The sequence below is a fragment of the Prionailurus viverrinus genome, chromosome B3 (assembly GCF_022837055.1).
Source record: "Prionailurus viverrinus isolate Anna chromosome B3, UM_Priviv_1.0, whole genome shotgun sequence".
Lineage (NCBI taxonomy): Eukaryota > Metazoa > Chordata > Mammalia > Carnivora > Felidae > Prionailurus > Prionailurus viverrinus.
Genome location: NC_062566.1, coordinates 132,535,727 through 132,647,357, shown reverse-complemented (window position 1 = coordinate 132,647,357; position 111,631 = coordinate 132,535,727). Strand labels below are relative to the sequence as shown.

General features: G+C 55.8%; 3 protein-coding genes and 4 long non-coding RNA genes across 16 annotated transcripts; 2 read left to right on the top strand and 5 right to left on the bottom strand.

Moving 5' to 3' along the window:
* Positions 1 to 14,387: 14,387 nt before the first annotated feature.
* On the bottom strand, positions 14,388 to 23,505 carry CCDC197 (coiled-coil domain containing 197). The gene is given in 8 exon segments (XM_053447930.1): positions 14,388 to 14,621; positions 18,073 to 18,189; positions 18,448 to 18,567; positions 19,377 to 19,487; positions 21,357 to 21,528; positions 23,023 to 23,069; positions 23,071 to 23,206; positions 23,486 to 23,505. Coding segments are annotated over 8 exon segments (957 nt in total).
* A 19,462-nt stretch (positions 23,506 to 42,967) lies between these two features.
* On the bottom strand, positions 42,968 to 44,812 carry LOC125167798 (uncharacterized). The gene is made up of 2 exons (XR_007152952.1): positions 44,685 to 44,812; positions 42,968 to 43,823 (listed from the first exon to the last, which is right to left on the bottom strand). It is a non-coding gene; the product is annotated as an uncharacterized LOC125167798 (long non-coding RNA).
* On the top strand, positions 44,784 to 87,239 carry ASB2 (ankyrin repeat and SOCS box containing 2). Of its 8 annotated transcripts, none has more exons than XM_047862492.1 (10): positions 44,784 to 45,074; positions 58,318 to 58,596; positions 65,288 to 65,377; positions 68,513 to 68,679; positions 69,470 to 69,625; positions 71,950 to 72,195; positions 75,128 to 75,299; positions 82,834 to 83,398; positions 84,217 to 84,370; positions 86,586 to 87,239. In XM_047862492.1, the coding sequence occupies exons 2-10, from the start codon at positions 58,391 to 58,393 to the stop codon at positions 86,720 to 86,722; spliced, it is 1,893 nt and encodes a 630-aa protein (XP_047718448.1). In that variant the 5' UTR covers positions 44,784 to 45,074; positions 58,318 to 58,390; the 3' UTR covers positions 86,723 to 87,239. The 8 variants fall into 8 exon arrangements, with proteins under 8 accessions (XP_047718448.1, XP_047718449.1, XP_047718451.1 ...); XM_047862493.1 differs by lacking the exon at positions 44,784 to 45,074 and adding an exon at positions 54,725 to 54,847; XM_047862495.1 differs by lacking the exons at positions 44,784 to 45,074; positions 58,318 to 58,596 and adding an exon at positions 59,209 to 59,452.
* LOC125167797 (uncharacterized) lies at positions 49,211 to 52,797 on the bottom strand. The gene is made up of 3 exons (XR_007152951.1): positions 52,635 to 52,797; positions 49,637 to 49,783; positions 49,211 to 49,401 (listed from the first exon to the last, which is right to left on the bottom strand). It is a non-coding gene; the product is annotated as an uncharacterized LOC125167797 (long non-coding RNA).
* Positions 57,449 to 59,727, bottom strand: LOC125167796 (uncharacterized). Its single transcript, XR_007152950.1, has 2 exons — positions 59,327 to 59,727; positions 57,449 to 59,213 (listed from the first exon to the last, which is right to left on the bottom strand). It is a non-coding gene; the product is annotated as an uncharacterized LOC125167796 (long non-coding RNA).
* A 3,103-nt stretch (positions 87,240 to 90,342) lies between the features above and the next one.
* Positions 90,343 to 98,830, bottom strand: FAM181A (family with sequence similarity 181 member A). Of its 3 annotated transcripts, XM_047861046.1 has the most exons (3): positions 98,744 to 98,828; positions 95,740 to 95,920; positions 90,343 to 91,728 (listed from the first exon to the last, which is right to left on the bottom strand). In XM_047861046.1, the coding sequence occupies exon 3, from the start codon at positions 91,639 to 91,641 to the stop codon at positions 90,763 to 90,765; it is 879 nt and encodes a 292-aa protein (XP_047717002.1). In that variant the 5' UTR covers positions 91,642 to 91,728; positions 95,740 to 95,920; positions 98,744 to 98,828; the 3' UTR covers positions 90,343 to 90,762. The 3 variants fall into 3 exon arrangements, with proteins under 3 accessions (XP_047717002.1, XP_047717003.1, XP_047717004.1); XM_047861047.1 differs by lacking the exon at positions 95,740 to 95,920 and having other exon boundaries at positions 98,744 to 98,830; XM_047861048.1 differs by lacking the exons at positions 95,740 to 95,920; positions 98,744 to 98,828 and adding an exon at positions 92,463 to 94,709.
* A 125-nt stretch (positions 98,831 to 98,955) lies between these two features.
* Positions 98,956 to 101,376, top strand: LOC125167203 (uncharacterized). The gene is made up of 3 exons (XR_007152693.1): positions 98,956 to 99,041; positions 100,726 to 100,868; positions 101,080 to 101,376. It is a non-coding gene; the product is annotated as an uncharacterized LOC125167203 (long non-coding RNA).
* Positions 101,377 to 111,631: the final 10,255 nt, after the last annotated feature.

The window sequence follows — 111,631 nt, the reverse complement described above, 5'->3', positions numbered from 1 at the left end:
GAATGAATTTCCAGGATCGTTGATTCTGTGCCTCTGGAATTGCATGGCTCTACATGTATGGCATAGACGTGAATCAGGTTTGGTGACTCAGCCTATATACAAGCTCGTTATTACTGAACATCAAACACAGGAGTATGTATCATTCAAAGATTCATTCACCGGCCCTCCACCCCTGGAGGAGATGCTGTGGGTGGGGGAGGGAGGGTTTCCGGGGAAGGGGGGGTCCAGTGTATTGCATGTGCCCATTTTACAGGTGTTAATATTTTCAGGAGTGTATTAAGCCATCCCCATTCCCACGCTCACTCTCCTGCCCCAGGCACCAGCCTCAGCTATTGGATAAACATCTGTGTCTTACAAGTACGTATCATTTAGTAGGTGGGGAATTTGGGGGTTAATCATGGCTCAAGGAGCAATAACAGCAGAGGCTAATTTTTATTGAGCACTTACTGTATACTGGGCACTGTCCTCAACTCAACCCATATTATCCTACTTAATTTCCTCACAACTGGTGTATGGGGAAAGATCCTATTACTGTCATCTCTATGATCCCTGTTTTCCACATGAGGAAACTGAGGCACGGGGACAGTAAGGTACTTGCCCAAATCCACTCAGCACACAGTGGGATTCAGTCCCAGGCAGCCTGACTCTGGAGCTGGTTTTGAATTCATTCTGTTGAGGAACCATGCATGTGGTCGTGGGGATGTGCACTCCCACACCCCTATTTGCTTTTGGTCTTTGTTTTTTATGGCCCAGGGAGTCAGAGAGGTAACAGAAGCGCCCAGTACCGTTGAGCTACAAAGTGGCCCAGTGAGACTGGACTCCCCAGACTTTTGACTCCTCATCCAGTGCTCGCTCCAAGCTCCGTCAGGCTTCACTCAGGGCAGGAATCACCGCGCCAGGCGTGCTTCCACGGGGAGCAGGTGAGGAGTCTTTGCTGAGGAAGGGAGGGAAGGGCCCTCGGGGCATTGTCTGGGTCCCTGTGTCAGGCTTAGCCCTGGTCAAACTCGACAGCTGAGGCATTTAGGGCCTCAAGGAGGAGGATCCCGAGTGAGCTGAGGCTTCTAGGAGCTCTTGGCCCACCTCCTGCCTCTCTCCAGGCCATGGAAGGTCCAAACCAAGCTGGCACCCACGTATGAAAGGAGCATCTGGAGCTCACAAGGAACGCTGGGCCCCAGACTGGCTCTAGACTCCGCCATTCACTGCTGTGTGGCCTTAGATGACTTCCAGGCCCTCTCTGGGCCTCTGATTCCTCACTTACTGAGAGCGTCGGACAATCTGAGTAGTTCGGAAAAACAAACAAACAAACAGATCCTTAAAAAATATTTTTAGTAGTGAGCCTTTTAAACAACAACAAAAAAATCTCACCCAGCATCTCAGTACATGTGTAATGGATTCTTTGCTTAACAGAGGCTGGAATGAGAGGGGAAAACAATGTAATCTCCTTAGATCTAACTAATCAGCCTGCTTCCTGAGCTCTCTAAGGGCCACTTGGAAGACATCAAGAGTCCAGCTGGTTTTCGGGCCGGGTCTGAGTGGAAAATGTGAACCGTCCTTTTGGGGCCTGCCCCGTGGCCCACGTGACTCTCAGTTTGGCCTTCCTCAGGCCGCTCAGGCCCAGAGAGTGCTCCAGGCCGGGCCCCCCAGCTTCACTATGTACAGTGTGACCCCGGCACACCTTTCTCAGCCCCTTGCTTCCTGTTTTGCCCACTTCCTCAAGACGTGAGCTTAAGAGGATGGCTTCCGGTGCCCAGAACCTTCCCTGTGCTGCTGTCTCACCTCTCCGCCTTCGCTCCTCCTGGAGGCCCGTTTCCCAGGCTCCGTGCGAAGTCCTCCCAGACTGCTGGGCTGGGCACGAATTGCTCTGAGTTTCCACCACGCTGTGCCTGTCCTTCTGTGGTGCTCATGCCTCATGGCTGTGACTTGGCGGGGGTGGTAGGACATGGTCATTACAAGTGTGGGCAGTGCCATGAATATTCGTGTCATAAAAAAAAAAAAAGGAAAAATCCGGCGGTGGGGGCGTGCCTGGGTGGCTCGGTCGGTTAAGCGTCTGACTCTCGATTTTGGTTCAGGTCATGATCTCACGGTTGCGCGTCCGAGTTCCTCGTGGTGCTCTGCGCTACCAGCGTGGAGCTGGCTTGGGGGGATGTCCTCTCTCTCTCTCTCTCTCTGCCCCTCCCCCCCAAAAATAAATAAACTTAAAAAAAATATTCGTGTCCCGATTCCCATGTAATAGCTCTTGAGCAAGCCACACCTCCCTGGGCCTCAGTTTCCTTGTCGGTAAAGTGGGGATATTTGTACCTGATCTCAAAGGTCAGTCGGGAAGACTAAATGAGATGGCCATGAAAAGCACTTGACACTCTGCTTGGTGCCCAAACTTTGTGGGCTTTGCATGGTAGTTACTGGGGCCTGAGTCTCGTCCGTCCTTGAAGCCTACGTGGGGGGCAAGGTAAGAGTTTGCGTTTGGCGGGGAGGAGCCCCAAGGGGGTTTGTGTCCGCGCACCTGAGAGGCGGGTGTCTGCCGTCTCCCTGATCAGTGAGACAAACTTGGGGCTCGGGTGGCAGGAGATGTGGTAGTGTAGGCCCATCTTCCTGGCACCCTTTCCCTGCCCTGTAAACCACAGGCCTGGCACGGCAGGGCAGGGGGATCTGGGCTTAAAGTGCTTGCCCTCCCACGCAGGAGGTCCGTGCCCCCTCCTCACTGCCCCCCGCCCCGTCGTGCACAGCCTGCTACTCCGAGCTGGAAAACTTGCTGGGATACAAACCTGTGTGTTGTTTCCCCGCTGGGGATGATCAGGAGGAAGCAGAGCCAGTTAGCCCCCTTCCCCTCCCCCAAGCCGCCCCCCTGGAGGCCGCGGGCTGCCCTGGCAGCCTATCGACCCCCAGGAGCAGGGTTGAGAAAGAGGCTTTCATTCTTGCGAAAAGGTATTTCCAGGAAAAACGGTGGAAGTGGGAAGACTGGAGAATGGAGAGGCAGGTCTGGCTGAATAGGGAGAACATTCTGGAATCTGGGAAGGGTGGAGGCGGGTGGCCCAGAGCAGGGGCACTGCTCCCTCTCACGTCGCCCAAGGGAACACAGGACCCCTGACCTGGCTGGCGGAGGTCCCTCGGTCCCTCCCGCCAAGGTGCCGTGTACGTTAGGTGCAGCTACAGGAAGTCCCTTCTTTCAACACTGGGCACAGATCTACCGCACATCCCACGGGCAGATGCGTGCCGGGCACGGACCATGCACATCTGTGCACAAAACTGACAAGAATCGCTGCCCTCACTCAGCTTCCATTTTCATGGGGACGTCACCGCCGGTTCCTCTGCGGTGGGTGACCCAGGACCACACCAGCCCCCCCACAGGGCTGGACAGAGGATGGGGAGGGACCCCCACAAATGTCTGAGATTCCATTTTCCACCAGCCCCGGGAGCTGGGACACACAGAGTTAACTTTCGTGCAGGGCCAACAAAAAGGAATGTGGTCTTTCTGGAAGAACCCTCAGAGAGGGCTCCAGGGAGGCCAGTCCCACGACAGGCTTTCCAAAGGTGAGACAAAGAAATTGGGGAGAGAAATCATGTTATAAGGTTAGGTTACACCATGTCTCTGGCTCACTTTTCAGATGAAACATGACCTACAGCCCCAGGAGAGGACCAGATAGGCCAGTTTTCCAGCCTATTGCCCACCTGCCCCCCCCCCCCCCCCCCCAACGCCTGGGGTTTGAAAGCTAACATAGGAAGTGTTGTATCCCGGCAGCCTCCTGGGCTGGGCTGGAGGCACTCTCGGCTTCCAAGGGAGGAGAAGGCACTGGGTGTGGTTTACAGAAGGCTGCAGCCAGTGCTGGGTGGGGGGCCTGGGCTTGGTGAGAGCTGCCAGTCCCAAGCCCTGTCCTGGCCATCCTGAGATGGGGCAGAGAGCCCAGCTCCTGAGTGGCCCTGGTTATGAGACCCCGGGCAGGGTGCGTGACCTCTGTGACAGGCAGCCTCTAATGGCCCCCAACAACCTGCCTCCTGTGCTCTCACCCTGCGTGACCCCTCTCCCCTCCAGCGTGGGCTGGACTCAGTGACTGGCTTGTGAGGAAGACGACAACAAAAGTGACCGAATGTCACCTCTGGGATCAGGATACCCACAGACTGGCCTCTGTCTTGCTTGCTCCCCTGGTGAGCTGCCCTGTGGAAAGATCCACAGGAAGGCGCTAAGGGAGACCCTCAGCCGACAGCCAGTGAGGAGCTGAGGCCCCCAGTCCCACAGCCCCGTGGGGAGCTTCCTCTGCCAGCCGGCCGTGCGTGAGCCTGGATGCTGACTGTCCCCCGGTCGGGCCTTCAGGTGAAACCCCAGGCTGGACTGAAGCCTCGTGGACCCTGAGCCAGAGGACCCAGCCCTGCCCAGATGCCCGACCCCCAGGAATAATGAGCTAGATGTTCGTTATTTTCAGCTAAGTTTTGGGGTGACTTGTTACGCAGCATCAGATGACTGATACAGCCTCTCTTGCTCTCAGCCACAGTCTGCTCCTCTATGAAACGGGGTTAATGAAACTTGTAACTCTGGGTAACTGTGGGGGTGACCCCCCCGTCACCTCCTCACGCCCCCACCTAGCATCGTGGGTGTTCCACCCCACCGTCCTCTCTGCTGCTCTCGTCACACAAGCCAGCGTCTCATCACCAACTATGGCAAGTGCTTCTGGGAAGGGAGAGGACAGGGTGCGGTGCAAGGCGGTAACCCAGGCCTTCAGCCTTGTGTGGAAGGGAGGGGAGACCCCATAGCCTCAATGAGACTGAGCGGGGCTCGGTGCCTGGGTGAATCCCGTGAATACCATCTCCCAGGACGTGATAAACAGAAGAGTTCAGGGCTCTGTGATCCCTGGAAACTCTCTAGGGCCCCAGAGAGCAAAGCTCAGGAAAGCCTGGCCCTGGAGAGCCTGTGTTTACAGATAATGGAGGTTTATGGGGTAAGTGTGGGCTCGTCCACCCAGGTCCCGGGGGGCCACCGAGCTCTGCCAGGCAGAACCTGAAGTGCAGCGTAAACACTGCGGCATCCCAGATCATCTGCTGTCCTCGGAGATATTTGGCAGGGAGAAAACATCTTTTTTTTTTTTTTTTTTTTTTATAAGAACAATGTATTCTGAAACATAATGCAAATTGGCTTTTATAAAATTTTCAGATGAAACGCAAAAGCACAAAGATACTCAGTTCCCCTCGAGTGTGAGCACCAGGCCCCCGAAAATGGGTTCACTCTCCTCTGCCGCGAGAGGCATTTGGGGGAAAGTTCTGGAAACTTTAATTAGGAAAAGTGCCCTCGCTTTGCGGTTAGTCAGACTTGGGCTCTGCCACCTGTTTGCTGTGCCTCCCGGAGGGACTTGCTGTACCTCTCTGAGTTGAAGTATCAGTTTCGGCTGCCTTAGAGAAACCCTGCCCCTCCCGGAAGGGACTTTGAGCAGATGGTCCTCTCAGGCTGGCCGTGTGACTCACAATTCTCACCTTCTCACCCTTGCTGAAGGAGAATTAAAATTTGTTCATCTTCTAGGTGGCAGCCTTTTGCCCCAAATTATTTCTTTTTTCAACGTTTTTTTTTTATTTATTTTTGGGACAGAGAGAGACAGAGCATGAACGGGGGAGGGGCAGAGAGAGAGGGAGTCACAGAATCGGAAACAGGCTCCAGGCTCTGAGCCATCAGCCCAGAGCCCGACGTGGGGCTCGAACTCACGGACCGCGAGATCGTGACCTGGCTGAAGCCGGACGCTTAACCGACTGCGCCACCCAGGCGCCCCTGCCCCAAATTATTTCTTAGCTGAGATCACAGGAAAGAGAAAAATGAAAAGCAGCCATTATAGGAATAAGAGCCCCCACCATATCCTATGCAGGACTCAATAGTAAAATTCAAATCATATAAAGGTCTTAGATCACCTTTTTGAAATCTTTTTTCTTTTTAGAGAGGGAGACCGAGAGAGAGAGAGAGAGAGAGAGAGGAGCAGAGGGAGAGAGAATCTTTTTTTTTTAAGTCATCAAGACATCTCTCCAACTTTTTTTTTTTTTTTAATTTTTTTAAATGTTTATTTTTGAGAGAGAGGACATAGCTCGAGCACGGAGGGGCAGAGAGACAGGGAGACACAGAACTCAAAGTAGGCTCCAGGCTCTGAGCTGTCAGCCCAGAGCCCGATGCGGGCTCGAACTCAGAGATCACGACCTGAGCCGAAGTCAGGTGCTTAACGGACTGAGCCACCCGGGCGCCCCAGGAAGGGGGAATTTTAAGCAGGCTTCATGCCCAGCGTAGACCTGACACGGGGCTGATCCCATTTTTCTGTTGCCTTCTACCTCATCCATCCCAACTCCACGTGTGAAGGAGGCCTGAGCGGCTCAAGCAACAGCAAGGCTCTGCTGGCTCCCAAGAGGTGGGCGCCATCCCTGGCCTGGGATGGGGGTGGGGTGCTGGCTGTCCCAAGGTCCCCTTCCCCCCCGTTCCGTGGCACCATCCCGGGGTGCCTGGCGGCAGCATTCCCATGATTTATGATGCTGTGGAGAGCGGGGAGAGGGAGGTCTTCCCCCCAAGTAATTCCCCTGGAGAACCCCGAAACTCTGGCCTGGTTTATTAGGGCTCGCCCTGGGAGGTGGCATGGCCCTGGGAATACGACACGGATAACCTGAGGGCCAAGTGGAAGGCCAAGATCCCTCTGCCCCTCGCGCACCCCCTCTCTTTTGTCTCCTACACGTTCCTTAAAAGTTTCACTTAGAGATTTACTCCTTTGCTTAAGACATCCATTCATTCATTCGTCATTTACCCCAAGCATATGAGGAGGCATTCACCCAGCACATATTAGCTGAGGGCCTCTTCCGTGTCAGGCTTAAGTTGATTAAGATGAAGCCCTTCCCGGGACAACTGAAACTAACATAATGTTGTATGTCACATAGGCCTCAATGAAAAAGATGAGCCTTTTGTCTGGAGAACTTCTCCTTCCGGTGGGGTAGACGTAAGTGTAAACGACTAAGTGCCACCTCCGGGGGCGGGGGGGGGGGGGGGCGGGCAGGTGCTCTCGAGATCCTTGTAGGAGAGGCTGGAAGCCCAGAGTTGGGCTCTGCTCACTCTGCCTAGGGCAGGGACAGCTGGGGAGGCTTCGTGGAGGAGGTGAGGCTGGAGGTGGCAGGGGCAGAGAGGGGCGGGGTAAGGACAGTGGGGGCAGAAGGAAGCCCCTCAGAGCATTCACGGGATGGCAGGCAGTTTACCCCCCGGGGTCCCGCAGCTTGAACCTGCGGCTGTCCGGTGGGGGCTCAGGCCGGAGGCGCTGCTCCTCTCAGTTCACGGCCCCTGCACGGAAACCCCTGGGTGCTGAGAGCTGGTGCCGCCTCGGAGTCACATCCCCGCATGGGGGTGGTGCCAGGCTCCCCTCGGAGCAAAGTAGACCAGCACTTTACCGTGCATCGGGATCCCCTGGGTTCTTGTTAAAATGCAGATTCTGCCTTTCTCGCAAATCCCAGGTGATGCCACGATGAAGCGGGGCCCGGACCCCACTGAGTGGCAGGGGTCTACGGTAGCACCCTGTCTCTTGATTCCACCTGGGGGCTGTTCCAGATTTGAACTTGGCCGCCTCCCGTTCTGCTACGTGATCCGCACCCCCCCCCCCCCCCCCCCACGCTCCCTTCAGCTCGGAGCACCAGCTCTGAAAGGAGACGGACGTGGGCCTTGCCCCTGGGCTGTGCAACTTCAGACAAGCCTTTCGCCTCTCTGAGCCTGTTTCCTCACCTGGACAACGGGGACTGTCGCTCTCAGGGTTGGTAGGAAGACTGCGCGAGCTACGACGAGCTTAGCAAGGTGCCTGGCGCACAGCAAGCATCCGGTGCATGTTAACTCTTGTTCTTCGTGTTCTTTGTGTTTCCAAAATGACAGTCGTTCCATCTGGAGCCGAAGGGCCAGAGCTAACGTCCCAGCTCCAACCGCTAAGCGCTGTGTGGACCTTGGGCGAGCCACATAACCACAGAGCTACAGCTCCCGAACTTTCTGTAAGATGGACCCAGAAAACCAATGCTTTCCAGCTCATGGGCTGTAGGGGTGACTCGGGTGAGGTACAGTGGCCTGTAAGTTCTGGGGCCGCATCAGGAAGTTCTCACTGTGCAGAGACCATCAGGAGCCTCTCTGGATTCACACCCACCCCCTCCTGTGCAACACTGAACACCTGGTTTGCACCAGGCTCGCCTGGGCACGGAGGGGGAGGAGCCAAGGAGACGCAGCTCGGGCCCTCATATCCCCCCCCTGCACAGTGCTGGAGAGCAGCTGGGGACCCAGGGCTCACACTGTCTGGACTCTGAATGCAGCATCCCCCACAGCACTGAACCGTGCAGAGAACCCAAGCAGCCGGCAGCCAGGGACAAACGAGCCTCAGCACCAAGGGACATGGAAACAACGCAGCGTCTTCTGGAGACGCCTAGTAATGACACTGGGGCACATGCTGGGGCCAGGTGGCTTGGCCAGCACTTACAGCCTTGGAGCACAAGCCTCTAAGTAGACCGGCTGTTTCCAGGCCAAGAGCGGGGTTGGGTAGGGCATGGCTGGGAATGACGGCCGGAGTGCCCTGTGCCTTTGCAGCTGGGGCCCACGGCAAGGCAGCCTCTTCCAGGTGTCTCCTGTCATCCCCGTCTGGCCAACTTCCCTAGCTGGACAATGGGACTCAGCTTAAGACACCACGTTTTGAGGCTAGAGGCCAATGGGGACCAATTCAGAGTGGAGCCAGAGTCACCGAAAACAATATTCAGAAGCCAAGAACCCTGTCCTCCGTCTTGAAGATGGTCCTACAGGTGAATGAATGGACAGCGAGCCTTTTCCTCAGGGACACCGAAGGGAGGATTCGTGAGATGCCAAGAGGAGTTAGTTTCCAATTAATCTCTCCAATTCTTCAGCAAAGCTTTCTTTTTCTGGTTATAAAAGTGAACCACGCTCTTTGCAGCAACTCCGGAAAATCTACAAAAGTATAAAGAGGAAAATGGAAGATTAGAGTCCCATGATCCAAAGCTAACCATGGTTAATGTGGCAGAACAGAGCTCTAAGCCACCTCTGTACATCCCAGCGTCCCTCAGGCGCCCAATGCACGGCCAGCAGGTGGACCGGCCGCCCCCACACTGGGGATCCTTGGGTTGGAGCCAGTAGGGAATCTGAGGGAGTGTGTGGGTGTATCCAGCAGCCACCACTATAATACTGTGTAACCAACGACCTCAGCTTCACTGGCTTGCAATTATAAACATTTGTTTCTCAGTCAGCGTTGGCTGAGGATTGGACAATTTTCGTGGATCCAAACTGCATGTTGGGTCCATGTCTGCTCCACGTGGCTCTCGTCCCTCTGGAATCAAGGGGCTCCCAGAGGCACACCTCTCTCCATGGCAGAGCTTACCAGTGCTAAACCCCAAGCCCCACGGCACGATCATGTTTTAAGCCTCTGATTGTGTCCCAGTTCACTAATATCCTATTGGCCAAAGCAAGTCACGTGGCCAGCCCGGCCAAGAGGTGGAGAGGAGTGTTCTGCCCACCACGAGCCTCTGGCAAGCCCAAGGAAGTAGACACAACCCCGGGAGAGAGGACACTTTGGGACCCCTATCTATTTCACGACCCAATTCAATCTGCTGCACTAGGTGGAAATTAACACCCTGAGGGTCAGGGGCCTCCCACTTAGAAGCACTAATGTAGTGTATATCCTTCCATTCTTTTGCATATATACATTTTATCAAATGGGGCTTATATTCTATTTTTTGAATCCCTTTTTCCACTTAACTTTACGTCCTATATTTTTCCTAACACTGTTTTTGAAAACATGTAATTTAATGGCTGCAGAATTATCAGATCCTAAAGTTGGGGCATTATTTATTAAACTCTTCCTCCGAGATACTTAGGTTGTTTGAAGTTTGGCTACTCTAAATAACGATGCGGTGGCATCTTAAACACTCTGCTGGCATCTGTAACGGGCACTTCTGGGGTTTGCCGGAGCGGCATCAGGTCCCGCCTCCCTGCGATAACGGTAGCCTGGTTCCCCTTTGGGGGAACCACACGTCCCCTTCTTTCAGCCCACGTAGTTCATGTGGCATCCACCACTGGCTCCAGGGGAATGACTCTAGCCATAAAAGATATTCCACCTCTCCTAAACTCAAAAATTTGACCCAGGCTTGGCCAGTCAGGGATTAAAGAGAGGCATCTGACCCAAGGTGAGTCAATCAGAGTGAACCCTGAGACTTACCACAAAGGGACATTCTCTCTTTCTTGCTCTGACTTCAGCTTTGGAGGATGCAGGGCTGAGGTTGTTTACATGGAACTGGAGAATGAAGCCAAGATGCAGAAGAGCAAAGCCCAGAGAGAGAGACTGGGTTGACACTGAGCTCCTGATCAAGCTCTGCCTGAAGCTGTCCCTGACCTTCTAGTTTTTATAAGCCAATGCATTCTCTTTTTGGCTGAAGCCAAGTTGAGTTGGGCTGTCATTTTGGAAGCAAATAGCTCTGGTTTTCTTCGCTTAAATTTCTCGGCTTGGAATTATTGAGCCAAAGGACGTAAACATTTTCTTAAGCCTCTTGAGACCTCTAATCAAATTGCTCTCTAGAAAATACATGCAAACAGTATCACACTGTTAGACAGCCTGTCTTACAAGCATTAGTGTATCATTAGTTTGAATCTTCTTATGGACAGAAATTAGATTGTTTAATTCTACTTTTTGTAAGGTGAAATATTTTTCATGTTTATAGCCATTTTTATTTATTTTGTTTTTTTCTGAATATGAACAATTGTCTGTTCTACTTTGTGAGAGCTCTTTAAAACACTGATCCTTTTCCAAATTTGTCATCATTTCCCTCTAGTTTATTGTCTTTAGATATTTGGATGCGTTCTGAGGTAGATGCGTTTTAATTTTTTTTTTTAACGTTCATTTATTATTGAGAGACAGCGAGACACAGAGCATGAGCAGGGGAGGGGCAGAGAGAGAGGGAGACACAGAACTCAAAGCAGGCTCCAGGCTCTGAGCTGTCAGCACAGAGCCGGACGCGGGGCTCGAACTCACAGAGTGTGAGATCATGACCTGAGCCGAAGTCGGACGCTCAACCACTCAGGCGCCCCACGTTTTTAATTTTTATGTGATCAAATTATTTTCAGGTATCACTTCTGTGGCTTTCATGCTTCCCAACTGAAGAGTAGGTCAACACAGACCAGATTTCCTTCTTTTTGGCATTTAGATACCCAGTATTTCTCTCCCTACGATGGGAGAACCATCTCATCTGAACCACCCAGGAGCTTGTTAAAAATCCAGATTTCCGGGCCCCACGTCAGAACCAGCATCTTCAAGAACAATCTCTAGATGTCTCCGTGCTTAGCAAATGTCACGGTGGTTTTAATGAACACGAGAGTTGGAAAACAACCACTCAAAGGAACTGATATACCTTGGTGTGTGTGGTCTAAAAAGAGGACATAATTTGATTTTCCCACCATTTTTTTCCCAGCACCAGCCACTTGCTAACAATCCAGCTCTCCCAGGATGGTCTGCGGGAAGAATCTTCTCACACTTGGAGTTACTTAAAGCTGGAATTCATTGACAGGTAATGAGCTCTCAGTCTCACAAAATGTCCAAGCCCGGACCAACTGGTGTCTTGGGGTCTCGGGGTCTGAATGGGAGGTCAGATGAAGTGACATCTCCTAAGGTACCTGAACTACTGCTTTTTTTTTTTTTCTCCAAATGCACTTGAAGGCCTTTCTCCAGCTGACAGGGAACCCAAGAAAACGTACCTTAAAGGGACAGGGTCTGGGCGGAGAGAGCTTCTGTCGGACATAAAAGCCCAGAAAGGACTGAACCCCAGCGTTCGGGTACATGCCCGCAGCAGCACGGCTAAGCCCTGGGCCCCATCTGTCTCTTTCATGAGCCAAGCCCCTCGCCGTGGAGGCTGGGAGCTCCTAAAAGACTCAGCTGCCCGTTGCAAATGTAGATTGATGGCCGGGCCACTGTCACCCCAGGCATCTGCTCTGATCGTCCTCCTCCCCGAGGCGTGTGACAAAACATCTGAACCAGACCTACACAGTCACAACCGGTGCACAGCATGCGGATGGCAGGGGACAGGAAGAAGGAAGCACTCCTCAGAGCCCTCACAGGCAAAGCCAGGAAGCCACAGGACCGTGCCCCGGGCCTAGAAGCGAGTGTATGTCCGGTACCTTCTGGGAGGTTAGACAGGGTGGGGACGGCCCTCCTAGGCTGCCAGGTCCAGGCCCATCACGCAGGCGGGACGCTGAGACCCAGGCATGGGTGGGGGGGGTGGTGGTGGTGGTGGTGGTTGTGCTCAAGGAGGAGCAGAACCACCTTAGGCAGTTAGGATTTGCCGTAATTCTAAAGCAGCGGTTCTCAAGGTGTGGTCCTGGGACCTCCAGCATCAGCACCTCGTGAGAACATGCTAGAACTGCAAATTCTAGGGGTGCCTGGGTGGCTCAGTCGGTTAAGCATCTGACTCTTGATTTCGGCTCAGGTCATGACCTCACAGTCGTGGGTTCAAGCCCCACGTCGGGCTCTGCACTGACAGTGCAGAGACTGCTTGGGATTCTCTCTCTCCCTCTCTCTCTCTCAAAATAAATAAACGTAAAAAAAAAAAAATGCAAATTCTAAGGCCTCTAAGACCCCAGATTGTTGAATCAGAAGCTCCGGGAGCGGGGACACACTCTGTGTGGTCACATGTCTTCCGGACAAAACGTTCGCGTCCAAGAATCGTTGGCCCAGCATGTGCCCACGTTACAGGGAGATGGACGGGATACTCTAGGTGTCTTTGGAAAGCAGATGTTGCGGGGAGAGGGAGAACAGAGGACGGCAGGAATGTGGGAGGCTCCCTTCAAGGGACTGAATGCTTGCGTCCCCTCACCCCAAATTCACATGGTCACATTCCAGTCTCCAGTGTGTTAGGAGGTGTTAGATCATGAGGGTGGCGCCCCCAGGAATGGGATTTGTGCCCTTATGAGAGAGACCCCCATAGAGCTGCTTTGCCCCTTTCACCCTGTGAGGACACAATGAGAAGACGGCCGTCTATGAAGCAGGACGCAGACCCCTGCCAGACTGCTATTCCACCAGTGCTTTGATCTGGGACCTCCGGTCTCCATAAGTACGAGAGATAAATGTCCGTTGTTTAAGCCCCCAGTCTGTGGTCTTCTGGTGTAGCCGCCCAAGACCAAGCCACCCCCATGTGTGGCCTCTGGACCGACGTCCAAACCTCGTAGCTGGGCCTGTGGACCCCACGATGGTTCCGCAGTCCACCTTCTCAGACCGCCCATCAGGTTCTTCTGGCTCCAGCCAGACTGGAAACCCCTCCCCTCGTGATCCCTTCACTTTCTGAGCCCCGCCCCCCACCATGACCTCCGCCTTCTCGAATCTGACTCCAGCCTACCTGAGATGTTCTCTTTGCTCCAAAGGCCTGTGAGACCAGAACTTGAAACAACGGTCTCCCCTTGGTTCCCCTTCAAGCTGCTCAGAAGACCAGACCACACTCAGCCTCACTGTATGTAGCTCCTCTCGCTAATTCCGCAGCTAAGTCCTACTCCTGCTCCTCCCGTCCCTCCCTCTGAGCCGCCTGTCCCCTCTCCCAACAGCACCTGGAAAATGACGACCCTCGGCGTTTGTGGACCGAATAGCAGCATCTTTTCTGAAACTCTTCTTTGAAAGTTAACTCGCTGGTTCGCAGCTGGTCAGTTGCTCTCAACTTGCGACTTTTATCCACACCAAAAAGCCGAGGCAGGCCGGCCCCCAGACGTGAATTCTTTCCAGGCGGGCGGTCACCAGGAGGGTGTCAAACCAGTGCTTTCATCCAGACCAAGCTCTTCCACCCCCAGCCTAAGGACATCCGGCTGGGGAGGGGGAGGGGGACTCCCTTAGATGCCCTCTCACCCAACTTTCCAGGCAAGCTGGAGAGGGAGGGGTTCTGCCTTGCCAAGCTCTCCCCGAGAGCAGCATCCACTCCGGGCAGCTCTGGGACCCTCGGGAAACGCAGAGGGCACTGACCCTGCGTCTGCTTCTGAGGAGACGCCCCCGATGAACAAATTCAGGACCCCCAGCCTGCCGGGCTCCCCAGTCTGCAGTGGGCAAGGCGAGCTCTCACGCCTCCTAGGCCCTGAGGGGCTCTTTAAGGGAGTTTCTGTGACGCGCATATTCCTAAAAGCTAGCCACCTATCCAGAGCTCTTCTTAGACAAACCCACTGACGACCTTGACAGTGTGGCCCTGGCTCCCAGGTGCAAGTCCAGCCTGGCAGGTCCCCCCCTGACCTCCCGCTGCCTTCCGCCCGGCGAACTGCCTCTCTCTCTTCCCCGGTCCGCAGCCTTGTTGCCTGCCAATCCCCCAGTGCGGGGGAACAGGCTGACTCCCACCCACTTGGGGGCACTGTGGTGACAAACGGAGGCCGAGGGGCTAAGAAGATGGTCCTGAGGCTAGCAGGGCTGGCTTGGTGGCCGGCCTGGTCCGTACGGGCTGGAGCGTGCTGAAGTCTGGGTGCTGGGAAAGGGCGTTTGGGGGATCGAATCTCGATCCCTTGGGCATTTCCTGAAGGACCTGGGGTATCTTCTGAGGCCCTCACTCTTGTAACTGTCCGCTGACCAGCACACTCTGGGTTCCACGCGCAGTGATATAAATCTCACCGTCTCCATTTTGTCCAACATAAATTCCTGGGAGGAAAAAGAAATCTCCGTCGCCTGAAGGTGCTTTGACACCACTTCCCAGGGACCAAAACACCATCAAAGGTTACCTACACTTCCTTTAACTCTCGCAAGCGCCCTGCCAAGGATGTGCTATAGGTGACGGTTGGCAAATGACCAAACTGAGGCTCAGAGAGGTTAAGTGACCTGCCTGAAGCTGCACAGCCCAGTGGTAGCAAAGCTAGATGACTGAGTCCAAGTACTTGTGTGGCTTCCTGATGCGGCCGCTTGCCTCTTTTCACCGCTTCCTCCAAGAAGCCCACCCTGACTGCCCCCAGCCTCCCTCTCTTAGAGGCATTAGTTCCTGAAGGACCTTCTACCTCCAACTCTTAGCACAACGCTGAGCACATGTGGGCGACTCAATACGTCTCGGTTGAGTGATTGTTGCAGGAGACCCACGGGACCCCTTGACATCACCGTGTAATTTCTTCCTTTTTCTTCCGAAGAAGATGAAATTAATGTACTGTGAGTATGTAGACAAACGTGCCCTTATTGAAAACGACATCGCTCATATCACAATGTGAATATGAATAACATGAGTTTTGCCCCAGGGGAAGCCAACGTGGTGAATGGTGTCCCTGGAGCTGGGCCGCTGAGCAGCCCTGATACATGTGAAGTGCTTGTGAGGAGTCCTTCTCAACGGAGGCGCAGGCTTGCTGACTGTTGGCTGTTGCTATGGCAACCCTGGGGCGGGGCGGGGCGGGGCGGGGCGGGCGTTCCGGGTTCCAGAGGAACCAAGCATCCTGTGTTTTGAAAGTCTCCACTGAGCCTGCCTCAAGTACGGAGAGCGAGTTGTGACCTAGAATGAAGCCAGTATTGAAGAGGGCAGCCAGCAGTGTGTGGAAAGGAGGAATCTTTGACGAGCCAGGGAGCCTCGGATCACACCATTCCTGAAACCCACGCGGCCACTGAGCTTCCACTCGTGACGCCACCATGCCCTGCTGGAAGAATCAAACCACCTCAGAAAAGGACAAAGTTGGAGGACTCAGAGCTCCCGATTTCAAGACTGACGACAAAGCTATAGTCATCAAGATAGTGCGGTATTGGCATTGGGTAGACATCTAGACCAACGGAATAGAATTGAGAGTCCAGAAATTAACCTTCACGTTCACGGTCAGTAGAGTTTTGACAAGAGAGAGGAGAGGCCAATGCAACAGGGGAGGGTAGTTTTGGTTTTTTTTCTTCCAACAAATGTTATCAGGACAACTGAATATGTTTATGCAAAAGAGTGAAATCGGACTCTTATACCATATACAAACGTTTTAACTGAAAATGGATCATAAACCTACATATTAGAGCAAAAACTATAAATTTCTTATAAGGAAATTTAGGTACAAATCTTCATGACTTTGGATTACAGTTTTTGTGATAGTTTCTTTTTTTTTTTTTTTTACGTTTATTTATTTTTGAGACAGAGAGAGAGAGAGAGACAGGGCATGAACGGGGGAGGGGCAGAGAGAGAGGGAGACACAGAATCGGAAGCAGGCTCCAGGCTCCGAGCCATCCGCCCAGAGCCCGTCGCGGGGCTCGGACTCACGGACCGCGAGATCGCGACCTGAGCTGAAGTCGGTCGCTTAACCGACTAAGCCACCCAGGCGCCCCTTGTGATAGTTTCTTAGATGTGACGCCTAAAGGCAAGTAACCCAAGGGGGAAAAAGTAGCTCACTTGGATTTCATCAAAATTAAAAGCCTTTGTGCTTCACAGCACACCATCCAATGAAAAACACAACCCACAGAATGAGAGGAAATATTTGAAAATTGTATATTTGGTAAGGGACTTGTATCTAGAATATATCTTAGAATGCAATAAAAAAAAAACAACAACACCCAAATAATCTGATTTAAAAATCGGCCAACGATCTGAATAGACATTTCTTCAAAGAAGAGACACGAATCGGCAATGAGCACCAAAGAGACGCTCAATGCTACTGTCACCAGGGAAACGCAGAGCAAAACCACGACGAGCTAGGACTTCACACCCACCGGGATGGCTGCATTACGAAAGACAGACAATTCCAAGTGTGGACAGGATGTGGAGAAAACGGACCCTCACACACACATCGGTCACAGGATTGTAAAATCACTGACACTTTGGGCAAAGAGTTTGCAGCTGATGATAATATTTGCAAAGATTTAAATACAGAGTTGCCATATGGTTCAGCAGCTCTACACCTAGGTATGTCGCCAAGATAACCGAAAACGTATGTCCACCCAAACACGTGTACGTGAATGCCCACAGCGGCATTGTCCACAACGGCCAAAAAGCGGAAACAACCCAAACGGCCATCACTGATGGATAAAGAAAATGTGGTGTGTCCACACGCAATGGGATATTATCCAGTCCTAAAAAGGAACGAAGTCTTGATTCACACTATATGACGTAGATCAACCTTGAAAACGTTAAGTGCGAGAAACCAGATGCAAAATGTATCTTGTGGGGGTGATGCAATGTTCTGGAGAGTAGTGATGGTTGCATAATTCTGGCTGAATTAGAAACACTGGAGGGTACGCTTTAAAAGGGTAAATGTTGGGGCGCCTGGGTGGCTTGGTCGGTTAAGCGCCCGGCTTCGGGACTTCGGCTCAGGTCATGATCTCACGGTCCGTGAGTTTGAGCCCCGCGTCGGGCTCTGTGCTGACCGCTCAGAGCCTGCAGCCTGTTTCAGATTCTGTGTCTTCCTCTGTCTCGGCCCCTCCCCTGTTCATGCTCTGTCTCTCTCTGTCTCAAAAATAAATAAACGTTGAAAAAAAAAAAATAAAATAAAATAAAAGGGTAAATGTTATGGTATGTGAATCATATCCCAACGAAGCTATTATTAAAAAGAAGAAAAAGACACGCTCTGTGGTCAGTAGAAGCCGGTCTGACATGTTCCCGGCTACTGCAACTTCAGCGAATGACAGGTGGTGGTGGTGGGGGTGTCCTGGGGGCGGCGGTGACAAGGGGAGGCTCAGTGGACTTGACCAAGAGTCCAAAGTGGAAACTGAAGACCCTGCACAGAGGCTCCCTCAGTCACTGAAATGCGCCCTCCCCGAGTGCACACGTGAGTGTAAATGTGTGGCCACACCTGTGTGCATCTTGGGTGTGTTTGTTTGCAGGTGTGTCTGTATATTTCACGTGTATTGTTAGGTGTGTAGAGAGCACGTGTGAATGTGAGTGTGTACAGTGTGTGTGTGTGTGTGTGTGTGATATGCACAGAGAAAGACCGGGCAGGACAGGAGTTCCTTTGCACCTGCCTCTGATCCTATACCTAACGGGAACTCATCACAAGTTTCTTGAGTACCAACAGAGACACCAGGACCTACTGCCCCAGGAGCGCTTGTAGCCACGGAGGGACGGACTCACGGGGGCTAAACGTGAATGCACCATGAGCGGAGGCCCTGAACAGGCTGAGATTGCCCACCTGGGGTGGCAGGGAGGCCTCACCTGAATCAGGTCGAGCTTGGAGAAGAGGTCCCTGCTCTTGGGCACGCTGTGGGTGGAGGGCGAACACTGCTGGACCATGTTGTTGATGGCCACGTGCATGTAGTTGAGCAGCTCTTCCTGCAGGAGGAGAAGGAGAAGGAGGAGGAGGGGGAGGAGGAGGAAGAGGTCCCAATCCTCTCCCACCATTCCCCCTCCCCAGCTCACTCAGACCAGAGAAGCCACCTTCTCATCCTGGTCTGTGCTCCCTGGTCCACTCCCAAAGGGCCTTGGATGAGTCCCTCCCACTGCAGGACCTGAGTGTCCTCCCCTGCCATGAGAGACATTGAACTAACTTCCCAGAGGGTCCTCCTGGCCGGAGACCCCCACGGTCCACACCTGGAGCAGGGGCTGGGAAGGGGGCTGGAGGAACCCAGAGCTCCTCACTCTGGGCAGCCCCGGAGTCCTGGGCTTCAGGTCTCTGGGGCTGTGGTCAGCAGTGACAGCCTTGCTTCCCACCTTGAAGAGAAAGACCCAGAAGGGGCTCTGTAAACAGTGGCCAGTCCACTCCCCCTCTAAGCCCCTTGGCTGGAGGTCAGCCACCTGTAGATCCCAACCATCGCGTCTTCCGGGATCCCATGGGGCCCGAGAAGGCCCTGGATTCGCTGACCACACTCAGTCCAGGTGCAGTGTGCCCCAGGCCTTGGTCCTGGTGTCTTCCCAGCAGCCCCTGAGGCTGGAAGGGTACAGGCTCTGATTTTAGTGAGGACCCAGGGGCCGGAGGGTAACCAGTCCCCATTCCAAAGGCCAGTAAGCAGGAGCTCGAGAGCTTAAGTCCAGAAATCCTGGCCTCTGGTCACGGATTTCGGGCATGGCTTACTCTTTCCGAATAATCACTCTTCTCATCTGTGAAACAGATAGAGGTAAGAACCAAGCAGCATTTAGGAGGGCCTGTCCTGGGCAAGGCCTTGTGCCAAGTACTACCTGCCTACCATCAGACAGTCCTAGGAATTACTGACGATCTCACTTAAAAGCCATCGTTCTGTTATTACCTACAAGCATTATCGGAGGACCGGGTAAGCACCCAGCCCATGCCAAGCCCGGGTACTGGTTCTTGGTAGAGCTTGGCCCTTACCTATCTGTGATCTCAGTGTTCCCATCTGTAAAGTAACCTCTGCCCCATCTTAGAGAAGCCCTTTGAAAGCTGACAGTCACCAGGGTGAGGTAAGCAGGGGTGTGTGTGGTGGTGTTGGGGAGGGGGTGATGCTTATTGAGGAGACAGCAGCCCCCAGCCCTGCCCCCACCCCCATCCCACAGAGTGGGCTCACATCACAGCTGTCCACGTCTCTCTGGTAGGCAACATGGTGTTCCAACTGTCACCGCTGTTCCTGCTTGCGGCGACACCTCTTTTGCAGCTGACACAGCGGAATCTTGAGGCTCTGCGGGGGGAGGGGCTGGGTCATCTGGGTGCCGCAAACCCTCCTGGGGCATCTGCCCCGGGCCTGGTCCGGAGGAGCTCACTGCCCAGGGAGATCTGAGCCTGATGGGGGGGAGGGAGGAAGGGGAAGTCCTGGGTGGTCTGGCTGTTCAAGGTACCAGGAAATGCCCAAAAGAGCATGTCCAGGCTGACCGGGGCTTAATGCTCGCTTCCTCCCATAACCAGACCCAAGAGTCTGTGCCCTTCTGGGCTCCGAGGCTGCTAGGAGGGCACCATGGAGCAAGGCCGGCGAAAGCTTCCTGAAGCCCAGCCTGCTCTGGTCGATGCAGTGCTGGCCACCCCCCCCCCCCCCCCCCCCCGCAAGGCCCCATGGGATGCGGGCTCGGCCCTGGACCTACACAGGTGTCCTCACTTCTCTGAGTCTTCCTTTCCTCCTCTGGAAAGTGGGAAGAAAAACCCACCTCGGTCTAAGTTGCAAAATTCAAGGTGGCATCGAAAAACTCAGCTTATGCTTAATTAATTAAGATAAATTACAGTGAAGAACATTTTTTTTAAATTTTTTTTTCAACGTTTTTATTTATTTTTTGGGACAGAGAGAGACAGAGCATGAACGGGGGAGGGGCAGAGAGAGAGGGAGACACAGAATCGGAAACAGGCTCCAGGCTCTGAGCCATCAGCCCAGAGCCCGACGCGGGGCTCGAACTCACGGACCGCGAGATGGTGACCTGGCCGAAGTCGGACGCTTAACTGACTGCGCCAGCCAGGCGCCCCAGTGAAGAACATTTTAATTCACTTGTTGTTTAAAAATCAAAATTAAGGGGCGCCCGGGTGGCCCAGTCGGTTATGCATCGGACTTCGGCTCAGGTCATGACCTCACAGTCCGCCAGTTCGAGCCCCACATTGGGCTCTGCGCTGCCAGCTCGGAGCCTGGGGCCTGCTTCGGATTCTGCGTCTCCCTCTCTCTCTGCCCCTCCCCCCCAACAATAAATAAACATTAAAAAACATTTTTTTAATCCATGATGAACAAAATATTAACATTTTAAAGAAAGATGAGATCCAACCCGGCACTTGAACGCTCAGCCTTACTCACCTCCCCTTGTCTCAGCGCTAGGAATGAAAGCACTTACCTCCAGGCGCTGGGGTGAGATTTAAATGAGATACAGCAGGTAAAGCGCCCTCACCTTGCCAGGCTGCCCATAAAGGGTCCGGTTCTCCGGAGGCGAAAAGGTGCCAAATGGTGTAGGTTTTCAGTGCTGCCACTAGGGGGCAGAGGCTCGCTGCAAACCAACCCACCCTCAGCCCTCCTCTCCGAGTCCCCTTCCCCTCCGAGTCCCCAGGCCCCAGCTTCAGCATGCAAATTCATCATGCCACGCCTTTGCCTGGCGCAGTTGCCTCTGGAATGGCCGGCCCTCCTGGCAAAAGTTCTATTTATTATAAGATGAACCAGAAGGGAGAGACAGGTGACTTCTTGGGGCACGAACTTGGGCACCGTCTGTGTCCCGTGCCTCAGGACAACCTCCTAGCTAGTTTGCATTGCCATCTGACAGATAAAGAAACTGAGGCTCAGACAGGGTACACACTTACTCAGCTAGTCAAAGACTGAAATGGGATCCGCACCAGGTCTGTTTGAATCTAGAATTCGTGGCTTTTCTACCCCCAAGAACACGTTTAAGCATAAGCACTGTCAGGGGTCAGCCTGGAGAAAGGGGACGGAAAGGGAGACAGAACAAGGCTCTGGAGTGACAGCCTCACCCAGACCCTCTCAGCAGCCCACCAATGCTCCGAGACTTCCTCGCAGGTGCAGAGGAGACCCCTATGGCCCCGGTTTTATGGGCTAAAGGCAAAGGGCCAGGCTTCAGATAGCTGTTACCGGGGTAAGAGCCCTATGACTCTCCTCTAGAGACCCCAGGCTCTGGTGGACGACCTGGTTCCTCTTGGAGAAGGCCTCCAGATGCTTCTGGATGTCCTGGTTGATGGCGAAGAGCTTCCCGTAGTGCTCCACCACGGTCTCCATGAGGGCCTCCTCCGGCCCCTCCCCTTCACTGTGGCCTGTGGAGACAGTGCCCCGGAGGGATGGGTGGGCACAGAGAGCCCAGCCCCCACCTGCCCCCTGCAGTGGTGATGCTAATGAGGCAGGTGGGACTTCTGGCGAGGTCCCGAAATCCCAGCTGGAGTCCCAAAGTTGACAGGTGCCAGACAATCCACGCAGGGCTTACTCCCAGATGGCAGGACTGGTCCAGCAACTGTCCGGCCTCATCGCCCACCTCCTGCCCCTTCAAGAGAAGGACCGCCTAGCGGCCAAGAACCCGGATTCCGGATCCGGACTGCCCGGTGAGACAGGAGACTGTCCCCCAGGAAAAAGTGCTGACTGGGTGAGCCCACAAGAAGGGGATAGGAATTGTTGCTGTCCTGAGTGATACGGTCCCCGGCTTTGGTGGTAACCCATCCCGGATGGGGTGAGCAGGGTTGAATTGCTGAGTTAGGAAGACTCCAAACCAGGAGGCTGCTTTAGAAGCAGCTCTGGGTGCGGGGTCTGGTCAAGCCCCATGCTGACCTGGAGCCCTCACCCCTCCTTGGCTTGGTGCTCGAAGCTCTTTGGTGCTGCTCAACTTTCTGGCGCCATCTCCCAGCAACTCCCCGAACCAGGTCCTGGTGCTCCAGCATACTGGAACTCACCATCCCCAAACCCGTCATGCAGGGCTGTGGCTGTTCCCCCTGCCTGCCATGCTCTTCCCCCTCGCTGAGCTCATTTGAGCCCAATGAGAGGCCACCTCCTCCTCGAAGCCTGCCCTGACCTCCGGGGCAGAGTTTTGGGAGGGGCTCTCACAGCTCCACAGCGCTTAGTGCAATGGCTCTGAAGTCAGACCAGAATCTGAGACCCGGCCCCAGTATTTCCTGGCTGGGCATTTGGGGCAAGTTCCTTAACGTCTCTGAGCCTGGGTAACAGAAGCTCACGCAGAGGGGTAAAAAAAGACTCACTAAAGAGCTTGGCACAGAGTAAGTAGTTAATAAACGGCAATAGTTGTTTTTATTGGTGTAATGTTGAGATAATGACGATGAGAAAAATACCTGCTTGTGTCCCCTTCCCTTTCCTAACAAGCTTCTGGCCCGGATGGCAGTGGGCTCTGGGTTGAATGAGGATAAAACAAAACGCAAAGCCCATTTCCGGTGTCTGTGTCATTGTCGTCGGTCATAGCGACACATGAAACAAAACCAAAGACCCACGAAATAGTAGCGATAATAGCTAACATTGACCAGGCGTCAGCTGAATGCCGGGGCTTCTGAAGGGTGACTTCCTCCATTCGCGTGACCGGTGGGGCTCCCCTTGTACAGATAAAGAAACCAGGACCTCGAGAACTTGCCACAGGCCACAGTGGCCTCACCGGGGTTCACCAGGCAGGCTCGCTGGGCACCTGTGCCCTTTTGAACCCCTGTGGCCTCGACCTTTGCGGGTCCTCATGCTGCAGGTGGAGTTCAAGTCTCACGGTGTCCTGGCCCCAAGGTTGGGAGGTGGCCTCGGAGGGGAAGCTCCATACATATCCTTGGGGATCTTCTCAAGGACCTCAGTCAGAGAGTCTTCAAAAAAGTCTGTGCTTCTCCACCTCGCTCTTCAGCTTCCTCTGCCTGCAGGGACATCTCAGTGACAGGAAGAGCCAGGCACCAGTGCCTTGTTTGGAGGCTCCCAGGTCATGACCTCTTGCAAGGCTTTCCCTGGATCTCCTGCTCAGACTTGCCCTGGCCAGTCCCCGCCTCTACCCCTCATCTCCACCCATTTCCTGATGAGCTAACTGAGCCACAACGGTTCAAAGAGCTGCCGTGGTCAGGCACGGGGGAGAGTGGAGTCCAGTCTGTCTGGTGGGGGGTGGGGGGGTCTACAGAGCCTCTCCTAGAGGTAGTCTGAGCCCCCCCTACCAGCTGGTGACCGGGCCAGGAGCTTCACTTCTGTGCTTGGACAGCCCATCTGTAACGACAGTAGTGAGAGCCCCTCCCTGGGATTACGCATGGGGTGCCCAGCACATGGTGAGCGCTTAGTCCGAGGTCGGGGGCCCCAGCACCCCGAGAGGGGAGATGACCGCTTACTGCTGCCCAGCCACGCTTGTCTCTTAGGCGAGCCCCTGAGCAAGATGGGTCTCCAGTAGGGCTCCTGCTCTGTGCCCCGTCAAGGGCTGAGGAAGGACGGAGAGCGGGGCCTGGTGCTGGCCTTGGGTTCATGTGGTGCAGACGTTCAGAGGTCTGGGGTCTGGGGTCTAAGGTTGCCCAGAGAGCCAGAGCTGGCCTGAGGGTGGAGGTGGGGAGCAGGGCTGGAGGAGTCTCCCAGAGTCGACAATGTCTGAGGTGGTTCTTGAGGATAAGGACGAACCAGGAAAAGTAAGGTGGGAACATATTCCTGGCAGAAGGAACAGCCGGGACGAAGGTTCAGAGGCAGGAAATAGCATCCAGGTCTGTGAGAACTAGAGGCAGATCCTTAAAAGCAGGAGGCGAAGGTCAGAGTGGGAGCGGTGTGGCTGTGGCCGGAGGAGCAGTCAGCAGGAGCCAGAGTGTCCGTGCCAGGCTCTCTGTTGCCTGCGACATAAACCAGTAGTCTGCTCGGGCAAAGGGGGCATCAGTGGAGGGTGCGAGGGAGGCCGCAACATCAGCAGAAGAGCTAAAACCCAGGCTCGGAGAGTGTGGGGGCCCACGGCAACCCTGGAGATCCAGGCAGCAGGAACTCAGGGGGGACATCCCCCCAAATGGACCCTCCCCTACCCCTCGATCCCCAAGATCCCCAAGAATCAAGGTCCTTAGAGAGGGCACCCAATTGGCCAAGCCTGGTCATGTGCCCGCCCCTTGGCTTGACTGACAGTCACATCGTAGGAACTGCACTGGGGGCTGGAAGTTTCCCAGAGCAAATCCCAGGCCTTTGGCAGGAGACCCGGAAATGGATGCTTAGCAGGTGCTCAGCACACGGAGGCTCAGGGGAGTCCGGCGAGTCTGGGCTTTATCCCGAAGACAACAGGCAGCTGGAGGGACCCAGCGGAAGGAGTGACATGGTCAGACTGGCATTTTGGAGCATGCTCTCGGGCTCAGAGCGGAGGTGAGGCAGGGAGGCGGGCAGTTCTAGCGTCTGACATTTGTCAGGACACTTCTAAGTGCTTTCCAAGCAGGGCGTAACATCACGTGGCGCGCCACGAGGTCAGAGCTGTCCTTTCGCTGGGGGGAAACTGAGGCACAGAGAGACACACGCCCAAGGCCTCACTGTTGGGAAATCGAGGAGCTGAGCTGTTAATCTAGGAAGCTGGGACTTCAGAAAGTCTCGGAGGTTGAGTTGCTGGGACTTGGGAACCGATCCAGTGGGGACGCCACAAGCTGGGTCATAGGGTGAGGGAGGGCTGCTCCCGGGGGAGACCCTGTTAGCGCCTGTGGGCGTGGGGACTTCACACGTGCAGGGCAGACGACCGCCCCTCTCCTGGGCTTCAGCAGATCTGGGAGCAGGCCTCCCTAGACCTCATCTTTCTCCAGGCTCCCAAACCCTAGGATCCCATCTCCTGGTCATCTGGGGCCCTGAACCACTTGACCCAGTATGGCCGCAGGCAGGGGGGTGTGGGGACGGGGGAACAGTTTGCTTCCCAGAGAGGATTCTAGTTTGGGTCTCAAGTGTCCTGTACCCACACAAGGCTGGGGGACAGACGGGCTGCTCTGGAAATATGTCTCCCTGTGAGGCCCTAAAGAGCGATGCTGCTGAAATTACCAGGGATTGACAACTATTATGGATTGACCTCCGCCTGGCGCTTTGCCTGGAATCTCTCATCTACTTCTCGAAAAGACCCTCTGAGGTAGTGGAAGCAAGGTTCCGTTTTGCAGAGGAGAAAACTTAGGGTCTATGAGGCAAAGGAACTTGCCAAGGCGCACAGCTGACAGCCGGCAGCACGGCTGACTGCTTAACTCGTGGAGCTCAGTGTGACCTGAAAATGCCGGGCCCCTTATTTAACAAATTAAGAATTTGGGGGCGCCCTGGTGGCTCCGTTGGTCCGGCATCTATATTCGGCTCAGGTCAATGATCTCGAGGATCACGAGTTCGAGCCCCACATCGGGCTCTCGGCTGCCAGCGCGGAGCCCGCTTCGGATTCTCCGTCTCCCTCTCTCTGCCCCTCCCCGGCTCACGGGCACTCTGTCTCTCTCTCACTTGCTCAAAAATAAATATGAAAACAAAATTTCAAAATAAGTAAATAAATAAGAATTTTTTCAAGACGGCAATGGTAGAACACAAAACCAACCATGTGCTCTTCTGAGAGCAGGCCCCGGGCATAGGTCCTGCGCAGGGATTTGGACTCACATCTAGTGAGTGATTCCGGAATCTAGTATTATTATTATTATTTTTTTTTAATGTATATTTATTTTTGAGAGACAGAGAGACAGAGCTTGAGTCGGGGAGGGGCACAGAGAGAGGGAGACGCAGAATCCAAGGCAGGCTCCAGGCACTGAGCTGTCAGCACAGAGCCCGACGGGGGCTTGAACCCACGAACTGTGAGATCATGACCTGAGCCGAAGTCGGATGCTTACCGACTGAGCCGCCCAGGTGGCCCCAGGACCCATTATTTAACTCTACCCCACTCCCTTCCAAACTCCACCTGCCCTGCCCCCTCCCCTCCTCCCCCCTCCCAACCTCCTGCTCCCAAATGCCTGCCTCAGAATCTCTTCTGGGTTCTGGCTCTTTCTATCTTCTTCCCATCCCTACCCACACCCAGCAGGCTGCAGACCCCAGCCTTCCCTGAGTAGGGGAAGAATCCTGGGCTGTGAGGAACTTTAGAGGAGAAAAGGAGACCGAGGCCACGAAAGGCTGGAGCTATCAAGGGGACACAGCTAGTGAGGGGCCAGGTCCCAGACCCCCTAGACCTCCTCTACCTCCTGGGCTGTGGGGGAGGAAGATCTAAGACCGGGCTGTGTGTTACAGACAGCTGGGAACCTTGGGGCCTGGGGGGTGCGTTTCAAGGGCAGAGACACAATTAAATGGTCATAGAACCGCACCGTTGAAGTCTTAACAAGCACTCCTGGGGCTGGAATTTGACCCCAGGGCTTGAGTCTCCCAGAACAGCAAAAGGGACGGTCAGATCAGGCCTCCTGCCCAGATTTCCAGCCCTGCCTGCCCTGTGGCCCCAAATGTCCCCAAGCCCCACGGCCAGCCCTTCTCCAGCCACGGGGGCGGTGCTCAGGAGAGCTACCACCTGTGTGACCTCAGGGAAAGTACATAACCTCTCTGAGCCTCAGGTTTGAAACGTAAAGTGGAGGCGATAACGGTGATGAGGGAGCTTGGGGCGAGCTGGGGACAAAGTGCAAGCAAGCGGCCCCACCCCCACCCCCCCAGGCGGGATGCGTGTGACATTCCTCAGGCACTTCTGGCTCCTCAAGGACAAAGGAAAGGAAACAAATGGCCAGCGGATAGAGATCACAGTCCTACGGGACATGGGTCCCCCTCAGTTTGCAAATATCTTAGTGAATGACAAGAAAAGGACAGTCTTACCCATCGCCGAATCCCCAGAAACCTAGAGACTCGCAGCATCACCCCTCCATAGTGATGTGGGGAACGAAGGCAGAAGGAAATGGCCGGTAAAATTAAATTTCCTCCTGACCTGCAGCCCATTGACAGATACTTGAGGCGAATCCAGAGTGTAACATTCTCCAGGAACCCTCTACCCTCCTAATGTGAATGCCTTCCGAGAGGGAAAACTCCCTTAGCTTAACAATAGCAGATCCCCTGTCGAGTATCTTGAGTATTTTTGGAGTCCTCTTTAGCACATCAAAGTCCCTCCGGGGGGCCTCGCATTTGACTTTGCCTCCCCAACTCCATGGAGTATAAGGAGCCACTCTTTCAACCCCAGTGCAGCTCTTCCTGCCCACGGGGTCCTGTCCCCATGCTTTAATAAAATCACCTTTTTGCACCAAAGACATCTTCAAGGATTCCTTCTCGGTCGTCGGCTCCGGACCCCCCGCCATCACCCGAAAACCTAGAACTAGATGACATAATCCACACCGAGCATCATCTCATGTTTGTCAAAAAAAATCTGTGTGCGTGTATGTGTGTGTGTGTGCGCATAGGAGAGAGTCTAGGAGGATACGAATGATATTTTTAGGCCTTACTTTAGGGGCAGAGATGCGGAGAAACTTCTACAATCATAACTCTGAGAGCAGCACGCAACGCAGTGCTTGGCACGTAGTAGGTGTTCAATCAGACTTAGTTTTTGTCTTGAAAGTTATCTATTTATTTTGAGAGAGAGAGAGAGAGAGAGTGTGTGTGTGTGATTCGGGGAGGGGCAGAGAGAGAGGAAGAGAGAGAGAATTCCAAGCAGGCTCCGCACCGTCAGCGCAAAGCCCGATACGGGGCTCGAACCCACGAACCATGAGATCATGACCTGAGCCAAAGCCGGACGCTTAAGTGACTGAGCCACCCGGGCGCCCCAGTCAGCCTTAGTTTTGATTCCTGTCACTCCCTTTCTACTCCCTCCAGGTGACAATGGTCGTGATCCCTGGCACAGGACCCTTTCCTAACAGCTAACAGCCTTGTTGCTGGGGCTGACTGCCAAAGGTGGCTTCGGGGAAGGGGTGGAGTGTTGTGAGGCCTGGGTGTGGGTGTAGGGGGTGGGCGGGGGTAAGGAAGGCAAGCATGGCAGCTAGGGACGTCATTAACTAGTTCTTCTCGGTCCCCAGCAAGACTTCATGGCAACTCAGTGGAAAACACTGAAGGGTAGGGGACAGAATGGGTTTAGGGGCCCACAGACTTGGGCTCAGATCACACCTCCTCCATGTCCCTGGTGGGTGTGACATTGGCCACGTCATCTCCCTTGCTCTGAGCTTCAGTAATGATGGTCCCGTCAGCAAGGCTTCTTGGTCCCGCCTCCAAAATCACCCGATGCCATCCACGGGGCCACCCTGGTCCAAACCCAGCACAACGGCCTTCCCCACTGGCCATCTCCACCCAGCAGAGGGCTCTCCTTCAACAGCAAACCTAACCTCCCATCTCTCTGCCTAAAACTGGTGCTTAGGCAGGTAAATGTTTGACGGCCCGTCACCCAGGAGGCAAAGCCAGGGTTTGTGGCCTTTGCCAATTTCCATGGTGCGTATATTCTCACCGTGGCTGATTTCCAGCTACCAATGGTTTACTGTCCTGCTTGCAAACGTCCTGAAGATCCCTTCAGGAATCAGGCCATTCCTTCCACATTGGTCTTATTCTCCCCCCTGACCTACCCCAGGGCCTTTGCACCTATAGTTCCCTCTGCTCAGAGCCTTGTTCTCCTAGCTGTTCCTAATGCTTTCTCCTTTTTGCCTTTCAGGTCTAGCTCAGATGCCACCATCTCAGAGTGACCTTCCCTGACCATGTCAAACAGCCCAGACCCCGCTTACCTTTGGTCTCACCTCACTGTTGTTGAGCTCTATTTTACTGCTCTCATTACTCTGGACTATCTCCCTGGAGTGTGATCTCCAGGAAGGCCAGGACTGGTATGATATTGTGCCTGCTAGAGTCTCAGTGTCCAGAAGAATAGAGCAGCAGGTGCTCAGGAGATGTGTGGGTACAAGCAGAGCTTTGGAGATACACAGCTTTGGGTCTGAGTTACACCTCCCCACTAACCTTCTGCAGAACCGTCAAGGAGTCTCTTAGTGTCTTTGACCCTCAGTTTCCTCATCTGCAAATGGGGACAGCAGTACCTATGCGATGCAGCTATTAGGGTCTAAAGACGACTAAGTAAGTATAAGGCGCTCAGTACAGTGTCTGTTATTAGCAGAGCCTCAGAGAATGAGAATGGCCTCTTCGCTTGCATGTATTCAACGACAGGCAGCTCATTCCCTCCCAAGGTGGGCTTGTCCACCTCTGAACCACCGCTAACATCTGCCCAAATATGTCTCCCATGGTGTCCTTCCTTTGGTCCTGGCTCAACCACGTCCCCCCCCCCCCCCCCCCCCCGCCCCCGGAGTCTCTTGCTATTCCACCACATTGATTGATTGAGCCTATTTCAGCACAGCAGGAACACTAAAGGCAGATGTGATGTCTGGCCTCGAATGAGTCCCTTAACTTCACTGAGCCTCAGTTTCTTCCTCTGTAAAATGGGGCCAGCAATAGTACCTACCTCATTAAGTACTCATGGGCTCTAAGTCAGCTGGTAAACACATAGACTTAGCACCTGGCACAGGGAAAGTGCTCCTGAACCAGCCACTATGATTACTATTACCCTGCCTGGTGCCTGGCCACTCCCAGATCCAGCGTCTGCAACTTTCGGGTCCACAGCCATTTCTAGTGAAGCCCAGGCCCCTCTCTTGAACGCTCTCCAGCCGAGCTGGAAAAAGGGCCAGTCTGTTTGAGTCACCCACCCCATCTTTACACACAGCCGTCAGAGCTGACTCCCCGTGGACTCAGCACTTTCCCAAGCACCTCTCTCCCCGCCCCCCGTCCCCCCCCAGGGGACTACCTGACCCTGGGCAGTCACTCCATTTGCTGAGCTTGGAGGTCGAGGCCCTAAGCCTCTGGGACACAAAATGCCTTGTACTGGGGGGTGGGGGGTGGGGACTGAGTGTCCCCAGCTGGGGTGGCTTCTGCCAGCTCCCTGGGTGGCCTGGACCCAGCCCTCCTTTTAGTATTGCTTTTTAAAGGGAGTCTTGATGGTCATAAAAGTGGAGACAGTGGGGAGTAGCAGCAAGGGAGGAGGAGGAGGACCAGAACAGTGCAGCATCCTGAAAGCCAGGGGGAGAGGGGGCAGGGCTGGAGGGGAACCAGATCTGCCCTGGCCCCACAGCCCAGCACCTGAGACTGTGACTAGGATGGGCAGGCCCTCCTGAGAATTTGCAAATGTAACTAAGGTTCTGATCAGTGGCCCTGAGACCCCTGGAGGGTCCGGTCTAATCACAGGAACCCTGGAAAACTTCTCTGGCCGGTCCAGCAGGTGTATCCCAGTCCCGAGAGATTTGCCGTGGGAGAGAGATTCAAAGTGAGGGAGGTTCTCACTGGCTGAGATGCAGGGATCATGGAGCAAAGACCTGGGAGCCCAGAAGGGTCCCCGGCCAACAGGCAAAGAGAAAGTGAGGACCTCAGTCCTGCGGCTGCAAGGAACTGACTCCACCAGCAACGTGAGCAAGTCTGAAAGCAGATTCTTCCTCAGAGGCTCCAGAGAAGATCCGGGCCTTGATTTCAGCCTTCGGAGACTTGGAGAACCCAGACTTCTGAACTACGGAGCATCTAGACTGGAACAGGAAACACCTTAAGAGACAGGCTAAGAATTTGGGGCTAGACTGTGGGGGTCTTAAGGACCTCCCAGGGATGAGGAGCAAGGTCAATGTGTGTTTCAATGCCATCATTTGACCTTGCCATTCTAAGTATCCCAAAGCCAGGAGAGTGTTTCCAGGTGAAATCGTGAGGGCTTTCTAGGAGGGCCATCCGTGAACCCCGCTGAGCACGCTGGGGGCACCAATAGCTTCTGGATGCACAGGAGTGCCACACTCCGAGCAGCATTTTCCCTGAGCAGGGGTGGTGTGGAGCCGGGCAGCTGGTACCTAGGCCCAGACAGGCTTCCCCAGTCCCGGGTGTCCTTGTGTATCACCAAACGCAGCCTGCAATTCTCGGACAGTCTGTGCCTCCAGTCCTGTGTCCTGAGGCTGCCAACCCCTCTGACCTGGGAACAGGGTGGCTGGGACTTGGCCAAGGTCAGAGGACCAGTTGGCCCTTTGTGAGGACGGAGGCTCTGACTCAGTGTCTCTGGCCAGCGGATGGGGCTTGGACTCAGAGTGGGTGCCTTTTCCCCGTGTGCTCATTCAGACTCCTGCTGTCCTCAGTTAATCACCACCCTTCCTACGGGCTTCACACTTTAGAAAATCTTTTGTTTGCAGCAAGATTTCACGGAGGTGCAGGCACATGGGGTCCCAGACTCAGAAATACTTAGTTTCATGCTCTGCCATTGCTGCCTTGAGACTCTTGACGATCTCTGAACAAGGGTGTTGCATTTTCATTTTGCACCAGACCCTGCAATATACACACACATTCTGCTATCTCCCCTCTCCAGAATGTCAGCGGAGGGGCAGTGAGCACACCCATTTTACAGGTGGACCCTGTGGGCGCCTCCAGCATAGGGACCTGGCTGGAATGAACACCTTCCAGGAGCAGGCACAGGGTCTGGGGAGACGCTTCGTAAATACTGTTGCAAAAGAACAGAACTTGCCCTCCAAGAATGGATTGCGAGTACTCTGCTTTTCAGACCCTCACCCCGCCTGTTTTCCTGGAGGACGGCCACGGCACAGCGCTGTAAGCGCCTGTGAGTCCCGGAGGGCTGGGCTGCCCATGTTCTTGGCTGTATCCTCAGGGCCCAGGACGGTCATGGCCACATGTTCAGTGGGCACCCAGTGAGTGTCGTTAAGTGAACAGAGAATGGACCGGGCTTAGAAGAGATGACATACTTGCCCAAAGTCTCGAGCCAGGAAGCGACAGACCTGGGCTCCAAACTGGGTCAGTGGACTCCGAGTCAAGTGCTCACCCCTTGGCCACACAGCTGCCTCCAGGCTCTCTGACCCCGCTTCTGGGAGCCATCGGACCAGGGCGCAGGTGATGGACATTGACTGCAGGTTGGGAGCTGACCCCTGCCCTGTCGCTTCAAGGGGCCATTTGATAGGAAATCGAGTGTCCCTTGCAAACTTGCTGCATGTAGCAGACACTGTGGATGCCCCGCCCGGGAACCCCTGCCCGGACCACCTGGTCCACGCCTTCAGGCTTCCACCTGGTAGCACCTGCATATCTCACTCAAGCATCCTTTGCCACATTAGAGGCCACATAAGTGCCAGGGAATTATCACCCTCCCAGGAGCAGCCCTCAACCACTGACTGACGTCTCCCTCCTGTAACAGGACGACTCCGAGGCTCGTCCCACACTGGCGTTCCAGTCCCCAGCCGGCTTTGAGCTTCGGCTGCCCACAGGGCTCACTGGCCCGAGAGCGCGCCCTCTCTTAGCTGACTTCCCTCTTCTGTTTCACTTCCTTACCCGCCCCCGCCACGTTTTGTGGGATCCCTTCCTGCATTCACCGTGTAAACTCAAATTCTTGCCTGTTCCCCGGGGGAACCCACACCAAGACTCACAGCCTCATTTCTTTGGAGCTACCTTCTCCTGGGGCCTCCTCGCAACCCCTCCCGGGTGTTGTCACTCAAGTCGTTTCCGGGGGCAAGGAAGTGTGGCCGGGGCTGCTGGCTGCCACAGGACCCGTTTCCCCTTCTTCCTGGGAACGGGGCCAGAAAACATTTCCCAGCCTGTGTGAAGGGACAAGCGGCCAGGGGACCAAGCGCTGGCCAATATAACGTGAGGAGCGTCTACCACTGGCGGGCCCGACTGGTAGAATGTTCCATGTGTCATCTTTCATGGTCTTTCTGCTTGCACCTCAGCGCACATGACCCCGGTGACCCCGGTGGCCCCGATGGCGATGGCGGAGCCACCCACAGATGCAGCCTGGGCCCCCGAATCACCTCTGGGCGGAGAGCCATTTGCCCAGGAAGAATGACAGCTGTGTGTGGATTTTCAAGAGCGAGGAATACACTATTGTGTTTGAGCCATTGTATGTTTTGGGATTTGTTAAGGCAGCAAATATTTACTAATTCAGAGGACAAGAGGCTGGGCCTCAGGAGGTGGGCAGGCCTCAAATGAGTGCTGATTGCTTACTGTCTGAGTGCCCTGAGCAGTCCTTAATCTCCCTGCAGCCTGTCCTATAGGAATCACTGTCCCATGCTATGGATGAGGAAACTGAGGCCCAGAATCACAGGGTTGGGTCGTGATAGAAAGGGCATTCAATCTGACGCCAAACCCGGTTTATAGTTCACGGAAGAACTCCAGATCTTTCTAATGCCCTCTCTCTCCAAATGTCCTTGTCCTGGTTGCCAACACCCTCAAGGCTCTGTGACCTCAAAGTTGCTGAGAATTTGGCCACGTCACTGCTAATGGCCAGGACCTGCTCATGGGAGAAAGGGGCCGGAATGCCTCTGTCCATCGTTCCGGGGGCATTTTAGGGGCCGCTGCCAGCAAGTGGGGTGATGTCTGGGTCAGTCTCATCTTTAGGCCCCGTTCTGGTCCCCAGGGCAGCCTCCCACTGTCCCAACTTGAGAAGGAAGCAGCCCTTAGTCCCGTCTCTGCGTGGCATGAAATGCCCCATGACCCGTTAGGGACATGTTAGTGTATTAGTCAGGGACCCTACAAGTACAATTGTCAGATTTGGAAAGAAAAAGAATGTATATATAGTTCAGTATGAATTTCAGATAAACAAGCAAGGAATTGTTTAGGGTAAGTATGTCCCATGCAATATTTAGGACATACTTACACTATGAGTATCGTTGCTTATCTGAAATTCAGATGGAACTGGGCCCCCTCTGTTTTATCTGACGACCCCAACTGCAAAACCCAGCAGCAGACACACGCGTAAAGTAAATAAAGAGAAGTAATGAATTGGTAGAGGCGTGGGCAGGATCAAGGGCACCAAGACAGAGGGAGGCATCCGGAGTCTAGCCTGTCAACAGGCGCTGCAGCCTTGGAGGATAGAACCTTGTCAGAGCCCTGGTGGAAAGCAGAGGAGAAGCTGGAGAAATAAATAGCCTCCCTTTCCTCTTGTCCTGCCCACCTGAGCTCCCATTGGTGGACCCAGTCAAAAGCCACAAGGCAAGGACGCTTGGACAATGGTCCGTCAGCCTGCCGGGCACAGAGCTGGGCACAGAAGGACAGAGCGGGGACCTGACAGCAAATGAGGAAGCCAGCTCTGTCCAGAAAAGGAAACTAGGGTTTCTTAATCTCCCTTGGGCTCTGTCCCCTTGGTGGTACTTAAAAGAGGACACTCCTTGCCAAGACGGACAGGGACAGTCACAGATACCACACCCGGGCCCCCAATCCTCCTTTAGGAAGCTCTGTTAAGAGCCCAGAAAGAGGCTCAGAGTGGAGGCCACGCACAGGTGGCCAGATGTCCACGGGGGTGGGGGTGCCTCTCACCTTCACGGGATGGCTGTGACTGACTCCAAGCTCATCAGGTTCTCTGGACTCTTGCATCCAAACCCTCCCCTAAGATTTCTACCGATTCCTGGGGCCCATGAGCCCCCTGCTGTCTCCACCCAGACCTGCCCCTCCCCCGGCAGACTTGGGGCCTATAGCAGCCACCATCCAGGAGCCGGGCCTGTCCTCCACACCCCCTGCTCCCTCTGCCCTCCTCCCTGGCCCAAATTCATCACCCTGTCGCCCTGAGGAGGTGGGAGTCAAGTCCACCCCACACTTTCATCCAAGTATTTCGCAACAAAGACAGCTGTCTCCCCCTCGCCCACCCCCAGCTCTCTCTTTCTCTCTGTCTCCCTCCGCCTCTCTCCTTCCTCGTCATCCCCCCCGCCCCCGCCCCATCCATCCTGATCCCCTGTGTCTTGCACTAGGCTGTAGAAATGAAAGAAAAGATAGGAATTCTGAACTGCTTAAAAACCTCTCTACGCTGCTCTTGCCCCTGGAGGATAAAACTCGAAGCCAGCCATCTACAAGGCAGGGTGGGGGCCCCTTGCAGACACCGGGTCAGCCGACACTTTGATCTCGGTCTTCCCGGGCCTCCAGAACTCTGGAGCCCGTGGCAACAAACACAAGGTGCAACGGCCACAGGCTTTAAGCAACACGGGGGGCACTGACTGAAAAGCAAGGCTACAACCTGGAAAGTTGGTCTCGGCCTGATATATGGACCGGCACCTAAGGGCTGTTCTTTGTAGGCCAGCCCCCCCCAAACCACCACTCCCCGCCCCCCATCACCCTCCCATACAGTCCAAGCCCTTAGCAGGCCTTACAAAGCTCTCCAGATCCAGCCCTGCATGTTTGCCCCTCCCCACAGCCTACTCTGACCACGCCCATCTCCTGGCCTTGCCAAGCTGGCCACAGCCCTCCCAGCCTCAAACTTTGGCTCGTGCCGTGCCGTACCCTCCGCCTGGGGTGCCCTGCACCCACCTGTGCGCCAGACAAGCTTCGTCTGCCAAGACTCGGGGTGGCAGGCATCTCCTTCGTTGGCAGGCCTCCCCTACCCGCTCCTCCCTGCCCTTCTCCTTGCCCCCACTCCTCCTCCCTGCCCCCATCCCTCCCCTACTCCTCCTCCCTGACCCACCCCTCCTCCCTTTCTACCCCTCTCTGCCCCGCCTCTTTCCACCCTCCCTCTGCCCCACCCCTCCTCCCTGCCCAGACCCTCCTCTCACCCCTCCTCCCTGAACCCACCCCTCCTTCCTCCTCCCCTCTCTGCTCCAGCCCTTCTCCTGCCCCTCCTCCTTGTCCCCACCCCTCCCCCCTTCCCTGCCCCCCCCCCCCCTCTCTTTGAGGCTGTGCCTCCTGACAGGTAGCTCTGGTGTATCTCAGCAGCTGACACTGCTTCTGGCTCTTAGTAGGGCTCCTGGCATTTAATTTGCATCTTGAGGATAGAAATAGTAATAGTTGCATTTATTGAACACTTGTCTCAGGCAGCCACTGACTCAGACTGTCTGGGCGTGTTACTCGGGTCACCCCAAGCCGCCCCACGAGGAAGGTGCCAGTTATGACTCCTGACCGACAGGTGAGAAGGGCCTGCGCAGAGAAGGGGCACTCGGCGGGCCACCGGCGATCCAGCCACTCAGCCCCACACCACTGCTCCGCAGAACCCGCCTGACGGCAGGAGGGAATGGGCATTCCAAGTGCAAGAGGGTCCAAGGGCACGCCTGTGCAGACAGGTGGAGCGAGGGTGGGGGCACCGAGGGAGAAGGGGGGCGAGGAAGGTGTGTGGGGCTGGTCTCAGAGGCCTCAGAGGCCCCGTCAAGACCACCGGGCCGCACGGCCTCTTTACATTCTCCCAGGATCTGCCTTTCTCCCGTTTACCCCCCGCCCCGGGGGAGGCAGCAGCCCTCAGCCAGACAGGCACCGACTGCCCCGGGTCAGAAAGGCCGCTGGGCACTGTAGCCCACAGATGATCTTTAGGCCCCAAGCCTCTCTCTCCCGGGACGTGTAGCACAACAGACACCTGATCCTGTCGGCCAGGCGCTGCTGTTCAACATAGGCCCGGGGCCCCTGAGGGGAGGGCGAGGACTGAGGGACGAGCTGGCCGGCCAGAAGGGGCTACAAAACAGGCCCTGCGGCAACAGAAAAGTCGGCTCCCATCCCAGGAGCCCGGAGGCTGGCAGGACCTTGCAGCAGGCCCGGCGTCCACCCCCTGAGCAGAACTCTGGCTGTGGCAGGCGTGGGTGCGTGCCCGGGTCACATGCTCCTCGGGGACCAGGCCAGGAGCTATGACAGTGCAGTTTACAGCTGCTGCTGGCTGTCGGCTGTGGCCCCCGGAAAACTGGGAAGTAAGGGAGAAAGAGGAAGAACAGAGAAAGAGAAAGGAATCTTAAAAATCCGAACCCTGTACTAACTGAACTTGGACATGAATCTCAAAGTCTCTGATCTACTTCCTCAGCTGTGAAAAGGAGACGGTCACATCTCTCCCCCAGGACGGTGTGAGACATCACACGCCCTTCTTCCCCGTGTCAGGCTCGTGCCAGGGGTCCCCGGGGGCTTCCGGGGGGCCAGCCCCCGTGGGGCACGTACAAAACCGTGGGTGTGCACATGTGAGAGAGAGCGTCTTGTGCACATTAACTGAGTTCTGGCCAGCAGCCATTATTTTTGAAATTACATGTGATGAGGGGCCCAATCCCACGATTCACAGACTCTTCCAAAATCATCCGTATCCCATTTTTTAATTTCTGTTTTGAAAATACGTAGGTAGGCTTGATTTGAATTCCAGTTCTACTGATTTACGCGTAGAATTCTTGATCTCAGAGAACAAAGACACACGAACGCGCTGACTTATAACTGCTCGTTCCGGTTTCACACTCAGAGTTCGGAGGGCCCTGTATTCCGAACAGTGCCCTTTCTCCATTTAGGGCCCCAGAGAGGGGAACGATTTGTCTAGAGTCACATAGAACTTTCCAGAGGGGCCGAGACCCAGCACCCTGGTGGCTAGGTCCGAGCTCTTGTCAATGTGTCAGCTGCCTTCCACCCCACCTGTGCACGCACACACGCACCGAGAAAGACATGGAGAGCCGTATTTTTAAAGAACAAGAGACTTCAACACTGATTTAATATTTTTATAAGACTAGCTCATTCGCCAACTGTCGTGCCAGCTTGTGGATCAAATGCACCTCTTGTCTTCACTTGAAGAGTGTGAGCTCCGTGTGCATAGTGTGCTTGTGTGCACGTGTCCACATGCACCAGCCGCCGGTAGGAGCCCGGCCGCGGCAGGGCTGAGACCCACCTAGGGTCCCCCCTTTCCTGCTAAATGGAGAAACCCCAAACTGCATAATGATCGCCAAGGCCGTTCTTTTTTCCCTGCTCGAACCTGACGGCGTTTCCCTCTGCAGTGACCTTCAGGGCTGGTTTACGAGCACATTCAATGAGCCATGCCTATAATAGTCAAGGGCATTTGAAATCCAAACCCCCGGCCCTCCTGAGGGCAGCTATTCCTGGAATCCAAAGCCGCCCCCCAAGGAGCAAAGGAGAGACCCCTGCCCCTTCCCCTCATCCACTCAGTGCAGACCGCATTCTATTCACACTGGCCCACAGCACTGTGGACATTTGGACAGTGAATTCCACACTGGGGAGGCTGTTCTGTGCTTTGTAGGAAGTTTAGAAGCATCCCTGCCCTCTACCCGCTAGATGCCAGTAGCAACCCCCCCTTCAGTTGTGGCCACCAAAAATGTCTCCAGGAATTGTCAAACGTCCCCTGGGAGGAAATTGTCCTCAGTTAAGAACCACTGTTTCCAGCCACCCCCCATCCCCTCCGTCTCTATCAGGAAGTTTAAGCTAATAAAAACCACCAACATTTATAAGGCTTTATTCTAAGGAAGATAAATACATTTTCTTATGAGCTACGGGTACTATCATTTTTCTTTCAATTTTATATATCAGGAAGCCAAGGCTCAGAGAGGTAAAGTGAGCTGTCCAAGGTCACCCAGCTAGCAAGTGGCGGTGGAGCTGGCCGGTGACTCCAGAGTCTGGACTTTTAGCCACTGGGCTCTGTAGGAAGTGGCCCCAACCTGACCTTCGGGAGGGGGAACAATGAGGCACAATGACATTGACATTGACACCCAAACTGCCTATACTTGAAGCCTCCGGCTGCTCAGTGGGGCTTGTGGTCTATTGTAAACCACATCCTCCCCACCGGAGCATCTCTGGGAGTCTGCAGGGGTAACAGGCATCGTAAATGTGCTCACGAGGAAGTCCAGCCCGTCTTCCTGTGTGGTGGGATTCCTGCCGCTTTGCCCAACAACTTGGGTGGTAGGGTCTGCAGCACGATGTGACGATCAACCGCTAAGATCACACCGAAAGCTTGGGAGGGAGCTGCAGAGAAGCAGGGAAGGAGTTTCTGGAAGCTGTGGCCTCTGCAAAGCCTTGACAACTCCTCTCGCTGTCCAGCTCGGTTTCCCTTCCCTCAGAAAAAGGGTGCTGGGGCGGATGAACTCCTAGGGCCTTCCAGTTCCAACATTCTTTTCTCTCAGTTCTGTGTGGGACACGGGCTAGTGGGAGGACGTGTCACCGTCGCGGAGTTCACCATGCAACGGGATGCCAGGTCTGCCCCCGGCCCTGCCCCATCACACCCAGAACCCAGGCCCTCCTCATTAGGGCAAGCCCGGGGCCGACCCCAGAGCGGCGGGGCTGGCCGACACCTCTGTGATGTCACCTCACTGGCCACTTTGGATTCCCCAAGGAGCAAGGCCGAGGTGAAAGCCGAAGCCTGGGAGCGGTCCACTGCCCTTCGCCTGCCAAATTGGTAACAGCTGCATGCCTGGGGCAGCCACCGCGCTCCCTGTGAGCTCCGCGTCCACACTGGCGGGACCAGGGAGTGCATGCGAGAGGTATCTGCCTTCTCCTTGTCACCGCAGTGATGGGGGGATGGGCCGCAACGTGGCCCTCGCTCTGCATAGATGGTGAGGGGCCAGCCAGGAGCTGCTGCACCCCGCAGGCTGTCCAGCATCCGGCACAACCAGGGGCTCATCCCTGGGAAGGAAAGATGGGTGGGAGGGTCTACATGGTGGTCTTGTTGCGAGAGGCCTTTCTCTCCTGCCAAGAGGCAATAGAAAGCCCCCAGGCCTGCCATGGACACATTCATGTGCATGGAAAACATGTTCCCAGCAGCTAAGTTGGGTTTAGCTTTGTTTCTGAGTTTTAAAGGGTGACCCAGGCATGGTAAGTCAAGTGACCTGACCAGCTGATCGGGTCAGCAGCCTCCAGGATGGACCAGCCGAAGCCCCACTGGCCACCTGAGCTTGCCTGACCCCTGGGACATGCCTTCCCCTCCTGCCACCTCCCTGCAGGTGGCAGGTGATCCCCTCCTTCCCTTTCTATAGATGCACCTTCCTCCCTCCCGGGTGGGGAGGAAGAAGTCCCAAGGATGAGTGTCTCCTGAGTGCTGAGCCCTGGGTGGGCTCTTTCAGCCCTGGGATCCCATCTAACCCCCTAGCAGCCCTGGGAAGATGGCTCATGTCTCAGAAGATGAGACAGAGTCAGTGAGGTGCTGGGCGACGGCCAGGGTCCCGCTGCAAGTGAGGAACAGGCCGGGATTTTCAGACGCCGGAGCCCGTGCTGGAAATAAGACGACAAGGTGCCAACTGGGATTGCATGTGGGTGGCATCTCCCAACAAGGAAGACACCATCTGCACAGGGCTAGCCAAGCATGTCCCAGCCAGGTCCCCACCAGGCCCAGGACACCCTCCGGGGGCAAGACGTTCCCTGGAGAAAGTCGGAACCTCAGGCAGATAGTCCTGGACACCAGGATCTCTCCCGCACATGGGTCCTTCCCCAACAGCCGAGAGCCAGGAGGGACGCCAGATGGCCTCACTCTGTACCCCTGGGCAGGGATAGCTCACACTGCCAGCCGAGGACAGTCAGCAGTTTGTGGGGAGCGGGGAGGCTAGTGGCTCTGCCGTTTCTTTCTGTCTTATTGGTCTGCCCTGGCCACTCTTGTCTGAAGGGTCAGTTATGGCTCTGGAAGGCCCCAACCGGCTTCAAGAGCATCACGTCCCACGATTGAGCTTGTACCTCAGTTTTGCTTATTTAAAAAAAAAATTATTTTTAATGTTTTTTCTTTGAGAGAGAGACAGGGAGAGAGAGCATGAACAGGGGAGGAGTGGAGAGAGGGAGACACAGAATCGGAAGCAGGCTCCAGGCTCTGAGCTGTCAGCACAGAGCCCGACGCGGGGCTGGAACTCACGAACCTCGAGATCATGACCTGAGCCAAAGTCAGATGCTCAACCGACTGAGCCACCCGGGCGCCCCCAGATTTGCTCGTTTTGATGGAAACCCTTGTAAGAGCCCACGGTTCGTCCCCTTACATACATGTGGGGGGCATTGGAGAGAACAGGGCTGGACCAGACAGCCCCTCGCCCGTCCCTAGGGGCCCTCATCCTTGTGGGTGTCGCCCCCACATGTAGGGTATTGATAGAACATGAAGCCATCCTGCCCCTTTGTCCCGTCTGAAGGGTGAGGGCTATACCCCGACTCTGTGCTCTAGAAATGAGAAGATTTTCTGTCTTCTCTCCCTGGAGTTTGCCATGCCCCCACCCCCGAGCTGAGGGGTTCCGGATTGTTCCAGAGGAAAGTACTGTTGGCCGCACGCCAGAGGACACAGTGCCCATTTTAAAGAAAGGAAGAGATTCGGGGATTTGGCTCTGTCTTCTCTTCAGTCCCCTCCTTCCCTTCCATGGATGCGTCTGCCTCCCTCTCAGGACTTGGCCACCTCAACCCCCTACCATGTGCCCTCTGTCCGCCCCCTACCTCCCATCCAGGGTAAGGATCAGACTCTTCTCTGTTCTTCATCTCTTGAAACCAAAATAAACTGCTATCAAGAGGCAGCCAGGGCCGGGGGCCAGGACACCAAGCCCGCAGGGGTGCTTATTTTAGAGGGTGATATTCCAGTGCTCTGTCAGAGCCTCTCAGGACTCGGCACTGACCCGCATCCCAGCTCCCTCCTCTCCACTTAGCTGGCTCTTCCTACCTCCACTCTCCCCCTCTTTCTCTCCTTCCTGGAAGAGGCATCGCTGTCCTAGGAAAATGTGCTGCTCTTGGCATCCTCTCTGGGCCCTGCTAGGTGTGGGGCTCTATGAACTGCCCCTGCATCATATACGCGCGTGCACACACACACACACACACACACGTTTAATTATGGGAATTGAGACTAAAATAAACAAGAAGGGAAGTCTGGAAGGGAGAAGCCAGGTGTGGTGTGTGTGGGTGTGCGTGTGAGGGTGGGCGGGTGGCCAAGGGTCAGGCTGAGGCTGACAGACAAGGCTACAGACCTCCCCAGTTCCGACCTGGGAGCTGTGTGGCTTGCCTGGTAGCACATACATTCAACAGTTACTTAGTGAGCACTTACTACGTCCCAGGCACTGTTGTAGGCACTGACACGCAGCAGGGAACAGAAAGACTGTTCTAGGTGGGAGAGGCAGGCAATAAACAAATGACATAAAGGCGTAATTGGTAAGGGGGGTGATAAGTGTTATAGAGAAAAATGAAGCGGGATGAGGGACTAGAGAGGGAGGGAGGGAAGGTTCTATTTAGGATCAGAAAATAGAACCTCCCTGGTGTCAAGTGTGAGCCTTGGGGCTTTTCCTTGGTGGTCACGTCCTTCCTCCTGCCTCCCTGCAGGTCGACCAGTTGTTCGCTTTCTGCCTCAGCATCTATCGGTCCCTCTGTTACCCACGTCTCCATGAAAATGCTCCCTGGAGGACTGTTCCACAGGACCACCTCTGGGGTCTTATACAAAGGTGGAGGCCTCAGAGATCGCTGAGGCCAGGGATTCTCCGACACTCGATGTCGTTTGTCATCCGGGACATGCCAATTAAAACTGAAACAAGATACCGCTGAAACCTATCAGAATGGCTGATATGAGAAAAGCTAGCACACCTGGGATTCTTGTTTTTGAATTCCTTTTATTTTTGTGAGAGAGAGAGAGAGAGAGAGAGAGAGTGGGTGGGGGAGGGGCAGAGAGAGAGGGAGACACGGAATCTGAAGCAGGCTCCAGGCTCCGAGCTGTCAGCACACAGCCCGACGCGGGGCTCGAACTCACGAACCGCGAGATCAAGACCCGAGCCGAAGTCGGACGCTTAACCGACTGAGCCACCCAGGCGCCCTGCAACCGGGATTCTTCTACGTGGCTGACAGGAATGGGGATTTGTCACTGGTATGACAACTTGGCAAAACTGGTCGCTTTACTAGAGTTGAACACATGCCCACCCCGGGGCCCAGCGACTCCCATCTGAGGTGCACGTCCACCAGACATGCGGACACGCACGCACCAAAAGACGTGTGCTGGAATGTTCGAGCTATACTGTTCATCGTTGTCCCAAACTCCCCAGAGGTCCGCCACCAGTGGAACAGAGAAGCCGGCAGCTCAGGATACCGCACGGCCGTGGGAAGGGACACCCGTCATGTGGACGAATCTCACACCACACGGGAAGGAGACACAGGGATGAGGCCGTTCGGAGGACATTCAAAACAACCTTTACTGTTAGAGGTCAGGGGAGTGGTCACCCCTCCTTGGCAGGAGGAGGTGGGTGGTAGTGTAGAGACGGGGGCAAAGAGGGGTGCAAAAGTGGGGGAGGGCTGCTAAGATCCTCCCTTCGATGCAGATGCTGAGTGTCCTCTGTTTGCAAAGTTCGGTGGAGCTGTGCACCTGTGTGCGCTTTTTGTGTGTATGATACGTTAATAAAAAGTTTTAAAAAGTCAGTGCTGTTCGGCCCTCCGCTCACATGCATTCAAGAAGAATCTCTGGGGGAAGAGTCAGGCACAGGTACGTTTCATAGGGTTCTACTGTGCGGCTTCAGGCGGGAACTGCTGACTTAGCCCGACCCGTTCGTTCTGGACGTGACCAACCCGTGACGTCAACGGACAGGCCGGCCTGTCTTTGTCTTGGGGCTTTGCGGACCTTTACTGCAGTGTCAATGCTCCCAGCTAGGATGAGTAAGGTCCAAGTTTACAAAAAGCAAATGTCCACCAATTTCCTTTCGTAGCCTTGTGGGTGGGGTTCTTTGTTTGGCCCCAACATTCGGATTCCCTGTTACATGGCGGGTGGAGCTGTGGCTAAAAGCACTGCCTTTTGCGTCAGAAAGTTCTGGTTCAGATGTAAACCACCACTTGTACATTGTGGGATTATGGACAAGTCCCCCAACCTCTCTGGGCCTCAGTTTCCTCATCTGCGACATAGCACCTGCTAGGAAGGTTGTGTGGGTACAGCAGGATGACGTCATTTGTTAGTGGAGGGGTGCCCGGCTGGCCCTTCGCCCCGCATGAAGAAATCATGCTACGGGGTCGGAAACCCAAAATCCTCTGAGGCGAAAGGGCCTTCGAAATTGAAATTCAGAAGAATATTCAGAATGGACCAAGTGACGTTTCCAGCCCCCTCCCCCACGCCAGCCTGTGGGGATGGAAGCGTCTGGCAACGTGCCAGGAGCATCCCGGACGCTCAGGGCACGTGGCCGTGGGTGTTGTCCTTGCCACCTGATGATGCTGACCTCTTGTGCCATTGGGTCTATCCCAGAAACAGGGGCCCTCTTCCCTGGCCCTGGAGGAAGGCTTCCCTCCGCTGTGTGCCTGCTGGGGCTTGTCCACATGCTTGCTTGTTTGCTCCCCTACCCTCTGCAGCCCAGCCGCACCCCACGGCGTCCCGGCCCCCCGCAGCTGGATCCCTGAACCACCCCGCCCCTGTGGCATGCTCTGCCTCGTCTGCCCAGGCCCCTTACCCCAAACCCAAACCCCCTTCTGCCTCCCTCGTTTCCCTTGCTCTTGTTCCGTCCATCTTCTGCCTCCCTGCCTTCCCTCTAGCTGCCCTTCTCCTCCCCCTCTTCCCAGCCGCCTGTCTCCCCCCTCCCCTCCCCCTCTCCTCCCCCTTCTGTCAAGTCCCTCCTGGCTCCGTTCCATCCCCTGATTATCTCAGTGTCCCTCTCCCTTTGCTTCCCCGCTTCCCCCAATTATGTCTTCTTCTTTCTTTTCTTCTCTCGCTTATGCCTTATCCTCTCCCCCCTTCACCTCTTCCTTCTTCTCCATCATCTCTGCACTTGCCTCCCTTCTCACGCCCCCCAGTGTCCCCGGCTCTGTCTCTTTTATTCCCCCCCCCCCCCCCCCCCGCTCGCTCCCGTTCCCCACCCTCTTTCCCCTTCTCTCTCTCTCTCTCTCCCCCCGTCCTGGGGAGTTCCAGAAACATACCCATATATGGCCTCCATGTCAAGGATCACAAACGACGACGTCACGTGAGGGCCAGCGCTCGGAGATGCTCTCTGCCGCGAGGTCCGTAATTGACGCGCCGCCGTGGAGGAACCGAAGGCGGCATGGCAGCCTCCCCCGGTGCAATCTTCAAACAGGAAATCCGAGATGCACAACATCTTATAGTTTGGCTTGCCATCACTGGTCATGCGGTGGGCCCGAAATAAACTCCCTGCTTCAAAGGAAAGTGCTTCAGAACTGCCTGGGCAGAGCGGCCAAAAGCTCAGGGCCAGGGCAGGAGGAAAACTCAGGGAGGATGTTCTGAATTAAGGCACTCTCAAGAAAACCCTTTTTAGTTCCCCCGAATTGGGCCCCTGTTTCAGAGCCTAACAGGTAATGCATGCTTTCAACGTTCTTACACAGACCTCAGGGAAGGTTGCTTGGCTGGGACTTAACCACTGCGCTGCTTGGTCGTGATTCTTATCATCAGACCGCTTGCCTGCGTCCCTCTCTCTAGTCTCTTGTGTCACAAAGCATGCTGGTGACTTTCACTTTGGACCTGGGGGACGTGGAATCAGCTGTGTGCACACACGTACGCATTCTTCTGGGGGACGCTCACACAGTCTCACTCTGCGGTGCACTTCTGGACGTGGAAATGAAATGGGGTTATCGGTGTTGCTATTGTGGGTTCCGTAGGCCTTGGGCAGTATCCGGGGGGGGACAAGTGACTTTCAGAAAGGCTTTCAGGTCAGGTGAATAGATAGCTATTTTTATGCATGGGGGCATCAGTGTCATGTACGTCCATGGCGTGCCTCTGTGTGCACAGTTTTGTGGGGCGATAGCAGCCCGGTGCGGTGAGCTGTGTCTCCAAGCTGCTCGGGGCTTACGAGAGGAAATCCAGTCCGCAAACAGAGACTGACACCATGTAAAGAATGAGAAATGCTTTGTGAGATTTAACAGAGCGCTGAGGGAATGCAGAGACGCTAGAGTGCCTCGTGTGTGTGTGTGTGTGTGTGTGTGTGTGTGTGTGTGTCTGTGTGTGAGCACAAGGACATATGCAGGGAGGGGACAGCTTTTGAAAAGATGGCTGGATGTCACCAGGCAGAAGGACAGGGCGAGGGACCTCCAGGTGGAGAGGCAGCTGGGGCAAAGGCAGACAAGTCAGGGTGGGTCTGGGGTGTCGGGAAGTGCCAAGCGGCTACAACAAAGGCTCATGAAGTGGGGCAACACTGGCGTGGTGGGGAGGGCAGCCAGAGGGAGATGCAGATACCCCCGGCCTGGCGGGAAGATGGCACGTTTGCTAATTGCGTTGGAGCAAAGGGGGTTCAGGTGCGATCTGACTTTAGGTAGCTCCTCAGGAAGCCAGGGGAATGGAGGGGAATGAGGAAGAAGAGGGGCAGCGCTCCTTAGGGAGGACAGGTAAATGACGGAGACAGCAGGCAGGGCAGGGGCCACCCCCCTGCAGAGGGTAGCAGGACTCTCCGCCCATAAGGGAAAGCTGGGGTGTAAGGCAGGGGTGGAGAGAGCTCCCGGAGCCCCGGGGCAGAGCCGGCTGGGGCCAGAAGAGCAGCCATGGCCCCTGCCCTCGGCATCCGAGGCCTGGGGTAGAGCAGGGGCGAGGCAGCCCCAGGCAGATGCCCCAGTCACTTCCAAAACAGTTGGATGGGTCCCGACAGCTGGTGGCAGGCCTGTTTACAGCTCGGCCTCCTCCGGGAGCTGGCGGTGGCCCCCACCTGGCGCTGTTCTCGTTTGCATCATCCATTCTTGCACAAACAGGTCAGGCCCTGAGTGCCCCGGGTCCTCCACTGCCCCCACTCCCGTGACCTTACGACGAATAACATGGCAATCAATATCCGCGAGCAACTCATCGGACACCTCCTGGGAGCCAGGCACTGGCCCAGTGCTTGAGGTGATTTCTCTTACTGATGTTTCTCAAGGGCATCCTGAGTTAGAGGTGATCATGACTCCCATTTTCTAGATGTGGAAACTGAGGTTCTGAGAGGTTAAGGGTCTTGCCTGGGGCCAGACAGCTAGGAGGTGTTAAGTTCGGGATCAAACCCTGGCCTCTTGGCCTCCAGGGTTCACATTCAAAGCCACGGCCTCCCTGGGGCCCAGCGCCGCGGTAAACAGACCCGCCCCTGGCACAGTCAAGGCATCATAAGGTCCCTGTATATTGTGGACAGGCTAGATCCAAGAGAGTTCTCCCGAAGGAGTCACAAAAATATCTCTGGACCCGCCCAATGTCCTCCCATTTCTGAGCTACAGAGGGTCAGGCTGCCCAGAGGAGGTGGCCGGTCGCAGGACTGGTTTGTATTTTTACCTTTATCCTTAGCACCTTCTTTCGGACTAACTAATGCCCAGGAATATAACTGGCTCCTAACTTGCCTGATTTTTTTTAAAGAAAGGGACACAAAGGAGAGGGGTAGAAAAAGAGGAAAAGCAGGCAAACAGAGAGAAGAAGAGAAAGATTTAAATAAAGGCAGTGGGGGTGGGGAGCGAAAAACAGAAAGGAGAAAGACTTTGGTGGGACCCTGATTCAAAGATTTCCAGGCAGTATTGCGGTTGGATCCAGGTGAGGAGGGGGTCTGGGAGGGCCCTCCTGCCCCGCCGAGCCTTCCCAATGTGCAGACTGGAGCGAGGGTTTCCAGAGCCCCCGGCCCCCCGGGGCCAAGGTGAGGGCTTATGTTCTCCTGCTGCCCAGGACCAGGCTGGGCAAGGCAGCACTTGGGTTGCAGAAAGGCAGGGGCGATGGCTGTTGGAGTCTTGGACCTCTACCGGAAGGCCCCCTCCCCCACCCCCCAGGCTGCTGGCACAGATGGCAGGGCCTGGCATTTGCCGAATCCTGGGCAGAGACTGGGTTGGGGCCTGGAATCCAGCACCCAGACCTGTTTGCAGCTGAGCCCCACTGGTGGGTCTGGCTGCAGTAGGAGAGGGACAGGATGATGGGTCAGGAGGCGTGCGGAGGGGGCTAGGGCCAGCCCCCTGCAGGGCCAGCAGGCGAGGGAAGAGCCTTCCGTCTGGGAGACGGAGGCAAAGGTGACCGAAGGGCCCGGAGGTTCAAGCTTGGGGCCCAAAGAAATAAAAAGGAAACCTGGCCTTCGTTGATGCTCCTCTAAGCCGGTGCTCATGGCGCCGCCTCCGATTGTGGACCTTTGGGTCTGTGTGGAATCAATGCTTTTCCTTGGAAAACAGATGGTTTTCCACCCACAAACAACAAAAAAAAATTTTTTCCATTGTTTTTCCTACTTCCCTCTCCTCTCACCCTCTTTCCTCCTGCTTTGGGTGGCTTCCTCAATGTACACCAATAAATAAATAAACCCCCAAGACTGGTTGTCAGAGATCCACGCAGAGTGAGGTCAGCAAAGGGCGCTCACCTCCAGACCAGACGGGGCCCTGGTCTCCCTGGCCCATCGGATGGGCAGAGCCGGGTGGCATGGCTGAGCGGGAACAGAGCCAGCTTTGGACGGGTTCAAATCTCCCGTCATCACCTCCTACCTGGGTGACCTTGGGCCAGTGCCCACCCCTATCTCAGCCTCAGCTTCCCCTCCATACAATGGGGAGAGAGCCTGTATGGTGGGGGTGGGGGAGACCTGCCGCCACCCCCCCCCCCCCCCCAGCAGTTCCCCTTGGTAACTTCCAGCAATCCTGGCCCAACCTTGGAAGCCTAAAAGTCCTGGCCTGAGGGAAGCCAGGGGCTTGTAAACTGCATCAAAGGGTCGGGGATTAGCAGAGCTGGGAGGGACTTCTTAGAATCTTTAAGAGTCTGGACAAAAGGCTCAGAGTCCCCAGCAGCTGTGAGGCCCGAGAGCCAGCAGCCAGAGGCCTGTCAACACTGCCCCGCTGCAGAAACCTACCCTAGGGCTTTGACCTGAGCCCCTCCTGGGGCCCCAAGCAAAGTGGCCTGGATTCCACTCCCCATCTCCTCAGGGCTGGCTCACTCCCGGCAGAAACTTGCAGAGTAAGTGACCCCTGGCCGCTGCCCTGAATACTCATTGTCAGAGGGTCCTATGAAAAAGAAGGGCAGGGAGGCCAGTTCTCAACCCACTGGGCCAATTGCGACCCAGGCCTCAGTCTTCCCTTCTGCACTATGGGAAGAGCGCTACCCCACCCCACCAGGTACTGGGAAGGTCAAATGGTGCAGTGGACCACAAATACCAGCTCCCTTTAGGATTTAGGTTTTCAAGCAGTAGGACCCAGGAAGGGGAGAGAACATTTGAATGATTTACAGCCATGAGCCCTCAAGCTAGAAGTGTGTCTGGATTTTCTAGAACCCTCTACAGCCTGACGGAATGGCAGATCGGAGAGAGAAGTTTTGACAGAAACTTACTGGGCTTTGCATGGAGTGGGGTCAAAGACCCTGGGGGCCAAGTCCCCGCTTCCTCGCATGGCCCCGGGCCGTCAGGATTGCCTCGGGCCGAGGCTCATGTGATCTTTGCAAGAACCTGAAACTTTTGCAATTGGCAGATGGGTAGATTATGTATTACATATACCGTATACGCTTGTAAGATAGATGTGCACGTATCCCCATGTACACATATACACGTAGACCTTCTGATTACATACATGCGGCCTTCAGTGTGACTCCGGCCTTTCCTCAAACCCACAGAACAGAGGGATGCTGCTGTCGGCTACATGGGGGGAGGACAACGGTCAAGTCCGATGCTGCAGCCTTTCGTCTCTTCCTTGTCGGTTTCTCCCTGATGTGCCTCTGTTTCCTCATCTGTAGAATGGGAACAATACTCTTATCACCGATTTATCAGGCGGCTCAAACTCACAACGTGTGCGAGACCATAAATTAACTGCAGGGGAAGGCATTAGGGGGTGGTTTCGCCAACACACATTGCGATCTGCAGTGACAGATGTACGCGACAGTGTGCTGTGTACGAGCTAAACCGAATGGTGAGCACGCCCCTCTCACACCCGAGAGACGCTTGTGGACACCGAGGAATACTCACGTCACACCTGTCATTTGTAGGCTGTCGCCTCGTATATAAATTCAAAGCCGCGATTGAGAGGAGAGTGGAACAGGTTGTGACTCCTTCCCGAAGCTCCTAGGACAGCGGGTGACGTGAGCAGGAAGGGCGGAGGGGGCAGGAGGGACCCTGGGGAGCAGAGGATTTGCAGTGAGGGGACAGAATCCAGCCTGGGTGCTGACCCCATCACTGACCCAGCCACCCGGTCGGCGGCCACAGCCACAGCCACAGCTTTACCTCCTGACCACAGCTGTCAAGAGAAGGCTGGCTGGCTGTTGCTGTCGCTCTTTTTAAATGGAGGACGGTGTAGGAGGATCCAAGCCCCTCAGCAGGAGCCTCCTTGGAAACTGCCAACTGGGAACGAGGTCCAAGCGAACGTCGTCCCAGCAGGGATGAGTCAGAGCAGAGAATCACGGCATCTTGGGAGCCATTGAATGACATTAGACGATTTTCCTGGGCCACTGGCTGCGTGCCAAGTGCTATTCTCCGCATGTATACATGTTACCTCATTTCATCTGATGACGCTTCCAGGGGCTGTATGCTCTGATTATCTCCATTTTACAGATGGGCCAAGTGAGGTCCCCGGGGTGGGGGAAGTAACCTGCTCCCCATCGCACAGCCAATAGGTGGCAGGGCCAGGGCTGAACCCGGGCAGTGGGACACCCGTGGCGGCACCACCTGCCGGTGCAGTGATCTTGATAACAGCTCCGCTTCCAAGGTTTGACTCATTCATTCATTCATTCATTCATCCAGCATTTAATAAACATCTACTGTGCATCTGGCCTTGGGTTACGTCCTGGGGTCATGCCACGAATGTGATAGAGTCATGCAATTTGGAAGTTTCTGGATTCTATGGGGAGATAGGCCCAGAGCAGGCCATTAGAGCAATGGAGGCCGCTCTGGATGCCTCAGACAACAGATCAGGGAGGCTTCCTGGTAGAAAAGATGCTTGAACGGCATCTGGAAGGACGACTGGCCATGTGACAGGCAGGGAAGGGCCGGGAAGGTGGATGAGCCGGGTTCCGACTATGAACAGCCTCACGTCTGGAAGTGGCTTGTCCCGGCTCATACTCCTGACCCCGGTCCCTGGTTGAGAGGCAGCCTGGGATGCTGGATGATGACTGCCAGTTCCCCTCCTTGGCCCATGCCCTCCCAACCATGCCCCCATCACCAGTTTTCCGATAAGACACCGACGGAGCCACTCCTCCCACCGCAGCTCCCAACAGCCCCGGGCCCCTACCCTCCGCTCCAGAGCCACTGCCCAGGCAGCCCCTGGTTGGCAGCAAGCTGGGATCTGTGGGAGGGAAGGGACTGAGGGCAAGAAGGACCACTTTGCAAATGCTATTGTTTCATCCTCAGCACATCCTCAGCCCCTGCAAGCGCCCATGTCTGTGTGCGTGCCCATTTCACAGATGGAGAAACTGAGGCCCAGCTTAGAGGAACACTGACTATGGATGGGCCGGGTGCTGCTCAGAGTGCTTTGCATGTGCTAAGTCAAGGAACCTTCAGAGTCGCTGTTGTCCCATTTCACAGATGCCGCCTGGAGAGAGAGCTCCACTGGAGCCAATGTTTGGGGTGCTGCAAAGGAGGCAAGAGAGGGGCCCCCGGAGGCCCCAGGGGTGGCCCTGGTCTCTCCTTTCCAAGCTGGTCTTGGACTGGCTGCCCTTGAACTCCCCTCCCTCTGCAGGCCCCTTGCTTCCCCAGGTAAAACCACCTGCCTCCTGCTTTCTCTGGGAAAGGGCTATTTGTTATCCCAACCAGCCTCCCAAAAGGTCCCTAGGGACGGCTGGCCTCTCTCCAGGACTCAGGCCTAGAAGGTGGCCCAACCCTGGGCAGAAGCCTCAGAAATCAAGCTAGGCAGCATGCAGAGAAAGGAAACTGAGGCCAAAAGAGGGACAGGGCATCTCCCAGGATCAGTGTCCCTCTCTCTGACATGACATAGGCACTCTTATTATGCCCGTTTTATAGACAGAGAGCTTGGGATTCTAAGGGATCACACAGCTAATCACTGGCAAGGCTGTGACTTGAATCTGGTCAAGCTGACCCCACAGGCTGCTTTATAACTGCCCCTGCCTTTGAGACCGAGCAGCGCCAGCCGCCTCCACCCCCCACCCCCACCTCCTCCTCCAGGAGACAGACCCCAGTGTCCCTGGCAGGCATCCCGGACCTGTAACTGCTTAGGCCCAGGGCTGCAGAGTCCCCTCCTGAAGCAGCCTGCTGTCACCTACTAACGGCCAGGCCCAGAGCTAAGCCTGTGCACCCCTGGGCCCTGATTCTACCACCAACCCCTTAATACTACTTACTCTTGTCTCCGTTTTGCACGTAAGGAAACTAAAGATACATGACTTTCCCAAGGCCCCTCGAAGGCTGAGGATCTCAGTGGGGAAAGCAAGAGCTATCTAGGCTCAGTGGGGTGTGGGGGAGTTTGCCCTCTCCGGGGCTGAGACCCTCTCCCTCGGGATCCCTTCAGGGCCATTTTCTACCTCGCCTGTCTGTGTGCACCTTCCTCCGGGTAGGTCAAGGGCCTGAGGCGGGCTCCCTGCCCAGGTGTAGGTCAGGCATCCTGGCTGGATGAAAATGGCAGTGTCACCCCCGCCTGCTCCGAGCCGATGCGTGTGCTGGTTACTTGGATGGCGTTCCTGGAACACCGGCGCTCCAAATCCCGGCTTTCCAGCTATCTGTCCTTCCTTGTGTGAACCTTTTCCTTCCCCTTCCTGCACCTCAATTGCCTCATCTGTAAAGTGGGAGCAACCACACAGGGGCATCAAGTCCTTGCAGAAGGAGTGGAGGTATAGAAGAATTAACGTCAGGCCGAGGGAAGACGTTCCTACCTTCTAGAGCTGTTGTCGGGACAATGCCATGAAATAACTGGCAAGTCTCTGGATGCCACCAGACCTGTTGGGGAGGGTCTGGGCCCGACCTGTTGGGGAGGGAGTCTGGAATTGGCTGTAGGGGACTGACAGGTCCAGGTCATGGTTACCTGGCTCCTCCCACAGGCGTCTGGTCAGGAAAGGGGCCCAGTAGCTGCTGTCCTTACGCCTCTGATCAGCTCATGCCAGGCTGCAGGGCCAATGGCTGCGGGAGGGGGTCCTGTCGACTGCTTGCTGGGCCTCCTACCCAGACACTGCCCCCGCACAGGCATCGGCTTCTAGAACGTGGTGAAGTGGGTGGTCTCCTTCCCATTGTTACTGATAAAGGAACTAAGGCCCAGCAAGGGGAAGTGATTCAAATAAGGTCACACAGCTAGTAAGTTGCAAATTGAAACTAGACCTGGGGCTTCTGGCATCCGGATCTGAGACCCTTCCGCTACCACCGGGTTCCTTATTTCCTCATGACTAATGCTAAGCTCTTTGCCTATGGTAGACCTGTTAAGGTGGCCATAGGGGACCCTGGGGGACAGAGAGTTTGGGGGTTAATAGCACAAACACAAACCAAATGTCTCACTGAGTTGTAGAGGCTAAAGAACTAGAACAACACTTGGAAACCCAAAACTCTCTTTTTGCAAAGGGAAACTGAGGCCCAGAGAGGGGCAGGGACTTGGCCAAGGTCACACAGCACTCTAGCATCAACGTGGCTACTATAACCCAGGTCTCTGTCTCTCTCCAGCGTCTTCCCCCTTGTCAACCTGGCCTGGAGCAGATGTCCTCAGATGGGGGCACAACGATGCCAGGCCAGGCGCTGGGCACCAGCACTTCCGGTCAGTGTAGCACCACATGCGGGGATTCCCGCCTTGTGCCAGGTCGGGGTGGGTCGAAGCCTGACCCTGGCCCTGGGGCAGCCAAGGGGGTCACCTCTCACTGGGCAGAGCCCATTCCCCACCCTCCCGAAGGTGAGCTGGGCCCACCCAGACCTCAGGCACAGGGAAGCAGGGCGCCTGGGTCAGCTGGGCTGGGGACCCACCTGGTTGCACAGCGCCCCTGTGGGGACCAAGGGATCAGAGGACGTGCTCTAGGCCATCCTGATATTTAACAGGTGGAAAAAAGAAGGCCAGAGAGAGGAAGAGAGGTGCTCACAGTCAGTTGTTATGTGAACCTAAATCTCTTGGTTCCCCGTCTTTGGCTATTTTTACGATACACAAAACTAATGTTGATGCTGCTACAAAAAATCAACATCCCAAACATCAGGCACAAAATGATTCTGAGGTCACAATGCCCCTTCCCCTCCTCTAGTGTGGAAAACCAGCATGGCCACCTGACATGTTGATCTAGAAAAGGGTTCTCAGCCCTGGCCACGCACTACAATCGTTAGGGAAGCCTTGAACATTGCAGTGCTTGGGCCCTGGCCCTGGAGGCTTTGAGTCCATCCATCTCGGGTGAGACCAGGGCCTTGGCATGTTTTCAAGACTCTTGGCCAGACCTGAGAACCATACTTTAAGATGATTTTGACTGCATAAAAAAAAAAGCCCAACTAACATTTGCTTAAAGCAGAAGGATCTTCAGTCTCTACCTATCAAGCCAGAGAGGGCAGACCAGCATTGGTTCAGGAGGTCAACAATACCGTGAAGGACCCAGAAGACCTAACAACATTCACTCTGTCAAACTCATGGTACCGGCACTTTTCCCCTCATGGTTACAAGATGGTTGCCGCTGCTCCAAGCATCAAGTCCTCCAAACACAAAGCAGGGGTGTGGGTGAGGAGTTATTTTCTCCACTGCTGTCTCTTTTATTAGGAAGATGAAGTTCTTTCTAGGAGGCCCCAGCAGAATTTTCTTTATGTGTCTTTGGACAAAGCTAGGCTATAGATCCACCCTAAACGAGTCACTGGCCAAGGGGGTGAGATCATTCCAACTGGCTTGGAATAATCATGATTCATCCATGGGAAAGGGCACTCTGTTGTCTGAAGAGTTCTGCTCAGGCACTGCTCTGTTGTCTGTTGTTCTGCTGTCAGAGGAGATGGGGGAACTGGCTGTTGGGTAGGCGGTCATGAGGGTACAGTAAACTTTAACCAGGCATTCTCTTCCCATGGCCTCGGGAAGAGGACCCAAGGTCAGGTCCACACATGAACGACTGACCACAGCCCAGAGGGAGAAGTTGTAGCAGCAGAATACTTCTTGGAAGAAACTAGGCAGGCATCCTGGAAGAAGAGGCACACTCGATCTGGGCCTTGAGGAGTGAGAAGGGATCCTGAGGAGTGCAGAAAGGAGGAAGATGAGTCGGCACAGCCCAAGCCAGGGCGCTGGGGTGGGAGCTGCAGGTGGGTTGGGGGAAAGGTGCGTCTTCGCCTTACCTGGAAGGTCAGGTGTGCTGGGGGAATGGGTGCAGGGAGAGTAAGAAATGGATTCAAAGGGCTGGGAGTCCCGGGCAACAGGTGCAGGTAGAGGCGGGGCTTGGTGAGGTCTGGGGTGTGGGTCCTCAGAGGGGTCGGTGGGTGGGGCTGGGACACCGCCGTGAAGGCCACTGCCGAGGCAGGCAGGAGGAGATCCAGGCCTGAGCCAGCCAGGATGGGTGGAGAGAGGCAGACAGAGGGGAGTGATAACCAGCGAGACTGAGGCAGGGCACAGAGTCATTGTTCCCAAATGCCTGTGTGCCGCTCGCTCGCTGATCTGCTGTCTTCAGACCTGCAGCCTCCTCTAGCTGTGCTTGAAAAGCCCAGACCTGCTTAATAATAACTTTGCTAGTGCCGGATGGAGCAGTCGTTGTGACCCTCAGGGCTGTTACCAGAATTAGAAGGGTATCTATCAATATCAGGGTATTTTTTTTTTAATTTTTTTCATGTTTATTTATTTTTGAGACAGAGAGAGACAGAGCACGAACGGGGGAGGGTCAGAGAGAGGGAGACACAGAATCCGAAACAGGCTCCAGGCTCTGAGCCGTCAGCCCAGAGCCCGACGCGGGGCTCGAACTCACGGACCGCGAGATCATGACCTGAGCCGAAGTCGGCCGCTCGACCGACTGAGCCATCCAGGCGCCCCTCCTGCTTTATTCTTTATTCTTCAGTTTTTCTCCTAAGTGGTGGTTTCCAGTCACCAGTGGAGCTTTTCAATAGAGGTGTCATCCCTGGGCCACACTCCCAGAGATTCTGACTTCATTGGTCTGAGACAGGGGGTCCCAAGCAGCAATACTCTTTAAAACCTAGTTTGTATACTTTTTAATGATTTTATTTTTTTATTCTTTTTTAAAATTGTTATTATCCCTTTCCAATAGGCTCCATGCCCAACATGGGGCTTGAACTCACGACCCCGAGGTCAAGAGTCGCATGTTCTGGACCGACTAGAGCCAGCCAGGCACCCCTACTTTTTAAGTAGATGTGTTATTGCAGTATGATGCGCTCACAGAGGTGTGTAAATAAAGATCACGCTTGAACAGGTTCCTCGCAAAGAGAACTGACCAACCATGATACCACTTAGCTCAAGAGATACCAGGGGTGCCTGGGTGGCTCAGTCGGTTGAGCGTCCGACTTTGGCTCAGGTCATGATCTCACGGTCTGTGAGTTCGAGCCCCGCGTCAGGCTCTGTGCTGACAGCTCGGAGCCTGGAGCCTGCTTCAGATTCTGTGTCTCCCTCTCTCTCTGCCCCTCCTCTGCTCATGCTCTGTCTCTGTCTCTCTTTCTGTCTCTCTGTCTCTCTGTCAAAAATAAATAAACATTAAAATAAAATTTAAAAAAAAGAAATACAGTGTGGTTGGCTCCCCAGAAGTCTGGCCCATATGTCTTCCCAGTTAGTAACCACCAAAGGTCACCGTTGTGACTCCTGTCACCACAGTTTAGTCTTCCTGTGCTGGCACTTTGTATAAACGAGTCATGGATAGATGCTCTTTATGATCCGACTTCTCTCGCTCGCTATGGTTTGTAAGAATCGTCCCATTGTGTGGAGTGGTAGTTTGTCTATCTTGTTGGTGCATCACGCGATACACCCCAACGCGGTCACCCATTCAACACTCAACCCATTCAAATGTTCAGAGACACTTAGGTAGTTTCCACTCGGTTTTCTTATGAGCGGCACTGCTATGAATATTTTGGGGCTTGTTTTATGGTGAATACATGTACATGGTTCTTTTGGCCCTAGAGCTGGGACTGGAATTTGGGGGTCACAGGATGCGTTTGTTCAGCTTTAGCAAATGCCATCAATTTTCCAAAGGGCTTTTTACCATCTGATACTCCTACCAATGGTGGTGGGTGATCTGGTCGCTTCACATGCCCCGCCCCCACCCCCCACCCCCACCCCTTGCTATTGCACGTCTTTTCCATGGGGGCCATTCTGTTGGGTAGACAGTGGTGTTGTATTAGGATCTTAATTTGAACGGCCTCCCAAACACTTGGGAAGTCCGGCATCCTTCCGTCTGGTTCTTGGCCACTTGGATATCCTTGGGCATCGGTTAGCTAGAGCCGCAAGGATGCTGTGTAACAAAGCATCCCAACTAAGCACTTATTCTCATGCTGTGGGTCTGCGGGTCACGGCAGCTGGGCTGACGTAGGCTTCCGGTTGCAGTCTTGGCTGGGAGGGGCTCCCCTGTGCGGGTTGGGCTCAGGCTGCCCCAAGTAGGTCCACTCTGGGGCCCAGCTAACGGGCAGCGGCTCCGGGGCGACACAGACCCACATGTCAGTAGCTGCTTTACCTGGTCTACCAACGTTCATCGGCCAGAGGGAAGTCACAGGGCCAAGCCCGATCTCAGCGGGAACAGGGATACCCTTGCCTCCGGGGAGTGGGGAGTGAATATTTGCTAAACAAACCAAATTATAGCACTGGTATTTGGGGTAGTTTTCAAACGGCCTCATGGGTTCTAATGTTCCGCCAGGGCTGAGAACTACTGACCTACAGTCACGCTGCCTGTTCGCCGGTCAAAACAGAAAGCAGGCTTCGTTGATTTTACTTTATTTCCGAAAATGAGTTGATTCAACCAAAGTCCACTTCTCCCCGAGGCAATTTCTTTCAAGAAGAGAGTCCTTGGAATTCACACGGCAAATCGTTTTAATGATTGATTTTAACTAGATCCTGCGGACCCAAGGGGCAGGCCCATGTCTGATTGATCTCTAACATTCTCAGCCCCGGCCCAGCACAGAGACCAGGAGACGTGCTGGAATGGGAGGTTGTTGGAAGGAAGGAACATAGACATTGTTGTGTAATCTTGGTGACGGCAGGGATTTTTGTCCGTTGGCATCATTGTAATATCGCCAGCGCTTAGAGGCGCACCTGACACGGAGTAGGTGCTCAATAAATACTCTGTCAGTTAGTGATGCACGCATGCACGTGTAGACAAGCTGTCTGGGACGGAAAAATGAATGGTGGGCAAGCGGATGGTTGGTTGCATAGAGAGATGTAGGAGCGGGTGAATGGGAAGGTGGGTGGATACATGGACAGGTAGGTGGACAGACAGATCAGGGGACGGGTCACGATCGGTTGGATGGATGATTAGGCGGTTGGATAAATGGACAGATGTAGATGGGTAAATGAGTAGGTGGGTGGACAGATGGCTGCACGGGAGAATGAGTCAACGGGCAGATGGGCGAACGATCGGATGGATGACTAGACAGGTGGGTGTGTTGATGAGCAGACGAGTGGATGGAGAGATGGGGAGCTGAATGGATGTTTGAGTGGATCATGTGACAAAATGAATAGATAAACAATGATCGTGAGCTTGCCAGAGGAAAGCACAGCCTTCCCTGCTGGTCAACACGACTCTCTTGCCAAACTGTTAGTGACCAGGATGGTTTCGGTCTCGTCACAGGGCTTTCTGACTTACTGCTTTCTCCTCTCCTCGGAGTGCCTCTTCTGGAGGCCGGGGTGAGAGGCAGAAGACAATGACCATGGAGATCAGCGCTCGGGGCGGACAGCGTACCATTGGGAATGAGGAATACAGCCTGTATAGCAGCCTGAGCGAGGACGAGCTGGTCCAGATGGCCATTGAGCAGAGCCTGGCTGACAAGACTCGGGGCCCAACCACGGCTGAGGCCACTGTGTCCACGCGAGCCAACCGCCAACCTGCCCATTTCTACCCATGGACCAGGTGAGCGAGGAGAAGCCAACTAGGATACCCGTGAGGTGCAGATCCCAAACGCTGCTAACCCAAGACCAAAGCCTCGGTCTGTAGGGCACCTTTTTACAGCTTAAAGACTCACGTTTGTTATCGAAACTTACCGAGGTTTGACAGGCCAGGCACGCTAGTAGGCGCTATACTCGTTTTTGCCTCATTTAACCCTCTTAAAGACCTTCCAGGAGGCTCTCTGCTATTTTCCCATTTTATAAACGAGGACACGGAAGCTCAGGGCTGGTAACTAGTCCCAGGTTGCACAGCTAGTGGATGGTGTTGCGGAGACTGGAACGATCCGGTTCCAAAGATCATGGCTCGGCTTTGTACCACTGGCTTTATATTTGAATGCGGTGGGGTTGATGTTCTGAGTCCTGAGCAGAGCTCCCCACCTTACCGATGCAGTCTTCCTGGGAAAACACGTCTGAGAAGCAAGGGACATTTGCCCAGCAAAGTCACCCATTCCTCCTTGGCTCTGGCTCCCCTGTCTCAGCAGGACCTCAACGGCAGGACCTCCTGGGGCAGCACCGTAGAAATATGCTGGGAGCCACCCCCGAAGTTCCACACAGGCAATTCTGAATCTCCTCACAGCCACACTACACACAGAAAGACAAAGAGGTGAAATTAATTTAGGTGGAAAATATTATCATTGCCACGTGTCCTCAATAGGAAAATTACGAAGGAGACTTTTACGTTCTCTTTGTCCTACCAAGTCTTTGGAATCCAGTGTGCGCTTCGCCCTCGCAGACCATCTCAGTTCAGGCTAGCCGCATCGCCACGGCTCACCAGCCACATGTGGACAGCACAGATCCAGAGGGTACCTTCTTTGCAGGAGGTGGGAACCAGAGAGGGAATCAAGCATTGGATCTTAAGATGCTTTTAGGAAGGAAAGCTGTGTTTAAAAATGCTCTGCTCCTCCCTGAATCCAGGTCAAGTCCGCATTTGGGGGGGGTGGTGGTGGGTGGAACGGTTATGTTCTGTGGCCTCAGGACACGGGTCTCAAATCTCATTGTCTCCAGGGGCGCCTGGCTGGCTCAGTCAGTGGAGTGAGCAGCTCTCAGGGTCGTGAGTTTGAGCCCCTGGTTGGGCACGGAGCCTACTTAAAAAAAAAAAAAAAAATCTCATCCGTCTCCAGCAGCCAGCTGACTTTCTGTGTGGCCTTGGGCAAGTCCCGTAAGCTCTCTTAGCAACAGGGGACAGACCGTCTCTAATATCCAGTCTCAGTTGACAGGGTTGAAGGTGGGTGGTGGTACCTCCCAGCCCTGTCCTGATGATAGCCACCAGGCGCTCCCCAAAGTGACTTTGGCCCTTGCTGAGGCTGGACCTCCTCTGCCAGGCAGGTTGGGCAAGGACTCAGGCTGCCCGCACTGAGGAACCCCTTCTAAGGGGGAAGATGGGCAGCCTCCTTGGGCGGCAGGAAGGAGTAGGAAGCACCAGGTAACGGGGCTGCACCTGAGGGTGTCCCATTCTGGAACCCAGCCTTAGAAACAGAAGTGACTTCATGGCCGGTGCTCTGGGAGGCCCTGGTTCCTGTTCCGGCTGGTTCATCCTAAGTCAGACCACAAGTTCCTCTTTCTCAAGAGGAGATCAGATAGAGAGAACATCCCCTGGGGTATCTGCAGCCTTCTCCCCAGTGTGGGGGGGCCCCACCCCCCGGCCTCCTGGGGACACTTACAAACATTAGAACCGAGTGGGCTCGTGGGGTCCGGACCCTGACCTCCTCTTTCCTCTGGTGGGCAAGGAAGGACAGACCCACCATGGGACACAAACCCTTATCCAGCCTCCTGAGACAAAAGCTCTCACAGAGGAAGGGAAATGACTTACCCAGGGTCGCACAGCCATCGCCTAAGTTCCAGGCACAAGTAATACAGGGGAGGGGGTTGACCCTGCACCTTCTCACTCCTGACGGGAGCTGAAATCTCCCAGATTCAGCTCTGCCCTTTCATCTCTGGAAGACGGGCAGGCTTGGGTCCTGCTGGGGAAGCCCATGCCTCCCCCACCCCCCGCCCCGCCCCAGATGCACACTGAGTGCTTTCCATGTGCCCAGCACACAGCCTTTCAGCTAATCCTTCCCAAAGCCGCGCAAGGTGGACATTTCTGGGCTCGATGTTATAAACGTGCGCACAGCAGGACCAGGAACAGAACCGACGTCTGTCCCGCTCGGACGCTCGGACGCTTAACCAGCTCTGCCCATCCTGCAAAGGCCTCTTTCCGTGCCTCTCCTTCCTCCGCTTTGAAGTGGGGTTTGGGTCTCATTACAGCCACCTCCTACCCACAGAGTTTCAGGGTCCCCAATGGCAAGAGACACACCGGTTCGTGCCCACGTTCCCAGACATGGCATTTCAAGAAGCACAGGACCCAGTAGAATCCTTTTATCCCCAAATAGCAGAGTCGCCATCCAAAGCCCAGAGCAGGTGTCGAGACAGGACATCGTACATGTCCCAGGGCTCCACATGGCTGGCTCCTTCTCAATGGAAGGTCACCTCCTCAGCAAATCCTGCCTGATCACCCTTCCAGGTGAAACAGGTCTCCCCCTTACTCGCTCCCTTGGCTGTTTCCTTCATCGCCCCGACTATGACTTACAGTTTCTATGTACTTGTTTCGGCCACGAGGGCGGGGGCCTCACTCATCTTCCTTCCTGTGAAGCCTCTTGTCTAGCACACAGCTCTTGACCCATAGCAGCCACCAAATGGCTGTCTGTGAGCAACTATTGGGTGAATAAAGGAATGTATAGAAAGGTAGCAGAGTAGAGTGGAAAGAGAAGTGGGTTTGGAGGTTCAAATCCTTCTTCTGTTACATACTGGCTGTGTGACCTTAGGCACGTTACTTAACCTTTCTGAGTCCCAACAATCCTATCCTTAAAATGGTAATAACAAAAACTTGCCTAGCCGACATGCAGTGTTCTTATGAAAAGCAAATAAAAATGGCACCTTCTTCACATCTCCCGGCTTGAGTTGACCTTCCCCACCTCCTCTCTGAGCACCCAGAGCGCCCACGTCATGACCGCCTCTGTTTCATGGACAAGCTTTTGCGTCACTATAGGAAGGCATTATCTGGCCTCCTGAGAGTGTCCCCAACTATACTATACAACCTCTTTGGGGACAGGGAGCAGATATTGCCTACTTTGTATCCTCAGTGCCCGGCAAAGGGCCTAGATTGTTGTAGGTGCCCAAGAAATGTTTTGAGGCAAATAACTGCATTTCAAAACCAATAAAATGCTCTATAAATATAATTTATTGTTATCACCTTGTGACCAAAATGGCAACTGTGGACGCAAAGGTCAACTGAGACTTCGGGGTCCTAGAAATGAAAGCCAGATCCACATCCCAGAGAAAATGTAACGTCCCCTTCTAAAGCCATTTTTTTTCCAATTTGCTTCTCTCCCACCGCGATGTAAGGGATGAAGTCAAAAACATGCATAGGGATCATCTGCTGAACTTTGGCCCCCTGAGGGCTCCCTGAAAGGCAGACCCAACTTCCCATCCCATGGAGAAGTAGGGTTCATGCACCCATGAACCAGAGAGCCCAAGGTTACGATGATGGACCAGCCCACAGTGGGCCCAGGAATCTGGGTCTTCCCAGTCTTTAAACTTCTGCGCGTTTTTAAGGTTACATTTCTAAGACGACAGTGGAGGAAAGCATAAAGTAGAAATTTGTTTGGGTTGATGTGTGCACAACTGCAGAGAATTCAAATCAAACCACCCACACCGACCGTGCTCTTAGGAGGTGCCAGGTGCCTTCTTGGCACCTGGATGTGAATCAGGCCTCGTCCCTCTCCTCCCCAAGTTTGCAGTCTAACAAGGGTCCCAGATGTACACAATGGCCCAACAGGAAGGGCGCAGCAAAGAGGCTTGCCTCAGTTTCAGAAGGACACAGAGAGGGTCGATTCCCTTAGTCAAGCAGGTGAGTTTTGCAGGATGACTAGGAGTTCGCGAAGTAGGCTGGAGGAAGCAAACCTCTTTGACCCTCTGGTTTGAGCCACCGGTGTTCAGCCGGGTCCAGCCGAATTTAATGCCCTCCCTGGGGTTGTCAGCTCTCGGAGAAGTTGGGGAGCCTTGTCATTGCAGCCCAGGTCCCCACTCTCCCTGAGCCTGACCCGTGTCTAGAGTAGGGGCCAGGACTTTTGGTGACAGTGCTGTACTCCTGACCCCCCCGAGCTGCCGCCTACGTGAAGGACAGGGGCCCTACCTGGGCCTCTTCCAGGGCACGACCTTTGCCCACATCCTGCCAGGTTTCTCTTACCTCTGATGACTAACCCCGGTGGTTTTCTCTGCTGGGAATTCCCCCCCTGCCTCGGGGCTGAGGGGAAGTGGGGCCCGCAGCCTTGACCGGACCGGCTCCCCATGTAGCGTGAGGCTCAGCTCAGCACTCGGTCGCTCTGAGCGCTTGCCCTGCCCATCCCCCTAAAGCCGAGTTCACGACTGACCACAGGGTTCCAGGAGGAGTCCCTGCTCTCTTTCCCCCCTCCCCGGAGACTCTATGGTCTGCATCCCGGGCCCTGGCACAAGGCTTGGGACGGAGCAGGGAGTGGGAAACTCTTGTTGCACGGGGCTCGGTCTGCCTGCTTCCTCCTCTGCGAAACGGGAACAACATCCAGCTGGTGGGGAGGACAGAAGTGAGGCGAGGCCCTGCACGGTCGTGAGGGACATCCCCGTCACCACAGCTGTCACCCCCAGCCGCCTCGCCGTCCCTGTCTTGCTGTAGTTATTTTGCCATCAGAGATAGTCCTGGTCTTAGGGTGGTGTGATGGGTTTTTATTGGCGCTTATTGTCTTGCTAAAAACATCCTGACAGCAGTAACACACGGGCCAGTGATGAAGGTGGCTGGGACTCCAGGATCCTGCGCAGACAGAGACCCAGAGCTTTGTCAGGACCACACAGTGGGGGGGGGGGGGGGGGGGGTGCTGTGAGCTGGGCCCCAGGCCGCCTTCCACCCTGCCCAGCATGCTCCGCTTTCCGGGGGGTGGAGAGGGGCCTCGGCGGGGCCAGGCTTTGCACAACCGCCCCCTTCCCAGGATGTGGTCTCTTAGATCTGTTTGACACGCAAAGTTTCCACGTGAGTTCATTTCAGCAAAGGCTCCGCAGCTACAGAAGCAGTGGGGAAACCCCCCCCCCCCGTCCGGTCGCACCTCCACATCTAACAAATGAGGAAACTGAGGCACAAAGGGGGGCGGGGGCTTGCTCAAAGTCGCAGGGCCGGTCAGAGTAGAGCCCTTAGAGCCAGAGACAGGATGAAGAGGCAGGAGGCAGGGGCATCAGGACCTCTGCAGACAGACCTGAGTCGGCCTCTGCTCTGCTCAGCTGCGTGCGAGCCCGGGGCAGTGACCCACCTCCCGGAGCCTCAGTTTACCCGTCTGTCAAGGGTGAGGACGTTGGTACCTGCTCTAGAGGACTGATGGATGGGCGCACACAGGTGGTGGTCAGGAAAGGTGAGTAGTAACACTCAGAAGAGCATGGAGGAAGGCAGTGACAGTGAAGAGAATGAAGGTGGCGGCCTGGCGGTCCCCCCGCGCGGAGATGGCCAAAGCAAAGCGGGCCGGCTTCCTTGCCTTGCCTCCGCCCCCCTCCACCATGACCTGGCCTTGCTGAGGGCACCCACAAAATTTGCAGGTTCTGGCCTATCTTGGAGGAGCGTGGGCCTCCTCAGGGTCACAGTTCTAGCACCTGCAAACACCACAGGGTGCTGGTCACAAGTAGCAATGTCCTCAGTCCCACGGAGCACCCCCGAGGGGTGCGGGGGAACCAGGCCAGGCCTCCTGGAGTGTCCATGGCACCTGGCACCCCAATCAATTCGATCTGTGGCGTGGCCACCACACCCCCTTTCACCCCTCCCATCCTCACCAAAGCCCAAGGGGGTGGGGAAACTGAGGCTCGGAGAAGTGAAATCATGATCAAGTTAGTGGCGGACGTGTGCCAAGCACCCCCGTGCCTGGACCGCAGCTGAGCTCACTCGCTCCAGCCTCACAGCTTCCGACACTGGGTTATGCAGCAAACTAAAACCCAGAAAAGCTCAACCGGTCTGAGGTCACAGGGCCGGAGAGTGCCAGAGCCTAGATTTGAACCTGTGTCCGTCTGACTCCAAGCCCTGGCCCCCCCGATGGCCTTTTGCTGTAACTTCTGTCCTGCGTGTTCCTGGGACAGCAGGACCCTCTAACGAGGACCCGGTGAGGCGGATGCGGGAGTCCAGACGTGGTTTGGCTTCCCAGCCACGCTCCCTTGTCCCCCCGGCAACCTCCAAGAACCTCTTGCCCATCCCTGTTGGGACCCAGCCTGGCCAGCCCGAGACTGAGCCCCTTCCATCCAGGGACCTGCCGCTGACTCTTCTCACATCCTCTCTGGTGAAGAATGTCACCTTGCTTCGTATCTGCCTCCTGCGGGGTTGGCTGGGGAGGGGGCCGTGGGGGCGGGGATGAGGTTAACCTCATTGTTGTCTTATATGGTCATTTAAATCTCCCAGGGCTTCCTCCAAGGGCCAAAAATAATCCGGAGACACAGCAGCTGTGTCCAGCACACAGAGAGGACCCGGCCATCTGCTTTGGTTCAGAGCCCTGTGTCTGTCTGTCAGTCTTTCCCCTTGCGATCCCTCCATCCTGGATCCTGCCTCCGGCCATGACCCGCTTCTCTTATGCAGAGTATTTTTCCCTCTTTCACTCCTGCCCTGCACCCTCCAGGTCGACTGTGCCTCCTGAGAACTCGCCTGCCTCGGGCCCCATGGGCCTGTTCCAAGGGGTCATGCAGAAATACAGGAACTCCCAGCTGGCGTAAGTGACCCCCAGCCCCCGAGACCGTGCAAGTTCACTCTTCCACCTAGGGTTAGCGGGGGGTGGGGAGTGGGAAGCAGACCCCAGGAAGGGGGGCATCCTGGAGGGACCTCCCGGGCACACCACTCCCACGTGTGTCCCCCCTGAGACCCAGCTGAGCTGAGCTTAGCAGTCACAGACTCAGTTCAAGACTGTCAGCAGGGCTGTGCCTGTGACTGAGCCCGCAATGCCCCCCACGTGGGCCCCGGGGGACGGAGCAGCCCCGTGGAAGACGGCCCTAGGACCCCCCCCACAAAAGCCCAGAGGAACTCCGAGCCGAAGCTGATGAGTCAGCCGCACCTTCTGTTTATCTCAGTTTCCCCCCTGCGTCACCATGGGTGTATCTGAGCATATCTACCACGCTCACGCCCGTGGTCTTTGTTTTGCCTCGTTGCTTGTATTTGTTCAGTGCCAGGCGGTAAAATCCAGAAATAATCTGGGCTGCAGGAGGGGTTCTGTGTGCCCGGCACCAGGGTGCTGGGCTAGGTGCGTCCTTGGAAAACAGATCCGTGCTGCCCCTTCTCCGCCCCCCTGTATCGACCCCAGAAGCAGCTAAAAGCAAAAGAGGGGCCCCCCGTCGCGGGAACCCCTACCTCCTTGCTCCAGTTATGTTGCAGAGAGGGGAGGAGGCAATGGGCCAGTGTTTTGAGTCTCTTCCCAGCTCTTTTCAAACCCTGCCGCCCCGGCTTCCTTGGGGCTGTGGGTGGAATTCTGACGGTCTGGAAAAGGGCGCCCCAGACTCTGGTCTCGGCACTGCTGCCCCTTCCTGTGTGGCTGCCTGTGAGTCGCTGTCCCTCTCTGAATCTCCCTTCTCTGTGAGAGAAGGTTGGAGAGGACAGAGCGGCCTCCGGGGTCGTGTCTAGCTCCTCGGTCTCTGATGGTCTGACACCCCCAGCAGCCTCCCCCTACCTCAGGGCGGGGCTTTGGCTGAGCTCCTAGAGCAGCAGTCGGCATGCGCGCCCGAGAGCTTCAGGGTCCTTGCACCACAGCTGGACGAGAGCCAGGCTGGGCGGCAGGTCCTGGGAGTGTTCTCATGAGACTGCGCATCCCCCACCCCCACCCCCCGCCCCGTCCACGAGAACAGCCAGCCCTCCTCTCTTCCCCTTCAGCTGGGGTCCCACGGGAGACCTGCCAGGGGAGCCGGGATACGTACCCAGCGGGGCTCTTCCTGACGCCAGCAGGGGCTGCTCTGGCAGAAGAACTCACCAAGGTGGTAGTGATGGCGTTGATGGGGACTTCGGGGCTTATCTGGTCAGTTGCCCCGTTTGCTCGTGGGTCTGTAACTTAACCGGCATCTGTGCTCTGAAGCTATTAATAACCGGAGGGGCTGAAAGTCAGGAGGAAGTGCCGCTCACGACGGAGGAAGCAGCTGGGAGGGTCAAGGGGCCGGCCCCGTGGACCCTCGGGGCCCATCCTGCCCCCTGACGTGGGTGAGTGCCCTGGGAACAAGGCCTGCCTCCGGTCTCACCTTCTCCATCTAGGAAATGGGAGCACTTATGCAGAACATTCCCCAGGAGTGGATCTGGGACTCACAGCTGTCCTGGTCCTCACTGACGCAAGGGTGGAGGGAAGGGAGCTCAGTGAATGAATGAATGAATGCATGAGTGAAGTAGCAAAGAAGTTGTCATTCATAGTAGCCCTGAAATCTCTCGGACATTCAGAAGTTTAAGACTGTGCAGGCTTCATATGTATTAGTCCTTCAAGGATGGAAGTCTTTCAGCAGCTAAAGCTTCTAGGGGTGAGGGTAAAGGGTGAGGAACAAGGAAGGGAAGACCCCAGAGACATGCTCACTGGAAAGAGCCCCCCTCTGAGGGACTCTCGTCTCAAAGCTGCTTGATGTGCAAACTGGCCCCAAAGGTTCCCGGTAAGTGCTAGCACACTGCACTGAAACAGCTCAGTTATCCATCCGTCTGGGGGCCGGCACTGTCTGCCCGAATCCTCTTGGTAGACGTGGTCTCGGTGTAACATTAAATGCAGCCCTGCAAGGCGCAGGGACAGAGGGCTTCCTTCCCTAATTTTCTTTTGGCCACCAAGGAGCCCCGTCTAAAAGAGACCCTCAGTTTCCATCTGTGGAAGTGAACGAGCCTGCCATGTGTCGTAGACTTTCCCTACATGGTGCCCACTTGGAGATAAAGGCGTGGAAGGACCCCGGGTCCTGGGCTGCTCGCAGGGGGACCAAACACTGGCAAGGCTCGACCGGAGCCCCCACATTTACTTGTATAGGCCAGTTTGTCCTCCAAATGCACAAAGGAGGCCGTTGCAAAGAATGTTTTGAACAAGATACAAATAAAATTCCCAAAGAAGCAAGCAAAATGCTAGTAGGGGAGAGGTCATCTTTTTGGAAATGGAAGGGAATAGAAGAGATGAACGAGTGAAATAATCGTTAGCTTCTGGAAGTTTCCTTCCTTCCTTCCTTCCTTCCCTCCCTCCTTCCGTCTTTCCTTCCTTTTCCTTCTTCCTTTCTCTCCTTCCTTTCCTCTCTGCCTTTTTCTTTCTTTCTTTCTTTCTTTCTTTCTTTCTTTCTTTCTTTCTTTCCTTTCTTTGAATATTTATTGAGTACCTATTATGGACCAGACACTGAGCTAGGCCCTGAGAATGAAATCATGAGAGATGGAAGAAATAAAGGCGCTGTCCCTGTCTTCCTGGGACTCATAGTCCATCGGGGGACACAGCATCAAATAACTGTTCAGAGACACGCAAAGGCCAGTGGTTACATGAGGGCTTATGACCGGAGGCAGGGAGAGGCTGACCTGGGCCTGCGGGCCGCGCTTGACAGGCCTGAGGAAGCTGTGATGGATAGCTGGTGGATGGATAAGCCAGAGGGGCCAAGGTCAGGGCCAAGGTCGGGGCCGAGTTCCAGGGCACGCCCATGTGGTTTAGGAAGGATTATTCTCCTTATTGAGGAGGACACTGCCGGCAGGGGGCTGAGCACCTGTTCCAGACCAGCAGGGGCCAAGCAGGACCGAGTGGTCCCACAGCCAGCACTGCCCCCGGCCACCAGCAGCCCCGCGTTCCCTCTCCCTGTGGGGAGACAAGCGGCCCGCCCCTCCTCTGCCGCCTGGATCCTGAGGAGTGCCCCGCCCCTTGCTGTCACAGGCCTGTGGACCCGGTGCTGAAGGCCATCAAGGAAGGTGATGAAGAGGCCTTGAAGGCTATGATCAAGGCGGGCAAGAACCTCGCAGAGCCCAACAAGGAGGGCTGGCTGCCGTTGCATGAGGCGGCCTACTACGGCCAGCTGAGCTGCCTCAAGGCCCTGCAGCAAGGTGAGGCCGCGGCTCCGGGTGCAGCCAGGGCTGGGAACAGGACTGGGGGTGGGGCTCCTTCTTTTCCGGAGCGTCAACTGTCTTGGGCAGGGGGAGGGTGAGAGGCAAGATTCTTACCCCCGTGGCAGAGTTAAAGTCACCACGCTGGGAGAGAAAAGTGGCTTGTCCCCACCCGCCCTGCCGCCACCGCTCTGGGCCTTTCAGGACAGCAGAGCCTAATTCCTAGAAAAGGAGTGGGGGAGGGCTGACTTTTGGGAGAGCCACTGCCAGCTTGTTCCAGAATGTTCCAGGGGCTGATGTGGTGTGGAAAATACCGCAGCTGTGCCTATGCCCCGCCAAGGCTGTCCCCCACAGCTGTGGGAACCTGGGCAAATCATGCCTCCTCTCGGAGCCTCGCCTTGCCCCCAAGCCAGATGTGGATAAGGTAACACTTGCGGACAGGACTTACCTCTGCCCTGAAGGAGCATGAGCCCCAGACAGCCCGCCATACTCTAGGGCAGAACCAGTTGTAGGAGGCGGAGCTTCTGGCCGTGGCTGGTGGGAAAGGACAGGGTCATTCAGAGAGGGAGAGGGGTTCAACCAGGGAAAGCTTCCCAGAGGAGGTGGCATCTAAGCTGAGATAATACAAGTGGGAAGCTGAAGCAGCCCCGTGAGAGCAACGGAGTCCCGGGCCAAAGGATGGATGGTATATTTAGGTGGATGCCACACATGTCTGTCGTTGGAATTGGGCAGAAGTTGGGAAGGTGCAAGCGTCTTCCCCCTTCACGAACTCCCTGTCTGTTCTCCCCAGCATACCCTGCAGTCATCGACCAGCGCACCCTGCAGGAGGAAACGGCCCTTTACCTGGCGACGTGCAGGGGACACCTGGACTGCCTCCAATTCCTCCTCCAGGCTGGCGCCGAGCCTGACATCTCCAACAAGTCCCGAGAGACCCCGCTCTACAAAGGTGAGCCCCCCCACAGTGGGCTTCCCTGGGGAAGGGTCCAGAGGGTAGGTGGACAATTGGGAACATCGCTCCCAAAGTGCATAACTCCCTCCCTAGCCCCCCTTCTCCCCAGCCAGGGGTCTCCTGTGAAGGGCGGATGTCTACGGGCCATGCTACCCAAGTCTTCCTGTGGGCCCCGGCACGCCGAGGAGCGCTGAGGGCCCAGAAACAAAAAGCTATGATCGGTGCCCCAGCGCTCTCCCAGCCCAGTGGGCAGCGACACACAGACAACATAAACAGCCAGGCAACAAAGAGCTCGGCATGATGCACCTGGGAGCATCGGGGAGGGCTCTAGCGTTGGGGGTGAGCACCCACAAAAGGGGGCGTCGGAGCTGAGCTGGAACAGGAGGCTGTGTCCAGCTGGACAAGCAGAGGGAACAGCATAGGCAGAGGCAAAGAGGTATGAAAGAAAATCTGTACCTCCAGGACATTTAAAACAAACCAGAAACTTAACCTGGCTCATTCAATATATCACCTGAGGACACTGGCATCTCTAGCAAAATCTGAACCATCGTAATAGCTGGTATTTACTGAGTGTTTACTCTGTGCCACGCACTGTTCTTCAATTTAACCCTAATATCCATCTACATAGGAGACGGGCATTACATGGGAGGTATCTCCATGTTATAGATGAGGACCTAAGGCACAGAGACATGAAATGAGGCACCCAGGATTTCACACATGCTAGCAAGGGGCAGACCTGGGATTTAAACTCAGCAAGCTAGCTGCCTCACAGTTCATATGCTAAACTATGACATTATAAAGCGTCCAGTTCATGCCCACGGGCTTAAGCAATCAGGCTTGGGTCTTGCACATACAAATATGACAGGGCCTTTACACTTTGAAAAACGACAGACATCCCTGCTTTCCTGTGTGACTGGTATCCAGTACCTGGAATATTCCACGGGAAGCAGGTGCCTGGCAGCTGGTAACTGGGTCCACTGTAGACCCGAGATGGGAGTGTTTCTCAGAAGTCGTGTCTCCCCGGGCACCAGAGCCATCACCTAGAGGCCGAGCTGCCCAAAGGGAGCTTCCAGAGCACTGGGCAATTCTCAGCCGAGGCTTGGGTCCTGGTGCTGAGTGCACTTCTCCCACGTGCCAAGTACTGTGCTAGAGTGTTCCATGCACTCCCTCACCCAGTACTCTCACAAGGTCCTCTCAGGAAGGTTTTATTATCTCTGGTTGACAGGCGAGAAAACCAAGGCTTCGAGAGGTGGGGAGCTTTGCCTGGGGTGCTGTTTGAAACACTACCCAGGAAGCCCCCTTTCTCTTCTTGCCCTCACCCCTGCCTGATTTGAAGAAGTGGTAAATTTAGACAAGAGCCCAGCAGCCTCCCTGGTGATAACCCTGGACCAGAGCCAACGGTGCATCTAGGTTCTAGAAAGCAATGAGGCTTGGGGCGCCAGGGTGGCTCAGTCCGTTAAACATCCGACTTGGGCTCAGGTCATGATCTCACGGTCTATGAGTCTGAGCCCCGTGTCAGGCTCTGTGCTGACAGCTGGGAGCCTGGAGCCTGCTTCGGATTCTGCGTCTCCTTTACTCTCTACCCCTCCCCCACTTGTGCTCTGTCTCTGTCTCTCAAAAATAAATAAACATTAAAAAAAATAAAAATAGAAAGCAATGAGGCTTAAGAGGGAGGTGTGAGCAGATCGAGAAGACTCGACAAGACTTTGTCTTGTACGCAGAAGACAGATTTTACCTCAGTTTAAGTGTGTAGCCTGAGGAAGGGCTTTGAGCGGGGCTTCTGGGACCCTCCACCTCTCCTGGCTCTGGTGATGTAGAGGACCTGCAGCCTGTAGCGCTGGAGAGGGAGAGGAGTCAGGGACACCCTGGAACATTCCAAGGGACAGAGACGCCGGGCCCGATTGCCTGAGTTTGAATCCCTGTTCTGCCACTATCTGTGTGACCTTGGGCAAGTCGCTTAACGTCTCTGTGCCTCATTTTCCTCCTCTGTTGGAAGGGGGGGTGATAGCACTACATCCTTTATAGGTGACTGGGAGAATTATATCGGAGGGGCCCAGAAAGTGCTTTGAACAGAGTGCCTGCCACCTAATCTGTGCTACATACACCAGCAAATATTACTGCTATGAGTAAGACTGTTATTTTAGGTGTGCATCCTGGGTAAAGTGCAGGGACCGGAACCCGGGACAGACCCAGTGGATGTCTGTTGACGGAACGTCTGGCGGACGAACGGGTGAACGGACAAATAAATGAATGAAGTCTCGGCCGGCCGGGTCCGGCCAGGGCCCTGCTGACCACCTCGCTTCTTTGTGCCTGGGCTGCAGCCTGTGAGCGCAAGAACGCGGAGGCGGTGAGGATGCTGGTGCAGTACAACGCGGACACCAATCACCGCTGCAACCGAGGCTGGACCGCTTTGCACGAGTCTGTTTCTCGCAACGACCTGGAGGTCATGGAGATCCTGGTGAGCAGAGGCGCCAAGGTGGAATCCAAGAACGCCTATGGCATCACCCCCTTGTTCGTGGCCGCCCAGAGCGGGCAGCTGGAGGCCCTGAGGTTCCTGGCCAAGTACGGTGAGTGCTAAGGGTCCCCGGGTCACGTAGCCCCCGAGGGGCAGCGCCGGGGAGGACCTCAGACGTCGAAGGGGAGGCGAGCTTAGGTCATGCTCTGACCTGGGAATAGCATCCTGTTGGGGGCCTGCGTTGAGAAGGGATCTGAGGCTGTGTGGAAGCTCGGTGGGAAGCGTGTTGGGATCCACCGGCGACGCCTGCAACGAGGCACAGGCCGGGGCGGGAGGAATGGCGTGAAACACGTGCCGTCGCTAATCTAGCCCAACATCCTCATTTTCCGAATGCGGAATCGGAGGCCCAGGAAGGGGAAGTGACTTATCTGCAGTCACGTAGCAAACTGGTGGTGGAACAAGCCAGACCCCGGGGCTCCTGACACTGCAACTACTCTTTCTACCCACATCACACCTCAAGGCCAGGAGGAACCTCGGACAGCGTTTAGGTCACCTCCTCAGTGTACATGTGATGAAACCAAGGACCAGGATGGGCAAGTGATTTGTCCAAGGTCTCGCCGCGAAGTAGCGGAGGAGTTGGGATTTGAACCCCGGGTCTTGGCACTCTCTGCCCGTGGAAAATCTTAGTCACGTTATCGGGAGAAAATAAAACAATGTTGCCCGCATCGTGAACAGAAGACCCCGGGACAACGGGAGGCATTGTTCTGGCTAAAGGGTGTTGTCCTTCCGTTCTTCCCCGAGAGAACCCCTTCGATTTCTTTTCTCTCTCTGTGGGAGGTGAACCTCCCTCCCTCCGGACAGAGAGGCCAGGAGCAAGCCAGACCCTCGGGCTGAGCTGAAGTAATTGGTGGAGGACCTTCTGTGTTAAGCGCGAGCACAGGATAGGCTAATGGGATTTTCTCCGTAGCCGTAAGAGGTGGAGAGTGTCCTCATCCCATTCAGTAGATAAGGAGACTGAGGCTCAGAGGGGTGAAATGGTTGGTCACATCAGAGCCTGGTTCCAACCACACGCATTTGACTCCAAACTGCACGCTTCTTCACTTGGCCATGCTACCCCAGGCCTCGAGAATTACCATCGTGGGACTTTGCTTGGATAAACATCCACTTACTCAGCACGCGCCTGAGCAGTTGAGAAAACAAACCCAGGGCCCTTCCTTGCAGCCAGGGACAAATCGGGACCGACCCGCATGAGAACAAAGGAGCACGGGCAGGGTCCTGGGAGCCCAGGCAAGGAGACTGGGCAAAGGGCAGGGTGCTCAGCCGGCAAGGGGAACCGGCCAACTCTGAACATCTGTCCAGCTCTCCTGCCGACAGTCTGAGTCAGGGTCTCGCTCCCTTTGTGGGCTGAGTCCATTTTTAAGGCCAAATATTTTTCTTGTGAGAGCGGGCGGCTTTGCTGGCGGGGTCCAGGCTTCCAGGGAGCCTGACTTCAAGAACTTGGACCCGTTCACTGGCTTTCCCTCAGGGTGGGGGGGTGGGGGGGGCAGAACCAGCCTCTGTGCCCCAGCCCTTCCGTCCTGGAGAACCGGCCTTTGCTGAGTACCTTCTCTGTGCCCAGCACTGTGCAGGGAGATTGTCTTAGTTTGTTTGGGCCACTGTAACAGAATACCATACGCCTAGGGGCTTACAGCCTCAGGTGCTTATTTACTTCTCACGGTCCCAGAGGCTGGGAAGTCCAAGATCAAGGTGCCGGCAGATTCGGTGTCTGGTGAGAGCCTGTTCCTAGTTCACAGACGGCCACCTTCTCCCTGGGTCTTCACGTGGTGGAAGGCGCAAGGCAGCTCTTTGGGGTCTCCTTTGTAAGGGGACTAGTCCCACTCATGACAACTCCACCCTCGTCTCCTGGGCACCTCCCAAAGGCCCCACCTCCTAACACCATCGCGCTGGGGATCAAGTTTCCACCTGGGAATTTTGAGGGGACACAAATATCCAGTCCATAGCAGATAGTAACATGTTTTATCTTCTTAAAGCAACACTGACTGGTAGGCACTATTCTTCCTGGTCTACAGATGGGAAAAGTGTGGTCCCTAGGGGCTGCCCGAGGCCACAGGGCTCGCAAGCCCTGAAAAGAAACGGCAGCTAGTTCTCGTCTCTTTCCACTAGACCAGAAATCAGTTACCAAAATTGAAAATTACCAGAAAGCCTGAGATAAGCAGAATGCCCAGGCAGAGCAGAGCTGTGGTTAACGGATGCTTTTGACTTCGGCCCTTACTGACACTTTCCTGCTGTCTCAGCTCTCTTTCCTTCCAGAATACGGAGGGACTGGTGAAGAGACCGTACCTCTTTTCTCAGAGAAACCCGTGGGGCTCTGAGAAGGAGATGGGGAAGTTGTAAATGAGGCTGATAGGGTCTGTCCTCGAGTCCTTGCCTCTCAGCAGGCTGTAGTGCCCTCTTCAGAGGGGACAGGAAGCAATCCCTCTCGTATTCCTTGCGATGGAGGGCGGAGGAGGACAAATCCCAATTAAGGCGGTTCTTGGGGTCTTTCTTTATTGGGGGGCTCTGCACTCCTAGAGCTGGGTGGCTTCCTCAGAACAGGGTCTGGATGCTTTCACATGGAGCGAGGGGGAAGAGCATGGCCTCTGCCATCAGACCAGCTGCCGGGGCTTCCGCTGTCAGACCCCCCGGGGTTCAGGTTTGGGCTCCGCACTTATGACCCCAGCGGCCTGGGGCAAGTTGCGTGGGTCCTCTGTGCTCAGTGTCCTCGTCTGCAACACGCACGTAAGAGCTGGGACTGACTGCGTGGAGTGACGCCGTGGATGCAAAGAGAGAGAGCTCCCCTACGGCAGGGTGCCTGGCGCGTAGTAAGTGCTCAGGAAATGCCGGCAGCAGCGAGGCAGCTGTTCATTTCCGAGAGCGCCCCTCCCCCCCCTCCAGTCTCAGGGTCGCAGAGTGGTTGTTACATGATCCAATGCGCCACGGCGGTTGGCACCGTGCAGGACAGTGACCGCCCTGGTCACTCCTTGATCCGCCTTCTCCTTGGCCAGGCGCCGACATCAACACGCAGGCCAGCGACTGCGCGTCCGCCCTCTACGAGGCTTGCAAGAACGACCACGAGGATGTGGTGGAGTTTCTGCTGTCGCAGGGCGCCGATGCCAACAAGGCCAACAAGGACGGCATGCTCCCGCTGCACATCGCCTCCAAGAAAGGCAACTACAGGTCAGCCCGGGCCCTGCCACCGATGCTCGCCGCTGGAGCGGGGGCCGCGAGCGCCCCGCCCACGGGACCAGGGGGCGCTCAGGAGGGGTCAGGGTGGAGGGCGCCTTCCAGGTGGAAAGGAGGGGACTCCCCAGTAGCCGGCAAGCTCGAGCGCGTCGCCTGATTAACCTTCTTCACCCTCTGACTGCTGTTAACAATCCTTTTAACACATCTCTGGAGGTAGATGCCTTTACCTCCATTTCATCACACGAGGAAGCTAAGGCACAAAGAGGTCAAGTGACTTGCCCGAGGTCACACATCTTGCAGGCGGCGAGAACTGACCCGCTACAAAAGTCGCTTCTACGGGAATTGCACTCAGGGGGAAGGATAGGAGTCGGGGCCAAGGGATATTTCTGTTGGGGGTGCAAACGTAACCTCTGAGGGGGAGCCTGGCCGGCTCGGTCGGTAGAGCATCCAGCTCTGGAAATTAGGGTCGTGAGTTCAAGCCCCACACCGGGCACGGAGCCTACTTAAAAAAATAAAAATGAAAAAGATAGCCTCTCAGGCCGTTAGCAAGCACGTAGGGGATACATCCAATAATCTGAATAGTGCCAATGATACAATAACACAGACAGTGCCAATGATAGTGGCTAGGCTTTATTGAGCATTTACTATCTGCTGCACACTTGGATTAAGACGAGAGAAGTTTAAGTTCTCCGGGAGTGATCTCGGGGGAGGGAAGACACACACACACACACACACACGAACTCATGACATAATGGAAGAGTGTGGAGAGCTGGGCTCCATAGGAGCCCTGGAGGAGAGGGACTCAGGGGGCCTGGAGGCAGAGGTGTGCTAGAGCCGACTCGAACCCGCTCACGGGAGCCGACTGTGCACACGGGCAGCTGGAAATTGGCCATGGTGGGAATGTTTACACCACGGAAATTGCTGGCCACAACATATCAGGGCCCCCTTTGCTCCCCATAGAGCCAGTTGTTAAACGTGCGCCACCCCCAGCTGGTGGGGTCACAGAAGACTCTCCAAGGAGGCAAGAGACCCCCAGCTGCATTTGAAGGACGCCGGGGCTCGGCAGTTGCCACTCAACTAGCATTTTCTAAACTTCGTTCACAGACTTTCTTCCTGATCTCAGGCGTCTCTACCCTCATTGCTGAGTATTTTCTTCTGAAGACATGTTTACCGAAAATCTGTTTTCAGAAGGAAACATCCATCACACTACTAAATTGCTAAAGTTGCCAATTTACAACTGATTTAAAAAAAAAAAGCTTTTTACATAAAATTCCATCCCGTGTACCCCAGACGACACACTCTGGGAAACACAGCCTGCCGTCAGACAGAGAGAAGAGGGGAAAACACAGACTGTGTGCGTTGGTGGGGGTGTTGGCTGTGTTTGCTGAGGCAGAGGGAGAAGGGGGTGAGAGTGACATCCCAGAGAGTGAAGTGGAGACGAAGAGACGGACCCCCGCAGCCCCAGGCCCTGCTGTGCAGGCCGTCTGTACCTAAGGCCACCCAAAGATGCCCTCTCCACCCAATCTGCCCCCACAGAGGAGACCCTGCCTTCTCTGGACCGCAGGGCAGGCTGCAAGTCACAGGGACCTGGGTTTGAATCCCTGCTGAAGCCATGGGGCATGTTTCTGAACCTCAGAAGGGTTTTCCTCTTCTGTAAAATAGTTACAGCTGCCTCATGGGGTTGCTGTTAGGACTGGTGTAATGGATATATGTGGCTTATGGAATGGAAATAAAGTGCCCAGCAGAGTGCCAGGCACACAGCAGGGACCCAGCAGGTCTGTGCTCACTCTCTCCCAGGTTGGAGGAGCCTTCAGTTTTTAGTGAAGCCAAGAGATGGGAGAAAGCACCAAGTCAGGCAGCGGTGACAGGCAAGACATGTTATCTCCCTTCTGTCCCGGGAAACAAACGTGGTTTATCTTGGAGAGAGAGATCCCAAGAAAGCAAGAGAAGGAAGGGGCTGGAATCTCCAGGCCCACGGGATCCCTGTACTGGCCTGTAGAGCACAGTCATTCCGGGCTATTTGTTAAATGACAAATCCCAGAACCACTAAACCAGAATCTGGGGCGGGGGCGGGGGGGGGGGGTACTGCTAAGCCTCTACCTTTGAAAAGCTCCCTGAGCAGACCAGATACAGCCCATCTACAGCTTTGAGGGAATCGCTGATCTCATACAACTCCTGATTTTGTAGAGGAGAGAGATGGGAAGTGGCTTGCCAGAGAGTGGCAGGGCGGGGACTGTCCCTTGGCATCCTTCGATCACACCCAGATGCCTCAAGTGGACCCCGATGTTGGCAGTCTGGCCCCAGCTGGAGGAGAGGTTGAAGGAGCACCTAAGAATGACTAGGGAGCAAGGCGGGTCCTCTCCGGAACCTCCTATATGGACAGTTTGTGTTCCCCCCAAATCTGCTTCGGATTCATGACTCTCAGAGCGATTTCCCTGGTTACCCACCCTCCATTCCCAGGCCCCATTTCCCTCTGCTCCCCAAGACTGAGAGGGGCCAGGCCCCTTTTGAGGGCTGCCCAACAAAGGTTTAAAGCCGTGTTCCCAGCAGCTTCTGCCGCAGGGCCCACGGCCAGGCAAGTCCCGGGCACTTCACTCCTTGGGCATGCGGCATTAATGGCCCTCTCCGCGCTGACCTCCCATGAGCGGCTCAGGGATTTGATGTGACATTCCATGGGCATTCCGCTCTCGGCCACCTGCCAAAATGCCCTGCCCACCTATAGCATGGAAAGCAGCACCCAGTAGCTGGTCTCTGTGCTCGCCAGATGATGCCATCTCTGTAGGACATTTAACCCGAGGCTTTTATCTTCTATTTCATTTCCAGTTTAGCAAAGGCACCTTATGAGATTAAAGCTCAACACCAAAGATAGATTTAAAAAAAATTTTTTTTATGTTTTTGTATTTGAGAGAAAGGGACAGACCACGAGCGGGAAAGGGAGACACAAGATCCGAAGCAGGCTCCGGGCCCTGAGCTGTCGGCACAGAGCCCGACGCGGGGCTCGAACTCAAGGACGGTGAGGTCATGACCTTAGCCAAAGTTGGACACTTAACCCACGGAGCCACCCGGGCGCCCCACCAAAGACAGATCTATTAAGAAATGGTCTGTGTTGGACAAGACCAGGTGCCCCAGACATCTTTCAAATTGAATTTAGAATAGCACTAAGACCAGAGATTCTCAGTCTTGGCTACATACTGGAGCCCCACCCGCACCCCACTAAAGGGCTCTAAAAACCCTGATGTTTGGGCCTCACTCACCCCAGAGATTCTGATATAAGCCGGCTGGGCTGGGCCTTCAGGGTCTCTAAAAGCTGCCCAGACGATTTCACCGCACAGTGTGGGACAGAACCATTCTTTTAGGGTGCCTTTTGTGGCTGGCATACAACTTACCTTTTGGGCCTCGCTTCTGATGCCCTTGTGTTTAACTATTCTTTCTCTTTTACTTCTAATCTCTATCACCTTTGCAAACCACTTAAAACTTTTTTTTTTTTCTTTTTGGAAAAAGGGAGGATAGAGAACATGAAATACATTAAATTAAAAGGCAGATTATAAGGCACATTCACAAGCAAGTTAGTATCCCTATTAATTAAAAGGGAACTCTGGGGCTCCTCCCTAGACCTGCTGAATCAGGCCCTGGATGGCAGGGCCCAGAAGTCTGCATCGTGGGGATCCGCTGAGCTGCTCTGAGTCCTGATGGAGAGCTGGCGGTCTGCACCCCTGCTCCAGCTCCTAGTACCTCGGGACAAGAGGTACACATCCGCCTAGAAGGGTCCCTCGAGGGCAAGAGTCCCGCTGTGCCCTTGGGAATGTCCACAGGCAGGTTCCTCCACTGGTGGAGTCTTTTCTGGCTTCAGCATGAGCATCACCTGGGCTCAGAGAAGAGGCAGTCTCTCCCCTCCAAAATACACACACACACACACACACACACACACACACACACACGGCAGGGTCACCACAGTGCAGCCCGGTGGTTTTGGCAGCTGAGCCATCTGTGGGTGACTGGCTCCCTTGCGAAGGTCTAGTCTGCAATCAAATTACACCCAACGCTGACAAAGGTCACTCCACCGTGACCTCGTGACCCAGAATGCCCGCGTGCTGCGTGTGCAGGGCAAGTGGGCTGCAGTCACCACGGTGGTCAAGACATCAACGGCCACCGTTTATGGGGTCCCTACTACTCGAGTGATCTCATTTTATCCTGAAGACCAGCCTCAGGGAAAGGTATCAGCCAATTGTGTTTTGTAACCGGGGCAGAGGGATCCCACCTTGCTGGGTTGTTACGACGAGTGAATGCGATAAAGTCCTTAGCTCATACGGTCACTTCCAGGATAAATGAGGTCAGTGAGTAAAGTACCTTGAATGGTGCCTGGCACAGAGTAAATGCTCAGTAATATTATTTAGGAGGGTGGGGTGCTCCCAACAATTCACAGGGGCTCCCTAAAGGGCAGCTATCATCGTCACCATCGTCATCATCACTCTTGTCGTGATTAATTACCTCCCTGTTACACACGTGGTTCAGAGAGGTTGAGTGTGACAGGCCTGAGATGGCCCAGCACCGACAGACGACACCGGTGGTGTAACCCAGGTCCACAGCCCCATGTGGGACCCCACACCGCCAGGGGCAGCTTGCTTTGACTCGAAGCTCTCTGCTCTGTTCCCTATCACTGGGCTAAAATTCAGGCAGGACACTGGAACCAGGGCAGCAGCCTTGAGGACACCAGAATCCTGGGTGGGGACCCGGGGCCTGGAGAAAAGACAGTGAGGCTGTCTGGGACAGAGAAAGTTGGACTCATTTACTGGTGGGTCCTAGAAACAAGGCGGTGGGGGGGGGGGCAGTTATTGTGACTGGGGTCCAAGGTCACCTGGCCAGCTGCTGCTCTAGGCCTCCTTGAAATAGCCCTGAGCTGGGTCTGGTCTGGTCTCAGGGCTTAAGCTGGTGGGTGTGGCTCTTGCCCCAGGGAAGGGAGAAGTGGGGGGGTGCAGGGAACCTGGCCTCCCAGACACCAAAGGTTCTACTGGGCCGTGGTCAGCTTTGTTCCTCTTCATGAGGTACACTTTGAGCCCTGTGGCCCCAGGACCTGCCTGTGCGAGAAGTAGAGAGACTCAGATCAATGGGATCACCTCCTCATCCTCCAGCCCTCTGTCCCACAACACGTGCTGGGGAAAAGGAGTGATGATTTGTGGCAGGGCCACCAACGCGGCCACTCCCTGGGGCTGGGGGAGTGAGGCATCACGGAAAGGCCTGGCCTTGGGAATTCTGGACACCTACATTCTGCCCTGGCTTTGTCATCCGCCTCCAATCCAATCTCACCCTCTTCCTCACCCCATGCCCGGGGCCTCAGTTTCACCCCCTATAAAATGGGAGGGCTAGACAGGCTGATCTCCAGACCCTGTCCTGCAGGGCATATTAGTTACTCTGCGAAGTCCTACGGAAGCGTACATTAAGATGACTTTATTGTGTTATTAGGATGACGTTTCTGGGACTGTAGGTGACGCTAGTCATGTTCCCACATTCCTGCCGCTTTCCCCTGGTTGGGCAGGGCATTGCTGGAGGCCAGCTGTGACCTGCCGGGGATGCCAGCCCCATCTGGCCAGCGGCCCCAGGGCAGTCTCTCTCGCTGTTCTTTCCCGGGCTTGGGCATGCCACGGCTGTTAGGGAGCATTTGTTGGTGATGGCTGTGGTCCAGGGCGAGGCCCCAGCCCTGCCTTTGACCAGCACCTCTACAGAGTGAGGTCAGGCCTCCTGCGCCTGCACAAATAGAAATTAGGAGGCAATTAGCCCCCCTGGGTGTGTGAATTTCCTTTTGAGGTTTTAGGGGCAGATTTTAGGCAAACACGGCGTCGCTAACAATAATAATACTTTCCGCTGAGATCTTAGCAGGAGATCACTGGCATGAGATTTCCAGGAAGCCGCAAAGCCAGCATGCCAGGAGGCTGAGAGGCATGGGAACAGGCCTGGTGGCACCTGCTTGCCTCACCACGGCCACCTCCTTGGTGGCCACATGGGGCTGGGAAGTCACCTGTCAGCAAGGGTTGGATGGATTGGGGTCAGTGGCGGAAGCTCGTTCTTACAGGTGGCAGCGGTCTAGGGGAAGAGAGTAATACAAGGGGTCAAGAGCCCCCAGAATTGCTTTACTACCTTTGATGAGTTGCCTCCTCTCTCTGAATCACATCTGTCAAAGGGAAGGTCACAGACCTCAGGCTATCCCACAGGGCTGCAGTGAAGGTAAACTGGGGCAGGCAAGTTAATGCGCGGGGACGCCAAACTCTGTGACCTATCAGCTGTCACCCTGCCTGCGACACAAGACGTACGGCAGGGGTCGAGAGTGTGGCCTGGGGAATCAGACTGCCTAGGTTCAAACCCTGGCTCCGTCACTGACTGGCTGTGTGTTCTTGTGCAAGTCACATACCCTCTCTGGGCTTCTGTTTCCTCATCTGTAAACTAAGATAGCACACGTACTAGCTCACAGGGCTACTGGGAAGATATAATAGATGAATGCAGATGAAATGTTAAGAGCAGTGTCTGATTCAGGAGAGAGCAAAGCCAGGGATCACAGGAATCTCCAGCCTCAGCAGTACCTGACCAACCCTCTCCAGGCCACAGGCAAGGCAGACAGCCTGGGAGAGACTCGAGTTAGGCTTCAGGGAGAGAGGTGTTGAGACTCACAGGAGAGGGGAAGGGACTCTGTGGTCACCAAGGGCTGACCGGGGCCGAGCGCAGGAGTGGTCCACGCCAAATACATTCATCCGTTCCTGTCCCCCAGGACCTGGCGGCTCCACAGAGATGCAGGACGGCGCAGCCCTGGGGCAGGAAGGGGGTACATTTCTTGGTTTGCCTTTCCCGATATACGGCCTGGACAAGTCCGCCAACCTCTCTGAGCCTCCAGCTTTCTCATCAGCACAATGGGAATGATGAGACGGACTTTATGGGTTGTGGAAAAGATTAAACCAAACTGTGTTTGTAAATCCTTTAGTTGTCTCCTGGGACGCTGTGAGCTCTCGGATAGGACTGTCACTGTCCCCCTATTCCCCCGCCCCACCCAGGCAGGGCAGGTGCCAAACTTCTAGCTCCAAATTTCACTACGGGCTCCACTGCCTCCTGCATCAGGTCTGTGGGCCTTCCGGTCCATTCCTTCAGGGAATGAGTTGGGAATGGGGAACACTCTTTACCCTGAAATAAGTCAGCAGGAAATTCTTGAAACCACAGGCCAGTCGGGCTGAGATCTTTCAGAGGTAGGACTTCGGAGGCCATGGGTTCTGAGAGTGAAGCCTAGCTCCACCTCTTCCTGGTTCTGTGACTTCGGGAAGGTGGTCGAAGCTCTCGGAGCCTCAGTTTCCCTGATCTGCAAAGCGGGGATAGCCGCAGACCCGTCCTTCCCAAAGCGGTCATTGTGGGACCGGCTGGCTCCCCGGCGCCCCCCGCTGGTGGGCCACTGCCTCCTCACACGGTAGTCCCCAGCGGCCCGGCCTGGACCCTCGGCGCCCCCTGCCGGCCGGGCCGCCCCGTGACCCCGGCTTGCCCGCCCCACCCGCAGGATCGTGCAGATGCTGCTGCCGGTGACCAGCCGCACGCGCGTGCGCCGGAGCGGCATCAGCCCGCTGCACCTGGCGGCCGAGCGCAACCACGACGCGGTGCTCGAGGCGCTGCTGGGCGCGCGCTTCGACGTGAACGCGCCGCTGGCGCCCGAGCGCGCGCGCCTCTACGAGGACCGCCGCAGCTCCGCGCTCTACTTCGCCGTGGTCAACAACAACGTGTACGCCACCGAGCTGCTGCTGCTCGCCGGCGCCGACCCCAACCGCGACGTCATCAGCCCCCTGCTCGTGGCCATCCGCCACGGCTGCCTGCGCACCATGCAGCTGCTGCTGGACCACGGCGCCAACATCGACGCCTACATCGCCACGCACCCCACCGCCTTCCCCGCCACCATCATGTTCGCCATGAAGTACCTGTCGCTGCTCAAGTTCCTCATGGACCTCGGCTGCGACGGCGAGCCCTGCTTCTCGTGCCTGTACGGCAACGGCCCGCACCCGCCCGTCCCGCCGCCCTCCAGCCGCTTCAGGGACGCGCCCGCCACGGATAAGGCGCCCGGCGTGGTGCAGGTAGGCGGGGGCGCGCTTCCCAGGCCCAGCACGCGCCAGGGTGGCCTGGTGGCGGATGCCCTTCGGAGCCCGGGGAGGGGGTGGGGGGGGACGCATCGCGGTCCGCACACCCCGCAGGCCGTGGAACCCCGTGGCCGGCGTGCTTCAGAGGCAGCAGAGCTCAGTGGCTCCCGTGCACGGGTTGCGTCCTTTGTTTTGCTCCCCGGTCTGGGGGGATTTAAGGAAACAACAGCGGAGCAGGGAATGTGGGAGACTGAGGGGTTCATCACCCACAGCAAACCTGCGCCCGGAATATGATGTTGAATGACCCCGATGGGGATGGAGGTGAGAGCAGATTGGCTAAGAGCAGACGAGGTGCAAAGAGGGACCCAGAGGCAGGACGTGGCCGTGGTGGTGACTTAAAAAGTCCGAACTTGAGATGAAAAGGAGGTGAGAAACACCGTTCTCTTGGAGATCAATGTAGTGGTTAATGGGAATCATTGCAGGGCCACTTGCTGCGTGCAAAGAAGGTGATGTTCACATTACCTTAATTCTCGTAAAAAATAACCCTCCAGTTGTCATAGTCCCGTTTTCCAGACAAGGAAGTTGAGGCTTAGAGAGGTGATGTCCCAGCTGCCCGCCTTCCGCTCGTGGCAGCAGAGGCTGTGTTGAGGAGAGGGGCGAGGGCCGGTAGAACTGGATCCTGCCATGGGCATGCCCAGTGTCCGTCCTCGAATACACCTGCTCTCCCCGGCCTCGGGTCCCCCCGACCGATGTGCTCACAGAGGCGCTGCCTTTGGTCCCGGGTGCCCCGGCCACAGTGTGTGAATGTCTTCCAGTTCTGCGAGATCCTGTCTGCCCCGGAGATGAGCCGCTGGGCAGGGCCCATCATCGACGTCCTCCTGGACTACGTAGGCAACGTGCGTCTCTGCTCGCGGCTGAAGGAGCACATCGACAGCTTCGAGGACTGGGCTGTCATCAAGGAGAAGGCAGGTAGGGGCCGTTGCTGCTGCTGCCGGCGGGGCACCCTGCCCGATTCAGGCCCAGGACTCGGGGCACGTGACTGTTACCGACATTTAACGAGCACCTACTATGTGGCAAGCTCTGTGCCGCGTGTCACATAGAGGGTCTCCAGGACTGTTCTGTGACTAGAAGACTGGCCCTCAGAGAGATGATGTCGTCATCTGAGCCAGGGTCTGCCCGCTAGTTGGTGGCATCTGGGATTCAAACCTAAGTTTGACCAACCCCGGGGTCTCTTTGCCAAATCGAGCACGTTTTAAATGGCTCCAGCTCACCGAGGGGTACCGGGACTTTCAGAGTAAGTTGCCCATGTTTGTGGGCCACTGAGGTAGTGTGGCAGGGTAGAGGAGGGAATAGTGGTCTCGGGCATTTCAAACGGTAAAGTGCATACAAAGCTCCTAGGCATTTCGTGAAAAATGCAGATTCTGACTCAGTAGGTGTGGGGCAGGGCTGCATTTCAGCGTGCTCCCAGGTCTGGTCCACAGACCGCACCGGGAGCAACACTGTGCCCTGCCCACTGACCGTCCAGGTGCCCCACCCCGCAGTGCCCCACCTCTCCCTTGCCACCTTCCTCCTTGATCCCCGTGCCCCGATGAACCCAAACGCACTGTAGGATTTTTCATTTGCACGAATGCCTCTGAAGCACTTGCATTGGACCCTTGATCGAGTTACTGGGGCAGCGACAGCGGAGGATGGGAGGTGGTGACTTGCCCACTCACCCAGGGCACAGCTCTAGAGGCTCTCTAAACATTCACCGAGTTCGTGAATCATTGGCTGCTATCACGGTGATCCTCGGCCACTAGAGGACCGCGGAGCAGTCCCTGCTTAGATGTTGGCCCCACCCCTCCCAGTCCCCTTCTGCCCTCCCTAGAGGAGGGTAATCGCTCCCGAGACCTAGTCCCAGGGACAAATGTGCAGAACCCTTCGGTGTGCTATAAACATTTATTAGCAGGTAGTACAAATAGCTCTTAACCAACACCTGTTGTGGTAACTTTAAAGCCCACCCTCCATCTACAGAACACTCTCCACGTGCTTTTTCGTTTAATGCTGTGACGTTGACATTTTACCAGACGGACGGTGGACAGAGGCTCTAAGAGGCGGCAGGTACCCCAGAGTCTCCGAAGCCAGCCAGGCCAGCGGCCCTGTCCTCTGCTCGCCAGTGGCCTTTTGCCTTCCTCCTCACAAACTCAGTCTTCACTCAGCCGAGAAAGGGACTGAGCTTCCCGGAGGGGAGGCTCTGTCCTAAGCGAGACCAAGCAGCCAGAAATGCATCTGGGTGGCATTTGAGCCACCCGGCCCCTCTGCCGTTGTTTCCACATTCCCTCCGCGTCCCGATCTTCCCGGGATGGCCACGGCCTCCTCGGCTTGGCGTGGCAAATACCTGCCCACCCGCCAAGACCCTGCTCAGATGGCATCATCTGGTGTGGAAGCCTTCCCCACAGTCCTGGGTTGGTTCCTCTGCATCCCTGGCGGGAACACGGGGCCAGGCAGCCAAGGGGTCAGCATGTGTTTGTTGAGTGAATGGATGGCATCCTTTGATTCAACAAACCCCTCGCCTGTGCCAGACCCTGTGCCCAGGACTGAAATAAATTGCCCCATCACCAGACACATCAACCCCTGTTCCTACCTCACCCCTCCCCCTCAGCTGAGAAAACTCCGCTGTGTGAGATATCCCGGGAGGCCTCCCAGGAGGCGGCAGCCAAGTGGGATTTGGGGACGTGTGGGGAGATGCCCCATCCCTGCCCCCACGCTGGCCTGTCTGCACCGCCAGAGCTCAGAGCTTAATTCCGTGCATGGGGGCACTTAAGAGGTCGAACTCCCCGACCCCTTCGCTAAGACCGTGTTGGGGGGTCCAGGCTGTGTATATACAGGAAGGAGGACAAGACGAGGGGGCTGGCAGCTCCGGCTCCAGGTGTGCCCCCCACTACGTCCTCACCTGTGAAATGGGTTTGTACCTGCCCTAGCTGCCGCCTGGGGCCGTGCGGATCGATGAGGGGCGACGAGGCGGGAGCTGCCTCGCCAGATCTTTTCAGCTGGCAGGGGCCGGGGTTTCGGAGCGTGGTGGGGTCCAGGCGCCCCCCTCTTATCCAGTCATATCGATTGGGTGTCTCCTACCTGCCAGCAGTCACAGGCAAACTCTGCTGCTTGCAAACGACACGCTGGCACTTCTCTTTCTCCCCTTTCCCAGAACTCCCGAGGCCCCTGGCTCACCTGTGCCGGCTGCAAGTGAGGAAGGTGGTTGGAAAGCACCGCATAAAACTCCTGGATGCGTTGCCCCTCCCGGGCAGGCTGATTCGGTACCTGAAACACGAGAATACCCAGTAACCAAGGCCGCGTGGAGGAGTCGCTCCTCGGACTGTCACTAAGCCTCAGGACAGCCGTGGCCCCAAATCCCAGGGGGTCTGATGACAGAACGAGGCCGTGGGTTGGCCTCCGTGGCAGCTGGGGCAGCTGCCGTGACCTCACCAGGTCTCTGGGCCAGAGCTTTGCCCGGACCAGAGAACACAACGTGTCAAGTGGGAGAAAAACCCGTGTTTGTTTTCAACCTGATGAGTAGAGCCCAGACTTTCTCTGCCGTTGGGAATGGCAGAGGCCCCAAGGGCAGAAGTTGGGGGGGGTGGGCGGCAGGTGGGAGCCTGCAGGGCAGCCGCAGCCCCGCCCCCGACGCTTTCAGGGATGAGTCTGCCTTTCGGAGACAACCTGCCACCGGGCTGTCCCGGTCCCCTCCCACTTTGTCTGTAAAACTCTCCACTTGACTCCTGAGCTTTTTTCCTGGAGGTGTGATCCGGCGGGGGTGGGTGGGGGACCCACTTGTCAAGTACAATAAATGTTGCACAGATGACACCTTGCCCCGCGAGGTCCCTCTCGCCCGACCCCCTCCTTCCCACAGGGCCGGGGGTCTTCGGCGCTGCTCTTGGCGGGTGTAGGGGCGGGGCAGGTGCTGGGACAGGGTGCACGACACCTTTGGGCTTCTGAAAGCCACAGGAGAGCCGGCAGCTGGAGGAGAGGGGGCAGCTTCCTGCTCTGTGAGCGGAGCGGCCTGGGGTTGGTTTTTCTGTCCTGCTTCAATCACCGTGGAAACGGGAGCAGCATCGCAAACAGGGCTCCGTGTCTACAAGCCTCCTGACACCTGGGATTGCCTCGCACACACGTTTCCTGGCAGCTTGTCCTCGCGTCCTGCTCACCCGTTTGCCACAAAACTTGAGATACCAGGAAGGAAAAGAAATCTGAATACGGGCCACCGTGTGCGAAGGTGCTGGAGGGGTGGCCACTGTCAACCCCTGCAAAGGCACCGAACCGGAGGCACGAAGCCTTGTCCCCTCTGCTGCCCCCCGGGATCCTCACGTGGCTCTGTGGGGGAAGCCAGGCATTTTCGGGAGCCCCCAGCCCATTTTCAGGTGGGCATGGTTGTGACACCTTCTTGGGATGCTGGGACGCACTGGGTTCTTAGAATACGAGTGCTCGTCAGTACTGGTTGGTCACAGGCACTGGTCAGGGCCCCTCCTCACCAGGTGTCTCTCCCCAGCCTTGGCCTTCTCAGATCCCGGCCCCTATTCCCCCCCACACACCCGTCCCCCAACCCAGAAGCTTAAGGATTAAGGCCTGGGCTGGGGCCTGTTCCCAAGGGTCGGTTGTGATTGGCCGGTGCTCGGCTTGTGCTTGGTTGTTCCATTTCTTGACCACCGCTGCTCCAGAGAACGACTTTGGAGCCACAGCCCTCTGCAGAGCCCTCCTCCCCCACCCCCATACTTGGGCCGCAGAGATGTCTCAACAGCATCACCAAACACTAAAAATCCTGAAAGTGGTTCCGGTTTGTGCACACAGCACATGGGACGTTAGTGCTGGAGACGTGAGGCTAGGAGGTGAGTTCCTGGGTTTCACTTGGAACCAGCACGACTTACTTTTTTGTTCAGGGAATCCTCTGCTGCGGCTGTATGTTTTTTTTTTTTAATTTTTTTTTTCAACGTTTATTTATTTTGGGGATAGGGACAGAGCATGAATGGGGGAGGGGCAGAGAGAGGGAGACACAGAATCGGAAACAGGCTCCAGGCTCTGAGCCATCAGCCCAGAGCCTGACGTGGGGCTCGAACTCCCGGACCGCGAGATCGTGACCTGGCTGAAGTCGGACGCTTAACCAACTGCGCCACCCAGGCGCCCCGACGGCTGTATGTTTTTAACCACAGCTGTCCTACATGTATTTGCCCCCAACTTGCTTCTGCCTGGGGAGTCACGGCGCCGTGTGCTTCTGTCCAGCTGCTTCTTAGTAAAGGTTTCTGTTTCCAGACAAGCCTCCCTGCGTTTGTATTCATGCATCACTAGGGTGTCCCCTGGGGAAAGGAGCCCAAGAGGGGCTCGGGCAGCTTTCTGAGAAAACACGCCTCCCTGGGCTCTGTTCCTCCCCTGGGGGGAGGACAGTTGGATGGCCCAGATGACTAGGGGAGGCGACTTTGGGCGGGTGCGGCTTTCTGTCAGGTCTGTGACACTCAAGAGTACCAGGTGCTCCCATCATCCCTATGACAATCTATTTTCGGTCATATTTTTCTGATAAGGAAATTTTGGCCCAGAGAGGTTAAGTAACTTGCCCAAGGTCACAGAGCCGATAGGTGGATCAGAGCTTCTAACACCTTGCTGTACCGTGTGGAGGGGCAGAGCAGACCGGAGCGGCCTGCGGCGAGCGTCCTGATGCCCTACCCTGTGTGTTAGATAACGACTCAGAACAAGTCTGCTGGCATCATATGGCTTCCGTGGCTCTCAAGTCCTCCCAGACCATCAGACAAACTACCAGAAACCCACTGGCTTCCCAGGGAGCAGGCCGCCCTCCCATAGAGATGCTCCACTCCAGGGGAATCCTAGAACAAAACCAGGCAGAGTAGGAAGGGCCCTTCACAATCGCTAATCCTGGAGCCTTGTGTTAGAAAGGATTCCGAGGTCGTATCCGGCCCCCGAGGGAGAGTGACTGTGACTAGTTGAGGACACCTGCCTTGGGTGCAGAAATGGCAGGTACCTCAGTTTGCTATCACTGACCTAGTCCCCGGCTTTATAGAGTGGGGAAACCAAGGCACAGAGGGAGATGAACTTTCCAGCATCATGCTGCTAATTAGGGGACTGCAGTCCCCAGCCAGGGCTGGCCCTGCACCTGTCCCAGTGGTGAGAGCTGTGCTTTGGTGAGGTCTGTGTGCTCTCAGCCACGGAGCAGGTTCACGCAGCAGAGCAGACCCTGGGCCGGTATGGAGGCGCATGCCTCTCCAATGGCTTTGCCCTTTAGGCAGCATCAGGGCAAGACCCAGGGCCACTCCCTGCCACCAGCACCCTCCTCTGTGCCTTGCCACAGACAGGGCACCTGGTATGTGCCAGGCCCAGGAAGGGGGCCATCAGCAGGTTACCCAGGAATCTGACTTAGCCAGAGATTTTTTTTTTTTTTGGCTTGTCCACAGGGGGCCAAGCTCCAGTGTGTCCTGATTTTCTCTCTGGCCAGGGTCGGGCATGATTGCCTTGGCCCAGCCTCTGCTCTGAGGCCATAATCAGAGTGGAAGGCATAGCAGAGGGGGACCACTCTCATCCCACCCCTCACGCTGCAGGTGGAGCAAGGAGGCCCCCGGAGGAAAGGTCCAGCACCACATCCCATTGCAGAGCCACTGTGGACCATCTGGAGATACGGGCCTCCCTCACCCTCTGTTCTTGGACCTGGCAAGCAGAGGTGGCTGCCCGGCGACTCCTCTCCACCCTCCTTCCTTTGAGTGGAGCTGCCGGCCCGCAGTGTCCATTCTCAGAAACCGTGGAGGTCTTCGGGTCTTTCCCGGCCGCCCCCACAGCCAGCCGCCTTCCCTAAGCTGCCCTCTCCCCGGGCCCAGCCAGCATTTCTTAACCTGGGGACCATTCAACCTCACGACATCAAGATGTGGGAACTGCAAAAGAAATGTCTTTATTCTTTTAACCTTCTTATTTACAAAAAAAAAAAAAAAACAAAAAAAAAACACCTCGAAAAGAACAGAACTGAGATTGGCTTACAGAGTGGGGGGCAGGTGAACAGACGTGTAACTCTGGCTTCTGGAGCGGCTGGCGGGCCGGGGCAAAGCCCCGCCGCCCAAGACCGGCACGAGGACAGTGGGATGCTCTGTCGGGCTCTGGTCTGGTTGGAGAGGGGCCGGCAGAGCCCGGCCCCACAGCTCCCAAGGCAAGGGCTGACTTGGCGCCTGCCGGAGAAGCCACTGCCCCAATCCTGTCCTCCCCTCCCATCCACACACACAAAGGGAAGGTTCCCAAGAGGCCACGCCACTGCCCAGCTCGCTCCTCGCGCGGAGAGCTCCCCGGGCCCGCAACACCCCTACAGGCCAGAGGTCGGAGCCGAGGGCCTCCCAGCCCGGCTAGAGGTAGCCAAAGACATTGAAGATGGGTGGCGGTACAGCCGGCTTGGTGGGGATAGGCTTCAGGACCACGGGTCTGTACACTTTCTGCCCCGGCCCATCCACATCCTTGCAGAAGTGGGCCAGCTCCCCGGGTGAGGCCGGGCTTTTCCTCCATAGGCTCAGGCCGGGGACCGGGCTCTGGGGCAAGGCCCCTGGAGGACCTGGGTAGACCGGCTGTCCATGGTACTGGAAGGGGCAGCAGCTCCAGGCATTGACACGGCCCACCAGGGAGACCCCAGACATCTTGAGTGGCTCCTTTTCAGCCGGTGCCCTTGGGGATGCCGGCACTGGGGCCGTCTCAGGATCCAAGGGCTCCAAACCTTTGCGATGTTTCTTACCCTCATAGGGAGGTCCCTCCCTGGGGCCCAGCCCCCCCTCCAGCCCCAGCGGGTAGCTGTGGGTGGCCCGAGGCTCTTCCCAGAAGGAAGCGGGCAGCTGTCTTTTCCTCATGGGCACCTGGCCAGGCCTGGCAGCTTCTGGGTTCTGCCCCTGTAAGGTCTGCTCCTTAGAGAGACATTCCTCCCTGTACGGGTTCCCCAGAGCCTTCTCCTTGCAGCCCCCACCCCCGCCGGGACTGGAATCATGGCCAGAATCGAGGGGCAGCCTCCCTGGCCGGTCCTCGGGTCCCCTTTTCAGGTGAGGCTCCGCCCCTCTGCCGGGGAGGCCCCGAGGAAGCCGGGAATACTTCTGGGAGAAGCGTTTGAGCTGCTTCTGCAGGTACTTGCGGTGGTCCACTGAGCGGCGGCAGGGTGCAGACTTGTCCAGGGCCGCCTTGATGTCACTGGATGCCAGGTTCACAAAGTTCAGCAGCATCTTTACGTCACTGTCGTTTGCCATCACCAGGAGGCCACTGCATGGGGCTTTCCATGAAGCGGGTGGGTTCTGCTCGTGGCTGGCAGCTCCAGGGGAGGGCACAGAGCTGACCTGGGGGGACACACAGGCCATTGGGAGTCTCTCCGGGCACCAGCACCCAGCCGCCGCCCCCCCTCTCCCCCGAGGCCGCAGGGCCAGCGCCCCTTAGCCTGAAACACGGTCCTGGGCACCGGGCTGCCCATTCAGGCCGCTGAGCATGCGTTTCCTCAGCATCTGGGAGGGAACACGCGGGCCCACTCAGTCCTCCCAAGTCTGGCCCTCCCCTGCAGCCGAGGCTCAGAGAGGCTGGGCGGCTTGCCCAGGGCGGCCCAGCCACAAGTGGCATCGCTGGGGCCGGAGCGCAAGTCTCCGCGTGCCCAGCGCACCGTGTCTCCCACACACCACGCTGCCAACGTGCGCAACTTGCCAGCGAGGTTTTTATTTTCTGAGCCGAGGCCACCGCTCCACTTTAGAGCAAGGCCAAGCCCCTTCTCTCCCCAGTGGTGATGCCCTCCCCCTCCCACCCCCGCCCCCAGGCCTGCTAGCTTCAGCCCCCCCTCTTCGGCGCCCACGCTCCACCCCCGGCGCTCACGCAGGACAGGCAGGACCCCCGTCTGGCACTCAAGCCTGGGCCTGCCTGGCGGGCTGATCTCAGACTGTGGGCAGCGGGGCTCCCCCGCAGAAGCATCTGCAGCAATTTCATGCCTCCTGGGCCACCACCCGAGGCCCCTCGCTCCTCCCCCAGGCCCCAGCCTGCCCCACGCCCCCACCCAGCCGGCGGGAGCCGCCTGAGCCTCCACACTGACCGAGGGTGCGGGCCGGCCCCGGGCCCCCCGCCGACGTGGCCTGGCAGGTTCCCCGCGGCAGACCTGGGCCAGGCCCGGCGTGGCCGGCGAGCTCCGTGCGTCCGGCTGGAAGCAGTCGTGCAGCCCTCGAGTGGGCTGGATGGAGGACGAGTCCCCGGCGCTGGGGGGCCCCTCAGGCCAATCAGGAGCGCCTCTCCAGATACAAAGCATCCCAATCAGGCGGCAGCGCCCCGTTCCCACATTCTTTGCCGTCACAAATTGTCACCATGGGGACCATCACAAAAAAGACAGCTCCCAAATGCAATCATTTCCCGGTAAATTTCTACCCTTCAGCCCCTCCTCCCCTTGACCTCGGTTCCCTGGTTTCTCGAGGGGGCAGTGCGTGTGTGTGTGTGCGTGTGTGTGTGCATGTGTGTGTGCGTGCGTGTGTTTAAAAAGTCCAGGATTGAGGAGGGGCTGGGCCCAGAAGAGATGGGCTTGCATACCTCCCCCAAAGACTCCAGGCCTACAGCTGCCATGCCCCAGTGCAGACAGACAATCGGACGGGGTAAGCCGGGGCGGGCTCTTTCCCCTCTGTCCTTGAGTGTTGAGTGTCTCTCCCTCTCCCCCTCCCGCCCCGTTCCTCCCTCCCTCTCTGTCTCTGTCTGTCTCTGTCTCCCTCTTCCCAGCCCCCTCCCGGAGGCACCGGCCACTGGCCAGCCTGTGAGGGCAGGCGGCTCGCTGATGTCGGGAAAGGTAGCCGGGGAAGGACTCCCTAACGAGGTGCTGGGATATCCATGGGAAGGGAGCCGGAGCTCTCAGGAATCTTGTCTTTATGTTTGCTTCCTCAATTGAGCTGCACAAAGCCTGAATTGCCCATTCAGCGCGGCCGGACAAAAGGCTGGCGTTGCACGGTCCCCTTGCATTTGTAGTCAAACAGTTAGGGACTTAAATCGAGTCGTCATGATGGAGAAAGAGGTGGACAAAGCCCATAGAATTGCCATCAGCAAACATTTTCCTGTGTCATATTAGCCAGTCTCCATGGCTCCCCCTGGCCTGGGGACAATGGCACAAGTTTGCACACTTGGCTACTGTCACCGTGCCAACGCCGGCGGGGCCGCAAGCGGGCCGCTCTGAGCGAGCGAGGGAGCCCTGCGCTGGCCGCTGGCCCTGCCCACTGACTGGCCGGAGGGAAGGTGAGGCCGCGGGCGGAGGCAGGCTGATCGGCGCGGCCTCCGTGCCGGCCGACCCGGGCGGGCCCCGCGCCTCCTGCCTTTCTCTGCTCGGCCTCCTTTCCCTTCCAGCTCTTCCCCTTCCCGTCCTTTCCCCCCTTCCTCTTCCTCCGCTCAGCTGAACGGCCGGGCCGGCGGCCTACACCCCACCTCTGTAGCACGGTCTGTGATGCCAAGGACTCCTCTCTGAGGTCCCCTCGCCCGCATGGGAGCAGTTGCAGGGCAGGCCCAGGGGACTCACCCAGGAGGATGGTCCCACCCCCTCCTGCTGGCCAATAGACTGCTGCCGCCGGCCACAGTGGCCTGGCTTCAAGCCGCCTCCCTCTCTGGCTGGAGGGTCCCTGCAGGCCAAGTGAAGGGTTTGGAGGAGAGGGCCCTGTGCCCACAAGCCGGAACTTAATTTAGGGATCGGGGATCGGGCGTGGGATCCCCGTGCCCCTCCCCCTGCTGAGGCAGCGGGGGAAGCAGGGGCTGGCACGGAGGTGTCTCTGGACTGGAGTCTCCCAACCGCTGGCCACCCCCCGCCCTGGAGAGCGGCCCCTCTCCGCGGCCGCACGACGGCTAAGTCATCGTCGCTCTAAGCGCTGAGAGCCGAGGGTTGTCTCTGCAGCAGAACCGAGCCCAGCCTGACCGGTACAGGCGGGAACATCCTTGCTCCGCCGAACCGGCCCTGCACAGGGCTGCCCCGAGGTCACCGGGGTGGGCCCCCTGCTGCCCCCTGCTTGGGGGCCAGGTCACACGGCTCGGCTAGTGTTCGAATCCCTCCGTAACCCAGCGCTGGCCCACTTAACCGCCTTCTGCATCATTCTCTGCTGGGATGCTGGCTTCAAACCATCCCGGCCCATTCCCACTGTGGCCTCCTGCAGGCTCGGGGTCTGTTCCTGCTGCAGCCCACCGGGCTTTGCTCGCCGGTGACGTCGTCCCCTCACTGCTCTGCCAGTAGCAAACCCCCGAGGCCAGTGAACCTTGTGGGGTCTGAGTCCATAGCTTAAAAACTCATTCCATAGTGCTCTTAATATGGGCTGTTTTTCCTGTGTGTTCTTCCCACTTATTGAGGAGAAAGAAAAGAAGGGAGGGAGGGAGGGAGGGAGGAAGGGAAGGAGGAAGGGAGGGAGGGAGGAAAGGAAGAAGGAAGGGAGGGAGGGAGGGAAGAAGGAAGGGAGGGAGGAAGGAAGGAAAGAAGGAGGGAAGGAAGGAAGGGGGAGGAGGGAGGAAGGGAGGGAAGAAGGGAGGAAAGGGGGAGGAGGGAGGAAGGAAGGAAGGAAGGAAGGAAGGGAAGAAGGAAGGGAAGAAGGGAGGGGGAGGAGGGAGGAAAGGGGGAGGAGGGAGGAAGGAAGGAAGGGAAGAAGGAAGGAAGGAAGGAAGGGGGGAGGAGGGAGGAAAGGGGGAAGAGGAAGGAAGGAAGGAAGGGAGGAAGGAAGGAAGGAAGGGAAGAAGGAAGGGGAGAGGAGGGAGGAAGGAAGGAAGGAAGGAAGGAAGGGAGGAAGGAAGGGGGAGGAGGGAGGAAGGAAGTGGGAGGAGGGAGGAAGGGAGGAAGGAAGGGGGAGGAGGGAGGAAGGAAGGGGGAGGAGGGAGAGGGCGTAGGGAGGGAGGAGGAGGGAAGAAACTGATACTTGGTCAGCACCTTATATGTGCCAAGAGCTGCAATCAGTGATCACATGTTGAAGACCCTACCTGACCCCGCGACAGCTCACTGAGGGGAGTACTGCTATGAAGGATGTGAGACTGAGCTGCTTTCTCAGGGCCTCACAGCCAATAACTGGCAAAACTGAACTTGAAGCCAGGCCGGTCTCCGTGCACCCTCTCCCATCCCTATGTTTATAGATCCAAAATGAAGTCTAACCTCCTTGGCCTAACCCAGAAAGCCTTTGGTAATCTGACCCCTAACCGGGGCCTGGCGCAGGGTAGTTTCTCACTAAATGTTTCATGAATCACATATGTTGCCCACTCCACCGAATGAAAAAACCGCTGCCTCTATTTGTTTGTTTGTTTACTATTTGCCCCACCCACCCATCTACCTCCACCTGAGTGAGCTCCGTGAAAGCAGGGCACAACTGCTCATTCACCTCCGAATTTCTGTAGAACGGCCTCGGCACAGAGTAGGACTTAGTGGAGGAGCCTGGTGACGGCTACGGTTGCACCTGACAACAAATCCTCGGTGTTCCTTCTGGACTGTGGGTGTGTGGAGAACAGGGAGCACCGTTTCATAATTGCATCTCTCCGCACCAGACGGGGCCACTGAAGCACCTGTTAAAGGCACGTGAGCGGGGCTGACTTGAACTTGAGACTTCCTTCCCCATCATCCGTCACGGATGCGGGTCTCTGACCTTCTAGCTGCGCTAACCCCTCCTCAAGATTATTTACATGGCTCAGTGTCAGGGACTTCCGGGTTCTAGTAACTCCACTCAGCACCTGCGTGCGGGGACCAGAGGGCACGGAGGAGGGGGGCTTCCTTTGCTCGCTCCTCTGTCCCCAGTGCAACGTGCTGGAGGGGAGACCAACTCTGTTCTGACAACTTAACAGCCATCTTCTGTCCACCCATCACTGGGACAAACACCCCAACTCTCCCTGGTTTCCCAAACTCCCTGGAGCCCCCCATCCAGAATTCCTGGACGTCATCTGACATAACCCACTTCTAGAATTCAGCCAACACAGCTGCAGATTGGGACCAAAAGTGAGAGGAGGCAGGTGACAATGACACGAACCATCCAGCCAGATGGTTGGTCACCATCTGGGGCAGTGGGCTTTCAAACTGTGTTTACACAAAGAAGCCCCTTAAACAGACTCCTGAGGGAGTCCGATATATGAAACCGTGACAGGGACATGCTAGGAGGGCAGATTTCTTTTACACACCCAAATGCGGTAATTTCCACTTATTTTGAAAACAGATTCCCACCAGGAGAGTGTTTTGATGACCTAGAACTTCAAAATCAGGAGTTGTGGATTACAGTCTAGTATCGGCCATATTTTGCTCTGGTTGCAGAACCTATAGAAATCTTGACGTAAAGAGATAAGAGGCTAAAATGGTAAATTTTTAAAAGTCTGTCTTGCTATCTCAGGATAGTCATCAAATGAAAACGATTCCCCGAGAAGCTTTAGTATCTGGTCCCCTGGGCCGTTAACAGGTTAACTGCTAACGGGTCTAGTGTGTTGGCTTGTGAGTTACAACTCGTTTGAGTGTGTGTTTGTTAGTACAGTTTTTAGCACGTAATATTTTCAATCGCCAAAAATAAATTTTGAAGACACTTTTACGTTTCCACACCTCTGTAGAAAGTTCCGTTCCAAGAGATGGGCCATCTTCCCATTTTAGAGGTGAAGAAGAGAGGCCGGGCAGGGGAGATGATTCACCCAAGGTCAGGCTGTTCTGCACCCTGACGTCTGCTCAGAGCTCGGCCCTAGCCAGCACTCACCACTGGATCAAGGTATATGACACGTAGTGAGCCATTTGTTCAATGGATAAGGAAACTGAGGCACAAATTAGCATGGAAACTTGCCCAAGGTCGTCTGGTCAGTAAATGGCAGACCAGGGACTGAGATGCCGGCAGCCGGGTCCAGACGCTTGGTCGTGACCATTGTATGATGCTGCTCCCTGCTGACTATTAACTAACTCACAGGCCCCGACTCCCTCCTAGGGGCTTAGCTAACCCAGAGAGCCAGGCACGCCCCTCCTGACCTGGCGACTTGGGCCTGACCATCTCAACTCCGGAAATACACAAATGCCCCTTCAGAGGCACAGCGGCACGGCCAGCACCTCGCGGACGTGTGACAGACATCACAAGATGATTTATGTAACCCCCTTATATAATGGGAGTATTTCTATCAAAGACTGGCCTGAGGCAGGCTGTCAGCGGTAATCAGAACAGACAGGCCTTTCCACTTTTCTTGGAAAGAAAGGCATTGGGTTGAAATAAACCCCTTTGGCTGCCAGGCCGCCAGACTGGGGGCTTCCTGCCCTGGTGACCTCCTCTCACAGCCAAGGCTGAGCACCAGCATGGCGGTGCCTTCAGAGCAGCCGGAGACCTCGTGATGCCTCACAGCCCTGCTCCCCAGTCCCCGCGCCCCTGGCCGTGGCCCGACTGCAGTGGCAGAGACAAGTGTCAGTGTGACCGTCTTTAAGGTCGAGCTAATAGGAGCTCTCTGGCAGAGTGGACAATGAGGATTAAGAGAGATCATCTGGGGAGCGCCGGGGTGGCTCAGTCGGTTAAGCATCCGACTTCGGCTCAGGTCATGATCTCACAGTTTGTGAGTTTGGATCCCACCTTGGGCTCTCTGCTGTCAGCACAGAGCCCAATTCGGATCCTCTGTCCCCATCTCTCTGCCCCTTCCCTGCTCGTGCTCTCTCTCTCTTAAAAAGAAATAAACAGGGGCGCCTGGGTGGCTTGGTCGGTTAAGTGTCCGACTTCGGCTCAGGTCATGATCTCACGGTCCGTGAGTTCGAGCCCTGCGTCGGGCTCTGGGCTGACAGCTCAGAGCCTGGAGCCTGTTTCAGATTCTGTGTCTCCCTCTCTCTCTGCCCCTCCCCTGTTCATGCTCTGTCTCTCTCTGTCTCAAAAATAAATAAACATTAAAAAAAAAAAAGAAATAAACATTGGGGCACCTGGGTGGCTCGGTCAGTTAAGCGTTCGACTTTGGCTCAGGTCATGATTTCACAGTTCATGAGTTCGAGCCCCACGTCGGGCTCTGTGCTGACAGCTCGGAGCCTGGAGCCTGCCTCGGATTCTGTGTCTCCCCCTCTCTCTGTTCCTCCCCCACACGTGCTCTGTCTCTGTCTCAAAAATGAATAAATGTTAAAAATTAAAAATTTTAAAAAAACATAAAAAAAAAAAGAGATCATCTGTGACCAAGCCCAGTACAGTGCCTGGCTCAGAGTCTGTGCCCTTCCCCCAGCTCTGCCCCTCTGGGCTGGGTCCACAGCTGCCCAGGGAAGCCCAGCCTGGGCACGGCTCACCCATAGAGAGGGGCTGATGTGGCAGGAATAACACAGCAGTCATGCCTTTACGCCCCTGTCGGGTGATCCCCATGGACCATTGCCCCCCACTGATCCCAGCTACTGTGCCACATGTCTGTCACCTTGCCTGTGACTCTGGGAGCCTTTCTGGTGCGTCTCTTCACTCAACGCAGGGCACAGCCAGGAATGAAAAGTCCGTTTAATCTCAACTGCCAACTCGGATTTGATTGGTGATGGCTGGCAGGTGCCCTGTGGAAAGATTCCGAGGGCCCCGCAGGCCCGGCAGTTAGAATGCCCTGATCAGCTAGTCATGCCTTCTGTGGGTGCGGATGGAGATGGGCTGGCTGGATGCCAGGTGTCCCTGCCTCCAGCTCCTAGTCACAGGCTGCGAAGCCAGGGTGTGCAAAGCTTGGCGTTCTGGTAACCCGACCCTTGGGATTTTAATCAAGGGAACAGAGTCCCAGAGAAAGACTGATTTTCCAAGTCCTCAAGCGCTCCCACTTCCCAGACCAGAGCTCACTGACTCAGTGCAATACACAGAGACTAGAGTGGGTAGGCATTTTGGAGAATAGAGGCACTGAGACGTTTAGGACAATGGAGAGGGGAGGTCGCCATGGCAGGGCGTGGGGGCAGAGATAAAGTTAGGAAGAACGGTTGAATCTCCCATGTACTTCTGCATGCAGTAGGCACATAATAAAGGTTTGCTGAACAATTCACAACATGGAACAAAATGACTGGTTGGCTTCTGAGTCCTGTTGGGGGCTCCGGTAGCCAGTCATAAAACATCCTGGGAACAGCATATGCTCCGTGGCCCTCCCGGCCGCAGCTGTCCCCCGGCAGTTCCACATAAACAATGCACTTTCTCATCAGAGAGGAGCCCTTGCCTCCCCGAATTGGGATTTCCCAAGAGAAAGGTGACAGGGGAGGAGCCCCACTCCCCTTAAATACCATGATGCACTGAGAGCTTTATAGCTGCTATCTCAGATATAATGTAATCATCCGTAACAAACCAATGACTGAATAAATAAAACTTTCTGGGGGGGGGGGCGTCATCCTTCCGATCTGACAGATTAGGAAACTGAGGCTGCAGGAGGTAGAAAAGCTCTCCTCTGACCTCTGAGCAAAGTGGCAGAGGACCTGGGGTTTGGATTCAGTTTGTGTCTACACCACAGCGCCCCTCAGAGGAGGCAGGGGATATTGTCCCTCTTGGCTTGTCGCCTCTGGCCTCACAGCCCAGCCCTCGGCCTACTCCCTGGGTCATCCGTCCCAGTGCCAACTCGTGATTTCCTGACCTCTGATCACAACTCTGTAGCCCAAATCCAGCCCAAACCACACACTGTAAAAATTCTCTGAATAAAGTCTTGCTGAGAGAGAGAGAGACGTTTGCACAATCAGTAACTCCCAGGCTCCCCAGCACGGTCCTGCTCAGATAAGAAGAGTTACTACAGTGAGTTCAGGAGCCCCCTCACCTCCTCTGGGGTAACAAGGCTGACAGGGTTGCTCAGGCCAAACACTGTCAAACTCAGGTGGCGTTCAGTGCCCTGCACATGGTAGGTGCTCCCGGGAGCACATTTCTCACCTGGAAGCAGAGATAATGCACGAACCTTAAGAGTCAGGCTATTACATTCCAGTCCTGCCTCTGCTAATCTGGGCAAATAATTTCACCTCTCTGGACCTCACTTTTCTCATCTGTAAGATGGGGGCCATTCTATTCACTCTGCTGGCTTGCTGGGACCCTGGAGAAAGACTTGGGTCCGACAGGGCTCTAAGACGCACCAAGGCGTGGTGGAGGGGGAGAGAGAACCCCGAATAGTGCCCAAGGGCTTGACCACATCTAGCCCCAGTTCAAAGACATCTGTGAGGGGCTGGCAATGACAGTTCCCATCAGACCTTGAATGGATGATAAGGGTGACGTAAACAGGACCCCAGCTCCACAGATCCCTTCCCGCAGGCTAAAGGATGTGTTGGGTGGCTTTATCTCTGTCAGGATGCAGTGGATTCTGGGAGGAGAGAGTGTGGGCAGGGAAGGGAGGTAAGAAGCATGAGACGCGGGCTGGACAATGCAGGCCACTCCCAGGGCCAGAGATGCGGATTTTTCCGGCAGGTCCTGCCCAGAGTGGGAAGTGAGGCAGCAGATGTGGGCTCGGTATTCGCCCATGAAGCCTGGAATTGGATCGTCGGCCACAGCTCCAGGAACTGTGTGCTCCGCTCCTCTGCACTCACAGCCCGGAAAACTCCATGAGTCTCGTGAGTTTTCAGCACCAGTCGTGAGCCGATCATTCCCCGCGTCCGTCTCCAGCCTGGACCTCTCCCCTAACCTCCAGAGTCCTATCCAGCCTCTCTCTTGCTCTCTCCCCAAGGATCTTCCAGATCCTCCAGCTTTCTACACCCAAGACTGAGCTCCGGGTTTTCTCCCCAGGCTTTTCCTTCTCAAATAACCGCTGCTCTTTCCTTCCAGGTGCTCAGGCCAGACCTCAGAGTCATCCCTGACCCCGAAGTCACAGCCTTCCATCAGCTCGCCCCCTGGACTCTGCTCGCAAACTATATCGAGAATCTGACCCCTCATCACCAGTTCCTCTGCTCTACCCTGGACCCATCTCCCACCGTCTCTCGCCTCACCCGGATGCTTCCAGAGCCTCTTAACTGGGCTCTCTGTCCCCCTCCCCACACGCAGAGAAGTTTTACCAAGCTTTGCCCTGGATATAATGTTAATTTAAATATTAATTAACAGTGCCCAGGAGGACACAAGTGAACATTGGAGAGTCACTCTTTCCTCTTCCCCCTTCAATTCTGCCAAATGGTCATGTGGAGGGAGTGTCGAAAGTCTGCTCCCCACCCCCCAAAAGAGCACAAACCTTCAATGTGAGGCCGCCTTCTAACACCCACTGTGAGCATCCTGGGGGCAGTGCAGGGAAGGGTCTGCCACAGCATCGTCTTCTCTCCCCACACCCAGCCCCTAGAAGCTCTAGAAGCTTCTAGAGCCGCACACCGGGAGCTGATGCTCTCTGAGACCAGTAAGCCCTGGCCAGCGCTTTATATACTGGAAAGAGACACAGAGGGGCCCATGCTCACTCTCCAGATTCTCCAGCCATACTCTAGGGCTCCTCTGAGTACCCCTGTTTCACAGAGGAGGAAACTGAGGCACACAGTGATTTGTTCAGTTTCATTCAGCTAGGAGCTGGCAGACCTGAGACCTAGAGGCTTCCTAGAGGAGGCCCAGTGAACAGGTGGGAGTGCTTCCCATCCGCCACCCCCCCCCCCCCCGCCACCCCCCACCGCTCTAGCCTCACCTGTGGTCGGCATTTCCATTCGTGAGAGCAGTTCCGTCATTAGCAAAGGAAGAAACTGAAGCTGAGAGGTGCAGTGGCTGGCCCAAGCAAGCCAGTGAACTAGTGGTATGGTCAGGATTAAAATCCTGACTCCCCAGATCAGGGCTCCCATCCCCTCTTTCAATAATGACCTTGGCGGGGCGCCTGGGTGGCGCAGTCGGTTAAGCGTCCGACTTCAGCCAGGTCACGATCTCGCGGTCCGGGAGTTCGAGCCCCGCGTCGGGCTCTGGGCTGATGGCTCGGAGCCTGGAGCCTGTTTCTGATTCTGTGTCTCCCTCTCTCTCTGCCCCTCCCCCGTTCATGCTCTGTCTCTCTCTGTCCCAAAAATAAATAAACGTTGAAAAAAAAAATTAAAAAAAAAAAAAATAATGACCTTGGCTAAGAGGAAAAGGCAGGATTCTCCTCTGAGCGCCCAGTCTTGGCCTCAAATGGCCACAAGAGGGCGCCGTGGGAATTCCTCGGGGTCTCTTGCGCTTCCCAGGGAAGGAGCCTTTCAGTTTCAACCTTCATGGCCTCCCTGGCTTGCAGCCCGAGGCTCCTGCCCCTCAAGAACTCTGACCAAAGCCCCCCTTCCACACCCCAGCACTTTGAAGATATTCCAGAGCCCCTGCTCATTCTTCTCCCCTGTCTCCCCCCTCCACCCGCCCCCCCATCCCAGGATTATGTATCCCCCATTTCCTGACTAGATGTGGGATCCTTGGAAACCCCATGTTGTTTTTGTCAAGCAGTTGGTTCACACTGGGCTTCAGGATCCACCCACACTCCCATCTATCTATCCACAAACATCTGCTCAGCACCTGCCGGGTGGGAGGAGGGCGGAGGGGACCCATCAGAATCATCCTCTGACTCATGGGGGGCGTAGTCTAGTAGGGGGGGACGGAGTTAGTTATAACATGTGATGACAGGATGCGCCTTAGTATGTCAGCTGGGAAGCAAGCAGAAGGGCTGACGGTAGGAGCCTCAGGGTTGGCTTCGGGAGGGTGTTACCCCTGGGAAGCAAGGGACTTGGGCAAAGAAGGCCTACATTTCCGAAGGAGGGACCCCCACCCCCAATGCTGGACACAGTCTTCTCATCTGTAAATGGGGACAATAATACCTGTTCTTCCATTCCCTCATAGAATGAAAGAATAAGCTCTGGTGTGAATAAAAATGGAAGCAGGCTGGACACTGAAATACCATGTGGACATGCGGGGTGTATATTTCGGCACCAGCATTTTTGTCCCTTCCCAGCAAGCGCTGGTTGGCCGTTGGCTCGCACTTCACATTCTCCCACATGCACAGTCCCTCGCTTGACCCGCTCACAGATGCATCTGCCACTCGAGCTCCTGGGTGACTGATGAGAGTCCCCAGGGGGCTCCTGCTGCTGGCCCGGCCAGGGCCACCCTCCCCTCTTCCTTACCTTGGTTTTTCGTGAGTCGTTTTCAGGTCCTTGCCTAAGGCTTGTTAAAATCAGAGCCAGAAGGAAGACAAGCCAGGTGACGCTGGAGGCCATCTCGGAGCTCCTAGAAGATTGAAATCTGCAAAAGTGACCCCAGGCAGCTGTGGGCACACTGCCCCCTGCTCCCACAGGGTGCTGGCCAGGAAGAGTCTGGGGTGAAGAACGCTGTTTGTATGTTGGCATTGCCTGGTCCCCCCCTTTCCATCTTGTCAGACAACACAAATGACAAGCTGTTTCCAAGTTTCCCTCTCCAAACAGGGTCCTCCGGGGTCTGGGGTGACAGTGGAGTGAGAGGTGAGCCCCCTGCACGCCCCAGCAGCCCCCCTCCACAGCCTCAGAGGACGGCTCTAGACATCACAGAAAGCACATTCGCGTTCCAGGACCCGTGGTCCTTGCAGGACCTAACACTTGGTTTTGTCTTCCCTCCTTGCCTTGCCATGCCTAACCAGGTTTGTAATTCTCTGATTCTTCCGAACACACACTTCCTCCAGAGAGCATTCTCTGAGAGCAGGCTGGAGTTGCTGCTTCCTAAAGACAAAGCCTCTGTGGCGGGGGGATGGCGGGGGTGGGGGGGGGCTCCGGGTCCAGGATCAAACGCTCAGCAGGGTTTGGTGGAGGGGGGCAGGGACTTACCCTCCCTGGCCAAGAAGAACATGAGGCAGCTCAGCAGTAGATTCATGTGTCTACCATGCTCCCTTTCCAGACCCCTTTCCTCTGACCGTTGCCCTAAATACCCATTTTAGCCCGATTCCAGCTGGACTTGAAGGTTGAGACAATCGGGGGGGTGTCAGAATTGTCTAAAAACAGTGCTGTGAAGGATGGGCAGAGATAGATACACTTAAGCATTCTTGGTATGAGAGTGAGTTGCTATCGCCTTTTTGGAGGGTCTGTTGGCAGCGTCTCTTAAAATAGGAAATAGGTCGTCTGCCCTTAGAGTTCCAAGAGTCAATTCTACAGGAATATGGGCACATGGGCGCAAAGAGTTGTGCCCGAGGATGTTTGCGGAACTGTGCCCGAGGGTGTGTGTTTACAACTGCAAGAAACACACAAAAGGAAAGACAAAAAGACAAAGACTTGAAATGTACACAGTACTGTAGCACAGAATGTTTTGTAGCCACTGATAGAATGTCCTGAGGCTACAGGTGCTGACTTAGCAAGAAGGACCTCAAGATGGATGGTTTCATGAAAAATAAATAAATAAAGCTCAGAGTTAGGTGTATCGTATGACCCCATTTATGTTAAAAAAAAAAACAAAGAAAGAAGAAAAGGTAAAGTAAAAGGGGCTGCTTGGGGAAAGTGTGGGAGGGAGGCACCCCGAAGTGATAACAGTGGTGATTTATGAAAGGTTGTAGGACGGGAGAGTCTTGAAGGGGGTTTCATTTTTTAGTTTATAAACTTCCATTTAAAATTTTTTTTCTCAATGAGCACATAGGTATGTATCATGATTTCGCCTCGAATATTTATATTTGATTTTGCTCAGCATAGTCCTGCTCAGAACCTCTGACGTAGGTTGACAGTATAATCATTCAACAACAAACATTTCCCGCGTGAGCCTCTGCTCCACACAGCTCGGAGCTGGGTCCCGAGCACAGGAGACACCGTCTCCACAGAGAAAGGCACGTGAAGGGGAAAGGACCTTACAGCACGACGGAATCTATGACAGGGTTTTCACAGGAACAGGAAGCAGGTATGATCCATTTCCCTGGGTGAAAGTAAGGGAGGCTTCTTGGAGGAAATGGTGCTTTGTAGTCTTGGGGATGATTGGGGTGCATCAGATGCATCAGTGGGAGAAGAGCGGGGGAGTCTTGCGGGGAAAAGCATTTCAGGAGAGGAGATGCGAATGTCTGGTACATTTCAGGGATCACAGTGGGAAGGTGATGAGATGAGAAGGGGCAGGACAAGGACAGAGACAGGGCTGAGCTTTCCACCGATGCACTCTGATGTGCAGGGGTTCAGCCAGCTGCCAGCAGGGGGCGCTGAACCCCCTCAAACCGCAGAATCTGGAGCCCGCGGGGGGGTGTGGGGGGGAGTTGGTCACAGGGCTTCCTGTGGCCTGTGGTGCAGGACGCTGGGCTCTCAGGGCCCCAGGCTGGATGCTGAAGGCAGGCGGGTGGACAGAGACCTTGCCACAGACAGTGACCGCCTGCATGAGGATGGGGGGGATGCGTTGGGAGGGCACCTGCCCTGTCCCACTGAGAGACCACCGGGCCACTGGCCGTGCCCTAGAAGGCCACTCCCGAGCTTCTGCAGCGCGGCCTAGGACTTGAGACAGGCCGACACAGTGATTTCATGGATGATGTTGCTTTCCTTTCCCAATGCGTGTATTTGGGTTTAAAAGGAGAGTCCACTTCCAGAAGAGTGTGAGTACGCGGTGACACAGGAGGCTGTGACCACAGGAAATGAATGACTGGAGTCAAGGACAGCAGACACGGGGTGTCCTGAAGGCTGAGTCAGCGTGGAGTGTCTGTGGTGTGGCTGACTGCTGTCAGCCCATCCTGTCTGCCCCCCTGCCCCCCTTCTCTCTCTCTCTCTCTCAATCAGCTCTTCTCTCCGCTCCTCCCAAGCCCTCACTCCTGGGGCCTAGACTCCCAGTCCTGAGTCCTTCCCCTGACATCCGGCAGATCCACCTGGATCACTGCTCTGTGCCCGGTCTTCTTGGGGACGCTGGGCCACGACGGGAGACAGACACTAAGCACAGCAGAGCTTCAGGCAGTGATGGCCCCACGCAGGAAACGAAACAGGGCCATGGGACAGATCGGCAAAGGGCTTTCTGGGGAGGGGACGTCAAACTGAGATCTCAGGGTCCAGATGGAGCCAAACATGAGAATAGGAATGTCCCAGAGAGAGAGTCCCTGAGGCGGGAATGGGTATGGGGCTTTCAAGAGAAAGGGAAAAATTGAAGGGGACCCCTGGACTTTTGGCTGAGCAACCAGTTTGAATGGCAAGGCTGATTCCCAAGAACGGGAAGGCGGCAGAAGACGTGAGGTGGTAGGACCCTGAGTGTCAGAGGTGCGGCTGGAATGTCACATGGGCAGTTGGAAATATGAGCTTGGATTCCCAGGGAGAGCTCAAGAGAGAGGCTCTGTGCTGGGCAGGTGTCCAAGGCCTGGAGGTAGGTGAGGTTGCTGCCTGGTCTTAACTTATAAAGGTGATTCAGTGGCAACACAGAAGCCAATGCCATTGAAAGAAAATTTTAGTGTTGCTCCCTAGGAACAGGAGGCTGCAGGCGGCATGCAGGGAAGAAGTTCAAGATCGGAGACTTTGAATAATTCAGGCAGGCTTGGGATGCAGGGGTGGTCTCCAGCTGTCAGGGACCTGGCCCTGGGTGCTCAAGGCGGGGGAATATCAGCGTGGTGTGGGGGAGGGCTGGATTTTCGAGTGGCTGGGGTGTGGACCGGGGAGGCTTCGTGGTTGGGTGTCCTCGCCCCCAGGAAAGCTGGACCACAGGGAGCCGTAGACAGCTTTGCTGTTAGTTTGGCCCTGTGATTGATTCATGTCCAACAGACAGAAACAGAATGCAAGAAAAGAGAGAACAGTTGTCCAGGGGACAAGGGACGAGTGAGGGGCCAGGCCCCAGCCCCGGGCGCACAGTATGAGTTAGAGGAGGGGGAAGGGAAGGAGAAGGAGGAGTGAATGCCAGGAGAGCCCCACGGTGCCTTAGCCTCAAGGGAGGAAGGCATTCAGTTCAAAGGAAGCGACCAGCTGTGGCCGATGCTGCTGACAGGTCAGGGAGAGCTGAGACCGTGCTTCTGGGAGCCTGGAGGCCCTGGGTGACCGGGACACGGGTGGTACTGGGATGTGCTTCCCAGTTCTGGCTCCTACTCCCCCTGGAGCATCCAGGTCGGTCCACACCCCCCCACCCCCGTGAGTACCTCAATTGTATCCCAAAGGTCATGTGGGGTCCTTGAGGGGCCGTCCACAAGTGAGGGACACCACTGGGGAGGTCAACTGGGGCTAGGTGGAGGGTGGGTTCAGAGAGGGCCCCGCTGGATCTGGGAGGTCTGGAATAAGGGACGGCAGAGCCCTGGGTGGGGGCAGCAGCGTGGGGACAACGTCAGGAGGCCTCAGCGCTGCTCCGTCAGGGAGGTGAGGGACAGATTCTTGAGCAGAGTGCGGCTTGGAGCTGGGGCCCGGGGGCAGGTGGGCCAGCCAAGCACAAAGAAGAAGGAGGGTGTCCTTGCCCCCCCAGACTGCTCCCCCTACACTGCCCCCCGCTCGGTCCACACAGCACTTCTCTGAAGTCGTCCGGGGAGACACGGCCAGGGCCCTGGAGTCCACACTGTCCTTCGTTTTGCTGGTTTTGTACATGTCATGCCCTGTACCTAGAGCTGCATTACTTCTCCCTGGCAAACTCCTGCTCATCCTTCAAGACCCAGCCCAAGTATTGCCCCCTTCAAGAAACCTTCCAGAACCACCCATTGTCCAGGATTGACCCCTCGGAGCACCCACGGCCTGGGCTCTGATCTGTCTGGGTCTTTGTTGTTCTATGTCACCCACTCCCTCCCCTCTCTCCCTCAGAGGCCAGGGAAGGACGCTTCCTACGGCGGCCCCAACAAGATCACATGTCCTGCCCTGATGCCGTTTCTGTCCCCAGCCCATCCATGGCCTCAGGTCCCCTTGACAAGCAAGTTAAACAGAGCAAGTTCAGCTGACCCAGCCCTGCCTTGAACCTCAATGTTTTCAAGCATTTTAGGCAGAAAGAGGGGCTTGTCACTACGGGGGAGGAACTTGACGAGTAGAAACACAGCCAGCACCTGATCCCCACTGGCATGGGGTGGGGGGTGAGGGAGCCTTTCCTCAGTAAAATCGCAGGTGCGCTCGGGTGTCTGGGATGTCAGTACCACGACGGTGACAAGAATGCCTTTTCTTGACTCAGCGTGTCTTAGAGAAGGTTCTTCCTGATCCCTCCTCCTATAGATATGGAGACTGAGGTGCAGAGAAGGTCCCGGCCCAGGGTCCCTAGGCAGTTGAGGGCAGAGCCCTTCCTCTGGGGAGCAGGGTGTGGGCTTGGCTCAGAGCTCAGAGCTGGCCTGTGTTGTGGCCCACGTAGGACACACAAGTGGGTGCTGAATCCGTATTAACCAGTGGTTTACGAACAGCAGCTCCAACTCATGGAGCGTGTACTGTGCGCCCTGGCATTCGCCGCTACGCGTGGAGGGTGGGCAGCTTAAGGGTCAGCCCAGTGCTCCTGATGCCCAGACAGGGCCAGGGCCGTCTGATGCCCTCAGGGTCTGGGCCAGCAGGAGCGGTTCTCCCAAGGCGCCCCCTGGTGGAGGAGACTGGCATCCCCTCCCCCTTTCCTCCCAGGTGGACAGCCGCCAGGGCAGTTTTCACTGCTACCTGCTTCTAGCTGGGCCTGTGTAGGGATTCCAAGTTCAAGGGTAGACGAGGGGTAGAGGTCATTGTGCAAGAGACGTCATTAGTCTGCAACATACTGGGGCCTCTAGCAGGGTGGTCAGCCCGCAAGGAAGAGAGAGGGAGGCTTGACCCAGTGGGGGTTGAGAGGGTGGGCTCTAGGCGGGGAAGGGGGTAGCTAGCAGCCCCCTTGGGTGGGGAGGACCACTGGCAAGTGGGGTGACTCACCTGAGGGAGACCGGGCACCCAGGACAAGAGTACGGGAGGGGAGGCGAGGGCCCCGTGCTCCCTGCCTGCAAACCCTTCCCCCCGTAAAGCACCTGGCCTGGCGACATGGCTTCCCCCGGAGGCCCCATTGTGGTCTGTCAGGAACCCAGCACCTGGCTGCCAGCCTGAGCCTCTGGGTCTCCCAGTCCAGAAGCCGGGCTGCCTCAGCTCCAGAGCCCAACCCCGGCATGGACTGGAAGGAGCCCACCGCAGCTCAGGGTCCTGGAGATGCAGGACCGCAGCGCCCCCACCTCCCCTTAGAGACCTTGCAGGCACCTCTTTTACGATAGCTTCAGACGCGATGCTGCCGCGACACCAGAGGTGAAAGCCAAGGGCAGCCCTTCCGCCTGCAGCCTGCTAGCCTTGCTCGGCCACCCAAGCAGGGGTCACTTGTGAGCTGGGGACACACCACAGAGGCTGGGGCTGCAGGGCATGTCTGTCATGCGTTAGGAGTCGCAGCAGCTATTTTCAGCGTCTGTACCAAGTACCAAGGACGTTTGGCTTTCCTGAGTCATCTCTGATTTGGTGAGAAGCCTGACGCAGGCAGGGAGGACATCACCACGAGCGAAGATGCATGAGAAAGGGTGGTGGCACAAGGCCACCTCTGGGTGGGTCGTTCATGGCACACGCGATCCGAAGGTGGAGCCTCAGATCCCAGACCTTGGGCCTGCCCCACCTCTGGAGCCCCCATCGCCCCCGTGACCAAGGAGAGTCACACACACATTCTCCCCAGCTCCATTCCCCCCGCCCAGGATACAAAAGAACAAAGAGTAAAAAGTGATTCTCACCCCCTCCCCTGCTCCAGCCTCCTGGGTCCCCTCCCTGGACGCAGCCTCTATCTCCGGTTCCTGGCGGGTCCTTCCAGAGACGGTCCAGGCAACTCCAGGCTGTTGGGTGTAGACCCAGTCTGCAACCCCTTCCAGCATGTATACATTTGTCCACAGATGGTAGCACGCTCCGTCGGACCACCGGGCCACGGGATCAGTCCACGTCAGTGTGTAAACGAGCTCTTCATTCTTTTTATCAGTCGCATAAAGTCAGGCTCTTAACGGGTATCCCCAATTCTGGTCTCCCCCACCTGAAGCCAGAGTCCTGTTTCCAAGGCAGGTGCCCTGCCACGGTCTCTAACTGCCCCTAAACTCCACTCATTCATCATTGTGTCATCAGTTACTTAAAGCACCAGAGTTTGTGAAGGATTTCATTTTTTTTTTTTTTTCCTGAAGGAAGGACGGCAGTTGTAACGTTATTGCTGTAATAATACCAGAATAGGTTAGGAATCTTTCCGACGCGTGGAATAGAAATAGTGCCCAACTCTCTTAAATGAAAGGGGACGTTTATTGGCTCTTGTAAGCTGGGAAGTGGAGAGCAGAGTCAGCTTGGAGGGATGGCCGGCTCCAGAACCCAGACGATGTCATCGGGACCAGGTTGGTCTTTAATTCTTCCGTATCCTCCCCTCTGGAGGCTTATGCTCCAGGATTGCCTGTGGCAGGCTGGGCCCCAGTTCTGTCCCCACCTCGTCTCGACCTTCAGGTCCAGGAAGTACGAATAAGAATCTCTTTTCCAGAAGTCTAAGCGACAGCCTCCCTTCGTCTCTGTAACAGCTCGGCAAGGCTGCGCTGCAGTGACAAATAGACCCCCAAATTATGTTATATTGTGTTACCGTATATATTACATTGTATCATGTTGTATTATCTGTGTTATGGAATATGATTTTCTTGTATAAATTATATAAGTACATTTCACTTTCATGTCATATCCGTGACATATCCATGTCATATCCAGGGGGAGACTCCTGGTCTCTTCTCCATCAGGTTGTTCAAGGATTCTGGCTCTTTCCATCCTGTGGTCCACCGTCTTCTAAGGCAGGAGTCTGTAGCTTTTTCTGTAAAGGGCCAGATGGTAAATATTTTAGGCTTTGAGGGTCTCTGTCACATAGACATTGTCTCCTCCTCCTCCTCCTCCTCCTCCCCCCCCTCCTTCTTTTTTATAACCCTTTAAAAATATAAAAAACATTCTGGGGGCGCCTGGGTGGCACAGTCAGTTAAGCGTCCGACTTCAGCCGGGTCGCGGTCTCGCGGTCCGTGAGTTCGAGCCCCGTGTCGGGCTCTGGGCTGATGGCTCGGAGCCTGGAGCCTGTTTCCGATTCTGTGTCTCCCTCTCTCTCTGCCCCTCCCCCATTCATGCTCTGTCTCTCTCTGTCCCAAAAATAAATAAACGTTGAAAAAAAAAAACAACATTCTGAGGCACCTGGGTGACTCAGTCAGTTAAGCATCTGACTCTCGGTTTTGTCTCAGGTCATGATCTCCTGGTTCATGGGATCGAGCCCTGCATCGGGCTCTGTGCCGACAGCATGGAGCCTGCTAGAGATTCTGTCTCTCCCTCTCTCTTTGCCCCTCCCCCACTCATGCTGGCTCTCTCTCTAAAAAAAAAAAATAAACATTAGAAAGTTAAAAAAAATATATAAAACTCATTCTTAGCTGTGGGTCAGGCAAAAACGGTGTCCCACAGACCACACTTGGCCCACAGGCCTTAGCTGGCTGCCCCTGGCCCTAGAGCCTTGTCATCTGCCCCTAGGCAGTGGAAGGGCAAAGAAAATCAGTAGCAGATACTCCTGCTTCTAA

Excerpts from the sequence above, each read along its gene's own strand:
- ASB2 (XM_047862491.1), top strand. The coding sequence starts at position 66,369 with ATGCGCGCCCGAGAGCTTCAGGGTCCTTGCACCACAGCTGGACGAGAG. Across the intron at positions 69,626-71,949 it reads AGAGACCCCGCTCTACAAAG|CCTGTGAGCGCAAGAACGCG; the intron begins GTGAGCCCCCCC and ends CCTGGGCTGCAG. Across the intron at positions 72,196-75,127 it reads GAGGTTCCTGGCCAAGTACG|GCGCCGACATCAACACGCAG; the intron begins GTGAGTGCTAAG and ends CTCCTTGGCCAG.
- FAM181A (XM_047861048.1), bottom strand. The coding sequence starts at position 92,672 with ATGCTTTGTATCTGGAGAGGCGCTCCTGATTGGCCTGAGGGGCCCCCC. Across the intron at positions 91,729-92,462 it reads GGGGCCGGCCCGCACCCTCG|GTCAGCTCTGTGCCCTCCCC; the intron begins GTCAGTGTGGAG and ends GTGTCCCCCCAG.